Source organism: Saccopteryx bilineata, chromosome 6 (genome assembly GCF_036850765.1).
Source record: "Saccopteryx bilineata isolate mSacBil1 chromosome 6, mSacBil1_pri_phased_curated, whole genome shotgun sequence".
NCBI lineage: Eukaryota > Metazoa > Chordata > Mammalia > Chiroptera > Emballonuridae > Saccopteryx > Saccopteryx bilineata.
In genome coordinates, this window is record NC_089495.1 from 90,816,465 (window position 1) to 90,960,643 (window position 144,179).

The following is a 144,179-nucleotide window of genomic DNA, read 5'->3' on the forward strand; positions in this document are numbered from 1 at the left end:
AAAGCATGAGTGACACTTATAAATTAGTTTGGTTAACTTCCAAGCATACCAAATTAAATAAGCTTTTGCCTTGTTTGATTTATAAAAGATTGCTTGGCCTTTATAGGAGCCAAAAGGAGAAACTTTAATTGCAAAATGTATTCTATAAGAATTGCTATGGAAGACAAAATTTTTCTTATTTCCCAAGCTTTCCAGTTTTCTTGAAATTATTAGCTTAATTAGCTTTTAAGGTTCATTATACGTCCATTGGACTCAGATTTATCACAAATCAACCAATGTGCCAAAGGGGTTTAGGGCTTCAGTTGAGAAAAAATTAGTAGGTCTTTGATTCTTTGCCATTATCCTATCCTAATAAAAAAGCATTACTTATTTAATGGCTTGACTCACTCAGGAAATAGTTATTATGCACCATTAGTCAGAGATTGTTCCATGTTTCTTGTTATTTGGGAGCTTATTCTCTAGATACCAAACAGCAAAAACAATACAGATAACTGAGAATTCCATAAGGCATGAGTAGATTGTGGGGAAAGCTCAGAGGATGCTATGATTCTCACGGGCCAGGAGAAGAAGGAGAAGATGACCATGGCTATCAGTTCTGACTCAAATTCATGGTGGAAAAAGAGTTCTGAAGTTCTCACCCTTGAAGGCAGAGTGATTTTTTTTTGTCATTTGGATGATATGTTATGAATAATCAAACAGGACAATTTAAGAGCATCCAGTGATAAGGAGATGTTAGGTAAAAGACCAAGTGACATGTATGTGTATGTATATGTGTATGTGTACGTGTGTGTATGTGTCTATTTAGCTGTGGCATCTTTTGTGTTTCCAAATGCCCAGTATATGAATGTACAAGCATGCCAATAACTATTGGCATATTGGTCATTGCTGCCTAGTTGCAATGTGACAATATGACCAGGCATCACCCACTAATCATATAACATATGCACAATAGTGCTAATTGACACAGGTGGGTAGCATGAATCTGTACCAAGAGGAAAGATGATATTAGATCCAGGACATGTGGCCAGCTAAATGCTGTTTTCAACCATAAAAAATAATAGTTTCAGACTGATATGGCTATAGGCCTCATTCACAACTTATCCCAACCAAACATCAGTGCCACCAACCTAAATACTTTTTCTATGATTTTATCAATAAGACTGGAGAAGCCATCCTCAGTGAACATCTCTCAGCTTGATGCTTTGTCAAAAATATTTCTTGATCTTATTTCACTAACTTTAACTTATATGTCTATTTTAGGAATAAACACATGAGTTTTCATCTCCAGGAAACCTCAAACCTAGATCTCTGCATGATCATAGCAAGATAAACAAAGACAAAGATATATATCTTTATCTTTAAAAATGTCTTCTAAAACTGTACATAGTACCTCTTAAAGAATTTTTTAATCAAAAGGGAAAAATGTATTTTGCTAGAAGAATGTGGGAGGCATTGAATTATATAATATTTATAATATTGAAATAAAAAACATTGTTAATTATCACCAAAGACCTCTACAATTTATATATACAAATTTAACACCTATTTATTTATTTTACTTAATGAATTTATTGGAGTGACATTGGTTAATAAAATAATATAGGTTTAGCCCTGGCCGGTTGGCTCAGCGGTAGAGCGTCAGCCTAGCGTGCGGAGGACCCAGGTTCGATTCCTGGCCAGGGCACACAGGAGAAGCGCCCATTTGCTTCTCCACCCCTCTGCCGCACCTTCCTCTCTGCCTCTCTCTTCCCCTCCCACAGCCAAGGTTCCATTGGAGCAAAGATGGCCCGGGCGCTGGGGATGGCTCTGTGGCCTCTGCCTCAGGTGCTAGAGTGGCTCTGGTCGCAACATGGCAATGCCTAGGATGGGCAGAGCATTGCCCCCTGGTGGGCAGAGCGTTGCCCCTGGTGAGCGTGCCAGGTGGATCCCGGTCGAGCGCATGCGGGAGTCTGTCTGACTGTCTCTCCTTGTTTCCAGCTTCAGAAAAATGCAAAAAAAAAAATTATAATAATATAGGTTTAAGGTATACAATTATATAATACACCATCTGTGTTTTATATTGTGTGTTCAACACCCTGAGTCAAGTTTCCCTTCATCATCATTTATTTCTCTTTTACCCTCTTCTACCTCTTCCCACCCCCTTTTGCTCTGGTAATCACTATACTGTTGTCTTTATTTATGAGTTTGTTTGTTTTTTCTTAATTATTTTACTTTTTTTTTTTAAGTGAGAGGCGGGGAGGCAGAGACAGACTCCGCATGCTCCCTGACAGGAATCTACCTGGCAAGCCTACTGGGGGCAATGCTCTGCCCATCTGGGGCCACTATTCCATTGCTCAACCAAGCTATTTCAAGCCACAGAGCCCTCCTCAGCACCCGAGTCCAACTTTGCTCCATTCGAACCATAGATGCAGAAGGAAAAGAGGGGAGGAGGAGATGAGGAGTATAGAAGCAGATGGTTGTTTCTCCTGTGTGCCCTGACCAGGAATCAAACCCGGCCCTTCCATACCCTGGGGCGATACTTTACCACTGAGCCAATCAGCCAAGGCTATTTCACCTTTTTGACCTATCATCCTAACCCCAATCTTCTCTGACAGCTGCCAGTCTGTTCACTGTATCTATAAGTCTATCTCTATTTTGCTTTTTTAGTTCATTTTGTTCATTAGATTCCACATATGAGTGAAATCATATGGTACTTATTTTTCTCTGACTGGCTTATTTCATTTAGCATAATCCTCTCCAGTTCCTATCATACTGTCGCACAGGGTAAGATTCCCTTCCTTTTTTTGGATGAGTAGTATTCCATTATGTAAATGTATCACAGCTTTTTTATCTACTCATCTACAAATCTCCATCATAAATACAATATATTGACACTGTTGGCACACTATTGGGCAATATATGGGGATGAAGTGTTTACGGTTTATATTTCTAGTATGTGATTCAAGAGACATGGAAACAACAGGGACGGCAAATGGTTTTATCCTGAGTCATTATACCTCTCCTTTGATAGTGCTGCCCAAATGCCGAACTAAAAAGAATTCAAATGTAATGTTTGGAATCCCTTAAAATGCATGAAACAATTTCAGAGCAATCATAGTGTTACAGATGTAAAATATTTGCCATCCCTGGCACTGAACTATTTAAAATAATAACTTCAGTTCACTATAAAAACAATAATCACTCTTAACATGGTAAGGATAGCTCACAGAAATAAGAAGAGAATAGTTAAGTCCCTGCTCTGTTTTTTGAGAGAAAAGCCTAGCATTGTCCCAAGTCTTATGGTTTGATTTGCTAATATCTGGTCACTTTGCTCTGATCTGGCAGGAATTCACATTAGTGGAGATAAAACAGGAATTAACATCTTAGATTATTGTTAAGAATAAGATATTAATTGTATGCGTACAGATGGTCAATAGACATATGAAAAGATGCTCAACATCACTAATCATCAGAGAAATGCTAATTAAAACCACAAGGAGATATCACCTCACATCTGTCAGAATGGCTTTCATCAGTAAATCAACAAACAACAAGTGCTGGCGAGGATGTGGAGAAAAAAGAATCCTCATGTACTGTTGGCAGGAGTGAAAATTGTTGCAGTTAATGTGGCAAGCAGTATGGGGTTACCTCAAAAAATTAAAAATGGCCTGACCAGGTAGTGGTACAGTGGATAGCATGTCACACTGGGGCACAGAAGACCTAGGGTCAAAACCCCAAGGTCGCCAGCTTGAATGCTGGGCTCATCGGCTTAAGCATGGGCTCACCAGCTTGAGCACAGGATCATAGACATGACTCATGATCACAAGATTGAGCCTAAAGTTCCCTGGACCAAGGGAACTTGAAGCCCAAGTTTGCTGGCTTGAGCCCTAGGTATCTGGCTTGAGCAAGTGGTCTTTTGCTCTGTTGTAGCACCCCAGTCAAGGTGCATAAGAAAACAATCAATGAACAACTAAGGTGCCGCAAAGAAGACTTGATGTTTCTCATCTCTCTCCCTTTCTATCTGTTTCTCTCTCTGTCTCTGGCAAAATAAATAAATAAATAAATAAAAATAAATAAATAAAAAATGGAACAGCCTTATGACCTAGCTATTCCACTTATGGGAATATACCCAAAGATGCCAGAAACACTAATTTCAAAGAATATATGTACCCCTATCTTCTTTGCAGCATTATTCACAACAGCCAAGATTTGGAAGAAGCCCAAGTGTCTAACAGTAGATGAATGGATAAAAAAACATTTATTTATACAATAACATACTACTCGGCTATAAAAAAGAATATCTTATCATTTGCAACAGCATAGACGGACTTGGAGAGTATTATGCTAGGTGAAATGAGCCAGTCAGAGAAAAACAAGTACCATATGATTTCATGTATATATGAAATCTAATGACTAAAATGAACTAACCAGCAAAATAGACAGACTCATAGATAGAGCAAGCTGACAGGGGCTAAGGGTGGTAGTTGGGGGGCATGGGGTATGTGTGTGGATAGAATGAGCAAAAAAGAAAAAAGAGAAAATACTCATGGACACAAACAGTGTGGTGACTGTGGGGGAGAAGGGGTGTAGGGGGAAGTGGAGAAGTGTATAGGGGGATATATTGTGATGGAAGGAGACTTGACTTGGGGTGGTGAACACACAATACAGTGTACAGATGATGTATTGTGGAATCGTGCACCTGGCAACTTTATAATTTTGTTAACCAGTGTCACCCCAATAAATTCAATAAAAAGGAGAAAAAAAAAGAAACAAGAAAGGAAATGGTGCTCCCATATTCATTATTTCTAGGAAAAACTATTCTAAATAACAGAATGCTAAGTAAAAGTTGGTTTGTACAAAATGTCATACAAGATCACCCTGGTATCGTCAGAACAGTTATTCTTATTGAAGACCTGCCACCTATCAGCAACACTCATGTGTTTGATTAAATTTACATTGATATAATGAATGCTGCCCTACATGCTTGGCCTTTCTATCATAAGTTACAAGGTGGGAATGAAGATGTGGCAAAATCGAAGTAGCACTGTAGCTACACTCATGACAACAGAATCAACAGTCTGCCAGAAACACGTTCAAGTACCTTTCAAAAGCCAGGTGAGGTACCATTATCAGCCTGACCTCATAACAGGAACAAAATGGCTAAAATATTGCAAGAGTCAAAAATGTGACATAAAGGCACCAAAACAACAACAGATGACCAGTTAGTAATTAGGCATGGGTCTGTGCTGAAAAAGAACTACATTTGTTTTTCTTTTAAAAATGCTAATAATATAAGCATTTCATTTCTGTCCTTGACTACAATGAGAATAAGTTGTTTGATTTGTGTAGAGACAGGCAGAAGCAGCACAGAAAGAGAAAGGTGGTCATTAGTAGAGAGAGACTGTTATTATTTTACTGACTAAATTCTATCTTACACTTTAATTATATTTTTAAAAGAGTTGCCCTTCATCTCCCCTGCCCGCCCATACCTCCTTGTTCTTTGTCTTTGTCTATAAAGGTAGAAAGAGATGAGAAGAAAAAAATATCAGGAGGAAGGGAAAAGAACAAGAAGATCATTTATAATTAATGTTATTACAAATGTCATTTGCAGAATCTTAGTCTCAATTTTGTCATATGTAAGATGAAAAAAAAAAGATGTTACCAGTTATAATTTTTATATATACTAGCTGGATTGTATAAGTATTTAATAAATAATTAACAAGAAAGAGTTTTGTAACTTGTTAAATGCTATGAAAGCATCAGCTTTTAAGCGATGGAATTGTTAAAATGGAAAAAAAAAACAAAGTAATAAAATTAAACAGGTAGGTTGCAGCAATTACTGGTACAGAAAAATAGAAGTGGGCTAGTCGTCGGCCTGACATGCAGAAGTCCCGGGTTCAATTCCCGGCCAGGGCACACAGGAGAAGTGCCCATCTGTCTCTCCCTCCTCCCCCTCTCCTTCCTCTCTGTCTCTCTCTTCCCCTCCCACAGCCGAGGTTCCATTGGAGCAAAGATGGCCCGGGTGCTGGGGATGGCTCCTTGGCCTCTGCCCCAGGCGTTAGAGTGGCTCTGCCCCTCTGGTGCCTCCCATAGCCCCCTGGTGGGCAGAGCCTCGCCCCTGGTGGGTGTGCCGGGTAGATCCTGGTCTGGCGCATGCGGGAGTCTGTCTGACTGTCTCTCCCTGTTTCTAGCTTCAGAAAAATACAAAAAAAAAAAAAAAAAAAAAGAAGTGGGCTAGTAAATAATATACAATCTTCATCATCAGTCTCCTTTATAATAGATGAACAAAACCTGTTTTTATACAAATAGCTGATATTAATATCCAAGTCTCTACTAAATATTTAAAATGAGGCCTGACCTGTGGTGGCGCAGTGGATAAAGCGTCGACCTGGAAATGCTGAGGTCGCCGGTTCGAAACCCTGGGCTTGCCTGGTCAAGGCACATATGGGAGTTGATGCTTCCAGCTCCTCCCCCTTCTCTCTCTCTGTCTCTCCTCTCTCTCTCTGTCTCTCCCTCTCCTCTCTAAAATGAATAAATAAAAAAAATTAAAAAAATTAAAAAAATATTTAAAATGCACTGTGAATAATTTTTTTTTAATTTTAAGACTTTATTGATTATATTTTAGAGAGAAAAAGGAATAGACACAGAAACAGAGAGAGCGACAGACAGCAACACTGATTTGCTGTTCCATTTATTTATACATTTGTGAGTTGATTCTTGTATGTGTCCTGACTGGGGATTGAACCCACCAGAACCTGCAACCTTGACATATCAGGAGGATTCTCTAACTAACTGAGCACCTGAGCAGGATTCATGAATAGATTTTAAATAAGAGCTTTGTGCATGTCCTCTGGCATTAGGCATGAGGTAAGGTTCTGGAGAACTTTAGGATACCACTAGATTTGGGGAAATAAAACTCATAAATGAATCCAAGTTGCTCTCAAGTGTTTTCACGGAAAAAATATCTATGATGTAATGGTTACATGTTATTTCTGATTTCTGGACAGAAACAGAAAAGTATCAACTCAGAAAGAGTACAAAATCAAGGACACATTTTATTAACAGCAGAGAAATAAAATCTTCAGATACAATGGCTAACCATGGTAATTGAAAGGTTTTTTTTAAGTTTTACAACTTCTTTGCTTTTTAATATAATATTTGTTTTCATTTATTTCTGAGTATAACCCATTTCTTCCAAAATAGTGCACTTTCCTTGTCCTGAATTTTCTTTACTTTCATTCGGAGGTGAAGGGGGATAAGGCTGACTGTAATTCGGGGTGATGTTGCCAATGTGTCCTAGTATGAACAAACTTTTCAAGGGATTCTAGATACTGCAAGGAGGAGTTTGTTTCAAATCCATGGTGCTAAAGAAATGGGATAAAACATCCCCAAACCCCATCTATGCCTAATGTGAGCTTCCTCTCCAAACACACTACTGACCAAAGCAAATCAATCACAGCTCGCACGAGACCACAGGACCGGAGGGCAGTGGCCCTCCTCCAGGAGGAACAGACAGAGGGAGCACGCACACATCTACCAGAAGACAACAGGGAGCCCTTCTGCACATGGTTAAGGGTGTAAGTGCACAAACCCACAAAACATAGGATGTAGGGCTGAGGATGTTATTTACACACCTGTCCTGAGCCAGTGTCAACCTTGGCTTAATGTTTGTTTGTTGTCTTTTTAATGTTTATTTTACTGATTTATTTTAAAGAGAGAGAGACTGGAACACCAATCTCTTCCTGTATGTGCTCTGACTAGGAAATTGAAGCGGCAACCTCTGCACTTTGGGATGATGCTAACCAACCAGCTACCTAGCCAGGGCCTGGGTTTAATATCATGAAACTTGCTGGAATTTTCTCACAACACAGGTTGAGTTAGAATCTCTCCTTTCTCCCAAGGAAGAGCCTGCTTAGCTCCTTAACCCAAAGATTCCCTTGGTGTAGCCAGTGAGGTCACCCTTGGTCTCCTGCTCCAACTTGTCCTCAAGGGGTGGGAAAGCCATATGGTGGAGGCCAGCTCAAAGAACAGAGGCTTGTATAGGATGGGCTGGAATCCTGGCGGCAAGTGCAAGGTCGTCAAAGTGACTCTACCTTCCAATTAAAATACCATTAGAAGTAGAAAGGAATGTTTTCATTTTCACCAGCTTGCAGCCATACTAATGATGTTCAGAAATAAAAAAAAACAAAACATCAAAACCAATTACATAATTATTGATAATATTTTTGAGCAAATTAGCTGTATCTAGAATATTGTTAGAGTTGACATTTTTAATATTTAGTATTCTTTCTAAAATGTTTTAAAGTAGCCTGACCAGTTGATGATGCAGTGGATAGAGCATTCATTGACTTGGGAAGCTGAGGTCCCAGGTTCAAAACCCCAAGGTCACTGGCTTGAGCACAGTCTCATCTGGCTTGAGCTCCAAGTTCACCAACGTGATCCCATAGTCGCTAGATTGAGCCTAAAGGTCACTGGCTCGAGCAAGGGATCACTGGTGTGTCTGGGGCCCCCCGGTCAAGGCACATATGAGAAAGCAAACAATGAACAACTAAAATTCCACAACTATGAGTTGATGCCTCTTATCTCTCTCCCTTCCTGTCTCTCTGTCTCTCACTAAAAAAAAAAATGTTTTAAACTATATCTAATTCCATGTTTTCTGTTAAGTAAAATTAAGATGCCATTTTAATTGTTACTGTTTTACACTTAGTGATATCTAGCATCAGAAATTTTAGAAAGACTTTCCTTTAACAAATATACAGTCTGCATCCAACCAACATTTACCGCATGTGCTGTATGCCAGGCCCTACTCTGCTGCAGGAGTGAACAGGAGAGACCTAGTCCCTATGGTCATGGACTTTGTAGTCTTGTGGAGGAAGAAGGCAAGTAAACAAATTAATGAATAATCAGTAACAAATACAAGGCAGTGAGAGCAATAAGGAAGAAAGAAAGGGCCTGGAATTTAATTAGACCAGGTGGTTGGGGAGGGCTCCCAGAATGATGCTACAACAAGCTGTGAATGACAAGAAAAGCCCTGAGATTCCAGAGAAAATGAGTAACTACTGTACTCTGTAAAATGAAGTACTTCTTCGGAGTGAGCTGGGGTGTTTTGTGTCTGTGTTGAAGTCCAAAGCATGATGTGAAAATCAGGGAAGACAAAAAAACAGGATCCAGAAGGAGCCACAATATCTGCTTATTACCATGGCAGCAGCTGCCCTAATTTTACATACATCCTAGAAATATAGAGCTTTTATGAGCTTGGTAATTCTTTTAGCAGAAACAAGTCCTGTGATTTGCAAATGGAAAGTACAGAGTTCCAATCAAATGGAGAAGTTCAAGTTTATGTGAAAAAGAAATAAAAAATTTTAAAGAGAAAAAACAGTAATCAAATACCCAATAAAGGTTCATAGGGGCTCTAAGATCAAAGGGGATGATGTGGCTGAGATCAAACAGATAATTGAAATATGTGTAGGTCCTGGAGTCATGAGGAAAGGTCTTAAGGACAGTTCCAAATCCAGGAATTTATGATTGTCTTGCAATTCTGAAGAACATACACATTCCAAATATGCTGTCCTATTTTCTTCAGAGGCGAACTTGTATCTGTCAGAACATTTGTTCTCAGTTTGAGCTTATAAAACTTTTTTCTATAAAAAGGATCCTAATATTCATGAGTGAGAACCCACTTTTTATTTTGGGTACAGAAGTTATAATCAGCTTCTACTCCTGAAAACCACATGACTCTCTAAATATGCCAAGCTTTCTATACTGATTTGGGAATATGAATAAGTCCTATAGTGAAGTGTTAAAGAAGATAAGACTAAAATTAAGTAGGAATAAAAGTCTTGGAAAAAGGTAAAGAAAATGACTTTCTGTTGATATCAAAGGCAAGCAAAACATCTCTAAATTTAAAATCTCTGGTTCTCACCTCCATTATTATTCATTGGTAGAATATACCCCTTACCTTCTCCCAATCTTAGGCATCAGTAACCCTGGTAACTCCTTTATCAAATTAACTATAAATGGTAACTTTTACCATTATTAATCATTAAATTTGAACATTTAAAATCATTAATATGCTCAGAAAATTGTTCACATTTCTTATCCAAATGAGTAACTTCCCATTTGAATTCTTAAGAATTTCTGTGTACTCTGAAGGATCTGAATATATAAGATGAAAGGCAAAGTTAGATAAAAAACACAATCATTTGGTTTTAAAATAAAAAATCAAAAGTGGAATGAACACAATATTGGCTCATAGCTCACAAAAATATACTGAAAATCATTTGTAAATTCTTGTGAATGCCTGTGTGTAATAGACATTGCTCTTTGAAGTTATTTGCTCAGTAGTTCTTTCTATCTATTTTCAATAATAGAAAATTGGCACATGGTTAATTCATTTGTGTAAGAAGTGATGAAGACCTAAAATGGGGCACAGGCATTGTGATTATTTTAAGTCTATATATGTATTTTAAAGTGGCAATTCTGGTTTCTATGGTGATTTATGAATTACTTCCACTTGGTAGATATGTTAAATTTCCCAGGATAGTGAAAGATCATTTTAACCTAGGAAACAGTAATTTATTACACAGATACTTGTTCACTGCTGTAGTAATTCTTAAAATGGATCATTTTTCCATCTGCTACTGAGAACCTTGGCATCACTAAGTATTTGCAGTCAAATGCCATACCTGTATTTTGAAAATAGTATTAAACATCAACATCCTTAAGTATAAAATGACAGGGTGATTTGTTTTGTTACCAGGAATATGATAAATTGCAGTTTAGCATGAGTAATTCTTATATGCATCTATAAATGAAGTGTGGACAAAAATATTATTTAGGGAATTTTGCATTTGTGTATATTAATTGCCTGTGTTTTTAAGGATGACTGATGCATTATAACTCAAACTTCAAATGCCCTTCAAATTAACAGCCTGTATATGAATTTAAATCCTTACAAAGTAATAGCATTAGAAAGCTCTACTTATTACGTATTTTGAGGGTACCTACAAATATTTATCTCTTTTTTTCATATTAAATTTAGTCAATTGGCCATTTAATTTTTAAATGCATCTAGAACATTTATTTTTTGAAAAACACAAACCACAGCTTGTGTTAATGGGTAAAATTTCAGGAATAAGGAAGAAAAATATACATTTTAAAATGCTATTCAAAAGCATATAAGAAAATTTACATCCTCAAAATCAAGCATTGGTAGCAAAACAAATAAAAATAAGTGTCCCCTACTTTCAGCAACCAACACGCCTCAGGATGTATGTTGTGGCAAGGAGACCTTCTCTGCACACTGGCTCACTCTTGATTATTTACATGAAAATGAATAATCAAGGCCAACAAAGTCCACTTCATTTTAAATATTAAAATAATCCTTTTTCAAGTCTCCTGATATTTCTTGGCTAACTAAATCAAGAAAGAAATTTTTTTTAATATTTTTGATAGTTTTTCTTTACTTGTTTTTGTAATTTCATTCCCATTTCCAGATGAAATCAGGAGTGCTAAAAATAACCACTGTGACTAATTCTCAATTACCTGGAATAAAGAGAAGGCAAATGGGGAACCGGCATGATGGAATAAATTACATCCACTGATAGTCCAAAAATCCAATCTGAACCATTACTTTCAACCTCTTTCTTATTAACAAATAAAATTGGACCTTTCTAAGTTCCATTTCCTCTTCCTTCAGCTGAAAAATCCTTTGATGGAGGTGCGGGCCTGAAAATCAACACCCCAAAGATTGGTAAGAGGGGACAAAGACGGAGCCAGAAACACAGACCATTCACATCTTTGATGCTTCACTCCAAATAAATAAAACTAGAAAGAATAACTAAATTGCCTGAACATTATTACATAATTTCAAAGTATTGTTTCACTCAAGGTAGAGTCAGCTTTCAAATGAGCACTAAAATTGAGGACTAATATTCCTTCCAATTTTAAAAGTACATGACTTTGTCTATGATTATAATACAGCATTGTATCTCCATCAATGGACAGCAAAATAATTTTTTACAATCCAGTACAGCTAGTGCTCGATTTACGACCACGATTGGTTCTAACAGACCGACCATAACACGATTTGGTTGTAAGTTGAGTAGGCTATATGTGCAGTACTGTGAAATGATGTTATAAAAATCTTTAAGTCATATTTTATTATAATTTTCTTTCATTGTTGCTATATATCATAATTTTCTTTGCTCATTTTATGCCATTTGTATCATCTCTACACCATTTTGTTTCTTATTTTTACATTTGTCAGGTTTAAGTAAAACACTGCATTACCAGTACAACTGGTTTACTATTTGCAAAGACAGTTGCCTCTGGTAGACATCTTGGGAGGGGTTTGATGAAAAATATCCAAGATACAAAACACAAATTGCTGTACCGACTCTGGGATAACAGTTGAAATGGTGTACGTGGAGATGGTAGTGCTGCTGGAAGCTGGTCCGCACTGTCATACGCCCAGCTGGGCAATGCTTGCACTGCCAGACACAGAGTAGTCATGGCTAGTGATTGTGGTCATAAAGTCAAATGGTTGTAAGTTGCATAGGTCGTAAGTCTATCAATATTTGTAGTAAAAATGCACATTATTTGCTTAAAATATAAATTATTAATATTTTGAGGAAATGTGGATTTGTGCACAGAAGTTTGATCTAGAAATTATGAAATCTGGTTCATGATTAACCTTTGGATTACCTTGTGCAAATCATTTAATTTGGCCAGTTTCCTCAACTGTGTAACAAAGAAAATGAGGATGTTGAGAACTACATGATCTCCAAATACCATTCTAGATTTAAATTTTTTTAAAGAGAAGACACTTATTTATTTATTTAATTTTATTTATTCATTTTTAGAGAGGAGAGAGAGAGGGAGAGGGAGAGACAGAGAGAGAGAGGAGAGACAGAGAGAGAGAAGGGGGAGGAGCTGAAAGCATCAACTCCCATATATGCCTTTACCAGGCAAGCCCAGGGTTTTGAACCGGCAACCTCAGCATTTCCAGGTCGACGCTTTATCCACTGCGCCACATTTTTTAGAGAAAAGCATAATTTATTGGGTTAACAATCTGCTAGAGATCTTTATTATATATGTGTATTCTTCTGTCTTAAAATTAGATGGTAACTAGATAGAAGAATATGTTGTAAAGCAAATATAGCAAAATAATAATTATGAAATCTACTGTCATATATATCTATATTCACTGTTTAAAATTTTCAACTTTTCTATTCAATTTTTTTATAATAAAATTTAAAAACTAAAGATCAGAATTCTATGAGAAATTCTCTCCAAATAAATTTAATACATACTTGAAAATAATTAAATATTGCATGATTTCATTATCTCTGACCATATCAATTTTGAGTTTATGGGACTACTAGAAGTTTTATTCATTGCTGGTGGGAATGTGAAATGATACAACTATTTAGGAAACAATTTGGCACTCTAAAAAATTAAGACATATAATTATAATGAATCTCAATTGTTTCTCTGCTAGATATTTATCCAAGAAATTAAAAAATGTGGTTTAGACAAGAAAGGGTATTGATAGCAGCTTAACACTTAAGAGCCAAACATAAGAACTCAAAATGTCTATCAACATGTGATAGTTTATCCAAAAAAATACTGATCAGCAGTAAAAAGGAATGGAATATTGATATGTGCGGCAATATAAATGAACTTCAAAATCCTTATGCTGAGTGAAAAACGCCAGGCAAATGTACATTCTATGCTTGCAGTATTCAAACTAATCTACGGTGAGGAAAAGACTGTCAGTGGTTGCTAGGGGACAGAATAGGGAGAAGGAAGAATGGATTACAAAAGAGCATGGGAACATTCTTGAAGATGATAGAAATACTTGTTACTTCTATTGTGAGACAGTTTCTTGAATGGATGATATGTTGAAAATTGATGAGTTTAAATATAACCAGGTTAGTTTACTTCAACTATACTTCAATAAAGTTACAAATAATGGCACGAGTTGGGCATGCCAAGCATTCTTCAACACACAAAGAGAAATACTGTTAGAAGCACTATAAAGTAACATGAAGAATATTATAATTTAAAAATTATATGTTCAGTGCTTTCCTTGTGCAGAATGTTTTTAAAGGTACCGTTTCTAAGCAACCTTTACCAACATGCGTCTTCTCAGACATGCCCGCTTTGTGGGTGTGATTTTGGTTGTGCAGTCTGTGCAGCCACAGAGTGTTCCGTGCTTAGTTTAATGCTCTGCTGTTGCCATCTTGAAGTTCTTAATAATTTTGAAACAAAGGGCCTCTCATTAGCAATTTCTACTGTATCCAAAAAATTATGTAGCCAGTCCAATCCCAAATCATGAAATTTTTATAGAGGCATTTAATAGAATCAACGTTCTTGGCAATAACAAGTGAATCTCTCTATGTGTTTTGGAAATACTACAAAGAATAAGATATGGAAAAATTAGATTGTGCAGTGTAGAGTTTAAGTAACATTAAAGGGATAGAATATTTACGGTCTCAAAGCACATGCTAAACAAATGTTTTCCTGACCAAACCAAGAAATAACAAGCACTAGAGCTCCAAATAGTTAATGAGAAACTCTCAGCAGGTCAAATTTTCTTCTTTTTAAAACTTTTTATATCAGGATGTAAATTCTACCTATCATTCCCCTGACCTGTGGTTGGTAGTTACCACCTCTAAGAGTTGTTAGGGGGTCGATGATACACATGCTTGCTATGGGGCTTTGCAGAGACAAACATGTTAAACCATCCCCCAGAGATGTTTTTTGTACCAAAATTACTAAAACAGCCATGCTCTGTACTAAAATTTCCAAGCAGAGGTGGAAACAGAGACTGATTGTAAGAATACTGACATGATTCAATCCCCTCTACCGCCTTTTATTTTTTACCAACAGACATGATGAATATCAACAAACTGATCCTGTACTATCAACAGAGAAGCTGATTAATAATGTATCTCCCCTTGGTAACTTGCTAAGATTTCTTTGTAAAACAAAAGATCACCTTCTCTGGTTCCTCTCCTACTTTAAAAGCTTTAGGTTTTTGCATTATTGCTGAGTAGAGGCCAAGAGTGAGTCCTTGCCTTATCTACACAGACACTGACAAGAAAAACAAATCTTGTGTCACTTGCTTGATGTCTTATAGCTAGATCCAGCTGCCATTAAGAGTCTGTTTATAAAAGAAATGTTCTAAGACTTTGCTGAGCTATGAAACGCCTTCTTCATCACAGGAAATATACAGACAATAAAAATTCAGGAGTTGAAAGCAAAAAGACGGAGGTGTTCACATTAATAACTATGAATTGGGCTTGCAGTAAGAGTGGATTTATAATAATAGGCATCATACTTCATATTTCAGCCTGTAGGCAGATTGTTCATATTATTCATTAAACTACCGTAAACACACTAGTTTAGAGTCAGAACTTGAAGAATATATGGCTGCAACAAGTCAACAAGCATGGTAGATTATTACCTAAGGGTAATGTCAAATGGCCTGGGGCATTCCAACAAAATGAATTTTATGTCTTAAATATTGACAACCTGTTCTATACAGGATACAAATATGACCTTGAGCTGACTATTCATTGGTCGACTAGCTGAGGAAGATCTAGTGAAGGTATTCATACGATTTGCACTGGTTTGGCAGAATCGATACCTAATTTTTTGTTGAATTTGGTGAACTGGTTGTTAAAATGGCACTTATAATCAGGGTTCTCTCTAAGGTGGGTAACTGGGCAGCCGCCTAATGTGGAAATCACAAATTTACATTTCTCACTCTTTTTTAGTGTTCATCTGTGCAACAGCATATTCTAAGCATCTGTAGTAATGTTCATTTCATCCATAGGTAAAAAAAATTTGATGAAATTATGCTTATAATAATTATTTATTCACTTAATAAAACTCAGTATACCTTTGATAAAATTCTACATTTTAATTCCCTCGCATTTGTTACTTCAGTAAACAAACATATAATGCAAAGAGAAAAAGTGCCAAACAACCAGGGGTGGCAACTTGTACTGATTTTTGTCAGATATTATTTAATATTTTTTATTAATATTTTAAAACTCTTTTTATAACACAATCTAGTTTTGTGCACATCTTTTATTGTACTTATTTAAATGTTAAATGCATGAAATAGTAAACTACCTTTCAGCATAATGTTTTTTTTAATACTTAAAACGGTCATTAGGGCAAAGAACCCGTTGTTAAATTATTTGAAGTCCACCACTGGGAAGATCTCAAGACCTGTACTTGCAAACAGTTCAAGAAATTGGACTCTGCCCAGAATCACTGTAAATCCAGGAAGTATGAGGGAAATCAGGACAGTTACAAGACTACCTCCGGGCTTCCAGGTCCCAGACAGACTTCTTCAGCCAAACTGTGCCATGAACTACAGGGTCACAGGACTGCCAAATTTCTGATATCATAAGTAATTGCAATGGCTCTAACTGTTTTTAAACACATTTAAGTGGATGCTCTATAAATTCAACTAATGTATTCCACAGAAAACTGAAATCCCTAACTCAAGCGACATTCAGCCACATAAAAGCAAAGAAGGAAAAGTTGTTGTCAAACAACAAAAGGCAGAAACTCTTCGTCCTTTTTGGTTTGGAGCAATACAAGGAGTCTGTCTAGCAGGCTCTCTGGTAAGATCATAGAGAAGAGGGGAAAAATAGGGTTCCCAGACTAAGAGAGCTCCTGAAAGAAGACTATTCCAGGTCTTCCTTCAATTCTAACTTTAAATTAGAACACTACAATACTATTGTATAAAATAGGAAAGAGAGGGAAAAAATAAATACTTTAAAAAAAGCAGGTAGATAATAAAAATTATTTTACAGTTTTTCAAAGAAGGGAGAGGTCATAATGAATTCCCTTTCTATGATATCATACTGACCCCATGTTTTCTATACTAGGGTTTCTCAACTTTGTCACCATTGATATTTTGGGCCAGATAAATTATTTTTCTTGTGCATTCCTGAGCATTTAGCAGCCTCTGGTGTCTACACATTATATTGGCAACAAGTCATGACAACTAAAAATGTCCCCAGACATTGTCAAATGTCGCATGAAGTGCAAAGTCACCCCCAGTTGAGAACCACTGCCCAGCAGAGTGCTGCCTGGAATAACATCTGGCACAGTCCCTTCACACAGACTTTGTATATACTCTCGTTCCCTCTTCCTAGCTTGGCCTTCTTCAGACACACACACACACATACACACACACACACACACACACACACTTTTCTTTCAGAATTTTTAATGGTAAGTTTTAAAACTTAAAGGTTTTATTTCCTTAATTGAACCAATATTTATTAAGCATTTATATGTAAGGCAGTGTGCTGTATATTATAAAGTTCTAAAACTGAATAAGGAACACTCCCTTCTAAAAAGAGGTTGCAATTTATAGAGGAATTCAAATTACTAGAACTTATTGCTTGAGAGTAACTTAGCAACATAAGAGAAGGAAACAATGAAGATATTAAAAGACGATATTGACCTAAGCATGTGGGTCAGATAACCTCCCCTGGGCTCTTTTTACGGGGACTGTGCCCCAGCCTTGCCCTGCTGCTGGAGGAGTATTTAAAAGCCCCTGAATTTCAATCCATTATCAAAATCTCCTCCCATTTTTAGGAATGTTAGAAGACATAGACGAACCAAAGATTTCTTTCACGTGACATTAAATTTCAAGGCACTTAACCAGAGGTGCCTGGTTAGTCTTCACTCAGATGCTGAGGTTTTCTTAGGGCATACCCCGACTGTGACTACTCACTCTTCAAAGAATGTTGGTAATTAAATGAGAGAATCACTAGTCTTTTTTTTTTTTAATAAAGGGAGCTCTATTTCTTTTTTTTTAATTTTTTTATTTATTCATTTTAGAGAGGAGAGAGAGACAGAGAGACAGAGAGAAAGAGAGGAAAAAGAGACGGGGGGAGGAGCTGGAAGCATCAACTCCCATATGTGCCTTGACCAGGCAAGCCCAGGGTTTCGAACCAGCGACCTCAGCATTTCCAGGTCAACACTTTATCCACTGCACCACCACAGGTCAGGCCTTTTTTTTTTTTTTTTTTGTAGGAAGGAAAGAAAGGCCCAGAAAACTTCATTGATCTTTCAAGATTATTGTGAGAAAGAATTTTACATCCTTACTTAAAACTTACCATGTTGGCTTAAATGTGTTTTAAAAGTTATGTTCTAATTAACTCAAATTACCACTGACAGTAGCTGGAATCAGAGCCCTGTTTGACTATGAGCTAAAAAGCCAGCTAACCTTATTATTAAGAGAACCAGGAAAGTAACGTTTCATACAGAAATTTTGCCTATTAAAATAGTTTGTAACCCAAGCTTTAGTTTCAAATGCAAAGCTATGCATCAGGAAACTGATCATTAGAAAAAGAGCTTAATTATTTCTTCCGCTTTACTAAAAGGAAGAGCAAAGAAGAATATATGAGAAATCTGCTAGCTAATCTTTGAAACTAGGAATGTCAAAGAGGTAAAACATACCATTTCTTTAGCTTAAAGACTAAGTAAGATAAATAAACAGAAAAAACAGTAAGTCTTGATTTGAGAATTTGCCCAAGACTTCCAAAACAGGAAGTGATCCACACTGCCTTGTTATATCGTATCTCAGAGGTACAGACATGACAGAGTCTGGAAGAATAACCTCTAGTAAAACCACTCGATCCCATATACCACCGACATACTGAATTAACAAAGTTTAAATTAATGCTGGCTTTAATATTTATTATTAGTGATTTTAACATACTGATATAATTAACTAAAAATAATATATAATGCTTAAATTTTTATTGGCAAGAATACTGTTGTATAAAATGATGTCATACTTTTATCAGACCATTGTATTAAAAGTAAGTAAATAGGCCCTGGCCAGTTGGCTCAGTGGTAGAGTGTCAGCTTGGCGTGCAGAAGTCCCGGGTTCGATTCCCGGCCAGGGCACACAGGAGAAGCGCCTGTCTGCTTCTCCACCCCTCCCCCTCTTCTTCTCTCTGTCTCTTTCTTCCCCTCCCGCAGCGAGGCTCCATTGGAGCAAAGATGGCCCAGGCGCTGGGGATGGCTCCTTGGCCTCTGCCCCAGGCGCTGGAGTGGCTCTGGTCGCAACAGAATGACGCTCTGGAGGGGCAGAGCATTGCCCCCTGGTGAGCAGAGCGTAGCCCCCTGGTGGGCGTGCCAGGTAGATCCTGGTCGGGCACATGCAGGAGTCTGTCTGACTGTCTCTCCCCGTTTCCAGCTTCAGAAAAATACAAATAAATAAATAAATAAATAAAAATAAAAGTAAGTAAATAAATGACAATAAGTTTCATTACTAATGATGTTAAACTTGACCGCTTGGTCAATATTGTGATTGCCTGATTTGTCCACTATGAGGTTACCGAACCTTCAGAAGGAATACTGCTTTATTGATATTTTAGTTTTATCCCAAGGAACCCATTGAACCATAAGAAAATAAACTTGTGTTTTTTAAGCCACCAAGTTTGTAGTAATTTGCTACAGTAGCAATAGAAAACTAATATAGTATCCATATTATAAGTTAAAAATAATATAACCTGACCTGTGGTGGTGCAGTGGATAAAGCATTGACCTGGAATGCTGAGGTCGCCGGTTCAAAACCCTGGGCTTGCCTGGTCAAGGCACATATGGGAGTTGATGCTTCTAGCTCCTCCCCCCTTCTTTCTCTCTGTCTCTCTCTCCTCTCTCTCTGTCTCTCTCTCTCCTTCTCTCTCTCCTTTCTAAAAGAAATGAATAAATAAAATAAAATTAAAAATTAAAAAATAATATATATATATATAATCTGTCAGGTATTTCTAAAACAGAAGTATTTGTATTAATTAGCACTTATGTTTTTCAAAAAATAATTTGACTCATTGCTCTGGAAAATAAGGCAGCTCTAATTTCATAACCCACAGTAGATTGCAAATAGATTTTTGAGCTGAAAATGCCAACATTTTACTTGTTTTTTATTCCAGGGTTAGTCTGTTTCAATATCAGCAGAACCACGATGCTTCTGCAAAGAGATAAAAATCAGAATAAAATCTTTCAGCTAGTTTGGGTACAAGAGTGAGGTGGAGAGTACAGTAAGTAACACACAGGTTTCATGGCAACCAATACATTTTAGAAAATCATGTAAGGTTATCTAACTAAATACTTTTTCTAAAATAAAACCTTCTGTGTAAATTTATTTTTCTGCAACAAAATAGATGTGTTTGCATGCATATATATGCATATATTTCTTTTCACAGTAAATTAAATATGAAATTAATGTTTTCATTTCATTGAAACTACAGGTATTCCACAAGTGTTTTCTGTTGTTGATGGAAAATACAATACTGATAATGATGCCCCAAATTATTTTTTTTCTTAAACCACCGCAGGCATTCTTTAATATCAATTTCATCTTCCCTGGGTTAATTTTCCAGAAAGACCAACTTCTTTTCCCCCTAGATTTATTGAGATATAATTAACATAAAACATTGTTTAAGATTTACAATGAGATGATTTAATATAGCTATATATTGCAAAATTACTATCACAGTAAAATTAGTTAACATATCTATCCTCTCAACATATATGGAGAGAACATTTGAGTTCTACTCTCTTAGCAACTTTCAAGTATACAAAACAATATTATTAACTACAGTCATCAGTGATTTTCAAATGATTTGTCACAGTAATTTTTAAAACATGCAATACCTGACTATTTAGTAAAGGTCACTGACCTCTTTTCCCTTAGAGTGCTAAATAAAAAATAACAACCAAATCAACAAAAGCCATCTTGTGTGAATAAATCAAATTATACCTATATTTTTTGTCAGATCAGCAAAAAAGACATTTTTGGGTGTGCCACAGAATTTTATTAATTAGTTTATGCGTGCCACAAGATGAAAAAACTTGAAACTCACTGCTGTACTTTATATCCCAGAACTTATTCATCTTTTAAGTAATAATATGTACCCTTTGATCAATGTTTCCCTATCTTCCCCATCCTCCAGTCCCTGGAAATCACCAATCTATTTGTTTATAGAAGTTAAGCTCTTCTAGATTGCACATGTAAGTGAGATCTTATGGTATTTTTCACTTTATGGCTCACTCCACTTCACATAATGCCTTCACTATGGCAAGATTTCCTTCTTTTTATGGCTGAAAAATATATCATATTTTCTTCATTCACTCATCCATTGTTGACACTTAGGTTCTTTCTATGTCTTGGATATTATAAATATAATGTTGCAATGAACATAGGGGTGTAGATATCTCTTTAAGATGATGATTACATTTTCTTCAGATATATATATATATATATATATATATATATATATATGATATATACCTAGAAGTGGAAATGCTAAATCATATGGTAGTTCTACTTTAAACTTTGTTGAGGAACCTCCATACTGTTTTCCATAGTGGCTGAATAAATTTACATCTCATCAACACTGCATAACGGTTTCCTTTTCCCCACATTATTCTTAAACATTAATATACTTTTGCACCTTCTTTGGGACATTACTTGAAAAGTCACATACTGCTTTTGTGGTCACAGGAGCACTACTTTTATTTTGGACACATTCCCTCCTAATTTCACTTTTGCTGCTCTCCTTTGATTAGGGCATGAAATTAAAGCTTAAAATTTTTCTTTTTATTGCTTCTGATGAAAATCACTACTCTTCTTGGTTTAAATCAGTGGTTCTCAAACTTTTTGAAGTCGGGGTGCATTTAAAATCCTACTAATAATTGTAGGCACACTATATACAAATTTCTGAGAAATATGTTATAATAATTAAGTCAAATATTAAAGAAGAAAATATAAAGGCCAAGCGTGCTTTTATGGTAATTAAACAAAATAAATATGAAAAAATTAAATTTATTTTGATATTAAAAACATTTTTATGTTACATTTTTTGAGTTATGCTCTTTAGAATTTGTAAAAAAAAGGAGTTAAAAAAATAAAAATAACAAAAAAGTTATCTTTATATATATATATATATATATAGAGAGAGAGAGAGAGAGAGAGAGAGAGAGATACAATCTTAGTAAGATTTAGTAAATTTGGCAGGTCCTGGCACTAATGTGTTAAGTTTTTTTCATTCTTGTGTTTATGAGAAACATGAACCTGATGTGTCCTAGTGATATTTTCAATGTCTGGGCATATATTTGAAAGGCAAATTATTTTCTCATTTCCTCATCAATAGATTGAAGAACTCCTCTCTTTTTAGTCGTAATTGTGTTGAGGGTAGAAAACCCTAATTCACATAAATACAATGTTGAAAATTGTAGTAAAATGTTCAATGCTTTTTTAGATATTGCCACATATTCTTCTTTTATAGAATCCAAAAGGCTTCAAGAGACAATTCCTTATGTTTAATCATCAATCCACTATCAGTGGATATAGCTGCCAGTTCTTCTTCAGTTAATGTTAAACCAAAATCACTTGAAGCTTCCATGAATGGGTTAATAATCTAATCATATTGTTCAGTGTTAAGTGATGGAAAATGCTATAAATTAAATTCTGCCCATCAGCCTTCAACTCCTATTTTATTTACACTTAACTTTTGCTCACTTCCAGAATCAGATTCTTCAATATCATGCTTCTTTTTGAGAAATCTATTCATTTTATTTGGGTATATTTATCTTAAAATAATATAATAATACATTATTAATAAATAATCCTGTGTTAACAAAAAAGTGGTATTTTCATAATAAAATGGTATAATAGAGTAACTATATTTATTTTTATATCTGGGCACATGCTGCAAACCAGCACAGCTAGTAATTCCAAGTCCCAAGTTGGGAATGATGCAGAATTAAGAAAATAAAGGGTTGGGAGAGCCCTGTAATTGCTGCTGGCAAGAACAAGGCATGCCCCAAAACCGCATCTTGCTTTATTAATAGGGCAAAGAGAGGCCATTAGCAAATCTTTTTTTTTTATTTTATTTATTCATTTTTAGAGAGGAGAGAGAGAGGGAGGGAAACAGAGAGAGAGAAGGGGGAGGAGCTAGAAGCATCAACTCCCATATGTGCCTTGACCAGGCAAGCCCAGGGTTTCAAACCGCCGACCTCAGCATTTCCAGGTCGACGCTTTATCCATTGTGCCACCACAGGTCAGGCCCATTAGCAAATCTTAACTTTACGTCAAACAAAGATTAGAAGAAACTTGCCTCTAGTCTTTCTGGGGAACATGGGGGTAGTATAAACAATCTGGCACTACAGCTTAAAGCCTTTTGCAACCTAATCAGGCAAGTGAGGTGGGGGGTTGGGCAGACTATCAGCTTACAGCCACATCTCTGACCCCAAAAAATCTAAACTCCAAAAACCCTGTTGGTTTTTTGGTCCTCAACAGGCACATATTTCTCTGGAATACCATAAGGTGCACCTGGAGATCTTCTAGGGTGCACACTTTAAGAACCACTGGTTTAAAGTAATACAAAATAATATTCAGTTATTATTATACTGAATTATATATATAATATTTTGTTATTAAAAAAATAAAATTAAAAAATAAATACAAACAAAATAAATTATAGCCCAATAAAGTTAAAATGAAAATAAAATTTCTTTTTAATTGTTTTTGTTTGTAGTCTAAATTTTGAAATTACTCCCAAGTAGTTATCTCATTTTGGTAAAATAAATTTGATTTCAGTAATACTCTTTAAATTTAGAACATTCTAAATGAATCTATGGCTATTGAACTAAATTTAGTTTCTGCAGAGTAACTTGATTTGTTTCAATTCTTTTCCTTTAAAAATATCTGCTGTGCATCACAGGAGCTAAAATTAGACCAGATGATAAAGATAATGATTCAGATGAATCTTCTATGTCCTTCTTCATTTAGAAATATTATTAAAACAAGAAATGTTCTAGGTCCTGGCCGGTTTGCTCAGTGGTAGAGCGTCGGCCTGGCGTGCAAAAGTCCCAGGTTTGATTCCCGGCCAGGGCACACAGGAGAAGCGCCCATCTGCTTCTCCACCCCTCCCCCTCTCCTTCCTCTCTGTCTCTCTCTTCCCCTCCCGCAACGAGGCTCGGTGAGGGGCAGAGCATCGCCCCCTGTTGGGCAGAGCGCCGCCCCCTAGTGGGCGTGCCGGGTGGATCCCTGTCCAGTGCATGCGAGAGTCTGTCTGACTGTGTCTCCCCGTTTCCAGCTTCAGAAAAATTAAAAAAAAAAAAAAAAGAAATGTTCTTATATTTTCTCAGTTCCTGAGATGCATTTAGGAAAGCAAGGATGATTTTTTTATTAATTTTCTAGACTTCAAACAGTTATCCTTTTTTGCTCAAAAAGGTACTTTGTCTCTTAGTCACAATACAAGATAAATTCTGTTTGTACATTTTATATTATCATATAAAAATGAGTATAAAATATATTGTAATTTCTCTTATCATTCACTGAAATAAAAGATTCCTGAATGTCCGCTATGTACAGACACTGTGCTGTAGTGATAAACAGGAATCACTATTTAAAAATAAATAATAAAGCTAACAGGCGGTGATTGCCAGAGATAGAGGGGAGATGGAAAAAGATATGGGAGGTGGTGATGGACAAAGACTTGACTTGGAGCAGGTAAATACACAATACAGTGTACAAATGTGTGTTGTAGAATTTGGCACCTGAAACCTGTATAATTATGTTAACCAGAGTCACCCTGATAAATTCTATTACAAATAAATAAATAAATAAATAAATACTGAGAAGTTAGCAGAAAGTGTTAGTTAAGCTTTTGGCTAAATCTTGTTTGGAGCAAATGGAACCAGGAATGGGAATAGCAAACTATATTGAGGCAGCCCAGGATGTCTGCCTAAAGCCTGATCAATAAGATGAAAACAGAAAACATTAGTGAGTGGGGTTTGCTCTCACTGTCTTAAGTGTAAGAGAGGAAACTTGGAAAAGTAAAATTATCCCTTAGGCAGGGAAAGAGATGCACGAGTGCTTCTCCAGGGGACGAGCAGCTGCCAGTCTAGAAAACAAGCCAACCACTGTAGCAGGCACTGCCAAGAAAGTCAGGGAGCACTGCCAAGCAGGCAGTGATAATTAATACGCAATCATTTATCCACCCGCCAGGACACAGTCACACTTCAAACAGCGAAAGTTGAACACAAAAGGTACTCTTTTTCCTTGCAGGTGTTTGTGATGGCTTCATTGCTAACTAGCTTGCTTAGCGGTCATTATGATGTATTGTCATCATTTTCTTTATCCTCACATTCTGGAATTACACAAATTGTTGGTTATTGGTTTCCTGCTAAATGTTCTATATTATATGCTGGAACTTTTAGAACCCATGTTTCTTGCTCGACGCTCAGAAACAACACTTTTGTGTTTTCCGACATTAACGATAAAACCGGGACTCAAAAAATAGCAACAAATTCAGGAGGTCAAACAGGGCAAATGGGGACCTTTACTTATTTGTTACACTACTTTTTCTTTGTCTTATTTGCTTAATGTCGCTCTATTGTCAGAGCTCCAGCTATTAGGTAAAAATAAATCATAATTAGCATTGATAAGTTACCTTTTGGCTAATATGATACAAGGTGAGTCTAGGACAGATTAAGCCATCCACGAGAATATACAGTGTTATTTATTCTCTATTACTTGCCAATATTTAACACAATATTTGATCACCACCTTATTTCAACATCTTAAAATTAAGGTGCAGTTATTGGTTTTCTTGAGATTAGCATTTATACTTGCTTGAAACAAGCATGTTTCTAGGGAAGGAAAGGAAAAAAACAGCCTTGATTAATTCACTCAGATGATTTTGAACATGAAACACCTATCTTTGTTTCTGCATGCAGCATAATTCACTCACTGGAATTCATGATGTGATGCAGCTCAGAGGGCTTGGAAAATTCTACCTAAACTACTTTTATGAATATCTATGCACTTTCAATTTCTGTATTCTTTGTAATATATGGGAAAATTTGGAAAAGTAAAGTAAGCTGAATCCACTAGTCAATAAAAATTCAGAATCTGCTGAATCCACTAGTCAATAAAAAGCATAAAATATAATAAAAATTTAGTAAAAATTTACCAGTAGTGATTTAAAAAGGAAGGAATTACAAACTTATGTGTTAAATAGTGAAATATAACAGCCAAAACAAGAGATGGGAGGTCTGTGTTTATGTGGTACTCAGCTCCTCCTACTGCTGAACCAGAATAAGAAAAAGAAGTGAACCGTATTCTCATTAAAATCTTCCAGGTTTTTGAATTTGGTAGGAATGATAAATAGTTACTAATAAGAAAGGTCAAGGGGCAAGATTGCAAATATTTCATGAGAAGCAGTTCTGATCTCTCACTTTGTGAAGTACAGCAGAGACAAGATGGATATCCAGGGCTTCCTACTCTTTAAGACACTGTGCTACCAGATTAGGAGGTGATGGAGGTTATAAAGGGGTCAATTAAAATAGCTTTCCTTTCTTTAATTCATCTCCAAACCTGTTTTTATTTTTTAAAAATGACTAAAGAATCAGCATATGGAGACAAATAATTATCCTTACTACTGATAAAACTACATAGGATTGTATACATATACATGTGAAACAATGGGCCTCCTAATATTAAGTTATACAATTAGACTGACTAAGTCATGCATTAACAACCAGGGCAGGAAATCTGCAGACCTCCCATGAGAAGGGTCACCTTTGTAAAACCTCAGAATCTAAGACTACAGCCCATATTTCTTACAGGTACCTTGGTTCCTGAAAGCAAAGAACAGTTTAACACATGCTACTTCATGGCTGTGATTACTTTCCAATTAAATGCAATAAAACAGACTTTAGATCACAAAATTTAAAAGAAGGGGTTAAACCAAAGTTCCAAAAATTTCAATGACTGGTCCTCTGTGACCTCCACAAAGTTTAACATAAGAAACTGCTCCCCTTAAAGTCATTTCCCATTCAGTCATCTATATGTATATTCTTATCTAACCATAGTAATTTATAATTTGCAGGAAAAAAATTTCCAAAATTTGCCAATTTCCCTCTTAGGCCCTGGATTTTAGTATAGTGCAATACAGAAAAATGTGGTATCTATAATTCAATTTGATTTCTTTCAATTTGAAATACAATTTCAAAGAAATATAAGATGGTAATTATTATTTTAATAGTTTTTTTTAAAGCTTAAATAGTTTAAGGCCAGCTCAGAATAATTTACTTCCTAAATACAGTAACTATTTTAATGCTCCATGAATTTTTGAAATCTGTATGCCTTTCACAATAATAAATGTTTATGTGTTAGTCCATTTATGTATATAACTGCTGTTTGTATAGTGACAAATAATATAGACTTCATTTTTCTAGACATTTCCAAAATCCACATATCCTTTCCAATTCTTAGAAACTATTTTCAGAGCAGGATAAGTGGAAACTACTAAAGCTCTGGCATTACGCACTCCAATTTTCAGGAGCTTTGTAAGTGCTGGAAGTTGGCATGGGGTTACCCTGTTTACTGCTTTGAGATTTCCCAGGTAGTAGAACAGAGAGGTGGAGCCCTGGAGGAGCCGAGTATACTTCCTCAGTTGAATAGTTAGAGCTGAGAGTGCGAGGATACCAAGGGGGCAAGAGTTCATAGGGCAGAGCACCAAAGACAAAGCGACACAGAGAGAACACTCAGGAGAACTTCACAGAGCCCACCGCAAGTATTGAGCAGAGTACTGAACAACACAGGTCTGTGAGAAAGCTATACAAAACCTGGGAAAGAACCATCATAAATGTTTATAGAGGGCAGTCTCCAATGTCCAAAGAAAGCCAGGAGAGTGACGTCAGAGAAATGACAGCATGAGAGATACTCCTCATCTCTCCCCTTGAAATTCAACAAATTTTACAACTATATGCAGAGAAAAAAAAACACAGATGAACCTGAAATATACACAAACTGGCTAGACAAAGGTATGATCATGCAAGAAGGTGGGCCAAAGCACATAAGAAATAAAAAAAAATACCAGAGGACTGACTCTTTCTACTTCCTCACGGACCTGAGGGAGGGAGGCACTGTTGGTGCAGGCTTTGTCTCAGACCCGGAGGAGCCAGAAGGAGTCTTGGGGGAAGGAGCAGACACAGGAGTGACGACCAAGAATGGGGAGCAGGGCCATTTCCCAGCATCTGCCGCACCGTGATTGCAGGGCTGGGTGGGTGCACACAAAGCCAGTGGCAAGCTCCCAAGTACTGTGGGCAAATAGCTCGTGAAAATAGGCTGTCAGGACACTGGGGCGCACTTGATCTGCCTGCCTGACTGCCACAATTTAGCCCTGTGGTACCAGAAGCACTTGACCTGGGATGTGTGTGCCACCCGCTCTGAAGCTCAGGCACCGGCTTGCTGGAGGGAGTTTAGCATGTGTGGGCCAGGAGCCTCTGATCTGCAATCTCTGCCACAGTTTCTCCCAAAGCTCGGGGACACCAGTTTGTGGTGTGCAGCCCCTGCCCAAGGCTGTACTTGGTGTGATTGGAGGAGGGACTGGACTGTGTCGCCCCAGCCTCTGGGTTCCTCGCTGTTCTCCTTGCTGTGAGAATAGCAGTGGTGGTGGCCCCCCTCCACTAGGTCTCCAGTCTACTTTTTCCTATGAGAGGTGGGGGCACCCGGATACTAGATTACTGGCTCTGCTGGGCCATGGGGGAGGGCCCTGGAGAACTCCTGATTGGCAAACCCTAGCAACAATGTCATCCTACCAACGAAAGGACTCTGCCTGCATCATTACAAAGGAGACAGCTAAGCCTTAGCAGAATACCCAAGAATCTTGCAGACAGAAATCTGGTAGTGCAGCGGCTTCTGCCAGAAAAGGGAATAATTATTCCTTATTGAGGTTATTGACAATATCACCCACAAATACCATCAAGGAAAAAGAAATCAAATATGGATATACAAGACAGAGATGTAGCGCAGATAGGTGATGAAAATTTTTCAAGAAAAAAATCTCAATTACATGGAAAACTTGAAGCTTAATGACAGAAAATTCAAAATTGAAACTCTAAAAATACACAATAAGATACAAGAAAACACTGAAAGGCAATTTAGTGAACTCAAAAAACAACTTAATGGTAATGAGGGGAGGGGACGAGGAGGGAAAGAGAGGGGGTGGGGGAGGGGAGGGGAGGGCACAAAGGAAACAAGATAGAAGGTGACAGAAGACAATTTGACTTTGGGTAAGGGGTATGCAACATAATCAAATGTCAAAATAATCTGGAGATGTTTTCTCTGAACATATGTATCCAGATTTATCAATGTCACTGCATTAAAATTAAATAAATAAATAAATAAATAAAAACAACTTGAACAAAAAGAGTACCTCACTAAGGAAATTGAAACTATAATAAAGAACCAAACAGAGATAAAAAGCTCAATAGATGAACTGAAAAATGAGATAGCAGGCTTAGCCAATAGAACAACCCATATAGAAAAGAGAATCAGTGACATTGAAGACAGGCAACTAGAGATACTTCAGAGAGAAGAAAAGACTCATGATTTAAAAAAATGAGGAAGCTCTACAAGAATTGTCTGGTTCCATCAGGAAGAGCAATATAAGAATAATGGGTATATTAAAAGAGAAAGAGAGGGAAAAGGAAGTGGAGAACATATTGAAACAAATCAATGATGAGAACTTCCCAAGACTCTGGAAAGAGTTAGAGCCTCAAATCCAAGAAGAAAATAGAATGCCGAGTTACCTCAACCCAAACAGACCTACTGCAAGGCATAGCTTAATGAAATTATCACAAATCAATGACAAAGAAAGAATCCTCAAGGCAGCTAGGGAGGAGAAGGATATAATATAAACAAAGGCCCATTAGGCTACCATCAGATTTCTCAGCAGAAACTCTAGAAGGCAGAAGAGAGTGGACTCCAACATTTAAAGTACTGAAAGAGAGGTGTTATACCAACCAAGAATACTATATCCATCAAAGCTATCCTTCAAACAGGAAGGAGGAATGAAAACATTTACAGATATACAGAAGCTGAGGAAATTTACCACCAGAAAACCCTCACTACAGAAAATACTAAAGGGGGTTATCCAACCAGATAAAAAGAACAAAACAAGACAAAATTACAAGTAAAAAATTTTAACAAAACCACAATAAAAACAAGGATAATCTCTGACAACAATAACATAAAAGGGAAGAGGATAAAGATCAGCAGTAACAAAGGATGATGGAGTGCAGAAGCACTCATGAGATAATGGACTCTAATAAATATGATAATTCTTTTTCTAATAACCTAATGGTAACCACCCCTGAAAATGCCACTACTGAAACACATAGCTTAAAAAAAGAAAGAACAGAAGATAGACGTATGGAATACCACCAAACAAAAACAAATGATAGAAAAACAAAAAAGAATTAAACAAGACTCAAAGCTATCAGAAAGCAGTATATAAAATAGCAATAGAAAATCCTCAAGTGTTAATAATTATACTAAATGTAAATGGATTGAACTCACCAATAAAGAGGCACAGAGTAGCATATTGGATTAAGAAGCAAAACCCAACAGTATGCTGCCTTCAAGAGACATATCTAAGCTACAAGGATAAAAATAGATTTAAAGTGAGAGGTTGGAAAATTATTCTCCAAGCAAATAATATCCAAAGAAAAGCAGGAGTATCAATACTCATATCTGATAATGCTGACTACAAGATAATAAAAGTAATCAGAGACAAGAATGGACATTTCATAATGATAAAGGGGACATTGTATCAAGAAGACATAACACTCCTTAATACATATGCACCAAACAAAGGAGCACCAAAATATATAAGACAATAACTGATCTAAAAGTGCAAACTGAAAAATATATAATCATACATGGAGACCTCAATACACCATTGATGGCTTTAGATTGTTCATTCAAACAGAAAATCAATAAAGAAATATCGGCCTTAAATGAAACACTAGAAGAAATGGACATAATAGACACCGATAGGACATTTCATCCCGAAACTCCAGAGTATACATTTTTCTCCAGTGTACATGGAACATTCTCAGAATAGACTATATGCTGGGCCATAAAACTAACACCAACAAATTCAGAAAGATTGAAATTATACCAAGCATATTCTCTGACCATAAGGCTTTGAAACTAGAATTCAACTGCAAAAAGGAAATAAGCAAACCCACAAAAATGTGGAAATTAAACGACATACTTCTAAAAACTGAATGGGTCAAAGAAGAAATAAAAGAAGAGATCAAAAGATATATACAGACAAATGAAAATGATAACATGACATATCAGAATCTCTGGGATGAAGAAAAGCAGTAATAAGAGGGAAGTTCATATCATTACATGCTTATAAGGAAAAGCAAGAGAGAGAGCCCCAGTAAACAATCTAACATCACATCCTAAGGAACTGGAAAAAGAAGAACAAAGGCAAATCAAAACCAGCAGAAGAAAGAAAATAATAAAATTTAGAGCAGAAATAAATGAGAGAACAGAAAAACTACAGAAAAAATTAATACAACAAAGAGCTGGTTCTTTGAAAATATCAATAAAATAGACAAACCCCTGGAAAGACTCACTAAGGGAAAAAAGAGAAAAGACTCATATAAACAAAATCCAAAATGAAGGAGGAGAAATTACCACAGATATCATAGACATACAAAGAATTATCGCAGAATACTATAAAAAATTATATGCCATCAAATTAAAAAACCTAGAAGAAATGTATAAACTCCTAGAATAATACAATCTTCCTAGACTAAACCACAAAGAAATAGAAAGCCTAAATAGACTGTTAAGCAGGGAGGAAATAAAAACAACTATCAAAAACCTCCCCAAAAATAAAAGTCCAGGGCCAGATGGATATACTAGATAATTCTACCAAACATTCAAAGAAGAACTGGTTCCAATCCTTCTCAAAGTCTTTGAAAAAAATGAAGAAGAAATAATACTTCCAAACACACTTTATGAGGCCAACATAACCCTCATAATAAAACACAACACAAAAAAAGAAAGCTACAGACCAATATGAAACTAGACCACCAACTTACACCATTCACAAAAATAAACTCAAGATGGATAAAAGACTTAAATGTAAGCCATAAAACCATAAGCATCTTAGAAGAAAACATAGGCAGTAATCTATCTGACATCTCTCCCAGCAATATATTTGCCGATTTATCTCCATGGGCAAGTGAAATAAAAGACAGGATAAACAAATGGAACTATATCAAACTAAAAAGCTTTTGTGCAGCTAAAGACAATAAGAACTGAATAAAAAGACCAACTACACAATGGGAGAACATATTTGACAATACGACTGATAAGGGGTTAATAACCAAATTTTATAAAGAACTTGTAAAACTCAATACCAGAGAGACAAACAATCCAATCAAAAAATGGGCAAAAGAAATAAATAGACACCTCTTCAAAGAGGACATACAGATGGCCAATAGGCATATGAAAAAATGCCCAACATCACTAATCATTAGAGAAATGCAAATTAAAACCACAATGAGATATCACCACACCAGTCAGAAAGGCACTCATCAATAAAACAACACAGAATAAGTGCTGGTGAGGACGTGGAGAAAAGGGAACCCTCCTGCCCTGCTGGTGGGTATGCAGACTGGTGCAGCCACTGTGGAAAACAGTATGGAGATTCCTCAAGAAATTAAAAATGGAATTGCCCTTTGACCCAGCTATCCCACTTTTAGGAATATACCCCAAGAACACCATAGCACTGTTTGAAAAGAAGAAATGCACCTCCATGTTTATGGCAGCATTGTTCACAATAGAGATCTGGAAACAGCCCCAGTGTCCATCAGAGGACAAGTGGATTAAAAAGCTTTGGTACATATATACTATGGAATACTACTCAGCCATAAGAAATGATGACATTGGATCATTTACAACCACATGGATGGACCTTGATAACATTATACTGAGCGAAATAAATAAATCAGAAAAAACTAAGAACTATATGATTCCATACATAGGTGGGACCTAAAAATGAGACTCAGAAACAAGAACAAGAGTGTGGGGGTTACGAAGTGGGGGAGAGGAGGAGAGGGTTAGGGGAGGGGAGGTGCACAAAGAAAACCAGTTAGAAGGTGACGGAAGACAATTGGACTTTGGGTGATGGGAATGCAGCATAATCAAATGTCAAAATAACCTAGAGATGTTTTCTCTGAACATATGTACCCTGATTTATCAATGTCATCCCATTAAAATTAATTTAAAAAAATTATTATTAAAAAAAGTGGGGAAAGGACATGAAGAGACACTTCTCCAAAGAAGAAATAACAATGGCCAATAGATATAAGAAAAAGATGCTCATCTTCACTAGTTATTTGAGAAATGCAAATCAAAACTACAAGATACCACCTCACACCTGTTAAATTAGCTATTATCAAGAAGACGATAATAACAAGTGTTGGAGAGGCTGTGTAGAAAAAGCAACCTTCACTCTCTGTTGGTGGAATGTAAATTAGGACAACCACTGTGGAAGAAATTATGTTGATCCTAAAAAAATTAAGAATAGAACTACCATATAACCCAGCAATTCCTCTACTGGGTATATACCCCCAAAACTAAAATAAAATGGTACATAAAGACGCATCCCCATGGTCATCACAACATTATTCCCAGTGTCCAAGACATAGAAACAATCAAAGTGTCCTTCAATAGATAATTGGATAAAGAAGAAGTGGTACATATATAAATATATTATGGAATACTACTTAGCCATAAGAAATAATGACATAGGATCATTTATGAGAACATGGATGGACTTTGATAACATTATATTGAATGAAATAAATAAATCAGAAAAATAACTAAGAACTATATAATTCAATACATAAGTGAATCACAGAATGGAGACTTATTTGCATAAATAGGAGTGCAGTGGTTACCAGGAGGAGGGGGAAGGGGGAGGGGGTAGAGATAGGGAGATGGGGGAGGAAAAGGGATATAAAGAGGGAGACATGCAAGGTGATGGAAGATGATCTGACTTTGAGTGATGGGTATACAACATAATCAACTGTCCAAATGATGTGGAGATATTTGTCCAAAATCTATGTACTCTAGTTGACCAATGTCACCCTGTTAAATTTAATTGTCTAAATATGAAATTTTTAAAAAATGAAAAGATATGGGTCAATGAGTTGTGGAACAAATTCAAGTGGCCCCGTGTGCCTGGAGTCCCTAAAAGAGAGGAGGTGCAAGGCAAAAAATACTTGATTAAATTATAAGCCCACTGATGCCAAGAAGCTCAAAAATACAAACCACTAAAATCATGAACTAACAAATCATAATAAAATGTTCAGAACCAGTAACATGAAGAATTCTTAGATACAGCCAGAGAAAAAGTACTGTTTATTATGTAGAGAAAGAAAATGAGGATGACAGAAGATGGTTAATTGGAGAAAACCCAAGTAAAAAGAGAAGCAACATCTAAAACCATAATTTTAAAAAATACTGCTAATCTAGAATGTCTTACGTAATGAATTTATTAAACTATCATTGACAATTTTGCCTTAGGTTTATAAACAAGTTATGTCATTAAAGTTTCATAAATTGTAGATAGTATTGCTTTTAACTTTGCTCAGGTGAGGGCAAAAAAATAAAAGGAAGGTATTTCATCCGTATTTAACTGAATTTCAGAGATGTAGGACATTTTGCATACTGACCATTTACATTTTTCTTGTGGGAACTACAAAAAAGAAATTTAAAACAGGCAATTTATAGATACAGTCAGGCATGATGAAAGTATGTCTTATATCAGGGGTCCCCAAACTACGGGCCGCAGGCCGCATGTGGCCCCCTGAGGCCATTTATCCGGCCCCCGCTGCACTTCCGGAAGGGGCATCTCTATCATTGGTAGTAAGTGAGAGGAGCATAGTTCCCATTGAAATACTGGTCAGTTTGTTGATTTAAATTTACTTGTTCTTGATTTTAAATATTGTATTTGTTCCCATTTTGGTTTTTTACTTTAAAATAAGGTATGTGCAGTGTGCATAGGGATTTGTTCATAGTTTTTTTTTTATAGTCTGGCCCTCCAACAGTCTGAAGGACAGTGAACTGGCCCCCTGTGTAAAAAGTTTGGGGACCCCTGTCTTATATAGTCACATCCCTAGGCACAAGGTTTAATTTCAGAAGCAGAATTCTTTGAAAACATAAAGGCCTTGGCAGATTATTTATTAAAAAATAAATAAATTGAATAAAGAGGACAAAATAGACTTTTTTTCATTATCAAAATTCATGTAAAGATTTTGACTCAAAATAAGGTATACTTGAAATGTAGTGAGGCCAAAAGCTATGGACAAAGTAGTAAAACAAAGACTTGGACTCAAGTACCTAGCACTGTGCTTTACAGATACTAACCGCTTAATACGTGTTTGCCGAGTGAATAAGAAAGTACACTCGTCCCTCGCCATATGGCAGTAAACTTTTTGTGGTCTCATTCTATTGTAGATTTTTAAATTGTATGTAGGTATCTAATTTTGTATCACAGACTTTTTGTTATATCACAGGATTTGTCAGTATATAAATATTTTTATATATTTATTATTTTAATTATTTTTGTGGTAAGATAAGCAACATAAGTGTGGGAAAGGTTAATAACAGTGTAGAAAAGGTTTATAAAAATGTGAGGAGGGTTTATAAAGTCTTAAAATATATATAAATATAAATTAAAAAATAAATATAAGGTCGCTACCTCATGGATTTTTACCTATCACAGGGGGTTCTGGAACCTAACCCCCACTATAGATGAGGGTCCACTGTAACTGAACAGAATTATAGAAAACACATTTATAAAAATGTTCTTGCCTCATAAGACGCATAATATAAAAGTGAAAATATATATATTTATTTTGTGTGTGAACATCCTCATGTTATTTTTTACAGATCTTAAAACGCCAATCTCTCAGGCCTGACCTGTGGTGGCGCAGTGGATAAAGCGTCGACCTGGAAATGCTGAGGTTGCCGGTTCGAAACTCTGGGCTTGCCTGTTCAAGGCACATATGGGAGTTGATGCTTCCTGCTCCTCCCCCTTCTCTCTCTTTGTCTCTCTCCCTCTCTCTCTCCTTTCTAAAATAAATAAATAAAATAAAATTTAAAAAAATGCCAATCTCTCAATGACATGTTTGCCAAATAACACAGCATCTACCCAGATAGGAACCATATAAAACATAAAATATCTATTAAAGGAATAAGTAAATGAATGAGCGGAGAAGTGAATGTCTAAAAGATGATAAAATATATCACATGTCAGGGTTCACAATGACATAGAATCACTTTTATCACTTCAACAATATTTTCTTTTTTAATTGAAGATGGGTTCTGGGATTTAGATGGTGCTTGACCTTTTGCATTTTGGACCAAATAGAACAGAGCTCTGGAATAATGATCTTCATCGTCTAGAAGAAAATGCAATTTTTTTCCTTACTGTCTTCAAGCTTTTCTTGCTTACGATTTTTTAAAAATACGTATCAAATTATAAACACATTTTGCAAGTAAAACTATTTAAGTATTTGCTGATAAAAAGCAGTTTTTAAAACCCATTAGGATTTATATAATGCATCAAAAAACTGGCAATACTTTAATTTTGCTTTTAAAACAATTTTTCAGTTGTTACTTTTGCTCTAGGATTAAAACACAGATCTGATCACAAAGGTTGCGCTCCTTCCTGCCACAATCTTATAGAATCTTCCATCACTGAGTTCCACTGAGCATCTGAAATAGCAATGTAATATGTGCCTCAAGATCTCAATTTTCACTGCAATTTTAGATTGAACTTTACAACAAAATAAAAGTTTTTCCAAGAAAAGTCTAGTCATTCAAAATAGTTTTATCTGTTCCCATATGATATGCCTTATATATCTTGACAAGGAGTCTACTCAGTGACAGATAACAGTAATAGAAAAGAATTCAGTGAAGATAAACACAATAATATATTTTTATTTTTTTAATTTATTCATTTTATAGAGAGGGGGGAGAGAGAGAGAAAGAGAGAGGCAGAGACAGACAAAGAAAGAAAGAGACAGAGAGAGACAAGGAAAAAGGAGCAGGAAGCATCAATTCCCAAAAATGGCTTGACCGGGCAAGCCAGGGGTTTTAAACCAGTGACCTCAGCATTCCAGGTCAACGCTTAGCCACTGTGCCACCATAGATGAGGCCAGATTTTATTTATTTATTTATTTATTTATTTATTTATTTATTTATTTATTTATTTATTTTCTTCAGTGTTAATCTATTTGCTTTGTGTTGCTTATCTTTTTTTTATTGTGTTTACATAGATTCAAGTGTCTCACTGAATATAACTCCCTCACCCCCCACCCCTGTATCCCTTTTTCTACCCCCTTGGCCCTCCTCCCGCAATTCTCTCCCCTCTTCCCTCGAGGATTTGCTGTCCTGTTATCTATACCTCTGTGTGTGTGTGTGTGTGTGTATAATTTCACTAATCACTTTACCTTCTCTGATCCCAACCCTTCCCCTTCATCTTCCTTCCCTCTGACAGCCATCCCTCTGATCCCTGTGACCCTGCCTCTGCCTCTATTCTGTTCTTCAGTTCACTTTGTTCATTAGATTCCACATATAAGTGAGATCATATGATATTTTTGTTCTTTCTCTGCCTGGCTTATTTCACTTAGTTTAAAAATTTCCAGGTCCATATGCAGTTGCAAAAGGTAAGATTTCCTTCTTTCTCGTGGCCACGTAGTATTCCATCATGCATATGTACTACTGCCTTTTAATCTGCACGTCTAATGACAGACAATTGGGCTGCTTCCAGATCTTAGCTATTGTAAACAATGCTGCAATAAACATGAGGGTGCATATTTTCTTTTGAAGCAGTGATTTAGTATTCTTAGGATATATTCTTAAAAGTGGAATAGTTGGGTCAAAAGGCAGTTCCACTTTTAGTTTTTGAGGAAACCCCACACAGTTCACAGTGGCTGCACCAGTCTGCATTCCCACCAGCAGTGCAGAAGGGTTCCCTTTTCTCCACACCCTCACCAGCACTTATTGTGTCTTGTTTTGTTAATGAGCACCATTCTGACAGGTGTGAGGTGATATCTCATTGTGTCTTTAATTTGTATTTCTCTGATGACTAATGACATTGAACATTTTTTTATATGCTTATTGGCTATCTGTATGTCCTCTTTGAAGAAGTCTATTCAGTTCTTTTGGCCATTTTTTAGTTAGATTGTTTACCTTCCTGGTGTTGAGTTTCAAAAGTTATTTATAAATTTTGGTTATTAACCCATTATCAAATATATTGGCAATATGTTCTCCCATTGTGTGGGTTGTCTTTTGATTTTATTCATGATGTATTTTACTGCGCAAAAGCTTTTTACTTTGATATAGTCCCATTTGTTCATTTTACCCTTTCTTTCACTTGTCTGTGGAAATAAATCAGTAAAAATATTGCTATGAGAAATGAGAGAGTTTACTGCCTATGTTTGCTTCCAAGATGTTTATATTTAAGTCTTTTATCCATTTTGAATTTATTTTCATAAATGGTGTAAGTTCGTGGTCTAGTTTCATTTTTTTGCATATACCTGTCCAATTTTGCCAACACCACTTATTAAAGAGACTGTCTTTATTCCATTATCAGCTCTTACCTCCTTGGTCAAATATCAATTGATCATAAAGGCGTGGGTTTATTTCTGGATTCTCTGTTCTGTTCCATTGATCTGTATGCCTGTTCTTATGCAAGTACCAAGCTGTTTTCAGTACAGTGGCCTTGTAGTATAACTTGATATCATGAAATGTGATCTCTCCCGCCTTACTCTTCATTTTCAAGATTGCTGAGGCTATTAGTGTTCTTTTTTGGTTCCATATAAATTTTTGGAATATTTGTTCTATATCTTTGAAGTATGCCATTGGTATCTTAATAGGAATTGTATAGAATTTATAAATTGCTTTGGGTAATATAGACATTTTAATAATGTTTATTCTTCTTATCTATAAACACGGTATATGCTTCCACTTGTTTTTATCTTCCTTTACTTCTTTTTATCAATGTTTTATAATTTTCTGAGTACAAGTTTTTTACCTCCTTGGTTAAATTTACTCCTAGGTAATTTTTTGTTGTTGTTGTTGTTGCAATAGTGAAGTAGATTGTTTTCTTAATTCCTCTTTCTGACAGTTTATTGCACGCTAGCTTTTTTTTTTTCCGATTTGCATGAAATACATTCTTTCATCCCTTCATTTTTAGCTTATGTGTATTTTTTGTTCTGAGTTGGGTCTCTTGTAGACAACATATGTACAGGTCGTGTTTTCTTTTTTTTTATATAATAATTTTATTTTTTTTAATGGGGTGACATCAATAAATCAGGATACATATATTCAAAGATAACAAGTCCAGGTTATCTTGTCGTTCAATTATGTTGCATACCCATCACCCAAAGTCAGATTGTCCTCTGTCATCTTTTATCTAGTTTTCTTTGTGCCCCTCCCCCTCCCCTTTCCCTCTCCCTTTCCCCCCTCCCCCCGTAACCACCATACTCTTATCAATGTCTCTTAGTTTCACTTTTATGTCCCACCTACGTATGGAATAATGCAGTTCCTGGTTTTTTCTGATTTACTTATTTCACTTCGTATCATGTTATCAAGATCCCACCATTTTGCTGTAAATGTTCCGATGTCATCATTTCTTATGGCTGAGTAGTATTCCATAGTGTATATGTGCCACATCTTCTTTATCCAGTCTTCTATTGACAGGAATTTTGGTTGTTTCCATGTCCTGGCCACTATGAACAATGCTGCAATAAACATGGGGCTGCATGTGTCTTTACTTATCAATGTTTCTGAGTTTTTGGGGTATATACCCAGTAGAGGGATTGCTGGGTCATAAGGTAGTTCTATTTTCAGTTTTTTGAGGAACCACCATACTTTCTTCTATAATGATTGTACTACTTTACATTCCCACCAACAGTGTATGAGGGTTCCTTTTTCTCCACAGCCTCTCCAACATTTGCTATTACCTGTCTTGCTAATAATAGCTAATCGAACAGGTGTGAGGTGGTATCTCATTGCTGTTTTGATTTGCATTTCTCTAATAGCTAAAGAAGATGAGCATCTTGTCATATATCTGTTGGCCATTTGTATTTATTCCTGGGAGAAGTGTCTGTTCATACCCTCTTCCCATTTTTTTATTGGATTGTTTGTTTGTTGTTGAGTTTTATGAGTTCTTTGTATATTTTGGATATTAGGCCCTTATCTGAGCTGTTGTTTGAAAATATCATTTCCCATTTAGTTGGCTTTCTGTTTATTTTGTTATCAGTTTCTCTTGCTGAGCAAAAACTTCTTAGTCTGATGTAGTCCCATTCATTAATTTTTGCCTTCACTTCTCTTGCCATTGGAGTCAAATTCATAAAATGCTCTTTAAAACCCAGGTCCATGAGTTGAGTACCTATGTCTTCTTCTATGTACTTAATTGTTTCAGGTCTTATGTTTAGATCTTTGATCCATTTTGAGTTAATTTTTGTACAGGGGGAGAGACTGTAGTCCAGTTTCATTCTTTTGCATGTGGCTTTCCAGTTTTCCCAGCACCATTTTTTGAAGAGGCTTTCTTTTCTCCATTGTGTGTTGTTGGCCCCTTTATCAAAAATTATTTGACTATATATATGTGGTTTTATTTCTGGACTTTCTATTCTGTTCCATTGGTCTGAGTGTCTATTTTTCTGCCAATATCATGCTGTTTTGATTGTTGTGGCCCTATAATAGAGTTTGAAGTCAGGTATTGTAATGCCCCCAGCTTCATTCTTTTTCTTTAGGATTGCTTTGGCTATTTGGGTTTTTTATAGTTCCATATAAATCTGATGATTTTTTGCTCTATTTCTTTAAAAAATGTCATTGGAATTTTGATGGGAATTGCATTAAATTTGTATATTGCTTTGGGTAATATAGCCATCTTGATTATATTTATTCTTCCTAGCCAAGAACAAGGTATATTCTTCCATCTCATTATATCTTTTTTGATTTCCCTTAACAATGGTTTATAGTTTTCATTATATAAGTCCTTTACATTCTTTGTTATGTTTATTCCTAAGTATTTTATTTTTTTTGTTGCAATCGTGAAGGGGATTATTCTTTTGAGTTTGTTCTCAATTGTTTCATTGTTGGCATATAGAAAGGCTATTGACTTCTGTACATTAACTTTGTATCCTGCAACCTTACTGTATTGGCTTATTGTTTCTAGTTGTCTTTTTGTGGATTCTTTGGGGTTTTCGATGTATAGGATCATATCATCTGCAAAAAGTGATACCATTACTTCTTCTTTTCTGATATGGATGCCTTTTATTTCTTTGTCTTGTCTGATTGCTCTGGCTAGAACCTCTAGTACCACATTAAATAAGAGTGGAGAGAGTGGACAACCCTGTCTTGTTCCTGATTTAAGGGGGAAAGCCTTCAGTTTAGTGCCATTTAATATGATGTTAGCTGATGGTTTATCATATATGGCCTTTATCATGCTGAGATATTTTCCTTCTATACCCATTTTGTTGAGAGTCTTAAACATAAAATTGTGTTGTATTTTATCGAAAGCCTTTTCTGCGTCTATTGATAAGATTATGTGGTTTTTGTTCTTTGTTTTGTTGATACGGTGTATTACATTAGCCGTTTTACGTATGTTGAACCATCCTTGAGATTCTGGGATGAATCTCACTTGATCATGATGTATTATCTTTTTAATATGTTGTTGTATTCGATTTGCTAGTATTTTGTTTAGTATTTTAGCATCTGTATTCATTAGAGATATTGGTCTGTAGTTTTCTTTTTTTGTGCCATCCTTGCCTGGTTTTGGTATGAGGGTTATGTTGGCCTCATAAAATGTGTTTGGAAGTATTGCTTCTTCTTCAATTTTTTGGAAGACTTTGAGTAGAATAGGAAGCAAGTCTTCTTCGAATGTTTGATAAAATTCGCTGGTATAGCCGTCAGGGCCTAGACTTTTATTTTTGGGGAGGTTTTTAATAGTTTTTTCTATTTCTTCTCTACTGATAGGTCTGTTTAGGCTTTCTGCTTCTTCTTGACTCAGTCTAGGAAGGTTGTATTGTTCTAGGAATTTATCCATTTCTTCTAGGTTGTTGAATTTAGTGGCATAAAGTTTTCCATAGTATTCTACAATAATTCTTTGTATATCTATGGTGTCTGTGGTGATTTCTCCTCTTTCATTTTGGATTTTGTTTATATGAGTTCTTTCTCTTTTTTCCTTGGTAAGTCTTGCCAAGGGTTTGTCAATTTTGTTGATCTTTTCAAAGATCCAGCTCCTTGTTCTATTAATTTTTTCTATAGTTTTTCTGTTCTCTCATTTATTTCTGCTCTGACTTTTATTATCTCCTTTCTTCAGCTGGTTTTGGGTTGTCTTTGTTCTTTTTTTTCTAGTTCTTTAAGGTGGGAAGTTAAGTGGTTCACTTGGGCTCTCTCTTGTTTGTTCATATATGCCTGAAGTGATATGAACTTCCATCTTATCACTGCTTTTGCTGCATCCCATAGATTCTGATATGTTGTATTGTCATTTTCATTAGTCTGTATATATCTTTTGATCTCTGCACTTATTTCTTCTTCGACCCATTCACTTTTTAAAAGTATGTTGTTTAGTTTCCACATTCTTGTGGGATTTTTTTCCTCTTTTTTGCAGTTGAATTCTAGTTTCAAGGCTTTATGATCAGAAAATATGCTTGGTACAACTTCAATTTTTCTGAATTTGCTGATGTTGTTTTTGTGGCCCAACATATGGTCAATTCTTGAGAATGATCCATGTACACTGGAGAAATATGTATACTCAGGCACTTTGGGATGAAATGTCCTGTAGATGTCTATCATATCCAGGTGCTCTAGTGTTTTGTTTAAGGCCACTATGTCTTTGTTATTCTCTGTTTGGATGATCGATCTAGAGCCATCAGTGGTGTATTGAGGTCTCCTAGTATGATTGTATTTTTGTCAGTTTTTGTTTTAAGATCAATAAGTAGCTGTCTTATATATTTTGGTGCTCCTTGGTTTGGTGCATATATATTAAGAATTGTTATGTCTTCTTGATTCAGTGTCCCCTTAGCCATTATGAAATGGCCATTTTTGTCTCTGAGTACTTTTCCTGTCTTGTAGTCAGCATTATCCGATATGAGTATTGCTACACCTGCTTTTTTTTTGGATGTTATTTTCTTGGAGTATTGTTTTCCAGCCTTTCACTTTGAATTTGTTTCTATCCTTGTTACTTAGATGAGTTTCCTGTAGGCAGCATACAGTTGGATTTTCTTTTTTAATCCATTCTGCTACTCTGTGCCTTTTTATTGGTGAGTTTAATCTGTTTACATTTAGTGTAATTATTGACACTTGTGAGTTCCCTCTTGCCATTTTATATCTTGCTTTCTGTTGGTTTTGTGTCTTGTTTGATCCTTCTCTTTCGTTTTTCTATCTTTTTTTTTTATTTGGTTGTATTCCATACATCTTTCCTCTGTTGCTATCTTTTTTATCTCATGTGCTTCTGTGGTGGTTTTTTCAGTGGTGGTTACCTTTAAGTAATGAAAAGGGTCCCTACTCTGTTCATTGTAGTGAACTATTTTGTGAGTACTTTTGCACTCCATCATCCTTTGCTACTGTTAATATCCATCTTCTCCCCCTCTTTCTTATTGTTGTTGTCACAGTTTAAATTTGGTTTTATTGTCTTCTTCTTGGAGCTTTTACTTGTGGCTCTGTTTTTTTTTTTTGTTCTTTGTATCTGATTAGAGAACCTCCTTTAGTAATTCCTGGAGTGGGGGTTTTCTGATGATAAATTCCCTCATCTTTTCTGTATCTGTGAATGTTTTTATTTCTCCTTCATATTTGAAGGATAGCTTTGATGGGTATAGTATTCGTGGCTGAAAGTTCCTCTCTTTCAGGACTTTAAATATTGGGGTCCACTCTCTTCTAGCTTGTAGACTTTCTGCTGAGAAATAGGATGATAATATAATGGGCCTTTCTTTATATGTTGTATTCTTCTTTTCCCTGGCTGCCTTGAGAATTTTTTTGTTTGCCGTTGGTTTGTGCCAATTTCCTTATGATGTGCCTTGGAGTAGGTTTGTTGGGGTTAAGAAAACTCGGAGTTCTGTTTGCTTCTTGAATTTGAGGCTTTAGTTCTTTCCACAGGCTTGGGAAGTTCTCATCTATTATTTGTTTAAGTATGTTCTCCATTCCATTTTCTCTCTCTTCTCCCTCTGATATACCTATTATTCTTATGTTATTCTTTTTGATGGAGTCAGATAATTCTTGTAGGGCTATCTCATGTTTTTTAATTTTTGAGTCTCTTTCTTCTTCTCTCTGTTGTGCCTCAAGTTGCTTGTCTTCTATTTCACTAATCCTCTCTTCTATCTGACCTGTTCTATTAGCTAAGCTTGTTACTTCATTTTTCAGCTCGTGAATTGAGTTTTTCATCTCTGTTTGATTTGTTTTTATAGTTTCAATTTCCTTGGACATATATTCATTGTGTTTATTGAGTTGTTTTCTGAGCTCCCTAAATTGCCTTTCTGTGTTTTCTTGTATGTCTCGCAGGATTTTTAGGATTTCTATCTTGAATTCTCTTTCATTTAGCTCTAATGTTTCCAATATATTAAGTTTTTTCTCCATAGATTTTTCCTCATCTAGCTGTGTTACCTCTCTTTCTTTTGTATCCATGATATTCAATTTTCTCTTCCTTAATGGCATCTGAGGGTGGTTTTGTTGATAGTATTAATGAGATTTAATAAAGAATAAAAAGTTAAAAAAATAAAAAACCAAAAAATCAAAAAGAGTTGTTTTTTTAAATTAATAATGAAATAAAGAAAAATAAAATAAAATAAAAATTTTTTAGAAAACGAAATTATTCCCCCCTCCTTTTTTCCTCTCCTTTCCTCTCCCCTCTTTCTTGTGAAAATCTTGTGGTGAACTGTGAATTATAACAAACAATGCCTGTGATGGAGGGCCTGAATTGGGGAAAAATAATAAAGGGGCAAAAAATGGAAAAAAAGAAAAAAAAAGGGGGATGTGGACCCACAAAAAGCAAAGAAGGAAGAAATTTGGGTCAAGAATAAAATGATTTGCTTTTAGGTGTTGGTTGTCTAAGAGTTATGATGAGAGGAATAAGAGGAAAACACAAAAATGGGGGGACAAATTAAAAAAATACTATTGTATTTAGTGGAACAAGAACTAGATAAAATGGAGAGCCAGGGATGGGAGCACTGCTAGTGAGTTAAAAAGGTGAAGTAAAACCCTCCCAAAATGCCACAAACATAAGTTTGAGTCCCAGATAAGATAATTTGTTTGTTATTGAGGTTTGAATGAGAGGGGATGTAAAGGAGAAAGGAAGAAACTACTATAGAGGGAGAAAAGAAAGAGAGAGAGAGAAAAAAAGAAGGAACCACTAAAAGAAGAAAAAAGAAAGGAGAGAGAGAGAGTTAAGGGTTTTGGAGTGCAACCCTCATAGAGAGAAAGGAAGAGGAGAAAAAAGATAATGGGAGATGTAACACTTATGGGTAGTGTAGTTCAAGGAGAGGAGAGAGTAAGACCAGCAGAGAGTTAATCAGCCAAATTAGAGGAGGAAAAAAAGTATCAAGAATGAAGATAAGAGAAACAAACGAACAAATATAATAAAATGGGATAGGTTATAAAGTCTGCAGATTATTCTTGATTTTGAGAGGTTATCTTCTTGCTTTTTCTTTTCTCTCCCTCTTCCTGGTCGGTGACTCTGTACCCCAGGTTCTGCCCCTTTGGCACGCTCAGGTAGAGGATTGCAGTTGATAAGTCTCTATGGCAATGTCATGTATTGTGCTTTAGTCTCGTTGGCAGTCGAGGCTCATTAGCATTTATAGGCTCTGACAGTGAGAGAGTCCGTGTTCCTGGAGCCTTTCTCCTAGTCTTTTCTTCCTCAATTAGTAGCCTGATAATCCAGCTATGGGGTTGCTGCTGCCCCTGCCTGGATAGTAAGAGGTTCAAAGAGCTGGCAACTCCCCACTCTATTTCCACTCAGCACAGGGCTCTGGGTAAGGCTCAGTCAGTCAGAGCTGCTAGCATAATCAGGCAGGCTTTCCGCCCACTCAAAGACCTCTGGCTCTGCCACTCTGTCCGGTAACACAGGCGGTCGCCCACTTCCGGGGCGCTTGGAGGAAACTCTCACTCACTATCTACGTGCGCAGACCAGGATATCCGGCCAGCAGTCTCACGCTCTGAGTGAAACCCCCAACCGCATGGAAAAGTTGCAGCATTGGAATTGGCTCTTGTTCCGTCCCCGTGCGCGGCTTTTGCAAGGTGCTGGGGTGACCCAAGATTCCGCTTTGGCCCACACAAAGGCCCCTTACTCTGCCCCTCTGTGCGATAACACGGGCGCACACTGCCGAGGCACTTGGAGGAATCTCTCGCTATATGCGCGAGCAGACCAGGATATGAGTCCGGCCGCGTTTCCCTCTGAGTGAAACCCTCACCAGCACGGAAAATTTCCACTGTTGGAATTAGTTCTCGCTCCCTCCCGTGCGCAGCTTTCTCAGGGCACTTGGGCTGCCCAGAGATTCTGCTTTCGGCCCACAGAAAGTCCTCTGACTCTGCCTCTCTGTGGGGTAACACGGGCACTCATCCCCGGGGCTTAGGAAGAAATCTCTCGCCCACTAACTGCGCACCGACCAGGAGATCGGGTAAAATGGCTGCCCCGCTTGTCTTTCTTTGTTTGGGTTTGGCGCGAGTGTTAGCTTGTATTGCCCGGGTTGCCACAGGATCAGTTTTTCCTCGGCTTGGATCTCCGTGCCACAGCCTGGTTTGGCCGTTTGTGCCGCGGCCTGGATCTATTCACCCCCTTTGCCCGCCTCAGTTTCTATATTCACAGTTACCAGAGAAAGCCGCCCTGTTTAGGTTAGTGAGGAAGGGGGAGCATTTCTTACTCCCGATTTCCTTCAGGGTTTGGTTATATATTTAGCCAATTTTTCACTCGACCATACCTTCGGGTGTATTGCGAAGCATCTGGAGGCTCCAAGTATAGGTTTTTCTGTTTCTGGTTGAAGATCTTGGTGAGTTTTGGGGGAGATTTATCGGTATCGCTTCCTACCCTGCCATTACTCTGACGTCATCCAAACAGGTCGTGTTTTCTTAGCCACACAGCTACCCTATGTCTTTTGATTGGAGCATTTAATCCATTTATATTTAAGGCTATTATTGATATATCACTGTTTATTGCCATTTTATTCTTTCAATCTACAATCCTTTTTTTAAAGATTTTATTCAATTTTCAGAGAGGAGAGAGGGAGAGAGAAAGGAAAGAGAGAGAGAGAGAAGGAGGGAAGAGCAGGAAGCATCAACTCCCATATGTGCCTTGACCAGGTAAGCCCAGGTTTTTGAACCGGCAACCTTAGTGTTCCAGGTTGACGCTTTATCCACTGCGCTACCACAGGTCAGGCTACAATCCTTTTTTTTAAATATTTTTTTTCTTTGCTTTTTTTACAGCAGGCCCCTTATCATTTCCAGCAGTACTGGTTTTGTTGAAATGAATTCCTTCAAGCTTTTTATTTCTCCTTCAATTTTAAACAATAGCCTTGCTGGATAAAGAAGTCTTCATTGTAGATTCTTGCTTTGCATCACTTTATATATTTCTTGTCAATCCCTTCTGCTCTCAAGTGTTTCTATTGAGAAGTCTGATGTCATCTTTATGGGGGCTCCTCTGTAGGTAATTAACGGCTTTTCTCTTGCAGTTTTTAATATTCTTTCTTTGTCTCTTAACTTAGACACTTTAATTATGATGTGTCTTAGTGTAGGCCTCCTTGGGTACCTCTTTAATGGGACCCCCTGTGCTTCTTGAACTTGTGTGACTTTTTCCTTCATCAATTTAGGGAATTTTTCAGCTATAATTTCTTGAAACAGATTCTCTATCCCTTATTTATTCTCTTCTCCTTCAGGAACTGCTACAATGTGGATGTTCTTTCTCTTCATGTAGTCACAGAGCTCTCTTACAGTTTTCTCAGACCTTCTGAGCCTCTTTTCTTTTTGCTGCTCTGCTTCCATGCTTTTGTTTATCTTGTCCTCTAAATTGCTGATTCAATATTCCACTTCATTCAGTCTGTTGTTATTTCCTTCTAGTGCAGCCTTCATTTCTGATATTGTATTTGGCATTTGTGATAGGTTCTTTTTTATGATTTCATATCCTTTTAGATGCTTATTATCTCTTTATTTAGGTGCTCGTTATGTCCATCCATTGTTGCTCTAAGATCCTTGAGCATCCTAAAAATTATTGTTTTATACTCTGCATCTGGTATTTTGGTTACTTCCATCTCATTCAGTTCTTTTTCTGGGGATTTCTCTTGTTGAGTCATTTGGGTCGCATTTCTCTGTCTGCCCCATTTTTTCTGTGTATTAGGTAGTGTTGTCTGACTTTGACATTTTTGTGTGGTCTTTATAAAGAAGATGGGCTCAGTGGTATTGTTCTCCAGGCCACTTGTTTTCCTTATTTTATGAATGCTTTCTGAGGGTACTATTTTCCCTCTTTTTTTATGTATTATATGCAGTTAGTTCTTTCATGGGTATGGTTATCCCTTCAGGCTGGCTGGCTTTATGGTCAACCTTAATCATGTGTATTCCATACTCTGCAATGTCTGTCCTGTTGGGTGTTATTTATTCTCCACAGTGTCTGCTGTCTGCTAGACTCCACCTTTGGGTGTACTGCTTGTGTAAGTAGTTGAGTCTAGGGTTGGTGCTGTCTGCCACCCACTACCAGTAATGTTGCCTCTAGTTCTTCTTGGGTTGGCATCAGCTGTTGTTTGTAACCCACTGTGGGCTATCAATCTGCAGCTACTGCACTTTTTGCTCTTTGTGTCTGTGTTTTCTGTGCCTGCGTACTGTGGGAGGGGCCAACCTATGTATAAAGATCAGCTTCCTCCTGCTTAAAAATGACTGCAGCTCCATAAAAGCCCCAAGCTCTGTAAGATTTGTCTCCACTTTTTAGCTTCTCCTCCTCCTCTTTTAGCTGCCTGGTCTTCCCACAGAGACTTCTCTAGTAAGACTGTAGTGTGGGCTCAGATTGGCCTCATCCATCCAACCCCTCTATAGGTTGCATGCTTGGTGGGTGTGGGGAGCTGAGGTTGTGAATACAATATTTGTGGGACCCCCTACTTTAGGAGTCTCTTGGTCAAGAGCTCAGTACGGGGAATGTGGCCCTTACTCCAGAGCTTGATCCCTCAGCCACTGCTAGACACTCAAATTTTATTTCTCCCCAACAAGGTGAACAGCAGGTTCAGATCGAGTGTGGCCGACAGTTCCCTCTGCAGAAGTTCTTTCAGCTGGTGAGACCCTGGTCTCAGGGAGGAAGACTGAGAGAGTCCTCTTCCTAAGGTGGTTAAGTCCCTTGACCAGATCCAACAACAGACTCACAGGGACCCACACATTAAATGTCCATGCTCCAAGCCTCTCTCCCTTACCCTGTGGAATCTAGCCTAGAAGGACAGACTATCCAGCACTAATCCAGCTGACTGTGAATCTTCACCCTATCCAATGCACATGAGCTCTCTGGTGGCTCTGATCACAGAGAGTGTATATTGCCTCAGCTGGCCTGGTGTGAGGAGCTTTTCCTTAGGATATCACTCCAGGAATGGTTGTTAGGACATCAACAGATGTTTTCTTCAGCTAGCCCCTGGATGTGCCAGCCCTGGGCCTCCCTAGCAGGAACCCAGCTCAGACCAGTGGGAGACACAGCCTGTGACTGGCCCTCAGCAACCCTCTTGAAGCTACAAGCAATCCAGAGTTTGTGGCTGCCTCTGCTAGGCCCAGGTGTACATGGAAATACCAAGCTGCCCTCCTAAGTTGGCTTTTTTATCTACATGGGGCCTAGAGGAAGGTATTCTCAAATGCTCAAGGTTCTCTGAGCCCTGCCTTCTGCAGCCTCTGTCTGCTGGCCACATGTTGGTCTCAGCTGCTGAAAAAACCTCTGCTAGAGTCTAGAGCAGGGGTAGTCAACCTTTTTATACCTACCACCCTCTTTTGTATCTCTGTTAGTAGTAAAATTTTCTAACCACCCACCGGTTTCACAGTAATGGTGATTTATAAAGTAGGGAAGTAACTTTACTTTATAAAATTTATAAAGCAGAGTTACAGCAAGATAAAGCATATAATAATAACTTACCAAGTACTTTATGTCAGATTTTCACTGTTTGACAGAATAAATCTTTATAAAACAACTTACTTATAGTTAAATCTATCTTTTTATTTATACTTTGGTTGCTCCACTACCACCCCCCATGAAAGCTGGAATGCCCACTAGTGGGTGGTAGGGACCAGGTTGACTATCACTGGTCTAGAGCCTGAGGCAATTCAAGGATTAAGAATGGTGGTGGGTGTGGCTCTGCCCCTAGGCCACAGGTGTGAGCCTGTCCATAGTTTTTTCACAGACCTAAGTAGGGTATGGTCTCTGAGACCCAGGGGTGTGGTCTGCTCACTATTCAGACAGTTTCAACTGAGTCTTCTATGAGGTGGAAGCACCAGTCATAGACTCGGGAGAGTGTAGAGGGGATCTCAGGTCTCAACACCAGAAAACTGAGTCACTGATGTGCCCCCTGCTTCCTGGTCTCTCAGAACAACCCATAGCCATGACTCAGGTAGGAGAGACTCCTGAGGGCAGGGAAGCTGCTTTTCCTTAGGCTGATGCCACACAGAGGGGATGCTCCACCAAAGAGAGATGGCTACTGTGGTACTGGAGAATGACTGAGCTCAGGGTATCCTGTGGCCATCCCCCACAGTGTCTCTCCCTGGGCCTCCAACTTTACACTCTCTTCACACTCTCCAGTCCTCTCAGCTCTCCCCCTCCAGAGCCCTGGGTAAGTGGCTGTGAATGAGGTTTTCTGTGCAGGCCCTTTTAGATGGAGTCTGCATCCAAGAGCTCTGTCTCTTTCTCGCAGACAGGATCCCAGCTCTTTTCACAGCTAAATGCTGTCTGGGTGCCTATTCTAGGCTCTAGGGTACTAGGCTGGGGCTCCGGGCCTGGGACTGAGGACCCACACCTCTCAGGGCAAACTTCCCACAGTGAGAGTCCCTCCAGACCCTCAGCAAACACTCATTCCCGGGAGCGGGGCAGCCCTTTCCCCATCTTCACCGTTTCTACCAGTCTCGGTGTGGCTTCTTCTGTGATCCTGATCCTTGGTTATAGACTCCTCTTAGTTTAGTCCAAATTTGGTTTTTCAAGATGATTGTTCTTAAATTAAGTTGTAATCTAATTTGGTTCTGGGAGGTGGCAGTTGAAACATCCACCTACTCTGTCACCATCATTGTTATCTTGAGGCCAGATATGTTTTTTAATAAAAGAGAATATTCTTGCTTGCATATAAGAATTAAAGGTGTCTATTTTTAATTGAACTGTTCATTATCTTTCAAAATTAAATTTTCTTTTCTTAAATCCCAATATGATGTTCACTTAGCTTCCTGGTTTTTCATTAAAGCTATGGAAAATTCTTTGATGTAAAATATATGACTTAAACATTTTGACTTGTACTGTATTCAGGCATAATTTACTCCATATTTAGAGAGCTATTTTCAAAGTCCAAATTTTTTCTATTTAAGCACTCCAAGTGCACACAGAATTTTGCAAATGTTGTTTTGATAAAGCCAAATTCACTTTCCCTACTTAAAAAAAAATCACAGGTATATACTGGTCCCATTAGAGGAGAAAAAATGAACAATGTTATTTTTAAAAATTATTCATAAGTACTACTTTTAAGAAAATAATGCATTTTAAAATATCACATAAGCTTTCATTTTGATTATTTTTTAGTTTCTTTACTACTTAAAGCCTGTTTCAAAGTAGTAATTTTTAATGCAATTTTGAAAAGTTGGCATTCTTAATTATCACTTAATTTTACTACTTAATTCCTAAATACATTGCTTTTTTAAAAAAAATAATAATTCTACATAAGATTTCCAAGTTCCCAATTTGATAGCCATTGAAATGTCTGAAGTCATATGGGTAGTAGACCTTACAGAGCAAAAGAATATATCTTGTTCTTTGATCTTGATGACATTTAGGTTCTAGAATGGAGGCAATACAGGGAAATAGGAACTGCCAAGGGTTATGAAGAATTGCTAGAAGTCATTCTGCTAAAGGCCAATATAAATTTCTAGGACTTGGTCAATAGAGTGAGTAAGGCAGTGAGTAAGGCAGTTGTATGAAATTACATACTGCTTCAAGCTTTGCAGATACAGACAAAAAGGTTTAGTTTTTCTGTACATTAAAGATGGTCTTGTATCCAATTTTGGACTATATTTATATTTAAAATTTAAGTATTATTTTTTCTCATTTATGTTTCAAATAAAAGCTTAGTGAATCCTTTTAGAGAATATTTCAGAGAAATTCACTAGCATCTATTTCCTAGGTAGAGACTGGAAGAGGGTTAAGACTAATCTTTGTCATCTCCAAAATTGTTACTGTTTACCACATCCAAATCACTTGTGATCCACACTGGCCCAAACAAATGGACAGATTTTCAGTGATTTAGTGAACTAGTGTAAATGGTATCCTGAGGCTTTTGAGCACTCAGCTACTTGTAGGTCATTCTCACTTGGGAAGGAGGTGTACTTCCTGGCCAAAGGTGACTAACTGCATGTGGTCATCTTTAAATGAACTTGTCTTAGCCATTCGCCACTCTTTTCTCACTTGTCATTTATGTTATCAAAACAAGTGTGCTTTGTAAGCCTCCTCCAACTTGTTTTATTTTTGGAAGTGCTTTGAGAAGGAACATTCTTGGCTAAGGAATGACTGGAGTAATGACACCTCATTTGAATCTTTATGTGTGGGAAACTCGTGTTGAACTCTGTAAGCTTTTAAGATGAGATCACTGCAATTTCCATATTAATAAATTTTCCAAATAATCCCGCATTCTGAATCCATATACAGCTTAAAATAGATTATTTCAAGGAAAATATAATTGAGATCTATTAATGCTGGCTTCAATACAGACAGGGAAAAGCTTTCATAAGGGCACAGCCTAACAAAAACATTTTGAATGTTGATTATTCATTTTTATCCTTACTTGCTGCAAATGGTGTGAACATTTTCTAACTCCAGAATATTTTGCCAACACCAGTTTTCACAAAATAAGATTATTTTTGAAGATCTTAATATTGCTCATTGGGCTACAGCCAGCTCTAATGACTATAAATCCCAGATTCTGGCAACAGTGTGCTGGTATTCAAAGTACCAGGGCTCCCCTCACAGGCGAACTGTGTGACCCAGAGTAACGTGCTCACTTCCTCTGTACCCACAGCTTCACCTCTCCTCTGTGATGGTTCTGCAGTGTAGGGGTTTTAAAGTTAAAGGAGATAATGCAGTGCTTTCTAATAGTAAACACTGATGTATTATTATTATTACAAACAGCTTTAGTAGTCTCTGCTTCTGCTCCTACCTACCTCCAATCTATGCTTCCCAAAACAGCAGAAGGTATCTTTTTTAAAACGAGAACAGGCCCTGGCCAGCTGGCTCAGTGGTAGAGCATTGGCCTGGCATGTGGAAGTCTGGGTTTGATTCCCGGCCAGGGCACACAGGAGAAGCGCCCATCTGCTTCTCCATCCTTTCCCCTCTCCTTCCTCTCTATATCTCTCTTCCTCTCTTGCAGCCAAGGCTCTATTGGAGCAAAGTTGGCTTGAGCACTGAGTGTGGCTCCATGGCCTCTGCTTCAGGCTCTAGAGTGGCTCTGGCTGCAACAGAGTGACACCACAGATGGGCACAGCACCGCCCCATGGTGGGCATGCTGGGTGGGTCCCAGTCAGGCCATGAGGGAGTCTGTCTGACTGCTTCCCCACGTATAACTTGGGAAAAATACAAAAAAAAAAAAAAAGAACAAAAAAATGTCACCACTTAGCTTGAGCCCTCTAGGAGCCCATGTACATTGAGAATAAGTGCCCCTCACCAAGACCTGAAAGGTTGTGGTGACCTGTCCCCAGACTGTGTAATGGCCCCCTCTCCTAACTGTGCAGCAGCCACACAGCCTTCCTGCTGCCCTTGCACACCGTTCCCTGGCCACAGCACTTTGCATGAACTCTTCTCTCTGCTTGGAGCACAAGATCCATGCACAGCTCACCGTTTATTTCCCTTCAGGCTCCATCTCTAACATAAGAGACGTCATCTCTAACTACCATAAGGCCCTGGGTTGTTTCATCATAGAACTCAATGCTAGCTAAAATTACCTTACTTATCCATTTACTATTTGTTCACTGCTTGCCTCAGTAAACTACAAAGGTTTACAGTCATAGGAATAGTTTTTGTCTTATTTTCTATTATTTCCAATTTTAAAAATGCACTTGAAAAATATTTGGTTAATGACTAAATGCCTATATAATTTTAACAGTATTCAAAGGTTTGAGAATTTATGATAATTTTCCAAAGTTCACATCAGAGTAAAAACCTCTATGGCATGAGAAGATGGTTTCTAAGAAACGGTTTCTAGAAGTGTTTTATATTATTTAAATATTATAATTCTTTTTTACCAGGGCTATGTAAACCATGGGAGGTTTACTGTTGTTATTTTTTTTCAACCACATATGATCACATAAGACTCAAAACCAAGTTCTAAGTCAAGAAGTATCTGAATATGTGTAAAGGCTGTAAGATGGTAGAATTTTTTTTATAAAGAAAAGCCTAGCTATAGCTAAAACAACCTGGTCTCTAACAAATTTCCTTAAACCACACCTTCCACTCTTTCATAATTTTTCTTTTCATCCAGAATCTATACTCTGGATCACTCTACTAGAGTTTTGTTTGTTTTTCTCTTTCTATTTTTCTGAAGTGAGAAGCCGGGAGGCAGAGAGACAGACTCCCACATGCAGCCGACCAGGATCTATCTGCCATGCCCACCAGGGGGCAATACTCTGCCCATCTGGCATCTGGGGCTTTGCTTAACTGCCGCCAGAGCCATTCTAGTGCCTGAGGCTGAGGCCATGGAGCCATCCTCAGCGCCCAGGCCAACTTTGCTCCAGTGGAGCCTTGGCTGCAGGAGGGGAAGAGAAAGATAGAGAGAAAGTAGAGGGGGAGAGATGAAGAAGCAGATGGACGCTTCTCCTGTGTGCCTTGGCCAGGAATTGAAATCTGGAATTCCAGACGCAGGGCCAATGTTCTACCGCTGAGCTAGCCAGCCAGTGACTTAGAGTTTTTACAGATATATTGTTCCCTTCCTTCACTTCTTCTAGTCTTGAAAACATTCTTCTGGCCCTGGCTGGTTAGCTCAGTTGGTTAAAAGCATCGTCCTAAAATTACAAGTTTGTAGGTTGGATCCCCGATCAGGGTACACATGGGAAGCAACCAAAGATTGGACAACTATATGGAACAACAAATGAATGCTTCCTTTTCCCTTCTCCTCTCTCTCCCTTCTCTCTGTTTCTCTAAAAAATTCAATAAAGAGTTAAGTCCTGGCTGGATAGCTTGGTTGGTTGGAGTGTCATCCCGGAGCATAGAGATTGCTGGTTTGATTCCTGTTCGGGGAACAAACAGGAGCAGCTCAATGTTCTTGTTTCTCTTTCTCTGTCTTTCTGTCTCTCTCTGTCTCTGTCTCTGTCTCTCTCTCTCTCTCTCTTTCAGTACAAGAGGGAGAGGAGTAAAGAGGAACAAGTATGTGGTGACAGAAAGTGATTTGACTTTGGGTGATAGGTACAGAACATAATCAACATTTCAGATGCTATAGAAATGTTTACCTGAAACTTATGTACTCTAAACGATCAATGTCACCCCATTACATTTAATTTTCTAAATAAAATTTAAAAAATAGAAAACATTGTTTATAAATTATGATATTGGTATGAAATAGATGGCATTGAAAGTCAGAAAAATATTATAGGGAGACTGTTTATTGAAGAGATAGAGGCAGGAGGGCTGGTGCACAGACTGATCCTGGCAATCAGGGGGCCAGGCAAACAGCCCATCTCAATTCGTCCAACTCCAGGCATTCCTTGCAGAAGCAATCCATGAAAGTCATTTCTCCCTTCCTGTCCTCCCCAACAGGTGATACAAATGAGGGAGAGTAAATTTGAAGGTAAAAACAGACAAAAACGTAAAAACAAACAAACAAAAAAACATGTAGCACCTCTTCTCATTCTGTCCCTTCTATAGTTTGTGACCCATTTTTGACTGATTTGAAAGGATACCTAAATCTGGAGGAAGTTTTGCTATTGAAGCCCTTCTTAAGGTCCCCTGTGATCTGAATACTATACATTCTCTGTACTTCTTACTCTCCCTCTACAGGTCGTCAGCACTTCCACCTCACAGGTCCTGTCTTTTCTAGGGGACATATGCTCATTTCAACCCAGAAGAAAAAATGCAGAAACAAAAAGTGCACTAAATTTTAAGAAACTTTTACTTTATATCTTTTCTTCTAAACTCATCAGGGAAGCAATCTATTACTTCTGCTCCAATTTTCTTATCATCTCCTCTCTTCTTCACTTTGCCATTCCAATGTTTCCCATGAAATCTTCAAACATCCACTAAAATTATTTGAAGTTAAGCTTTCCAGTAAACAGGTCACACTTTTTTTCCTTAATTTTCCACCATCTTATCTCTGTCTCCGAAAACACTGGAATCCCCAGGGTTCCCCCTCTGCAATACTTTCATGTGCCGTGTTTTAATTTTATACTAACTGGGTAGTTTTAGGTCTTCTTACTTTTCCTCTCTATTCTACCCCTAATTTGTTTAATACCATCACTTCAAATACTTGTATTTACTATTTTACACATTGGCATTGCCACCAATTCCATTTTTGTCCAATTAAATAATTAGTTTTTCCTGCTTTATCTGCTCTCAAGCCTGTTTTACTTATTTCAATCTCTAATTTGGCTATACTCCTGGTATCATGAAGGAGAATCTTTTTCACTATTTAGTATACCAAATCAATTAGCATTTTCTTTTGCACAATCTCTATTATCAATTTTTATTATCCACTCTACTAGATTTCAGCCTCAATATTAGGCCACCAATATTCTTCTTCCCCATCAAATTCTTCCCCTACCAAAACACCCGGCTCACCACTGGCCAGAAACATCTTATAAAATTTCTTGCAATAACTTATAAAGTAATTAATTCTACTGAGGAGAAAATCAAAAGAGCCTTCACTGCCTGCTGAATAATTCCAAAACAAATACATGTAAGCAATCTCCCAGAGAACCTATAATCATCCAGTTGATGTTTTAATGTTTGTTTGACATGAAAATCCAAAGAACAAAAGCTTCATATTGGTTAAGATGCACATATTAGTTATAATTTTACTAAAGCACCGAGGAAGAAATCATTTCTTTTGTAATGATTTAGAGTGATATTTTAGTTGTCCTTGTGATTCACTTTCTGAATTTTTCGTAGACGTGGGGGAGAGAAGGAAGTACTAAAATTCACATGAAGTTATGAAAATTTAAGATTAAAATATTTTCATCTTGTCAGTAATTGATTTTACGTTAATTTTTAATTCCAAATCCATGACAATATATAGCCCCCTAACTAAACTGAAAAATTTTACTGCAAAATTAGGTCTTAATTTTCTTGTATTATGGATACAGTTGATTAAAAAAGTAATTTATATTATTATTAAATAATAATAATATATTATTATGCTATTAAAAGAGTATTAAAAGGGTAATATATTACTATGTTACTAAAAGGTTAATTTGAAATTAATTATATATAAGAGAAGCATTCTTGTAAGAGCTCTAGGGCTCTCATTCAGAATTAATTGTACTACTATAAAAATTTTAAATTATTTCAAAAACACATCAGAGTACAACTTACCAGTAAAATACAGTAAGAGATTACATGAAAAGACAGTTAAAACTATGTTAAGAAGGCCTGACAGGGCGGTAGCACAGTGGATAGAGCGTTGGACTGGGATGTGAAGGACCTGGGTTCAAGACCCTGAGGTCACCAGCTTGAGCACAGGCTCATCAGGTTTGGGCAGGGCTCACCAGCTTGAGCCCAAGGTCACTGGCTTGAGCAAAGAGTCACTTGGTCTGCTGTGGCCCCTCCATCAAGGCACATATGAGAAATCAATCAATGGACAACTAAGGAACTGCAGCGAAGAATTGATGTTTCTCATCTGTCTGACTGTCCCTGTCCCTCTCTCTGACTCTGTCTCTGCCAAAAAAACTAATTTTTTAAAGTAAAACTATGTTAAGAAGAAGGGATTCCACATGGATAAATGAAGTGAATAATTTTTATTATTGAAATACAATTTACAATGTATAAAACTACTACTTATATTCTTATCATTGCAAACATTATTTATAGTTTCTAACTATGCTTTAATACTCTTATACAGGTCTTAAAGCAACAATTTGGTTACTAGCTATGTTCATAAACATTTATAAATAATAAAATTCTTTAAGAATTAACCTTTTTACTTTCATATAAGTGTTCTTAGAATTATTTTATGAATCAAAAACATATACTAATTCTATACCCGATTATGATATTAAATTATATTTTATAGAAATTATAAGATCAGGATAACATTAGTATATTTTGCTTATATACTATACTGCTTGTATAGTCATCCTGACATAATGCAAATCATTGTCAAATATAGTCAATTTAATGTGAAGATATAAAAATAAAGTGATTATTGCTGACCTGTGGTGGCGCAGTGGATAAAGCATTGACCTGGAAATGCTGAGGTCGCCGGTTCGAAACCCTGGGCTTGCCTGGTCAAGGCACATATGGGAGTTGATGCTTCCAGCTCCTCCCCCCTTCTCTCTCTCTCTCTCTCTCTGTCTCTCCCTCTCCTCTATAAAAATGAATAAATAAAAAAATAAAGTGATTATTAATCTAAAATAGTCATTCAGCTGTGAATGTCTAAAAGGATCTTGTGAGGACTAAAATAACTGATAGAATAACTTCTAAGAAATATATTTTTACCTCTTGTCATGTTGTTATCTGATCATTCAGCTTACTATTACAGCATGCTCTGTTAGCTAATCTGATTAGTTGAAGTAAAAGACTAACTATGATCTTGATGAAAAACATTCAAAAAAGTTTAATCTTCAAAAAAAAACCCCACTAATTTAGCCATGTTCAGCCAGCTGAAAATAATTGAATGTCAACTGGCCAAAACCTTTTGGCAAGTATACATTTTTGCAGTTTTTAGAGCACTAATAGTAGGTTTTAGTATGCTATTAGCTGCCAGGCTCAAAAAGAAGCACTCATCAGCATTCTGCTAACCTTTTCAGACTGAATTACACAGAAATTACTGTTAACTCCAATGTTAACTTGACCATTTAGTATCAGTGGTCAAATTCTAACAAGATGGTCTCCCTAATATAACAATATAATAAATAAATGACATTAGTGCTTTAATTTTTAGATAATTTTAGAATCTTTATTTCCTTCTCTCCAGTTAATAAATTTGTGAAGTAGGAGATCAGATATTTTTCTCCCAAATTGACTAAAAGAAAAAAATAATTTATAAGAAAGCTAGTTAATTTACTAAAATGCATAGAGATATATAGAATAAAGAAACAACCTAGGCTTCTTGACATCCCATGCTTTTTGTTTTTTTTAATTTATTTTAAAATTTATTGTGTTGACATAATTTCAAGTGTCCCACTCAATATAACCCCATATGCACATCGCATTGTGCCCCTCATATCCCCCACGTCTCTTCCCACCCCTATTTGTCCCTGTCACCTCCACCCCCCCCCTTTCCCTCTGCTACCTTGTTGTCTGTATATATGTGTTATGTATATGTGTTTTTGGCTTATCCCTTCACCTGTTTTGATCTAATCTCCTCTTTCCCCTTCCCTCTGATGGCTGTCTATTTGATCCCTGTGACCCTGTATCCCCCCCCTTTTTTTTACAATAAAAAACAAAGCCTGAGGAGAGTGAACATATTTTCTCAAAAAACATTTTATCATAATCATCTCCAGAAAGCATCCCACTGATAGGTTCAACATAACCATATTTCTATTTCTTAGATGTGACTTTCCTAATTAACACTAGCTAGCACATCCTTCCACTCTTTCTTCCTAAGATAGCTGAACAGCATGACCTTGACCTGTCTCTCCAGCACTCCATCTATAGCATTGCCTTGCCTGCAAAGGACTCTACCCACATCCTTCTAATCTTCTGGAATGGTGGTCACAGCAACTCCAATAAATCCACCTAGAATTTAGGGAATCTGAGGTTGCCAGCAAATAGCTGTATTGGCTCACATAAGTGAGATGATTACTGATCATACTGATTCAGAGATTCAGGGACAAATAAACTCTGATTGCCTCCCTACTTTATCTATTAATTAATATGTCTTAAGGAATCCCATTATGGTAAAGTTTAAAAACAGGCAGTTTATATGTCTAATAGAAAAAGGATACAAAATAATTACATGGAACACAATATTAGAAAACATATTCAGGATTCAGAGAAGTAATAAAGCATCAGTAGACCAGCCTCTTTGTTTTCTTCTCCTCCTGGAGCCCCACTCTGTCTTTTGCTCTCTAAGTGAATCTGCTGCATTATTTTCCTGAAAATCCACTTCTCCACTCACTGACAGACTTGCACAGGCTCAACCATAACTTTCCTTAAATGATAACATGAATTCTTGGCTTACGATGGTATTTGCTTTAGAGTTTCCAATTAAGTTATCCAGTTTTCATGTATCAATGTTACTCACTGAAAAAAAATCTAGTTAACTTGTTTTAAATTAGGTGCATCACTCCCCCGCCTCCCCAACCCCTTTGGCCATATCCAGAGTTGTATGGTCATATGATATGAAGGGCTTTCTCTTGTGCTTAGGAAGAGCTACTTGCCTCTTATGGGGAAGTAGCATTGGAATTGCTCAAATCTCTCTCTCTATATATATATAAATATATATATAGTAGCTTTTGAAATTGGCAAGGACATTTTAAAGGGCAAGAATACTGTTAAAGAAATACAGTTAAGGTTTAGAAAAAAAAGTCTAGTAAAGTATTTTTATTTGCCAACTGGTACTAGTTTTCTGAAAGAAAAAAAATGCATCATTAGCATTAAAAAAAATCATATATGTTTATCTAGCAACTCAATGTGTTAAAAAAGGCAGAGTTGAGCAGAAAATATTATATATGATGCTAATATTATATTGACAAATAGTGAATAATATTTATAATAATTAAAATCTGGAAATAATCTAAAAATTTGAGGACAGAATAATTGTTTTAAATATTTTGATATATAGAATACTATACAGATTAAAACAATGATTTAAAAGAATAATGGTAAATAAAATGCTAAGTCTATTTAAGATAAAATAAAGGACAAATTTGTACATTTGCCTGATTAAAATGAATAAATAACTGTAGTTTTCAGAAGAATGACAGATACAAAATAAGCACTTAATACGTGTGAGATTTTTATCCCAACTGTGTTTGTATACATACAAATGCACAGATGTACATGCATATATATATATTCTATATATATATATAGAATTAAGGAACATTTTTAATACCTCAAAAATCACCAATCCTTCCAATTAGCAAGTAGAATGAGATATTTAATTCTAATGCAGCTGTCTTGCTTAGTACAGTAATCCTCTCAACCATTTTTGCCAAAGTCTATCTTAGCATAAAATACCTTAGCAATACAAGAAAGACTAATTATAATATCATGAATTCTGAGACATGTAATTCCAAAGCTTATAATGAAGACATGGAAAGAAATAAATGTTACTGGAATATAAAGTTTATCTAAGTTATTCTCAAACATTTTTAACAGAGTATCATTAATGACTATGAAAAGGGGAAAATATCCTTAGTGAAGTTAAAGAACAAAGCCTAAATTTCCTATGACATAGAGGAATTTTCAAATTACTTTTATTGTTCATCCTAAAAATTCATAAAGATTTTCTATTCTGATCCATACTATATGTTTAAATGTTTTAGTATTTAAAAACATAAGCATACCACTTTTGTTCAAAATTGACTCTTAAGAAAGAGGATGAGTGCTATATTTGCCCTTCACATAACACCTGGGACACCATCATGTATCATCAATGGCAACAGTGCATTCCATTGAGAAGCACAAAGTTCTGTTATTTCAGATTCTATAATAGGTGATACAACCTGACCAGGCAGTAGTACAGTGAATAGAGCACCAACCTGGTATGCTGAAGACCAAGGTTCAAAACCTAGAGGTCGCCAGCTTGAGCGCGGGCTCATCAGCTTGATTATGGGCTTGTTGGCTTGAGCACGGGATCATAGACATGACCCCATGGTCGCTGGCTTAAGCCCAAAGGTCACCAGCTTGAACCCAAGGTCGCTAGTTTGAGCAAGGGGTCACTGTCTCCGCTGTAGCCCCCAAGTCAAGGCACATATGAGAAAGCAATTAATGGACAACTAAGGTGCCTCAACCAAAAATTGACGCTTTTTATCTTTCTCCCTTCCTGTTTGTCTGTTCCTTTCTCTGTCTTCCTATCTCTCTGTTTTTCTTGCTAAAAACAAAACAAAACAAAACAAAAGTGATAAACTCATGTTTACTCCAGACTTTCTGAGTGCGACAAGGACAGTATCTAATGAGCCAAGTTAAATGCATAAAAGAAATGAATAGGAATCAATTCTAAAGCATTTAAAGAGGGAAAATAAGGATATGATAAATGTCATTAATGAAATTTTGATGACTTGAACTCTGGAAACAAACAATATTGTGTACTAATTATACTTCAATAAAAAAATTTCTAAAAATTATACTACATGTAAATATGAGATGAAGCAAGTGTAAGCTCAAGAATGGAGAGTGCAATATAAAACTTGTCATTAAACAATGAAAAATTCATAATAATATATGTATAGATAAGTTGATTTTAAAAGTGAATTCAAATTGTAAGATCTATCTGAAAGAGAGAAAGAGAGTTTATGCAGTCATTACTTTACATGGTATTTCAGGACCATGATTATGCATGATGAAACTATAAAAAGTAATCTTTATAATCAATGAAAAAAGTTGAAATTATTCTGTGATATCTAATTTGCTTTAGACAATCTTTTCAAAGTTCTTTGTATAGCAGCTTTGAATGACAGAGACACCATCTACAACTGAAGAAGTATTAAAATAACTGTCCAATACGATAAAAATAATTTCTCCCTCTGGAGCAGTTGTGCTTACATCTGTGATGGCGAACCTTTTTATAAAAACTGCCCACTTTTGCAGTGCTGGTCAACCTGGTCCCTCTCACCCACTAACACCCACTATGAAAGCTAGAACGCCCACTAGTGGGCAGGAGGGACCAGGTTGACCAGCACTGCAAAAGTGGGCGGTTTTTATAAAAAGGTTCGCCATCACGGGCTTGCATGGTTTGCTAGCAGGTCTCCATGTAAGATTGGGATTCCTGTACTCCAGGTTCTCCTATCACATACCCCACTGTGTGTACAGGCATCACCTGGCACTCATCTGGCTGTCCTGTGGTAACTAGGGCTTAGGGGAGCTACATAGAATGTATGCTGCTTTAGCTATTGCTATTATTGTAAGTCATATGTTGTCTTTTGTCACCTATCCAGGAGTCTCTTGTCTTCTGTAAGAGGTCCTGAAACTGTGGTAAGCTAACTTAACTTGAAAGGTAAAATTCTCAAAATTTTTTCAGTTCTTAACAAAGTGATATAAAAAGAATCCCAACTCTTTGAATAAACCCAGTATAAATCTATGATTTCAGACAATAAAACTATAGGAAGAAAACTTCTACAAATTCAAATACAAAGAAGCAAAAAATCCTAAACAAAAATCAGCATAGAATTCAGATTAATTCCATCCTATTTTAAAATAATGTATTATATTTGAGTCATATATATTCTGAGAATGTAAGGATAGGAAAAGATTAGGATTATATTTGGTGAAATAATAAATAATCTCCCATAATGTTCATTAAATTTGATATCAATTAGTTATTTAAACTATTAAGATAAAAACATAATACCATTTTAGCATGTTCTAAAATACCCATACCCTGCTGTTAGAATATATGTTAAAAGAATTAGCCTGACCTGTGGTGGCGCAGTGGATAAAGCACTGATCTGGAATGCTGAGGTCACTGGTTTGAAACCCTGGGCTTGCCTGGTCAGGGCATATATGAGAGTTGATGCTTCCTGCTCCTCTCCCCTTCTCTCTCTCTCCTAAAATAAATAAAGACTTTTATAAAAAAAAAATTAAAATTAAAAAAATAAAAAGAATTAGTGGCTAAACAACTAAAGAGAAGATTTTTATAAAATTTCCACTGAGGTCATGAATAGAATAAGAGTCTAACTAGTACTACCATTATTCAAAATGATTCAGATTTAGCCTGCAGTAACCTGTGGTAGTGCAGTGGATAAAGCATCAGCCTGGAATGCTGAGGTTGCCACCTCGAAACCTTGAGCTTGCTCAGTCAAGGCACATTCAAAAAACAACTACTATGAGTTGATGCTTCCTGCTTCTCTCCAGCTCCTTCTTTTTCTCTCTTCTCCCTAAAATCCTCTTAAAACTTACTAAGATTTAGGAAGTAATTACCACAAAAAGCCTTATGTATTGAAAGAGAGGAATAAAATTTTATATGTTTTCAGATATGATCACATAATTGTAGAAGCAACAAATATGAATATTGAATTTAACAAAAATTCAAAATATTATATATTTTTAACTAAAAATTAAAGAGATGAGCTTTCCTTCCTCCACTGAACAGTTAAAAATGAAGAGTAATCAGAATCCAGACTCACCTAGTACTAAATCTTGGTATAAAGTTAAAATAATCAGTCACTTCAGTATAAGTAGTACTTTGCATTTGAACTGAGTTATTCCTGACCTTATTAGTTTCACAATTTTATATTTTTATGTACACTGAGACTTTTTCAATGTTAACTTATTTCTGTGTTCTTTTTTTTAGTTGATAATATTGATAATTTATTATAGGATATTTTAAAAATCACAAAATGTATAAAAAAGGAAATAGAAATCAACCATGACTCACTCTACTGTGCAAAGAAACATTTGCTTATCTTTTTTTACCCATTTAAAAAGCAATATTTTTGACTACAATAAATGAGAACCTAGAGATAAGTCAAAAGGCAAAGTAAATTTAAAATCTCCCACATGCACACCTCTTAGATATAACTATTAACACTTTCATAAACTTATTTCCACACATTTTCTATGCATTTATATTAAATGGCAATATTCTGTTTGGTAACCTGAATTTTTCACTTACATGTATATCATAAGTATCGCTCAATGCTAATAATAGTTTTCTACAATACCATTTTTAACTGGATGAAAAGTGTTTTATTTTACTAATTCATTATAATTTAATACCTATTTATAGCTATTAATGAGTTTCCTCTCAATATTTTAATATAGCAAGTAAGTCTACACTAACTCTTTTTTAAACATAGCAGATATACTGCCTGGTATTCATAATATAGTCTCCTGACTTCAAACTTATTTCTAGGACTAGTAATCATTTTGGTTTTGATCACTGTTGATAGTACATTCAGCCAATGCATTCTGTTCAGGATCTTAAATATGGCCCTGCAGCTATTGTCCTATCAAAGAATTCAACTTATTCTATAACAAAAGGAGATTCTCTAGTCCAACCACAAATTATATTCTCCAAAGAAATTCCTGATCAACAAAATCTAAACAACGGTGAAACTCTGGATGTCAAGGATTAATGCCGTGGCCCAATGTCATCTGCTCTTGGCCTGCAAGGGGGGACTAAGAAAGAGATAAGTGGCCCCTGACATCTGGAACTGGTCCTATATTATCGAATTGGCCTTGGTTTTCTACTTTTGAACATAAACCATTTTACAGAACATCAACTTCTGTAATGGCCATCTGGGGCTATGTGACTATGATGAATCAAGACCAAAACAAAACCACTCTATAATCATGCCTAACTACAGTAAAAAACCTGAACATTGTCCAAACAACAAAAATGACTCAAACAATGTTTTGCCCTAGTATCTAATGAGTGACTGCTGTTTCTTTTTCAGTTACAGTTTAGGCTTCATCCTAGCTTATCTTCCTTCTAGATAAGATTAGCATAACCAGTCAGAGATTTACCACCATGGAAATTACCCACATCAGTATATTAAGCCCAAATGTTATAAATTTCTAAAATCCTTTCTTTCTCAGACACCCCATGGTTTCCTGTGATGTGAGCTCTTTCTCATTATATCTAATTAGTCATAATTCCAAATTAGTCAAGTGGAGGAGTGGTTGGAGAGCACTGATACTTTTAAAATATTTAAATGAATTTCTGGCACATGATACGTGCTTAATAAATGTGAGCTGTTATTGTTATAGGAGGCAGCTTATTATAAAATAAAGTCTATTGATTTAGAAATCAGACTTCATTCTGCTCAATCTCGGCCAAATTCCAGATTTCTCTAAACTTCAGTTTATTCATCTATAGTGTGAATTATAGCAACACATTTCTGTAGAAAGATGTATATTATCAGGTGAAATAGTGAAATACTCAGTTACTACCAATTCCCATTTATTTTACAATATTTATTACCTTTCCCAAACAGTAAGTGAATTCTTAATGGAAAAATCCATTTGTCAGTCCTTTCACAGGTACCCACAATAATCAGAAAGAAAGACACAGACAAACCCTTTTAATAAAGGGATCATTTATGCAGAACCATATTTTTCCCTTTTTTCCATACTTCAGACTTGCAAACTCAGAAACAGAGGGTAAAGGAATGAAAGAGTGAAGATGTAACTTTGATCCTTGACCAAGACAGAAGTGACTAAAATGAAGTGAAAATTTCTCTAGAGACTGAACGCAAACTCATACAGAGCCACTCCTATGCATATTTAACATGTTTAAAGTCTTAAAAATTCTCCTGACCAGGTGGTGGCGCAGTAGATAGAGTGTTGAACTGGGATACGGAGGACCCAGGTTTGAGACCCCGAGGTCACCAGCTTGAGCACGGGCTCATCTGGGTTGAGTAAAGCTCACCAGCTTGGACCCAAGGTCGCTGGCTCGAGCAAGGGCTTACTCGGTCTGCTGTAGCCCCATGGTCAAGGCACATATGAGAAAGCAATCAATGAACAATTAAGGTGTCACAAGAAAAAACTAATGATTGATGCTTCTCATCTCTCTCTGTTCCTGTTTGTCTGTCTCTATCCCTCTTTCTGATTCTTTGTCTCTGAAAAAAAAATTAAAGTCTTAAAAATTCTAGTTATATACATACAACTTCAATAACCATTTATTGCATAAATAAAGCTATACTTGAATATATACTTTATTAATCAATGCAATAACCAAGGACATAGGTATCTATCCTCATTTTTGAGCATAGATACAAACAGAATAAAAAAGAAAGATGATCTTTTTTTAACACCTTCTCCCCTTCCCATCAATAATTCAATAAGAGAGTAAGAGGGGGTGAAAAAAAACAAGGACAATAGGTCATATTCAAATCTAACATAAAAATAGAAAGACACCTGCTGAAACTAAAATTCAGTGAACATATTCAATGAACATCTTAATTCCCTTGCTTCAGATATTTTTAGGTTTATCTAAGAATTCTGTATTTTATTTTTACAGAGACAGAGAGAGAGTCAGAGAGAGGGACAGATAGGAACAGACAGGCTGGAAGGGAGATAGATGAGAAGCATCAATTCTTCGTTGCAGCTCCTTAGTTGTTCCTTGATTACTTTCTCATATGTGCCTTGACCGGGGGCCTACAGCAGAGCAAGTGATCCCTTGCTCAAGCCAGCGACCTTGGGCTCACGCCAGTGACTTTTAAGCTGAAGCCAGTGACCATGGGGTCTTGTCTATGATCCCACGCTCAAACCAGCGACCTCTCCCTCGCTGAAGCTGGTGAGCCTGTGCTCAAGCTGGATGAACCTGTGACCTTGGGGTTTCGAACCTGGGTCTTCTGTTTCCCAGTCTGATGCTCTATTCACTGCACCCCCGCCTGGTCAGGCAGAATGCTGTATTATTTACTATTTTTTTTAATTTTTATTAATTTTAATTTATTGTGTTTACATGGATTCAAGTGTCCCACTGAACACCCTCACCCCCTACCTGTGTCCCTATTTATACCCCATTTCTCCCCTCCCCTAACTCCCTCCTTCCCTTCCCTCCAGGATTTGCTTTTCTGCTCTCTAAAACGCTGGGTTATATATCATATATATATATAATTTCACTAATATTATATATATATATATAATTTCACTAATCTCTTTCCCTTCTCTGATCCCATCCTCTCATCCTCTCGTTGGCCTGATGTACTGAAGATAGCTTGTTTGGTCTGATCATGTTAGCCTCGGGCACTAAAAATAACTCAGTTCATCTGATTCAAGTGTCAGCCCTGGACGGGGGTTGCCAGGTAGATTCTGGTCAGGGCATGTGTGGGAATCTGTCTCACTATCTCTCCTCCTCTCACTTAAAAGAATTTTTTTAACCTAATAATTTAAATTAGTTCAACTTCTAATGAAAATACTAGACTAAAATTTCAATTTATAGATCTACTAACATTGAGATTAATCAGAAAATTATTTAGAAAATAGGAAATAAATGTAATTTAGGAGCAGTTTTGTAATTTATTCATGTTTTACTCATCTGTCATTTTGTAATTTCTTAAACCATTTTTGAAACCGATATCCTAACACACTTTAAATATATATTCATTTATATGCATATACAGTAACCATCCCTTATAATATAGTCACACTAATTAAAAATTCATCATTTATTTACATTATTTTTATTTTTTCACTGATTTGAGAGAAAGAGAGAAAAGGGAAAAAAGAGAGGATAAAGCATCAACTTGTTGTTTCACTTAGTTGTTCCATTTAATTGTGTACTCATTGGTTGCTTCTCCAACATGCCCTGACCAGGAGTAGAACCCGCAACCAGTGGTATGCTAGAAGGATGTTGTATCCAATGATGTAACTAGCCCTGGCTAGTGGATATTTATTCTCTCTTAACCACATTCATAAATATTAAATTATTGTCTTTCTTAAAAATGGTTACTGAATTTACAGTCCTTACTGTTCTATTTCCTGATTTTCCTACACAGAATGAAAAAAACGCTAGTGTCCTGTAGCTTTTACCACATTTACATAGATGTGAATAATATAATTTAAAAAAATGGGAATCTTTAGTATTAGTGATTACTGACTATTACTTTGTGACTGTGCTGGTAGTTTGGGAGAGCTATAAGTAGTTTTTTTAAAAATTTCTCTAAGAAGTAAGTAAATGAAAAAAAAATCTTCTGATGTATAGTAATGAATCTCAGTAGCCACACCAAGTGTGCAATAAGTCTAGGAGTTCTATATATATTATGTAACAATACTATTTCTGACTCTGTGTCTACATATTTCATTAATCTAATGGGGAATAAAAATAACTTCCATTTTTTTGTGTGTGTTTTTCTTTCCCCTTTCTGGGATTCACCAGGAAACTGATTAGGAATTTAGGGGTGACCCTCAGTTTGACTAAACCTGAGACAAGCTTTTCCTAACTCTGCCTTTCTCTCCCTTTTGTTAGAACATTTACTTTAGAAAAACTTCTAAGTTCTTTCTCTGCCCTTTGGAAATGTAAATCTCGTAAAAAGCTTCTTGCCAGGGTTACAATCCAACAAAGTCTATCTAAAGGACCTAAGAGTCATTCCTTTTAAATGAAGGGTGATAGAACCACAAAATCCCAGTCTCTGTGAGAGAATAGGAACCTAATTTCAATGGGTATTAAGTAGCTGGCACAGATGGCCTAATCTCAAAGAAAATCATATGCAAATTCAGAAATAACTTACTGTGCTCATTACAACCCACTAACCAACCTCCCACTAATGCCCTCCAGTATTTTCCCACTAGCTCATCCCAGTACTTAAAAACTTTCCCACCCTTAATTTTTATACACAATCAGATACTCCAACTTTCCATTTTTCCCTGAAAATTACTTTTCCCACCATACTTGCTCAGGAGCTCACTTATATATGGCTAAATTATTTCAATACTCACCAAAATGCCCCTGGATCAGATCTGCGAGCAACAGAAACCAATTCTGGTCAATTTCCACAAAAACGGCATTTGTTGAAAGGGTAGTCAAACCATGACTGTGAGAGAGCTGGAAACTGCTGTATAACATTGCAAGGATGGCCGATAATCTCGTCTGGATTGGGCATAGACACTACTCCTCGCTCTGCCAATTCCACTTGCCCTGATCCTGGTATCCTGCTTGCTGCCTCTGCTTTCTCTGGAAACAGGAAGTAGCAGCTCCTTCAATTGCTGATGGTGCCACTGATCCTACCAACTGCAGCTGTTCTCAGATTGAATCCAGTGTGGACCAGACTTCCTCGTGGGTAACCTTCTAGAAAATGTACCCATTCCATAGCTGCAAAGGGCCTGGGGACAGTATTTGCTCATTCTATAGTAACAAAAATGAGCTCTGCCACATGAACTGAAACATTCTAAAATTATTGGGGATGTTTTAGGGGCTAAGCTCTGAAATAATGACAAATCCCCACATAAATTCCCTTTCCTATAATAACAATCTAACTTTGTTTCAATTATCTTTTCATGCAGTTGCTTAAAAAATAAAAACACTGGTTATAACAACATGCATGAACCTGGAGAAGATTATACTATATGAAATAAACCAGACACAGAAGGACAGAGACTACATGGTATCACTGAAATGAGAAATCTAAAACAGTCAAACTTACAGAACCAAGAGTAGAACAGTGGTTGCCAAGGTGAGAGCAGAAAATGAGAAGTATTAGTCAAAGTGTTCAAAGTTTCATTTATACAAGGTGAATAAATCCTAGAGAGCTACTGTGGAGCATAAAGCTTACAGTTAACAATAATGCATTGTATACTTAAAAGTTTGCTAAAAGAATAGACTGCTTGTTAAGTATTTTTATCACATACACAAAATAAATAATGATAATAATTATTATTATAAATAAAGAAGGCAGAAGAAACCTTTTGGAGGTGATGAATGTTTATAGCATAGATTGTGGATCCATGGGCATATACTTATCTCCAAACTGCTCAAGTTGTATGCACTAAGTATGTACAGCTTCCTGCATGTTGACCATATCTCAATTAAGTGGTTTAAAATAAAGAACCCACTAATTCGCGGCACCTGTGTGAGACTAATATCCTCAGCTGGGCACTTATGACCCATTACTATTAGGCCACATTGTAATTACCCAAATTCCCTTCCTTTATCATTCAATGTAAATCCTGACTTTTTTACTTTTTCTAGAACTCAAATCCCAAGGCCAATATTTGGCACATGTTCTACCTTATGCCTGAAATGCTGTTTTCTTTTCTCTGTGCGAATCAGAAAGGGTAAACATTTTTTTCAACTCTAGTGACATTAGTGATGAAACTTGGGGTCTCCTGGAAACACTGTATTGAGACATGACTGATGTGATACCTGCTATGGCGGAGTGGAAGGAAGTGACTCACACGAGATCTCTGCCCTCCCGGGTTGAGATATACTTGGCTTTCAAAACTCTAGTCTAGTGCAACCTCTTCTTTTAAGCTTTGACCATCTATTTTTCTCACTATAACCAACGTATTTTAAAAATTTAGCACTTATTTTTCATATTCATTATGACACCCTTGTATCTCTTTTCACAGTATTAAAATATATATATCTGCATATATCATGGTCCTAGACAGTAAACCCCTAAAGGCTGAGACTCTTTTCTTCACTTCTTTAACATATCAGCACATTAATCTGTACTCCGCCCTCAGCAGATAGTCAAAAGTTTTGTTCATTGGAGCAAATACAATGAACTTACCTCTGGTTTTGTCTTTCCCTTTAAGATGTTGGGGTCACATATTCTCCACAGTGACTCCTGGGATATTTTATGTTCTTGCCATACATGGCTGGCTTCTCAATTTCCTAACACACCCCTGGCAATGATGCTGGTCGATAATGTGGCTCAGCATCTCCTGTGGATTCCTCATGTCTCCTTAGAGCACAGCAATACTATATTATCTGATTCCCTTGGCAAGCTCATTATGCTCTCCTCAGTCACCTGTTCTCACACTGCTTTAGCAAGCTCACCTGTTTTGACAAATGTCCTCTCTTTTCAGCTACACGGTGAGTCAACAAATGTTTTGTTCAGGCATTCCACCTTTTAAGGCTTTCTGTGCCTTAGATTGTTCTTCTTGTGCTGCACAATTGCATGCATTTATTATTCCTAGGTGCTAAGAAAAATAATGTCTCAGATTCTAAAGGAAAAAATCCTCTCTAAAAAGTCAGTGTGAAAACCTCAAGTTTTTTCAATGTTTTGGTTTTGGATTTTGAGTACATGAATGTGTGTACACATTAATTTTTGATGATTCAACAGGAAGCTGGAAAAAACATGAGTTTAGGGAAGTAGTATATATATAAATTATATATGTGTGTGTGTGTGTACGCATATAACCATTTTCCATAAAACATTCATTTGCGAGAAAATCTAAATTACCTATATTACTAGCTTTAACTTATAATTAAGTTAAAAGAACAAATCTCTATTCAAATAAGAAAGCCGTTCAATTGTCTTCCAATTATTTTAAGAGAAAATGTATCATAAATATCTTCTAATATATTTTCATTTCCTCATTAAATTTCCAGATTGTTGAATTTTTTTTTAAGTGAGATGAGGGAAAATAATGAGACAGACTACCGCATGTGCCCCAACAAGATCCACCTGGCAACCCTCCCCTGCCCCCATTTGGGGCTGATACTCCAACCAACCAAGCCACTGTCTGTGACAGGGGAAGAGAGAGAGAAGGGAAAGAGGGAGGGGGAAGAAGCAGATGGGTGCTTTTCATCTGTGCTCTGACAGGGGATCGAACCTGGGACATCCCCACGCCAGGCTGATGATGCTCTATTCACTTAGCCAACCAGCCAGGGCCTTCTGAATATTTTTCATACTATAAAACTTTCAAATGCCTAAATTTAGCAAACCTTCAAAATCCACCTTTCCAACATTATCAACACCCTGCCAAATGCATATCCCAAATCCCTACCACATCTTCAGCATCCTCAACATTCCTAACTCTTTCTAGAACCTTCAAATTTGCTTTTAGTTTTTCTTCAACTTGCAATGCCTCCTTAAGCCCATTCTTTTGCCAATTTTTTGCGGAGCTGTCAAAAATCAGCTCATCTATTTCCTTCTCAGTTAAGCTCGCCGCAGATGCTCACAGCCAGTTACAAATGGTCCACTAAGTCCCCACAAAACTACTCTCTATCAAAATAACTAGGTTTCAAGGTTTTTACATGATTGGTTTTCAAGAGTCTCCAGGTCTGGAGGTTGTGAGCTCCAGGAAGGCAGATCCTATTTCATCCTTTGTGTCCCTGATGCCCAGCATATATAGGACATACATAATTAACACAATAAATATTGAAAGAATGGCTGTAAGCTTGCAGTCACTTTTGATAGATTTTGATTGTTCTTTTAAAAAGAAAACAAAATAGAGATATGCATTTTTGTTATTATGGAGGATTTGATTTCCTCAGTAACTCTTTCACTGAAAATAATTCAAACTGCTGCATAGAATATGAAAAGCATCATTTCAAACCCACTACTGGGTTGAAAAGAGAAACAGAAATCCACAAAAGTAAAAGAAAAGGCAAAAGAAGTGAATTTGAGGTTTCTTTTTAATGTCTGGTGGGTACAAAGTGTTAGGAATGGGGTTGGGAGTGGTTAACTCTGCCCAAATTAGTGAGCTGAAAAAAGATCACTGAATGATGCTAAAATGTTCATTACACTAAAACAAACCTGCTATGCACAAGAGAAAGGCAGCAAGAGAAGTTCATTTCTTCCCCTTATTATAGGGCTGAGGTGGAAAAATATTTTCCCCCTATAATTTCTAATGATGAGCTGGACCTACTCAAATTTGTGCCCTCAAATCACAGTACTGGGATGGTTCAAAAATCCTCAAAGGGAAATCTTCATTATAAAGTGACTCTTGGTTAGTAGCATTCCTTGAGTAACCAGAATATACTGTTTCTGTACGAGGAAGTACCTGAGAAGGACTAGACACACCTGGAAGAGAACCAGGGAGGATCCACACCAGACATAGAGAGCTGTTTAAAATGTTACTATAATTAAAAGTGTCAGTAAGGACAAGAGTAGGGAAACAGACCAATAAAATAGAATAGAGACTTGAGATTGGAGTGAAAATGAATAAAATAATGTTCACATCAACACAGGCGAATGTTACAAATATAATACTGAGCATAAATCACATCACAAAAGAAATATTATTCCATTGCTATAAAACCCAGATTATATAAAAGTGAATGGTGTATATTTCAGAAATAGTATATTCACATGTGGTAAAACAGTAAAGAAGTACAAAAGAATAAGAGACAGAAAAGCTGGAAACTGGCTGCTCATGGGAAATCAAAAGGGGCTGAAATAGGAATGAACACACAGGAGAGTTCTAAGAAATTGATGGTGTTCTCTTACTCATATTGCGTGGCGGGATTAAAGATGTTTGTGTTGTATACTCTTGATTCCTCTGTTCACATATGTTAGAAATATTGTTTTTTATCCCTTTATAATAATAATTGGGATTTAAATTTGAGTAACTAGAATGCATTATTTAATTCAACAAATATTTATTGAGAAACTTCTGCATTTAAAGCACTCTTTCAGGTGTTGGGATACAGCAGTAAATACAACAGATTAAGTTTTTATGCTGGTGTGGCAGACATTCTAGTTTCAGAAATAAAATGAACATAATCCATTCCTTTTACTAGTGAAGAAACAGAAAAATCAAAAATCTAGATGCCTAACCAGGCAGTGGCGCAATGGATAGAGCATTGGACTGGGACACAGAGGACTGAGATTCGAAACCCCAAGGTTGCCAGCTTGAACTCGGGCTCATCTGGTTTGAGCAAGGCTCACCAGCTTGAGCTAAAGGTCGCTGGCTCAAGCAAGGGGTCACTCAGTCTGCTGTAGCCCCCCGGTCAAGGCACATATGAGAAAACAATCAATGAACAACTAAGGTGCTGCAACAAAGAATTGATGCTTCTCATCTCCCTCCCTTCCCGTCTGTCTGTCCCTCTCTCTGATTTTCTCTCTGTCTCTGACACATACACACACACACACACACACACACACACCCAGATGATTTTTCTAAAGTTCCAAATTGAAGATAAAGGCCACTTTAAAAATGAACTTCCTTGATAGACAGCACAGGCTCCTTTCCGCACAAGCTCAGCTATCTACACGCAGAAGAAATGCCATGCATAAGAAAGATGGGTGAAAGGTGGCAAAGTGGAGAAGAGAGGCACACTTATATTACAATATACCTAAACAAAAGTGAAACACTACACGAAGAGGATGTTTGCATAAGGATTTATCTATTGGATGACAGCTCATACTCTCTCATTTCTAAATAGTCCTCATAAAAGGTCAATTCCTGAAAAATGCAGTCATTAACATCTCATTTTTTTCTAAAATATGCCTTTGAATTCTCTAAACTAAATGGGAATAATTTAATATGAACAATTAGTCAATAATAAACCAATAATAGCAAATAGCATAAATGGCTAAAATTTTTTTCAGTAAGTGGTTTAATGCCAATAGTAACACCTTCTTGTGTTATCTATCTGTCTATCTATCTATCTATCTATCTATCTATCTATCTATCTATCTATCATCTATTTCTGCTGTCACAGTTAAGTTGAAAACTGAGCAAAGCAAGTAAGGCTTTGTTAATTTGGGCAAAACCAGATATGGATGACACTCAATATAAAAAAAGGTATGTGGTTTATGGATTTAAGTATCTTTGAAATTAAAGTGTAAAGCACAAATAATTACTTAAATTCTATACAGACATTATATACTGGTTAAGAAAACCTCCTAAAAATAAAAGAAAAAAAGAAAACTTCCCATATTACAACATGCAACTCCACTTATTATTTTTTCTAAAAATGACAATGCTATTTATAATGATACAATAATTTTTAAGTTAAAGGATTTCGTTCCAAGGCTAATTTGATTATTAATTTCAAAGAGCGATCAGTTAAAACCATTGACTATTTCTACTTGAAGAGAACAAATGATTATTCAATAATTGCAAGTAGTTTTTCTTTTCCCTTTTTTTTCTTTGAACTAGCAAGAACAGAAAATTATTTTATTCTGGAACAACAGCAGTTATAGGAGATACACTACTACATCATATAATATATTTTTACACAATAGGGATTGAAAATGAGGAAACAGAAAGGAACTGGATGGAGACAGTGCCAAGGGAGGACGCATCCCAAACCTAACCACCAAGAGAAAACTGATGTGAATTTTCTCTGAGGATGTCTTGAAATTTGACTGTTAGAGAAACATAGCCTTGCTAAAATGCAAGGTACAAATTAGGTATATTATTAAGTGAATTTAAAAGAATCAATTCAAAAAGCCCTGGAATCTATCAGAGTTTCAAATTAGTCAGCCATTTAGAAAATGCTTCTTATTCTAAAAAGTCTATTCCTTTTTGTGATAAATAAAGTGGTATGTTTGGATTGTTAAATCATCTCCTCTTTGGAGAAAAAAGAATTCTCATAGAGATTCTAAAGATAAATAATATGACATGACCCAGAATTCAAAATTACTGAATGAGAAAAGTTTAGAATATGGTTTCATCTTATTTAATATCTCTAATAAAGAAACCTAACAGTCCTAGAATAGATTGAGGGAAATGGCATTTAAAAAAGCATAGAGTGTTAATGGCATCATCATTTATTCTCTGAATCAAAGGACAGAATTATCAATAAAATATTCAAGTACTTTAGATCTGGAAATATAATTTATATGCTCAGACCTCAGCTAGTCAGGGTGGTTATAATATTTATTTCTACTCTGTTTAATTTGGTACCATCCATACTGCCAACTATGGACACAAGTATTTTATTCACTTAATATCATAACATCACATCCTTTGTGGGGGTTCAGATTTTCACATTCTAGTTGAATCTAATTACTCAATAATACTTAGTTCTATTTTATTAAACTTATATTTGAGATATAAAACTGAAAACAAGAAATGAACAAACAAGAGAAACAAACAAAAAATCATAGACACAGACAACAGTATGGCAGTTACCAGAAGAAAGGGGACTGGAAGAAGTAGGAAAGAATAAAGGGGGTTAAATATGCAGTGACAAAAAAAGGTGTGACTTTGGGTGGTGAATACATAATGCAATATATCTATGATACATTATAAAACTGTAAACTTGAAACCTATATAATTTTATTAACCAATGACACCTCAAATTGTCACTAAATAAATAAAGTCAATATATTCCTATGTGGGGTTCATTATTTCTACACGTTTGGGATGGAAAGATAAATGAGATAATGCCACTGTCCCTCTAATTCTGACATCCTATTCAGTGAGACAGACAAGAACATAATTATGATACATTGTGAAAATACTATATTCAAAGTACTTTGAGTAATACAGCGTGGCAGATACTGTATATTAACTTACCCCATCAACATGCTTACTCCTACTCACTTACTAATTTCTTCTATAGAGATTTACAAACCAAAAACCTATTGTTAAACTGTAAACCAATTAACTAAACCCAGAATTCAGAATTCCTGAATGAGAAAGGGACTGTAGCAAGGGATTGCTCTGCTCTTCAGACTGGTCAATGAAATAAATGTAAGCAGACATTTGCTGGGGCTCCCTCTTTTCTCCCTCCTACCCAGAATGTGATATGATCCCTGCTTTTGGGCCATCTGGATTGCAACCATGACAAAAGCCACATGCGAATAATGGCAGGACACATGTTGATTTCCCATGTCAATACTCCGTAACCTCTAAATTTCTCGTTGTATAAGATAATAAAAATAAAAAATTTTTAAAACCTTATCTCTTTCAACCCTTGCTATAAACTGTTCTGTTACAAACAGCTAAATCCAATCCTAAATTATGCAACAGAGAAGAGTAAGCGAATTCTACTTGGGATATAAGGGGAAGGTCAGGCAGGACCTTGAGAGAAGTAGAGAAGCTTAGGAAGAAAGAAGGAAGGAGGTTTGAACAAAGCAGAAGGAATAGTCATGTTTGCTCCGTGCACAGCTTTTGGGGAGTGAGTGGAGGGGGCCAATTTAGGCACAAAACTACAGAAAGGTGGTTTGGAGCTTGAAAGTCAGGACCTTGTGTTTTCAGGCATAAGAACATGTACTTTACTTATTTTAATTATGTTGTCATTATAAGCATTTGCTTTAAGGCTCTGGGTTAAAGTTTGCCAATGCACAAAATTAAAACAAGATTTAGAATCTGAAGTAAACTGGAAGCCATTACTTTCACGAGGTCATGCAGATCAGCCTCAATAGCCTAACAAATCTCACCATGAACTCCAACGTCATGATGGCAGCCGATGACGGCTTCTCAGACTTCCCCAAACTCTAATTCTCTACTTTCTTAGAGAAGTCACTTGTAACTATTTCTGTATCAGCTTTCCAGAACTTTACCTATTTATTTATTTATTTTACATTTTAGTTTTTAATTAAATTAATTGGGTGACATCTATTTACACAAACTGGTTTCCTGGCTTAAAGCACTTTTCTGCACCTTTGCATTTTTGCCCATCCTTTCCCATGAAATCTCCCATTAATGTTCATCTTTGTATTGAAATAAATTCCAACTCATGTATTCAAGATGCAGACTGAACTTGGTAACATACTCTTTCTTTAACACTATCTTGAACCTGCCTCTTGATTGGTATTTCTAATTCTTCTATGTGCTCTTTACTATCTTATACATACTCTTATTACAGATGTTGTATTGATTTCATTTTGTACTTGTCTTTCTTCCCCATAGGTTATGACTCTTTTCCTAATGATCTTTGTAGCTTTACCATTTAGTTTATTAATAACACATTCAAATAATTTTTAAAATGATGGCTATATATTTTTAATTTTATTTATTTATTTATTTTGTATTTTTCTAAAGTGAGAAGCGGAAAGGCAGAGAGACAGATTCCTGCATGCGCCCGACTGGGATCCACCCAGGATGCCTACGAGGGGTGATTCCCTGCTCATCTAGGGTGTTTCTCCATTGCAACTGGAGCCATTCTAGTGCTTGAGGCAGAGGCCATGGAGCCATCCTCAGCTCCTGGGCCAACTTTGCTCCAATGGAGCCTTGGCTTCAGGAGGGGAAGATAGAGATAGAAAGGAGAGAGGGAAGGGTGGAGAAGCAGATGGGCACTTCTCCTGTGTGCCCTGGCTGGAAATCAAACCCAGGATTTCCACATGCTGGGTCAATGCTCTGCCATGGAGCCAACCAGCCAGGGCCTTAATTTTTATCTTTAATTTATTGTGTTGATATAGTTTCAAATTTCCCACTCAATATAACATCTTCTATCCACTTCATTTTGTATATTTTTATTTTTAATTGAAGATTTTTAAGCAAGTAAGCAGCATAATCTGATTTGCATTTAGATAGATACTCTTGTAGGAAGATGAAAGAAATACTGTATTGAGACAAGACAGAAGGAAACAAAGTCACCAAATTTATGATTAAAAAATGCAAGATAAGGTTGGGAGATTTCTATGTAGAGTGGTTACAATTTACTACTTTGTTTCTACGAGTCTCCTGAAATTCATATTTTGCTAGGCACTTTCAGGCAGAGAACATGGTGATAGTTTCCCAACAAATTTTAAAGCTGAGTTAACTCTCCTAAGCATTCAGAGACACTGCTGTTACTTTTCCACTGTGCTGGGAACGGTTAGCAACCCCCAGGATCACAATGTGCCAGGGTTTCAGGGCCACTCAGAGACGTCAAGATAGCTCTTTCACTCAATCACTAATACTTAAGGAATAACATCTGTCACTGGATAAAGATGAGATATAAGACTGCCCCTGGGAGATTCAGCACTCTGGCTTTGAGATGTATTTTATAGTTATGACTAGCAAATGATTTTCGTATACAGGCTTTGTTGAATGCAAAAGGATAGGCTGCCTAAGGTGTTTCTGAAAGGGGAGAAAGAATAAATTCCACAAATATAGTTTCCAATTGAAAACTTTACATCTGTAGAGATCCAAGTTAACAGCAGGGTAAGTAAATAGATGTTATACTCACTTCCTCCCAGGACCAACCTGGATTGCAAATGCAATATAGAGCAATCAACCTGAATAACCAACTGAAGACTAGCTGAAAAGCAGTCTTAGAACCAGTGGTTTACAGAAGAAGCCACATTGAGACTGCTAGAAAGAACAGAGCTGCAAAATGTGCTTGCCCCGCTGGGTGGAGGCTGAGGTTCTGGAGGGATATTTCAGCTGCAGGGACAGGGGCAGCCAGGGGGTTAGGATTTCCCATGAGAAGCATGGGATCTAAACCCCAAGCTGAGGTCTCTAGCCCAGAGCACCAGAGCCACATAGAGGCGCCCACATAACAACTGGCTATGAAAAGCAGTGAGGATTCTGTCCACTAGGAAGACAGTGGAGTCTGTGAGAGACACAAACTCCCTTTTAAAGATCCAATGCACAAAATTTTATTTGCAGCCACTCACTTTGGGATCTGGCAAGAAAAGGGCAGAGTAGACTAAAGTCGTGTGAGGAAAGACTGAGGTTTGTGGCTGTGGAAGAGAACTGAAGGGACAGCTGCCAAGATACCTGTGTTGAGTCATTCTCTCTCACTGAGATGCCATCTTTCTTGGGTGGAGCACTCCACTCCATGAAGCATCAGTTTGGGGGAAAACAATTGCCCCACCCTCTGGACTTATAGTAGTCCCACCCTGAGAAGCTTATGCCTTGCTGAGGGATCAGTTGCCTGGACCATGCTGTAGAGATCTGGGCAGACTCAAGGGGGTTTATTGACTGAGTTGTGTGCTTTGAGGCAGGAGCCATTCCCCTCACTTTCATGTGAACCTGACTGGCACTTCTCCCTCATTGGCTATTGCTAGCCCCCTCCTCCAGACTTCTGGTGGCTCTGCCCTGCAGAGGTCTGGGCAGAATCTGAAAGAGACTGAGTTGTTTGGATCTATGAGTGGGACCATTTTCTCCTCATATATCCTAGCAGTGCCCTTTCTTTACATGGCCATATCTTGGTCTATTTCGGCTTGATAAAATCTGCTGGCCTCACCCTGATGACTCCCTGAGACCTTGCCACACCACAAAGGTGTTTGAGCACCCAGAGGGTAGCAGTTAGATTTGGTATACTATGGGACATTTGCTGAGCAGCCTAAGACCCAGCTCTGGCACCAAAGTTGAACTTATATCAATCTGGTGAACACCACTCACCCCTACCTAGTGACTCACTGAGCACCTACCTCATACAACTCACGTAACACCAGAAGATATTTTAGTGACTGAGCCTAACAGGCAGCCAAAGGGCAAAGGCAGGTGAGGCTGATCTCAGGGCGCTTTGGGACTTTTGCTGAGCTTCTGCAGGGCCCAGTGCTGGAAAAAGCTGGCTTTGGTGTGCAATTTGGTCCTTCCTGTGCATATCCAAGCCCAACAGAGGCAGCCACAAACTGTGGATCACTTGGTAGCTTTAAACAAGTTGCCCAGGGCCAGTCACAGGCATCATTTGATATTGGCCTGCACCAGAGTCTCTCCTAAGAGGCCCCAGAACCAACAAACTCATTGACCACTTTCAGACAACATCAGAGCAAGACCCAATCAACTTCACAAGTGGTATATCCAAAGGGAGAATGCACCAGATCCTGCTGAGGTAAATTTTGCTTAATGTGGTCAGCACCTGCACAGCAGCTCATATGCTATACTGGGGGTCAACCCCACAGTCAGCCAGCCTGAGGGTAAACTCCCCTACACAGAAATGAGCCAATAGCAATCAAAACTTAATTATACCGCCTGACCTGTGGTGGCGCAGTGGATAAAGTGTTGACCTGGAATGCTGAGGTCACCGGTTCAAAACCCTGGGCTTGCACGGTCAAGGCACATATGGGAGTTGAAGCTTCCTGCTCCTCCCCCCTTCTGTCTGTCTGTCTGTCTCTCTCTCTCTCTCTCTCTCTCTCTCTCAATCTCTCTCTCTCCTTTAAAATGAATAAATAAATAAAAATAATTAAAAAAAACTTAATTATACCAGGACGTCCCACATAACCCACACAAGGGACACTTCCTGGAGCACCCAGGTCGAGTGACCAAGAATATGGCACCACTGTGTGCCACAAGACACTTACTACATAAGGCCACCCCATGAAGACTGCGAGTCATAGAAGATCTACCTAATATATACAAATAAACATGAAAAGGAAGCCAAAATGAGGAACCAAAGAAACATGCTCCAAATGAAATAACAGGAGAAATCTCTGGAAAAAAGCTAAATGAAATAGAGGCAAGCACTTTACTACATGTACAGTTCAAAAAATGATTATAAGTATGCTCAAGGAATTTAGTGAGAAATTCAACAAAGAAATAGCAAGCATGAAAAAGGACATAGAAACCATGAATAGTAATCACTTGGAAATGAAGACTATAATGAAAAAAGTAAACAGGAGGATGGATGAAGCAGAGGATCAAATCAGGGATTTAGAAGACAAAGTAGCAGAAATCACCCAATCAGAGTAGCAAAATGAAAAAATAATTTTAAAAAAATGAGTATACCCTAAAGGACCTTTGGGACAACTAGGAACATAACAACATCTGGATATTAGGGTTACCAGAAAAAGAGAAAGAGAGAGAAATCATGGGATAAAGAACTTGTTAGAAAAGGATAATGACTGAAAAGTTTCCTATTTTGGTGAAAGAAAAAAAAAAAGATATATAAGTCCAGAAAGCACAGTGAGTCCCAAACAAGATGAACCCAAAGAGGCCCACACCAAGACGCATCATAATTAAAATGACAAAGGTTAAGGACTAAGAGAGAATCTTAAAAGTAGCAGAAGAAAAGAAGTTAGTTACCTACAAGGCCACTGAGTGGCTGCTGACTCTCCCTCAAGTAAATGGAGCATAGCACACAGGCCTTCCTTCCCTGACCCCAACACCCCTGAATACACACTCTCAGCATCCAAGGACTCACTACCAGTTCATATCTCTTGCTATTTTATTTGTAAAAATGTTGAGCACTTCACTCTTTGGACACAACTGGTGCTCTTCTCAGAGGATTTTTCTTGAAATTTCGGATTCCATTATTTCCCCTCAATTTTGCTCATTCCGCTTCCTCAGACCCTTCAACTCTGTGCCTAATAGTTTTCTCCAGCTTTCTTGTGCCAGTCCCATGGCCTACAAGGACCTTATTTTTTAATTCTGCATAGGATACCAAATTTTGTCACCAATAAGATTTATAAATACTAAGCTAGCAAATGCATTTCTAGAAAGAAATTATCCAACTTCACTGATTCCTCAGTATCTAGCAACAGAAAATGAGAGAATAAGCTATCCAGTCAAATCTTCATCATAGGCCTGACCAGGCAGTGGTGCAGTGGATAGAGCGTCAGACTAGGATGGAGAGGGCCAAGGTTCGAGACCCCAAGGTCACCGGCTTGAGCACTGGTTCATTTAATTTGAGCAAAGCTCGCCAGCTTGAACCCAAGGTCACTGGTTTGAGCAAGGGGTCACTCAGTCTACTGTATCCACCCCCCATCAAGGCACATATGAGTAAGCAATCAATGAACAACTAAGGTGCTGCAACAAAGAATTGATGCTTCTCATCTCTCTCCCTTCCTGTCTGTCTATCCCTGTCTGTTCCTCTCTCTCTCTTTCTTTCTCTCTCTCTCTCTCTCTCTCTCTCTCACACACACACACACACACACACACACACACACACACACACACACTATCCTCATCATAGGTCTTAAAACACTGACATTTAAAACCACATTAAGATTATCTTTTTGTTAGTTTTTAACCTTTAGAAAACTAAAAGCATACTACATTTGAGCCCATTAATTCAGTCATTGATCTATCTCCCACACTTTGCTCAGACTTGCACAAAACAGAAATTGAAAAATATGTGTTTTATGAATGGATACCTAGATGGCTCAACTAATTTAGGCATCCCCTAGTGTTTAAAGATCTCACTCTACCAGCCTTCCTGTTACACTTCACACATCAAAGACTAGCGACCTCTCTCTGTCCCGAGACTTTGCCACAGGGACAAGGAATGGCTTAATTTGTCTCCAAGAGCCAACATTTGATCCTAATTCCTGTCCAGAGAGTTTCCGGTAGCCATATTTTCTTCCCTCTGCTCACATACCCCATCTCTCCCCAGTGATTATCAACTTTCTCTGGTTCAAACAGCTGAAAAGATGACAACTCCCTCATAACTAGTTTTAAAGGATCGTCTGCAAATGATTTAATTAAAAAATGAAGAATCGTGCACTTTGGGAATACAATTTCAGGAAGAAATATCTCATCAAAAATATATATTGGGATCAACACATTTTCAAAGTGTTTTCTATTTTAACAACCCCTTAGGAAAAAGCCTTACATGTGTTGTATGCCAAAACACTCAAGCTCTGCAATGTCACAAAGTAAAAAACAGCCATTTACTTTTGTTAAAATGCTGTGTCTAAAGAAATGCACATTGTAAATCACACTGTGCTATTATTCTACCAAGTCCTGAGAGAATTGCTGGTGTCCACACATACTATATATGGAGAAGCAAAGACATAGGTAAAGAAAGGAAAATATTCCATATCATAATTTTTTTATTTTCCATATGTTGCTCTCAGTAATGATGTGTTGTTGCAAATCTAAAAAAGTTAAACTAAAAAGGGACCATCTCCAAGCATTTGCTTATCACCCAGGTTTAGCACTACTGAAACCATAAGACCAGAGAAGTTCTGCTGCAATCCCTTGAATTTTGGTCAATGTAACACGTAAGGGAGCGTGTGTGTGTCTGTGTTACAGGCATAGAGCACAATGTATAAATCCTGACTCTGGCCCTACAGCTATGTGAGTTTGGGAACTTATAACTTCTTAGCAAATTTCCTCCCCTGTGTAGTCAAGCTTAGTGATAGGACTCAATTCAAAGGGTTGTGATAAGACTTAAGTTAGATAATCTATGTACAATGGTTTTATAGAATTTTTATATTTCATATTATTATAATTAATGTATAATATTTGCCAACTTAATTATGAGAATAAATGACTCAGTTCTGTTTAAGAAATACACCCAAAAGAAGAGTGATTTTTCTCATATTTCTGTACTCCTTAATCAGCAAAGGCTGACACATCTAATGCTAATATGAATTAACATTTATATATGTTATATTAATATGAATTCAAAATCCTATTTCATTACCTCTCCCTTTTCAAAAAGTATTTGTTAGCATAAGCTCAAGAAGAAAAAATTTAAGCATGATAGATCAGTAACTGTTAAAAATATTCTGTATAAGGTTAAGATTTTTTTGTAGAATTTAGCAATCTATTTTCTGTTTAATTGAAGATTATTTCAAAGACTGTCTAATGAATACAAACTTAATTTATTTTTTCTATAATGAGAAATATATATTAAGTTTTGAAATATGGTCTGAGTCACTTTCTCTTTTCATTTCAAGGGCATTTTAGACAATATTGCAATTCAGTTTTTCATTGTAATTTTATGCTAGTAATATACAAAGAATTGTCTATGTCAATAACTGACTACTGAGGTGCTAAGAAAAATCTTTAGTAATCAATGATAATACTATACTTACTTATTTAAACAGAGAATACCAATATATCATTAATGTGGTAACTTTTGACTGTATTGTACTCTGTATATCACTTCCTTAGTGGGAACCAGGGGAAATATTATCCTTCATGTTAAACAATACTTATATTCAACTGATTATCCTTGAAAAAAGTAGAGTATTATCTGTGCTCATCAGAGCTGTATTAGAAAAAAAATAAATGCTTTTATATCAGTAAGCAGTAAGGTATATTTTATTGTTTTTCACGTAGAAAAAAAATTAAAGAGAAAGAATCACATTGACAACTTTACTCTGCTCTATTAATTTTTGTAATTAAACTGAAATTAATCATTCTAGTGGTATATAAAATTGCCTTACTAGGAAGCACAGAAATTCTGGAATATTTACTTATTATTTCTGTGGTCAGAACACCTAAGATCTACCCTCTTAGTAAGTTATTTAACTATACAGTACAGTAGTGTTAACTTAAATGATGATGATGATAACGATAATAGGGTGGGAGGAACTTTTGGAGGTCATCGGTAAGTTATGGCATTTACCAGTTGATGGTTTCACTGGTATGTACTTCTCTCCAAGCTCATCAAGTTCTATACATTAGATATGCACAGCTTTTTGCATGTGAATCGTATCTCAATAAAATGATCAAAAAAAGAAATGTTGAAGTATTTGTGCCTCAAATCCTCCTACCAGGGTCCTCATTCCAGAATTTCACTAAACTCTTAAGGAATATTGTTGCTCCTGTGAGTAAGAGAAAAGATTTCTTGTTTTCTGGGGTCTGCTAAGAAGTTATATAAAGTTAAAAATAAAAACATGATTTTTATAATGTAGATTGTCCATAAAAAAGTACTGAGCTCAAAACATTTAGCTACATAAAGCTGCCTGATTAAAAATAAATAGTAACTGGTTATTTAAAAATGAAAGCTATTCATTCTCTAGAAGAGGTGACTTTCAGTCTCTTAGGATTTCCAAACTTTTCCTGTCACTTTAAAAACACTAGTATATCCTTTTTGACAATTTTCAAATGAAGTGTTGAGAGAAAAAAATTACTCATAATATTAGGATATGCCAATTATCTTGCAACTTTTCCTCTTAATCACTTAAACGCAAATCAAATGGTTTTTAGAAACAGTAGTGACACTGCCAAAATGTAATTGGCTGTAAGCACTGATTGAATTTATCCTTTTGTGCCTCACATTTAATTATCATATTTTATTTTGACACCTTATCCTCACTGGGATTATTCAGCAAGGTCAGAGCTATAGTCTGCATTTAGATCTGTCACTAAATAACTCAGTTCCTGCTTTAATGTATATAGTCAATTAGAATACTTGAGCCCTAATATTCTTGAATATACATTATTTGGGAATCAAAACAAAAATTAATGTATTGAAGAAATTCCTAGTCACAGCATTAGGTTCATAATTATGGATGTATTGTTGCTTGTGATGTTTCCCTACTAAAGTTATTATCGCTTTAGCCTGCTCACATGTCCCTCATTATAGTTATTGTAGAATGTAAAAGATCCCGGGATGGGTGTGAGTATAGGGAGTAGGGTACAGGGAGATAGACATTAAGATGCACAGTGAAACCGGCAAAGCTTGGCGATAAAGAAAAAAACTCTCCTATTTCTATATCAAACATGTCAAGCTTTGTGATAAAGAAGTAAGAAATCATGGTAGTTCAAATGTCCATATGTCAACCAAGAATTTGGTTGATGAGACCTTGCCAATTTAAACTTCTGGAAAGAAATGTAATGTTACTCCAGCTCAAGGCAGAGTAAGTGTAAATTTATCCAAAGGCAAGTATGTTGATGTACTGTCATGAAAAGTTGTACTTTTTCTCTAAGCTTGCTAAAGGTCAGAAACAGAATACATGTGTTACTTTCTTTACTCAAGAACATAATAGCAAACCCAAGAAACTGGTACCAAAAGTACAGTACAGTTTAAAAATATAAATTGTTTCAAAAAGAATTAGGAAAAATTAAAAATACTTTAGTCTATAAAAAGAAGTTGCCACTTCTAGTAGATAAATTCAATGCAATCATGAAAATACGTAATTATGAACAGTACAGAAATATATATAAATATTCATAAAATAATGTTAATTAAATAAGCTTAATACAAAGCCTGTATTTATTTAATTAAGGTTGATAAGGTCTCAGTGGAAAGAAAAACAGTTCATGTGTTAGTGAAATTAGCAGAACTTTCCCTCTATATGTCTTTTATATATTTTTATTGTTTACACACAGTTTTGTGCAACAAAATAAAATAAGAAGAGTATAGGAATAACAGCCAGTAAAAGAAGGCTAGAAAATAATAAGTGTATAAACTGAACATATTCAAACTCTATAAGCCAGGAATTTCACTTCTAGGTATATACTCATTACAAATATGTGCATAGATTCATCAAAAAAACATGGTCTAAAGTATTTTTGATAGTACTATTCATATTAGTTCCAAATGGGAAACTATTCAAAAACCCATCAACTGTAGGATGAACAAATAAGCTGTGATATTCACCCAGCTGAATACTATACCACAATGTGAATGAACCTATACAACTATGTGCCACAATATGACTAAATCTCAGAGATGTAATGTTGAACAAGAGAAAAGTACAAACCCTTTTGTACCTGGCTTTGTTCACTTGATATTATGTTGTGAGATTTTATTTGTTTAAAGTAATTGAAAATCTGCAATAAATCCTTCCAGGACAAATGTACACTTCAGGCCATGAAAAAATATCTTCTAGAGAAAACTAAGAATCTCAGTGGGCTATGCGGAGTCAACACATATATCAAAGTTGAGCTAATCTATGAGATAAATTCATTTTTTACCTAAGATCTTTAATAAAATAATTATCCCTCACTATAAAACACATTGTGCGTACATATATATACACACACACACATAATATATGTGTGTGTATTACATATGCATATGCATATATATATATACAGGTACATATGCTAAAGCTGTCCTTTCCCTAAAACAGCTATGTGTCTACCAAAGAATTATATTCCCTTTCCATAAAACTATTACTGGGAAATCGCTACTCAGCCAGAGATTAAATTTACTAACCCCTCAACAGTTCTCTCCCCAGATGAAATGAAATGACTATTTCTAGCCAATGGAATGCACGCTTGAGGAAAGCTCTGGTTAAGAACAAGTGCACTTTCTCCACACTACTACCCGCACCTGCCAACGGAATCTGGAAAATCTAGAACAGGTCTCCAATGTACAAGATGAAGGACAAGTATCTTGGACAAAGTCAGACCTCGGAAACAGCACAGGTGTCTGACTCTCTACATAGCAAGTTTCCCGTCTACCAGAATCACGTGCATTGACTATCACATAAGCCAAAAATGAACTTCTGTTGAGGTTTATTTGATAGCAAAGTATGACAATATTTATTATGGTGTTTTCATCTCTTAATGCTGGCTGGGCCAGTTTCGAAGCACTGGCTAGCTGCCAGTCAGTTTTCCATTCGACCAGCTTGTTAAGACCACACTCCCACCACTTCCCTTGAGCTCTCACACGCCAGGCCACTAAGCTCCTGCCTAATCAACCTTACACAATATACAAGCCAGCTAGAAATTGTCCTTCTGACCCTAGAGCCCATGGAATTGCTCACATTAACTAATAATCAACAAGGAACTTAAGAACTCTATATAACCCCTCTCATCCATAAGGTGACCTCCACAGCATCAGCTCACTGTTGCCCTGCCTTGAGGTACAACTCCCAGTGCAACCTTGCCTAATAGCCTTATATTATTTGGAGCTATTAGTAACAAGAACTTCTACCTTTCCTATATCTAAGCACTGTGTGGCACCATCAAAAGAATCTTAAACCTTATAAAACATGAATTCAGTGCTATCTAATTAAAATATTGCCGAAGTTTCTTTCTATAAAATCTAGTCATTGAGCATCCACAGATTTAATACCTGTGTTTTTACCCTCCAAGAATAACAAAGATTCGTTATGTTAGTGGTTTGTACATTTGCTGAGACACAGATGAGATTATCTTCAAGGATCCTTGAGTACACATGCTGTTTAGCTGCCACAGGGTTTAGCAAGCTGCCCAGCATCTGCATTTCAATGTGGTTTTGTTATTTCTTCATACTTATCTTTGCAGAAAAATAATAAAGTGCCAAAATCTGTATTTCTTTGTGAAAAATAATCATTGAGTGAAAGATAAACTTCAATGAAATCTGAAAGAGGATTAACATGGCACAAGAAACAAATTGCTTCACAGAAACATGATTCAGAAATAAATTAAGAGCCTGTATAAATGCATTAATTTGCTTAAATTTTAAATTTTTCAATGATCAACCAAATTCCTCCAAAATGTTAAGAACTAATCATATAAATACATATATATTGTAAATAAATCTATGAAGTTCATTTTTTATAGTTTTGGGTTTATTTTTGTCAACCTACTTTATATAGTACTTATTAGAGAAATGTAAATTATTTCAGCATAGAGAATGATTATGAACAATTAGCAGCTCAAATTTGGAAATAAAAGGAGCAATCTTGATATCTATATTTATTCTACTTGCCTTTTTTATCCCCATTTTTTTTCTGTCAACCTAAAAACCAGGTAAAATAAGACAAGTTCTAAATTGTCAAAAAAAGATGAGTTTATTTGGAAACAGCAGAGAAATTGCAACTTGGGAAACCCTAGCTGTTGCAAGCTCTAGGCCAGTACACTAAGGGTGTGGGGTAGGCTGAATTTATGAGCAGAAAAGGCAAATGGGGAGAGTTCACTTAGAGTCTGTTAAAATCATAAACAAAGACTGGCTCTAAAAAGTCTCAAAGCAGACAAAACCAGTCCAGTTATACAAACAAAGCTCAATTCAGCTTGTTATGTGAGCTCACCCTGACCTGGGTTACTGCTTTTTCATGTCTCTGGAAACCATATGCAAAATTTCCCAAGATTGATCAGAGGCAATCCCTGATTAACTCCCCAGCATCTAAGAAAATTCCAAAATTTTTAGTTTTCTGTTATCAGGCATTATGAGAAATCAGTCTCTCAGTCTTTATGTTTTATTTTTCTGAGAATAAATAACTGACATTTTCCATTTTATACTCTCCAATTTAAGTTTAGATTGAAGTTCACAGTGCAAAGACCATATCTAGAACCATCTGACTACCAGTTTTGCAACTTGGTACTTTTTGAACGTGAGTGGGAAGTGTGTATTACTTTCCATTTATTTGGGGTTTTAAAAATTTTTTTAAAATGAGAAAAAGATAAAATACATACACTGTTATAAACACATATTTGCTATACAAACAATACCCATTAATATATATATACATCAATTTAGTTAAATCACCTATTAAAAAAAGATTTTTATAAAGAAGATGTGGTACATATATACAATGGAATACTACTCAGACATAAGAAATGATAACACAGTGACATTTATGACAACGTGGATGGACCCTGAGAACATTATACAGAGTGAAATAAGTAAATCAGAAAAAGCTAAGAACTATATAATTTCACACATAGGTGGGATATAAAACTGAGACTCATGGACATGGATAAAAGAGAAGTGGTTACCAGGGGGAGGGGAACATGAGGGTGGGGGATGGAGGAGGGATGTAAAGAAGGACAAATATAAGGTGACAGAAAATTATTTGATTTAGGGTGATGGATAGACAACATAACCAACAGTTCAAATGCTATTGAAATGTTTACCTGAAAACTATGTACTCAATGTCACGATATTCAAGTTAATTTTCTAAATAAAAGTTAAAAATTATTTTAAAAAATATTTATAAACAATGGCTATGCTGAACTTCTTAGTTAAATTTTAATAATCAGCCAAAAGTACAATGTAGTATAGTGGTTAAGGTCACAGGCTCTGGAGCCAATTCACCTGGGTTTATATCACAGTTACTTTTTCTATTTGCTGTGTGATCTTTGGTGAGTCACTTCATCTGCTTGGGTTTCACTTTGATCATCAGTAAGACAGAGATAACAATAATAACTACAGTAATAGTTTGGTTGTGAAGATTAAATGAGTGAATGTATATCAAGTGAGTAGAGCTGTGTCTCACATTAATGAAATGCGACCCATCATCATTACTTGGTGTGATAGAGTAGAAGTGTAGAGATTCTAGCTCTTTAGCTAATTCTCCACATAATCTCAAAAAAGTTATTTACAAGCCTGTATTTTCAAAATAAGAGATGTGGGTTATGTAGTTTTTAAGATCTTTCCTACTCCTAAATTTTTTGAAGTCAATTGGTATTTTATAGAACTCACTTGACTGTCACTTCAGTTACTGGCCTCCTAATGACATCTTCATAAATATGCCTTAATTGGCTTCCTGCCTATTAAAGGATAGTGCATTAAACTTTAGTGTTGTGGCTGGTCAGTTGAAGGTGAGTGCTAAATGACTTAATTGCTGAGACTTTCTGGTTTCATATTGTGTTTTCCTTGGTATAAACATAAAAGGATAGGAAAATGGTGAGTTTAAAAAGTTCCATTTTTCAAGAGATATTATATGATACTTATGGATAAATAATGGAACCAAGGGAGTAAAGGTGGGAAAAAGTAAATTTACAGATGTGAGTGTGAGAAACACTGTTTATTCTTGTATTATTTATTAATTATTGTAAGATTTATTTGTATCTCAACAGTAAACCTATTTTTGTCCACCCCTGTATAAGTTTACACTGTTACTTGACACATTGTGACTGACTTTAAGTTAATCAACTTTTCTTAACTTTAGAAGAAATAGATTTATGACATTTACAATATTCAAAATCAGATTTTCTTTTGTAAGGCTGGATCAAGGATAAGAAGCACTCTCTGCTGCATACAACAAACTCTGCATAACACCTGATTTTATACTTACATTAGTGTGCCATAAGTTAATATTGAGAAATAAAAGGAAAGAGATCATTTAACATCAGTTTCAGATAAAAAGTGAGCATTTTGGTTTTCAATAGTGAAGATCATCAAAAATGCCTTTCTATTTCAATATTGACTTCCCCCAATATTGTGTCCATGGCCAAAAGATATCTGTGGAAATTAAGTTGAGGGATAATATCACATGGAAAAACAATGGTTAGTTAATTATCAACTTTTAAATGTAATTTCTTTCTATCCTCACACACTGAAGTCTATAACTGTTGTCATTTTGCCACAGATTGTTTCACATTTCATCAGTTTTAAAACAATACACAGATGGTCCTTGTTCCCTAAAAATATCTGGTTTTTTCTCCTTCGCTGACCACACAGTAAATATGCATGAATCACAAAGCTGAGACTTAACATTTTCTTCAGTTAGCTTGTGGCAATCATAAATCAAAGAGTCATGTCTGGAGATGGCAAATCTCACATATACAACACTGCAGAGAGCAGACAGACATCTGTTTTGTGAAAGAATGTTGCTAATGACAATGGGCTACACATTAATACATAATCTTCACTGATCTTTTATGGGTCAAAGTCTTATTAGGTTAACTCCTATTTTTTGTCACTGAAGTACAGGCTGCTTTAATGAGATGGATACATAGTGCTCCAGATTTACTCAGGTCAGACATAAGCAATGCAGTAAGTGTTCTACTTTAGCTTCCTGATAGATCGTAAGCAAAGGGCAGTAAACTGAACACAGCCACAATACATCCTAACCTTACTGTAAACACAGACCACTGTTTTCCTTTTCAATAGCTGGTACATAAATATTTCTTGGAGAGACATATTGGCTTTATTTAGAGTATATTTCAATAAGATTTCTTAGGGATAGAAACTATAGTAGAGCTGAAAAAAATGTAAAATTAAGAGCGGTTGCTATTGAGATTTCTCTGAAGGAAATAAAGGACAAAAAGACGTTTGAAATTTGAGGCTGAGTGAGAAAAGAGTAAGGGAGAGGAAGGCTCCCTTTGGGAGAGAGGGCCAAGGAGACACTTCAAAGCATAAACACGTAAGAAGTTTTCAGTTGAATGCAGCGCTATATGATTTTGATTCCTCTTGATGACCTCTGGAGTTTTCAAATGGAATTATTAAAGTGTCTGAAATGTATAAAGAACTTATAAAACTCAACACCAAAATAAATAAATAAATAAATAAATAAATAAATAAATAAATAAACAATCCAATTAAGATATGGGCAAAGGAGCTGGTCACTTCTCCAAAGAAGACATACATATGGCCAATAGACACACAAAAAGATATTCAGCATCAGGCCCTGGCTGGTTGGCTCAGTGGCAGAATGTCCACCCAGCATGTGGCAGTCCGGGTTTGATTTCCACTCAGGGAACACAGGAGAGGCAACTGTCTGCTTCTCCCCTCTCCTTCTGCCCCTTCCCCTTCTCTTTTTCTCTCTCTCCCCTCCCTTCAGCCATGACTCGATTGATTCAAGCATGTCATCCCCAGGCACTGAGGATGGCTCCCTTAAACCTCTGACTCAGGCACTAAAAATAGCTCGGTTGCAAGTGGCCCCAAGTGGGCAGAGCATTGGCCCCAGACAGGGATTGTTGGGTGGATCCTGGTAGGGTTGCTTGCAGAAGTCTGTCTCTGTATCTTCCCTACTCTCACTTAAAAATAAAAAATAAAATTAATTAATTAAAAAATAGATGTTCAACATCAGTAATCATCAGAGAAATGCAAATTAATACCACAATCAGTTATCATCTCACATCTGTCAGAATGACTATCATCAATAAATCAACAAACAAGTGTTCGCGAGGTGTGGAGAGAAGGGAACCCTCATGCACTTTTGGTGGGAATGCAGACTGGTATAGTCACTGTCAGAAGGAGTATGAAGTTTCCTCAAAAAATTAGAAATGGAACTGCCTTGTGACACAGCAATTTCACTTCAGTTTGGAACATAGTGAATTTAAAATACCAGTGGGAATAAAGATGGAGATACCCAGTAGGACTCTGGATTTTGTTATCTAAAAAGCTATATGCTGGAGGAAAAAATGAGGGACTAGCAAAGGATAGTAATTGAAGCCCTTGGGTAGATGAAATCTTCTGAAGAGTGGTAGATGATAAGAGCAGAGATCCGAGGACAGAGCAGTGAGTAAAGCCAATATATAAAGAATAAGAATTTAAAGAAAATATCCATTGAATGTGTCCAGAGACACAGAGTATGTCACAAAGGACATTAATGAAATAAGGTAAATAAAATGAATAACAAAAACAAATGCATAAAATTAATCAATAAAATTAAATACAGGTTATGCCTTAGTATCCAAAACCATTTACTAATCCTACAGGTATAGCCTGCAAAGACTTTAACAATTTTTAAAATATATTTAACACATGCAATACATAAGACAGTATAAGTATCACACTTTCTACCAATGATATTCTTTAAATGGCTGCTTTTAAGGATCATGAAAATATGCCTTATTTAGTAATGATAACTGAAACTGGAAGTAAATGATTATCATTTAATTTTATTAAAATAATTTATGTACTCAGTGGAGTAAGTACTATATGCCAGATACCATGCTGAGAAATTTGTATTCATAATCTTACTTAATCCTCAGGAAAAATTTATACATTAGCCAATATTATATACTTTTTACAAACAAAGTGGAGTTTAGGGAACTGAAATAACTTGGCCTTAATCAAAGAGTTCAGGAGTGGCAGATTTGGATTTTGAACTTAGTCTTATTAGTATAAATTATCTGAGCATTAGAAATGTATTTGAGCATCAGAAGTGGTCTTTCTTGACTTAATATAATTGTTTTTGACAGAGACAGAGAGAGAGTCAGAGAGAGGGACAGACAGATGGGAAGAGAGAGAGAGATGAGAAGCATCAATTCTTCATTATGGCTCCTTAATTGTTCATTGATTGCTTTCTCATATGTGCCTTGACCGGGGAATGTGGCGGGGGGGGGCTACAGCAAAGCGAGTGACCCCTTGCTCAATCCAGCAACCTTGGGCTCAAGCCAGAAACCTTGGGCTCAAGCCAGCAACCATGGTGTCATGTCTATGATCCAACGCTCAAGCCAGCAACCCCATGCTCAAGCTGTATGAACCCACACTCAAGCTGGTGACCTCAGGGTTTTGAATGTAGGTCCTCTGCATCCCAGTTGAATGCTCTATCCACTGCGCCACTGGCTGGTCAGGCTTGACTTAACATAATGTATAATAATAAATAATTTGAGGACAGTCACATATTGACTTTCTTATGTGCTCACTATTGAAGAAAAAATTGAATGAACTATGAATTAGCTAGTTCTTTCTGTTACATAAGTGACTAGAATGTAATCTGTTTTAATTGAGGTATTTAAGTATTAATTTATGTTGGTATAATATCCAACCAATTCTTGGCACCTTTACGGTACAATTATGTAGAAAAATTTCATTAACTTACATGAGAGAAGAACACAAATTGAACATAAAAAAATTTCTAACTATATAATATTTATATTATATGTAGGTTATTAATTATATCTAACACAATGATGAATTATAAATAAAATCATAAAAAGATAACTTCTGGGTAAAGTAACAAATTCAAATAAAATGCGTAAAGTAAAGGAATTTTAACTGACCCATTGAGTACTTCCACATAAAGAGGCAGTGCTAAGGACTTGAAACATTTTTACAGTTAAATAGTCCTCTTAAGGTTTTAGTACATTAATTATTTATCACATACACACACAAATTTTTTTACACACACAGTTTTTCTTTAAACATAAAAATAAATTTAGCATTCCTATTCAAATTATCATAAATTCCTAGTTAGGCAAAACTGAGATATGACAGTATTTTTAACTACTGCAATAACTTATAAGTACTTTCAGATGCTATATTAAATATAAAGATGAAATATCCAAGTGAGCTTTAGTTAACCACACTATAAAGTAGGTCATGTCATAAAATTGGATGATGGCACTTAGGAATGTTAGGTGGATGGACAATCTCAATAAACAAACACCTTCCAGGAGTAGCCCAATAGAAACCTAGGCAAGAAATAAAACATGCAGTGGGGGAGAGGAAAATATTTACCTTCAGAAAATCAATTTAATAAAGAGGCTCTGTCTATTCCTAAATACACATAAAACATTAAACACTATTCTCTCTTTTTTAGATTGATATATACATACATATATTATTAGAAAGAGGAAGAGAGAAAAAGATGTATTCTAGTGAGGTAGGCAAACAGATAAATTTATCATTTCTTAAATATTGATTTTAATAAACATTTAAAGCTTTTTCTATGGTCTCTTTTTCCATAACCATCATCATCAATAGTGAAAGTTTATTGAGTCAGAACTGTCCAAAACATGAATACTCTCTTCAAATACATTAGGTCCTCTTAGATATTGCATAAATTTTTCCACACTCTAAGGGTTTCCAAATTGTGAATTACTCTTCTAATATACTGAAATTATTTCAGTACTATCTGATTTATCATGTTTTAGTGACTTAAGTTCTTTTATATACACTAAGATTTTCACATTCACTAAGATGTGATAAGGAGGGAAGAAGTATTACCACAGTCAACAAACTAAAAGAAAGCTATATGCTGCCCTTGTTTTAGGTTGCAAGCTTTTATGGTAACTCTATTCTCTGACCCACCTTTACATTCAGTTTTTAGTGGTTTGATCACTAACCTACACCTCAAAACTTCCCTTGCAATTAATCATTCAGAAAGTACTTGAGATCACCTTATATGTACCAGACATTGTATTTTGTGTTTAAAGTGCAGAAATGAACAGCATACTTCCTGATCTCATTGAACTCAGTCTACGGGGAAAGAAGAAAAACTGACTAAAATATGGTTTGTTTCTGGTTTCATAAAAATATGCCCAGGCAATTCTATACAAAACTAGATTATTGCTACCTGTTCCAGTGTAGGAATGACTTCCAGAAATACTCTTCTACTCACTGAGCTAAGGAGCTACAGAACTTGAACCACACTGGAATCTGAGAAGCACCCCAACCTGAGTTGGGATGAGACTGGTTGTAAAATGTATGGAGCCAGAGCTAGTCTGTGGAAAGTTCTTCTAAATCCTACTCATACATTTTAAAAACCTCTTAGAGGCTTTCACAAACTTAAAAACAATTTTAGAGATTATATGACATTCAATAATATATCAAGCTAAAAAGAACTCATAAGCTATTAAAAATAAATACATTTTGATCAAACATGTTAGGAAAAATAATTATTTTTCTCTTCTCTGTGCAGAAAGAGATATAACCAAACCATTGTAATATAAAGAGTTGATCAAAGAGTATGCAGTCAAAAATGTAGGGGGGGAGTATTTTAGAGGATGGCATGCAATTATATGGGCAAATATGAAGCTAATTTTCTGGATTTTGTAATATCTGTAAGTTTGATATTTTTTTCAAATGTAATATGAATTATAAATTCTTTCTCATAAAGTAGATACTCATTTTTATACTTAACTATACATTTATAATAATACTATAAACAATATTATTATTATTATTTAAATGTTTAAATAAAGCATTTAAAATGTCCTTATCACTGCAATGGGGAAAGGAAAACAGCTTAAAGTTATTTCTTTAATATCACTACACAATGTGCTGTTAAAAAATAGAGAAAAAGTTATATAGGATACTCTTCAAAGATATTCATGAAAATTACTTCTTGATGCTTTACTGATATTCTAATTTTTAAATGGTTTTTAATCCTCCAAATACTATCATGATAGGTAACAGTATTTCAAAGGCATCATTGCCATATAACAAATTTACATTGATTTTGAAATGCTACAATCTGTATGTTACTAATTTAAAGGCACACTGGTCTATTTTATACGTTTAAACAATTACTATCTACTGCTCTGGCAAAATATAGAGCTTAAAAGTATAGTGTATAATCTTTTTACTTTATTGCTTAAGTAAATAAGACATACTGAACTTCAAATTCTTGAGAAAACAAATCAGCTATTTTCCAGATATACTGGTAGCTGTAAAAAAAAATCTTGGTGTTTGTTTTATATGGCATGGACATCACACTGACACATTACAGCTAAATCTACTGTTAGGTGTCTTTGAAGGCTAGAAGGGCCAAAAAGTCCATAAAATCACTGTTCAGATATGTTAAGTATCATCCTTGCTGGTACTGATATTTAGAGATAAGAGAAAAAGCTCATTTTGTAAAATGTCAATTGTGCAGTTAGTACTGCTGGCCTGAAACATCTCAAAACTGCAAAATACTCCCTACCAGACAACATGAGAAGCTTCATCTTCCTAGCAAAATAAGAGAAATGAATTTCTAAATATAAACCACTTTTATATTATTTCTCCATAGTGTTGACTGAATCTAATGTGCACACATTTTCCTTTTGAAGTCATTTATTAAGATTGATATTTTAAACTCTATATTTATAGTTTAAAACTTTATTATCTCTAATATAATAATTTATTATTGTAAGCAAAGAATTGAATGGGTAAATTTCTCATAATATTTACATCTAGAAATGCATGTCAGATTATTTTCACAGGAACATTTTCAGCTTGTAAATGAGGTACATATGTCTAGTTCTTCAGAAAAAATCATGAAAAGAATTCCCCTGAAATCTCTTAGATGTGTAGAGGGTGCAACTACTTCCATTTCATACTACTCCTACCTTTCTTAGTTTTTCTATTCTCCTCTAAATTTTCACTAAAATAGCAATTTGAATATGTATAAAAGTAAACACGTCTAACTAACAGCACAGAAAAACATGGGTAGCAGTTGATTATATACTGGAATCTGAAAAGAGTTCACACAAACTATGGAATACAAGTGGGCTGGATTAAAATCTCTAATTAGTGTCATGGTACTATTCACACTCTACCTCTTTCTCTAAATATATAGATTATTGTTCCCTTAAATAGCTGCCTATTATTTATTTACATACAAGGTCTCACCATTCTTCATACCTAGTCAATCTTAAAAGAAAAAAGTCAAAATACAAGTAGTTTTCCAATAAATGTTTATTTTTTGTAACTGAAATTTAATGTAATTTTTTTTAATTTTTGTAAGACTTTATTTATTCATTAGAGGGGGAGACAGAGGGAGAGAGAGAGAGAAAGAGAGAGAGAGAGAGAGAAGGGGGGAGGAGCAGGAAGCATCAACTCCCATATGTGCCTTGACCGGACAAGCTCAGGGTTTCAAACCAGTGACCTCAGATTTCCAGGTTGATGCTTTATCCACTGTGCCACCACAGGTCAGGCCTAATGTAAGTTTTAGTCCCTGAACTGCAAAACAAAAGTAATAGTTCTCTTTTAATCTAATGCATTCCTTAATTTTGTACTGTAAAAATACTATTTAAATTCATATATCTGGTGGTGCAGTGGATAGAGTGTTGACCTGGAATGCTGAGGTCTCCAGTTTATAACTCTGGGCTTGCCTGTCAAGGTACATATGAGAAGCAATCAAAGAACAATTAAAGTGAAGCAACTATAAATTGATGCTTCTCGCTCCCTCCCTCCCTCTTTCTCTCTCAAATCAGTAAAAAACTTTTTAAAAAATTCAAATATCTGCTAAATTAAATCTTAAAAATTAAGCTTTTGCTTTATTATAGATCAATTAGAAGTATTTTTTTTTACCAGGTGATTAATTGTGGTTCTGTGCTTATAATACCCAAGAAACTGCTTGAGACTTTAGCTAAATGTTCTACCCTAAAATCAATTATTAATTTAATCATCTAGACTACCAGTTAAATTTCAATTATTCTACAGTAGGTTTAAAGATAATTTCCCTAAAAAAAAAAGTATATATGTACTGCTTTGGCTTGGTAGATCTTTTTCTAAGTTTCCAGAATATTTGTCCTAAAAGTATGAAAAAAATAAGAAAAAAAATTGTTTTCGAAGGCTCAATCTTGATCTTTGTAGCAAGGAAAGAACTCAATATTTCACAAAGAATGAACTAAATTGACATCCTGTCATTTTAATAAACTTCTGTATTAGCTTGACCATGTCTGTGCACACTGAGTGGAACCCTGTGCTATGTGTTCTTTACAAATGGCTCCGAATAAATGACCCCGCTGTGCAACAGTCATTACAAGACGACTTAGTACTTACAGGTCTTCAGTTGTTGAAAGAAAAGAAGAAGATTATCCAGAACTAATAAGATGGTGATGACATTCAGTAGATCAAGATAAAAAGCAACAACAACAATAAGTAAAGAAAGAAAGTAATACAAGAAAATTGGCTAATCTTTCTGTCCATGAGTTAAGATTGATTTAGAACCACAAAATAATTTCTCAGGTCATGCTTTGGAACATGTTACCAACAAAAACAAATGTATTTATTTGTATATGTATATGAAATTTACAGAATTAAATCAAGCAACTAAGAAAATAAGTTATATTAGTAGTAATAAAAAATTAAAAAGAAAACAGAACAGCTTGACCAGGCAGTGGTGCAGTGAATAGAGCACCGAACTGGGATGAGGAGGACCCCAGGTTCGAGACCCTGAGGTCGCCAGCTTGAGCGTAGGCTTATCTGGCTTGAGCAAAAAGCTCACCAACTTGGACCCAAGGTTGCTGGCTCGAGCAAGGGGCTACTCGGTCTGCTGAAGGCCCGCGGTCAAGACACATATGAGAAAGCGATCAATGAACAACTAAGGTGTCGCAATGAAAAACTGATGATTAATGCTTCTCATCTCTCTCCATTCTTGTCTGTCTGTCCCTATCTATCCCTCTCTCTGACTGTTTCTCCGTCTCTGTAAAAACAAACAAACAAAAAAACAAACAAACAAAAAAAACCAGAACAAAGCATGTGTATTTTTATTCATGATAAAAACAAAAGCTAGAATAAGTGTCTCTAGATTAAATGAATATCTGGGTAACTGCAAGCTTTGAAAATTGTGATGTGTGTTTTTTTATACACAGAACTATAGTGGGTACTCCCAGAGACGACCTGCCTTAACTATAATTTCTTTAAAAAGTGAGAAAGAGAGAATATAATAATGACTGAGGATAGTCGAGGAATTATAAATGTTACTGGGGCCAACTATCAAAAATTTAATTTAAACTTCAAATTTAGTTTGGGTTTTTATGGAGGAGAACTTTTTGGGCCAAAAATAAATATTTGTTTTGTTTGTCTTATTTTTCATTATAATAATGAGACTATGTACTCTGAATTACAGACTTATAAAATCAATATACATTTCAAAATGTCTAAAAGTCTTTTACAAGTCTCATTTAAGTACAAGGCAGAGAAATTGACTCAATATATATTAAAGGTAAATAGAAATGTAAATTGCATGGGGAAAACATTCTAAAATGTCCCCATCTTTTCTGTCTTGCAAGTTGGTGTTGAATGGGTTTATTAATGGATTGGATGGGTTCAATATTAGGAAATGTTTTCTAATGATACAGTTGATTTTTAGGAAAGTCAGTTACAAGATTCTTTGGTTGCCCTTTTGTTCTGTTGACTGTTTCTTTTGCTGCACAAAAGCTTTTTAGTTAGTTATAGTTCGATTCATTTATTTTTGCCTTTAATTCCCTTGCCTATGGGGTCAAATTCATAAAATCCTCTCCAAGACTAAGGTCCATAAATTTAGTATGTACCTTTTCTTCTATTTAATTTATTGTTTCAGGTTTTTGATCCATTTAAAGTTAATTTTTGTATACAGTGATAAATACAAGTTTAGTTTTACTCTTTTCACATGGCTTTCCAATTTCCCCAGAACCATTTATTGATTGAAGCCTTTCCTTTTTTGCATTGTATGCTTTCAGCTCCTTTGTCAAAAATGATTTGCCCATATATATGTTGGTTTCTTTCTGGGCTCTCAATTCTGTTACATTGGTCTGTGTTTCTGTTTTTCTGCCAATATCATGTTGTTTCAATTATATAATTATACTACAAAGTAACAATAATCAAAACAACCACTGATTTAGGAATTCTCTTGCCTATGAATGTTTGTATGCTATATGCATGTGTATGAGTATTAAAGGTATGTGAATACTGCATGTGTATTATCTGAATATTCATGAGTATACACTGTGTGTATGCATATTTTAAGAAAGGGTTTGTGGTCAGTTCAGATTTATGTAAATTTAAATTGGAAAGAGTCTAATTATAATTATATTAGTTAACTTTCAGGAATAATGTTTAGGGATATAGCAATGGACTTGGACTTTTAAGAACAGTTTCAATCTAATGCTGCAATAGATTATATATAATATTATCAAATAAATCTATAATATTTTCCAAAAATCAGCTAAAAACTAGATAACCTGTCTGTTATTTGCTCCTGTGTAATTATGAAAGAACTAAATGTCCCACACAAATATTCAAAATTATACTGTACCACATGAACTACTTCATTATTTTCTCTGTACAATAAATACAGAGCATGCCCCTATCCGTAGATTCTTAATGACTGGTAACCATTTCCAGCTTCTAAACTGAAACAACAGCAACCACACCTTTCTTCATAAATGCAGAATAGCACACCAACCACACAGCTGGCATCAATGAACTCTGATTTAAAATATTATAGCTCACTTGGTATCAGAGCTTTCATTCCCAACACTTCCGTTCAGTACTGTATCTCTCAGCCAATTTCAATTACTTCAATTGAAAACTAGCAGAAAAAGGATTAGTTGAATTGCAGTCTAGTAAAATACAAACAAAAATATTAAAACTTCAAACCCCTTTTTTAATTTCAACTCTAACTTGGGTTTCAGCTAAGGAGGAAGCACTTAGAATGTTAAAGATGTTTTCTGATACACAGGTTATTTAAATTGATTAGATCCAAAGCAACTACACCAGGGGTCTCCAAACTTTTTACACAGGGGGCCAGTTCACTGTCCCTCAGACCATTGGAGGGCCAGACTATAAAAAAAACTATGAACAAATCCCTATGCACACTGCACATATCTTATTTTAAAGTAAAAAAACAAAACGGGAACAAATACAATATTTAAAATAAAAAACAAGTAAATTTAAATCAAGAAACTGACCAGTATTTCAATGGGAACTATGGGTCTGCTTTTGGCTAATGAGATGGTCAATGTGCTCCTTTCATTGACCACCAATGAAAGAGGTGCCCCTTCCGGAAGTGCAGCCGGGGGCTGGATAAATGGCCTCAGGGGGCTGCATGTGGCCCACGGGCCATAGTTTGGGGACCCCTGAACTACACCATATTTATGGGGGGGGGAGCACTATAAAATAACAGTACTTACTCAATAACAAGATAGTTAGAAGCAACTGGGAAATGATATCAAAATGTAAAATAGTACTGTTTCACTTTATGGCCTATTTTAACCTGAACAGAATATTTAGTTTGCCAAAGACCCTTGTTCTGAAAGAGTACTGTGAAAATGTACACACCTGCTTCGAGCTAATTGTAGTATTAACTACTTGAGTTGCAAACAGTAATGTAGCAGGAATGATTTCAGCCAATGACTAGATCAGTGGTTCTCAAACTTTTTGAAGTCAGGGTGCATTTATAGGATTAAAATCCTATAAATAATTGTAGGTGTACTATAAACAAATTTCTGAAAAATATGTTATAATAACTAAGTCAAATATTAAAGAAAAAATATAAAGTCTAAGCGTGCTTTTATGGTAATTAAACAAAATAAATACAACAAAATTAAATTTAATCTGACATTAAAAAGCATTTTTTTGTTACATCTTTTGAATTATGCTTTTTAAAATTTGTAAAAAAGAGGAGTTAAAAAATAAAAAATGACAAAAGTTATCTTTTTATATATGTAGATACATTCTTAGTAAGATTTAGTAAATTTGGCAGGTCCTGGCATGAATTTGTGAAGTTTTTTCATTCTTGTGTTTATGAAAAACATGAGCCTGATGTGTCCTAGTGATTTCTTCAATATTTGGGCATATATTGAAAGGCAAACTCTCATTTCTTCATCAATACATTGAAGAATTCCTCTCTTTTTACTCGTAATTGTGTTGAGGGTAGAAAATCCTAATTCACATAAATACAATGTTGAAAATTGTAGTAAAATGTTCAAAGATTTTTTTAGATATTGCCACATATTCTTCTTTTATAGAAATCCAAAAGGCTTCAAGAGACAATTCCTTATGTTTATCTTTTTTTCCCCAGAGACAGAGAGAGAGAGTTAAAGAGAGGGATAGATAGAGACAGATGGACAGGAACGGAGAGAGATGAGAAGCATCAATCATCAGTTTTTCCTTGCGACACCTTAGTTGTTCATTGATTGTTTTCTCATAGGTGCCTTGACTGTGGCCTTCAGCAGAATGAGTAACCCCTTGCTCGAGCCAGAGACATTGGGTCCAAGCTGATGAGCTTTTTGCTCAAACCCGATGAGCTCGCGCTCAAGCTGGTGACCTCAGGGTCTCAAACCTGGGTCCTCCACATCCCAGTCTGATGCTCTATCCACTGCACCAGCACCTGGTCAGGCACATCAATCCACAATCAGTGGATATAGCTGCCAGTTCTTCTTCTTCAGTTAATGTTAAGCCAAAATCACTTGAAGCTTCTATGAATTGGTTTCTAATTCAGTTGTATTGTTCAGGTTAAGTGATGGAAAATGCTATAAATTAAATTTTGCCCTTCAGCCTTCAAGTCCTATCTTATTCTTTTTTAATAAATTTTTATTAATGGTAATGGGATGACATTAATAAATCAGGGTACATATATTCAAAGAAACATGTCTAGGTTATTTTGTCATTAAATTATGTTGCATACCCCTCACCCAAAGTCAGATTGTCTTCCGCCACCCTCTATCTAGTTCTCTGTGCCCCTCCCCCTCCCCCTAACTCTCTCCCTCCCTCCCTCCCATGTCCTCCCTTCCTCCACCCCTGGTAACCACCACACTCTTGTCCATGTCTCTTAGTCTCATTTTTATGTTCCACCAATGTATGGAATCATGTAGTTCTTGTTTTTTTCTGATTTACTTATTTCACTCCTTATAATGTTATCAAGATCCCACCATTTTGCTGTAAATGATCTGATGTCATCATTTCTTATGGCTGAGTAGTATTCCATAGTGTATATGTGCCACATCTTCTTTATCCCGTCTTCTATTGAAGGGCTTTTTGGTTGTTTCAAGTCCTATCTTATTTACACTAAACTTTTGCTCACTTCCACAATCGAATTCTTCAATATTACGCTTCTTTTTGAGAAACCTATCCATTTTATTTGGGTGTATTTGTCTATAAATAATGATGTGTTAATAAATATAATAATAATGTCTTAACAAAAAGAACAGTATTTCCATAATAAAATGGTATAATAGAGGAACTATATTTATTTTTATATCTGGGCACATGCCGTATACCAGCTCAGCTAGTAATTCCAGGTCCAGAGTGGGAACAATGCAGAATTAAGAAAATACATAAATTAAGAAAATACGGGGTTGGGAGAGCCTTGTAATTGCTGCTGACAAGAACAAGAAATGCCCAAAAAAACACATCTTGCTATATTTATAGGGCAAAGTGAGGCCATTAGCAAATCTTAACTTTACACCAAACAAAGGATAGCAGAAACTTGCCTCCAGTCTTTCTGGGGAACATGGAGGGTAGTGTAAACAACTGAGCACCACTGCTTAACAGCCTTTTGCAACTTAATCAGGCAAGTGAGGTGAGGCGTTGGGCAGACTGTCAGCTTACAGCCAATTCCCGAAACCTCTGTCTCCCCAAAACCTAAACTCCAAAAACCCTGTTGGTTTTTTGGTCCCCTACAAGCACATATTTCTCTGGAATATAATAGGTTGCACCTGGAAATCTTCTAGGGTACACACTTTGAGAACCACTGTACCAGATGCACATTTATCCATGTATTATTTAACAAGATGCCTTTTTAATCCTAAACCTAATTTTCTTTGCAAAGGAGCAACTAATATGTAAAAGAGATACATTTAAAACAGATCCTTTTATATTTAAAAGTTCTTTTCTTAAAAAAAATAGAATTTAGCTATAATGCAATCTCTATCTAAATTTTATTGTATATATACTATACATATTTTTTCATTTATCTATACATAGCATTTTCAAAGATTTACAAATATGGTCTTAAACCTTGCATAAAATTATTCAAATAGCTCCCTGTTACTCTGATGATCAAGCCCCAAATCTCTATTATCTCCTTACATTTGTCATAAAAGTAACTTCACTTACCACCAAACCTTTACTCTCCCCTCCACCACTATTTCCCGCTTTTCACACATACAGATAGATTTGTTTCAGTCATATTTTGTGGTTTTAATGTCCTTTATGAGGATTAGATAAAGAAGATGTGCGCATAGGTATACAATGGAGTACTACTCAGCCATGGGAAATAATGACATAGTAACATTTATGACAACATGAATGGACCTTTAGAACATTATATTGAGTGAAATAAGTAAATCTGAAAAGCTTAAGAACTGCATAATTTCACACATAGGTGGGATATAAAACTGAGACTCATGGACATAGATAAAAGTCATGAAGTAGTTCCCAGGGGGAAGGGGATGTGAGGAAGGAGGAGGAGAGTAGAGGTGGGAAGAAGAGTATAAAGAGAGACAAATATAAGGTGACAGAAAATGATCTGACTTTGGGTGATGGGTACACAACATGATCAACAGTTCAAATGCTATAGAAATGTTTACCTGAAACGTATGTATTCTTATTGATCAATGCCCCTGTTAAAGTTAATTTTCTAAATAATTTTTTTTTTAAATTCCCTTTATGTTTTCGGCTTGCTCTTGCCACTGGGCATCAAATGTGCCATTTTCTTCTAATATGATATTTTCTTTAGCCTAGAACACTCATCCCCTATCATACTTCTTTGATTTAGTTTGCAGCCCCTATTTAGGTCACTATCCCTGGAATGTTCTCCCTGTCTCAGCAAATATGTGTTGGTGCCTACTCCACATGCTGGGAAGCAGCATTTTACCACCTCCATCAGAAAGTATTCAAATTGCCTGCTTTCTTGTCCATGTGCTCATTGACTATAATTCCTATGACATAGCAGTAATGTCTGTCTTACCTGATATTTTACCTCTAGCCCTAGCACAGAGTAGAAGTCAACACATGTATATTGACCAACAGAATGAATGATAAACTATAAAAATTAACACAGTATTAGTTAAAAGAAAAAAGAATGACTGAGTTTTTAAGATTGAGTATCTCTGAGTGCAAAGAGTGAGGGACTGAATGAGACTGTTTCTTTTCTACTGACTCTTGAGAAACTTCACTTCTATGTGATGAGGTAAAATGGGTGGGGATAAAGATGATAGTGTGTATCTCATAGGGTTTTCATGAACTTAAAGAACATATGAAGGAACTCAGAAATAGGCCTGACACTTCCTAAGTTCTTTATTAGTTATATGTATTGTAAAAAAAAAAATGTGCCTGACCAGGCAGTGGCACAGTGGATAGAGCGTTGGACTGGGATGCAGAAGGATCCAGGTTTGAGACCCCGAGGTCGCCAGCTTGAGCGCGGGCTCATCTGGTTTGAGCAAAAAGCTCACCGGCTTGGACCCAAGGTCGCTGGGCTCCAGCAAGGGGTTACTCAGTCTGCTGAAGGCCCACGGTCAAGGCACATATGAGAAAGCAATCAATGAACAACTAAGAAGTCGCAACGTGCAACGAGAAACTAATGATTGATGCTTCTCATCTCTCTCCGTTCCTGTCTGTCTGTCCCTGTCTATCTCTGCTTCTGTAAAAAACAAAACAAAACAAAAAACAAAAAAAAATGCACCAGAGCAGCTTAAAAGGCAAGAAAGACTTTATTCAAGATTACTGTAATAGAGGAAAGAGGTTACAACAACAGAAGAGAGAGATTAAACTCAACTTTGACACAAAAGGTAGAAGTATATTATTAAGTGTTTGGGTGAGCTAGTATAGTAAACTACTATAAAACATTAGGGGTCCCATGTGATTAGGCTGACTGTGTTTGCTAGTTGGTCCTTAGTGAGTTAGGCTCCTACCTTAGCACAGAGAGTGGAAGACAGGGGCATTATTTCCAAAGGATTGTTCCAGGTCTTTGAGAAAGACATTCCATGGTTGTAGATGATTACATCTCAAAGGGGAAGAAAAAGAATTTAAAATTGCAAGTTTTCTAAACTAAATGCTCTAAGAGAGGTAAAAAAGAAACTTGTCTAAAGTTTAGTCAAGCTGAGAACTCTAAGGCTATCCTAGACAGTATCAATGATTTTACTATTAATTAAATAGTAGGAGCAAAAATCAACTGATTTGGATATTTTTAAAATGTTACTAAATATACTTTTTTTATGTTTCCATAATATCTTTTGCATATGCCATTTAAGGTCAACACATTTTTAAAATTAAAATGCCATTTTATGCTGCTAGAGTCTTTTTTAGTTTCAAAAAATATGTCATGAAGTCAGAACTGGAGCTCATGAGAACATAATGAGATACCCCTTCAAACAGTGACAAAAGACAACAGAAGGGTACCAATATATTAATTAATAGATGATAAGTCATACCAAATGCAGATCACTTAACTCCAGAATAGAAATGATAGACAGTAAATCTTCAAGCCAAGGAATCAGACAATTATAAAATGTATTATACCTTCTAGGGAGGAGTGTTTGTCATTCAAAAGTTATGTCAGTATTTGAATAGACTTGTTTGGAAGTTACTAATTATCTTCATTTTCACTTAATTTTAATTATCAACTTATTAAACCATTCAATATGTTTGCAATTTTGTTAAAATTGTTATTTATCTCATACAGACAATTAATATTTAATCTGAGGGTAAAATAACAACTACTGATTAAACTTCCTAATAAAATTTCAACTTTCAAAAACAGCCTTTGTTTAGTATTTATATTTTTTAAATTTATCTTAATTGAGGTAACACTGATTTATAACATCCATATTTAAGAGAAGAAAACATGACTGAACTAAAACACTATGTTTAACTACAATTGTAGTGAATACCTGCTAATTACCTTAATGGCTCCTTAATAGATCACTAATTCCAGGAGTGGAAGAACAGAGGAAATCCTAGGCATGACTGAACAGTAACAGACTCCATTCTGGATTAGCTCACTGAGAAGAAGAATGGTGTCGTGATAGCATCAATTGATGATGACAGAAAGTTAGAACACTATATACCTTGTATATTTCCTCTTTACTATTCAATTTTCCATGTGTAGAGTAAAAGTGCCACTCCTTTACTGCTACTGTATGCATGACTTCCAAATCCACAATAACAATCTTAATCTCTTGCTTCCTCTAATCCCTCCCTCTCTTTTCAACCTCATAAATTTAATATACCCAGAAATCTCTAAGATTAAATCTCCTTTTCCTCATTGGATTGAAACCTGGAATTCACATTTGACACTTTTTTTCTACTATTTTTTTCATTCCAACTCACACTAGAAGCCTAGGGCATGCATTCTATATAATGTATTTTAATCCTCTAACTCCTAGTGCTATATAAAATGAGAAGAAAAAATCCCCAAACTTATCTGTTTTTTTTTTCTTATCAGGTCAGTCAATATAACCAAAGTCAAACAGAAAAACTGTATTCAAGGTACTTCCCTTTTTAAACTTTTTAATCATTGTAGAACAATTTCTAATATGTTTATAAAGAAGTAAAAATAAATAAAGGAAAACATGCACCTAATTCAACTCTATTTTACTATCACTTCATGATTGTTTCCTTTGCAATAATGTTAGTTGATGATTAGCAATTGGTTCAGTGAAATGTATCATGTCAAATTTCTTCTGAAGTAGGCCAAGTAGTCATTTTACACTATGGATCCAGTCCCCAGAAGAGACCGGTGCATCTCTTAGAATCATAAATAAGAGGGCCATCAGTATTGAAATGCTAATCGAAACTATAAAAATGAGATCACAAAAGGAAAAAGTATAATTGGAAAGGGAACTCTGAACAAAAATAATTTTAAAGCAAATATGCATAATAAAAACTTGAGGTGTTATTAGAAGGCCTGCTACATGCAAAGAGTCATTCAAAATTAGTGCCTGAACTCTTTGGCCCTTTCTACCCTTATGGTGTAGACACAATACAGTCTCCTGAATCCCTAATCACGTTATCTCTATCTCTAACATTACTCTCTTTTGTCTCTGGAGTTTTTATTCAATAACCCATCTTAGCTTTGTCTACCTCAAGTACTCAGAGTAATACCAATAGCCCATAAACAGGCCTAAAAGGCCCTACGTGATCTTGTACTCCATTACTGTTGATCCCACCTCCTTCTCATTTTTTTTCTTTTTTACCTGCACTGGCCTGCCTCCAGGTAGCTTCTTGACAATACCAGATACACTCTTATGTTAGATTTTGCACTGACTGTTCCCAACTGCCTAAAATGCTCATCCTCCAGATCGTATACACAGTTATCTTTCTCTCCTCCTTCAATCAATTATCTTTAATCAATTGCCACCTTATCTAAAGTTGCAACAATCCCACTTTCCCTAACCAGTTTTATTTATTTATTTTCACATAGTACTTTGTAGCTTAATATATTCCAATTACCAATAACACAAAATAAATGTTCTTAATAAGTAATATTTGGATAAATTAATGAAGAGATAGATTTTATATCTGAATGAATAGATGAATGTACAAAAAACCTATCTGTTCCAAAATCAAGAAACTTATACATAAGTAGATAAGTCTAAATGTATCTCATGGGCTATAACAATGCAGTAAATATTGTTTCTTGATAATGCCCAACCTACCTAAGTGCAATTATACCAAGAAAGTAAATTAGAGCAGACCATCTAAGAAGAAGGTTAAATTGTTGCATATCCTACCTGAATGATTTACATTAGATATGTATAATCAGTGGCCACAGAAAGTAATAACTCCTAAATTTGAAATCTGTGCTCACTGCCTCTTGCCGCACTACTATTTCTGATTCAAGTGCTATTTCAGAAATCTTAGAAGACTGCATTATCAAAGAGTATGCTGATATATTAAAGAATTACTGCCCTAGAACTTGTCACACAGTCTAAATGGGACCCTGTTCCTTTACCTGTGGTTTAAAATGAACAATTAATAGATACTAAGTTATTGAAGTTATTCATTAGTCCAAGTAATTATAGGAAGTGAAAAGAAAGATATTGTACACGTGGGTAGGAAAGCTCCTAAATAAGCCCCAGTCTAGTGCTAAGTGCACTCAATAGGCTAGCAACCACCAGTTTTAATAAACATCATGCTTTTAATTATCCTCTCTAGTATTTCTAATGAAAAATTACTTTCAGTTCAGCAAAATAAAATTTTGAGTACAAATTCTAAGTAGAAATTATTTTTATATACTATACTTTTCATTTGGGAAATTACAATCCAAGATTGAGCTAAAGAAAATATAGTGAATATAATGTGTAATGCTTGTCCTCTTTCTATTTGTACTAAATGGGACAGTTATCAGCTTTGTTGCTAAATCAATCTTTTACCTTCTACAGATTCAGTTCTGGATTTAATGCCATATTTTGCTGAAAAAACACTTTCTTTGTTGAGGTAGAAAGACACAGCACTATAAAGACACTATAAAGATCAATAAGTCATTTTGACTTGTAGAGTTTGTAACCATCATTCTTATTCTAATGGCATTGCCATTATAAGTGATTTGATAAATTATTATAGCCTTAAACAGAGATACTACTGTGTTCTATTAAAATGTAATTGCGTAAGTATATAGGAAGCAGTTTTCAAAACCTGTAACACTTGGTTTAAATTAACCAAGTAAAGGGTAAGATAGAAACATGCAATTTAGTCATAAAAACAAATACAACAATAAATTACATGTACCTAGGGTGAGAACACAAACACTAAATTACTCACGCAACAGAACCCAATGGGACACTTAGTTTCAGTGTGCTTACTGAAAAGCTTACCAGCTGAGAAGTAAGTTGCTGTTAAGAAATGATGCCTCTCACAATAACTAACTGTAATTTCAGTTACCTTAGAATGGGAAGGAATATAGAGATCTATTATATTAAACAGGATTAAATAAAATTTAGTGTCTGAGCATGAGTGTTTCTGATATCGGGTGGGTGCCACATGTAGTGAAGTCAATGAGCTGAGGATGATCCTTCTGTATCTGCTTCATACACAGAGTCTTCACTGTAGCCTACACACGTAGACCAGCAGCTATCTCACACAAACTGATTTTCTTTTTGTGTGTGTGTGATAAGTAGCAACAGAGAAAACTGTGAATATGGGTGGAAAAACAAATCAGTGTGACTTTTTCCAAAAAATCCTCAAAGTTCATGTCTCTTATCATTTGGCCAATAAGAACATAAATGACAGTATGTTTCACTGAGCTTACGAAGAGAGAAGAAACTCTACAACCTTCTTTAGCAACTAATGTTTAAAAGGCTACTGCCTAAAAGGAAAGGAAAGAAAAGCAAACAAATGGGACTACAGTAAACTAAAAAAATTTTACACAGCAAAGGAATCCATCAATAAAATGAAAAGACAACCCACTGGATGGAAGAACACATTTGCTTATACATCTAACAAGAGCTTAATATTCAAAATTTATAAGGAACTTATAAAAACCCAAGTCCCTCCAAAATAAACAATCCAATTAAGAAAGGAGCAAAGATCTGAGTGGACATTTCTCCAAAGAGGACATACAGATGGCCAATAGACATGAAAAGATGCTCAACATCACTAATCATCAGAGAAATGAAAATTAAAACCACAGTGAAATATCACCTCACACCAGTCAGAATGGCTATCATCAGTAAATCAACAAACAAGTGCTGACAGGATGTGGAGAGAAGGGAGCGAGCCCTCGTGCACTGTTGGTAGGAATGCAGATTGGTGCAGCCACTGTGAGAAGCAGTGTGGAGTTGCCTCAAAAAATTAAAATTGGAACTGCCTTAAGATCCAGCAATTCCACTTCTGGGAATTTATTTGAAGAAACCTAAAACACTAATTTGAAAGAATATATACTCCATTATATTCAATGCAGCATTGTTTACAATAGCCAAGATTTGGAAGCAGCCCAACTGCCCATCATTACATGAGTAGATAAAAAAGCTGTGGTACATTTACACAAAATAATTCTACTCAGCCCTAAAGAAGAAGGAAATCTTACTTTTTGCAACAGCGTGGATGGATTTGGAAAGTATTATGCTAAGTGAAATAAGCCAGTCAGAGAAAGACAAGAACCATATGATCTCACTTATATGTGCACTCCAATGAACAAAAGAAACTAACAAACAAAATAGAAACAGACTCAGATAAAAAACAGACTGACAGTTAATCAGAAGAGAAGAGGATTGGCGGGTCTGGTGAAAAAGTTGAGGGATTAAGCAAAGGAAAAAAACTCACAGACACAGAGACAATAGTTTGGGGATTACAAGAGGAAATGGGGGTCAGGGGAGATAAAAGAGGGTAAAGGGGGACAAATGTAATGGAAAGAGACTTGACTTGGGTGGAGAACACAATATAATACACAAATGGTGTCTATAAAATTGTACACCTAAAACCTATATAATTTTATTAATCCATATCCTCCCAATGAAATCAATAAAAAATCAATTTAAAAAAGGCTACTGCCTAAGAAATTTATGGTCCTCTTAAGTAAAACCATACAAGAGCTTACCCACCCCTAATGCATAATTCCTGAGCAGCAATGCTATATAAGGAAAAAGTGCATTTTGAAGTAAAAGAGGGCTGAATATTTTTCTGGGGGTCTTAACTTGAAAGTTACACATGTCTCTGAGCCTCATCTTATTGTGAAAGGTGCATTTATGCCTATATTATAATGCTGCTGTCAACACAGAGAAACAATATATTTTAGTATGTCTAACACAATACCCAGCACACAGCACTAATAAAATTAGTTTTCTTCATAATGACATTAAAACTTTATTGCTGCATTTCCCAATAAAATGTCAGGGCAACTCAAGATTGTGGAGGCATGTGTTAATTAAAGTGGGAAAATACTTCAATACTGCTTTGGGGAAATCTGTGGGCTGAATTTAACATTATCCTTACTGCCACGTGTAGTCCAGTGTACCAGAAACATCCCTGTCAGAAAGTCTGTCCAGCACTAACCTCAAAAGACAGAAACGTATTTCCTGGTTCTAGCTCTATCCCTGTTGTATTTTTGAGATCTGACTTTAGAGTTCTTAGTTACATGATAGCTAGCCTAGGATGGCAACACAACAACAAAACAAAAACAAAAACCCCTATGAATATAAAATATTTAACTTCCCTGAAGTCAAGCTTGTGTAGCAATGTGTAAGGCTCTCTGAGTCTTTACAAGATATTCTGCACATCCTGCCATGATGTTATGAGGGAATCTCAAACATAGCGACATAGTAAGTATTTTGACTGGTAACAGTAACAGACATGTCAGATGTGGAGATAGTGTGTGTCTCTCAAGGCAATGGGGCTCATTCTAGGTACTGTGCAACACCCCACTGCCCTTCTGAGCAGCAGCATGCAAGGATTAGAGAGAGAGCCCATGCACCAATAACATCAGGGAGAGCCAAGTTTTTAATCTGTAAAAGGGATATCAATTACTCAAAAACTAAGCTGTATCAAAGAGCCAACACTGTGAAACTTTTAAGTTCCTCAACCACAGAATATTTTGTATTCCCAAACTTTTTCTAACCTGAAAAAAGTCCAGCATAAACTCACGTTCAAAGTAGGAAAATGCTGCAGAAACCTTGAAATGATTAAGATCTTGTTTCAGCTAATCTCTCCATGATTGTCAAAGAAATTACTTTTTTCTAATATGATTAAAGAGTCCCAACTCTTTGCTTAAAGTTTTCCTTAAAAAAATTATAAGTGGACTTACTAAAAGCTTAATTAATATATTATAATTGCCTAAAGAGTTTGCTTTATACATGATAGTTTTATTCTATCATGGGAGTTGCTGTGAATATGAGAAAGACATCTGTAAAACGTTGGAAAGCTAGCTTTGAAGACAGTAATTTACCAGATAGAAAGTGATGGAAGACAATTTTACTTTGGGTGAGGGGTATGTATAACATAATCAAATGTCAAAATAATCTGGAAATGTTTTCTCTGAACATTTGTATCCTGATTTATCAATGTCACCTCATTAAAATTAATTTAAAAGTATAAAAAAATTAAAAAATTATAAATTGCATGCAATTATTACAACTACTCAATTGTGATCATTATAGGGTAAATTTTTGAAAAAATATTTTTGTGTTACACCCATGATTTATGAATCATAAGTAAATCACTGCTACTTACACTTCCATCTCTGGGCCTTTAAAATACATGTACATATGGAAAATTATAAAGACCAACAAAGGCCAAAGCCAGATTAAAAACTGAAAGACAGATCTCTAAGATGGAATTCACCTAAGAAATCTACTAATATGGTTGCTTAATCCTAATCATTCTTTCATTCATGCATTCATTCATTCAACATTTAATGACTACGTTCTACATTCCAGATACTAGAAGAGGCTCCCGGATAGATAATAAAACAAGCATGATCTCTGCTTCTATGGATTTAGAATCTAGACAACCAAAGAAGATAGACATTGAACAGATAATTAGAGGCCCAGTGAATGTAAAGGAGCAGAACAGAGATCTATGTAACTGTATGACAGAGAAAAAAAACTAATTTGGAAATTAAAGAAGACTTTATTTCAGGAAATGACATTAAACTGAAGAAACATGAATAAACTTTGCAGTCACCAAGCAAAGCAGTATTATTTACCCAAAAAACTTGATTACTGGGAGGAAAATATCTCAAATTCAACCTTCTCTCCCTCCTTCGATTCACTAACCTCATCTGACTGCCCCATGCTTTCCAACAGATAAAGCTATATGAACTTGCACTTGAACAACCAAATGACTTATTGTTATTCACTGGAGTCGCTGCAACCAGAAGATAAATGAACCCACTCCTCTTCAAATAGCTGCCTCTTCTCAGATCATGGGTAAGAAGCTATTAACTCCCCGCCAACCACCCTTCACTTATGTCAATTTCCCCATAAAGATGAGAATTAGTTACAGAAACTTTAATGGTGAACTTTCACGATTGTGTAGTTAATTTTTGTGTATATTTTAAATCATTTTTGGCACATATATAGCTGATGAAGCGTTTTTAGAAACTGATTCTAATATATGAAGTTTTAAGCTCGAAAGATTACTGGTGTTGATAACACAGTAACAGCTATCTGGCTATTTAATTCTTAAAAAAGTAAAAGTTCCATAGTGACTATTTCCAAAATTGATGCCTTCAGAGATGGTATTAGTAAACATACATAATGATGCAATACCATTCAACTTAACAGACATTACTGAGCTGCCACGATGTATAGAGCACCATTGCAGGTGTTGTGAGAGAGTGAAAGATAAAAATTACCTGGATCTTACCTGATTAAGATCTTTGGCCTCTAGAAGTTACTCGTATACCAGCTAGGTTTTCACCCTCAGGTTTCTTCAATGAGTAGGTATTTCTGTACTAATTTTGTAAAGTACCTCATGATCTATCGATTACCTTGTCTTCATTATGTATTTTTTTTGGACTTAATTTGATCTTTTTCTACATATTCTGCAGTTGTTGGATAAAGAATGTTGTGTAAATGTGAATTAAATCAAGTAAGGCAAATGGGCTGTTGATTTGTACCCCTTTGCTTTTTGAACTCTTGTCCTGTGATATTAAGAGAAGAGTGTTGAAATATCCAGGTAGAATTGTGCATTTGTCCATTTCTCTTTTTCAGTTAGGTAAACTATATTTTTGCATACTGTATTTCTAAGTATTACTATGAAAATCACATGTTTTTAGACTGGTATATCTTCCTGAAAATTGACCCATTTTATCATGATAAAGTGTCCATCTTTATACCTGGTAATATTCATTGTTCTGCCAGCTACTTTTTCTGATATTAATGAAGCCATGCCAGCTTTCTTAAGATTAACAATTATTGGGAGTATATTTTCTCATGTTTTTCAGCTGTCTTCATTTGCATTTTGTTTTTGTTTGTTTTTTTTGTAGAAAGTATACAGTTCAACTTTTTAATTCAATTTATAATCTGTTTTTTATTGAAATGTTCAGACCATTTATATTTAATGTAATGATTGATATAATTGATTTTAAATCTATCAACTTGGTCTTTGCTTCCTAATGGTCTCCTTTGGTTTTTATTCATTTTTCCTCTTCCCTAACATATTTAGATTAATTGTGAAGTATTAGGACTCTATATTACATAAACTCTTGGCTTATTAGCTATGCCTCTTTTATTTATTTTTTTTAGGGTTTGTAATATTCATTTTTAATTATCACATTCTACCCTCAATTGTGTTATGCCCTTTTATTTATAGTATAAGAACCTTATAACTTTTTTTTTTACAGAGACAGAGCGAGAGTCAGAGAGAGGGATAAATAGGGACAGAGGACAGACAGACAGGAACAGATAGAGATGAGAAGCTTCAATCATCAGTTTCTCACTGTGGCACTTTAGTTGTTCATTGATTGCTTTCTCATTGTGCCTTGACAGTGGGGCTACAACAGACCAAGTAACCCCTTGCTCAAGCCAGTGACCTTAGGTCCAAGCTGGTGAGCCTTGCCCAAACCAGGTGAGCCCGAGCTCAAGCTGGCAACCCCAGGGTCTTGAACCTGGGTCCTCCACATCCCAGTCCGATGCTCTATCCACTGCACCACCACCTGGTCAGGCATATAGTATAAGAACCTTATATTATGCTTTCATATAACTTTCCCATCGTTTGTGCCTTTATTTTGTTTGGGTATATTCTATAAACCTGAAATACATTGTTGCTATTTTTGCTTTTTTAAAATTATTGATTTTAAATAATTTTTAAATGATATTGATTAATAAAACTATATAGCTTACAAGAGTACAATTCTATAACACATCATCTGTATATTGCATTGTGTGTTTACCACTCCAGGTCAAGTCTCCTTCTGTCACTATTTTTGCTTTAAGTGGTCAAGTATCTTTGACTAAAATTAAGGTTTGAAACAAAATATTTAAAAAATAATCATCCATATATTTATCACTTTTAACACTTTTCATTTCTTGGCTTAGATCTAAAATCATCTACCTTCTCTCACACATTTTCCTTGAAAAAAGATTTAATTTTTACCTTAATTTTTGAAAGATAATTTTGCTAGTATAAAATACTGTATGAACAGACTTTTCTTTCCTAGCATTTGGCATTTTATTTTTTTATTTTAAATTGGATTTATTGAGGTGACATTAATAAAATTACATAGCTTTCAGGTGTACCATTCCATTACATATTATCTGTACACTGCAGCCCACATTCACTACCCCAAGTCAAGTCTCCTTCCCTCACCATTTATCTCCCGGTACCCTTTTTTACCTCCCTCACCCCATTCCCTCTGGTACTCACCGTACTGATGTCTATGTCTATGAGCTTTATACATGTAGCATTAGAAAGCCATCACATTTTGTCTTCTGGCTTTATGTTTTTGTCATGAAGTCTGTGGAAATTATGTTTGTATCTATATAGGTGTTATGGCTTTTTATCTGGCTCATTTTAAGATTTTCTGTTTTTCACAGGTTTTCAAAAATTGTAGTCTTCCTTGTCTTTATCTTGCTACAGGTTTTTTTGTGGTTGTTGTTGTTTTGTGACAGAGACAGAGAGAGACAGATAGGAAGAGACAGGAAGGGAGAAAGATGAGAAGCATCAATTCTTCGCTGCCGCACCTTAGTTGTTCATTGATTGCTTTCTCCTATGTGCCTTTACCAGGGGGCTACAGCAGAGCAAGTGACCCCTTGATCAAGCCAGCAACCCTGTGCTCAAGCAAGTGAGCCTATGCTCAAGCCAGAAGAGCCCATGCTCAAGCCAACAACCTCGGGGTTTCGAACCTGGGTCCTCTGTGTCCCAGTCCAATGCTCTATACACTGTGCTACCACCTGGTCACGCTTGCTACAGGTTTTTTAAACTCCCTGGATCTGTGGGTTTCTAAATTTCTCAAATTTAAAAAAATCTCAACTATTTTTCAGTTTCTTTTTCTATACTTCCTTCTCCTGGGACTCCAATTATTCCTAAGTTAAAGTGGTTCACTAATAGTTTATTTTTATGTTAGTCTTACATTTTATCCCTCAATGTTTAATTAGATAGTAAACCAATCAAGAAAAAATTTTGTTTCAAAAATTTATTTTTATTTTCAGATTTTTCTTTTAAATTATATGTTTTATAAATCATGAGCATATTACAATTTATTTATTTTTTATTTTTATTTTTTACATTTTATTTATTCGTTTCTTTAGAGAGAGGAGACACAGAGAGAGAAAGAGATAGAAATAACAGAGGGAGGAGCAGGAAGCATCAACTCCCATATGTGCCTTCACCAGGCAAGCCTGGGGTTTCAAACCGGCAAACTCAGCGTTCCAGGTCAATGCATTTACCCACGGCGCCACCACAGGTCAGGCAAATCATGAGCATATTAAACATATTATTAACTCATCTAATATCTTTGTCTGCCTGTTAATTCTATCATCTCTATCATTTTTGTTTCTATTAATTGATTTTTCTCCTGGTTATGGATCATAATTTTCTGCTCTTCACATATTAATAATTCTTTAATGAATCACAAACATTTTTGATTTCACATATTACTGTATTTTTACTGAGTATTGGAATTTACTCCAATTACGTTATTTATGAATCAGTTCAATCTTTTAATATCTTGATTTTTAGCTTTTAAAAAGTGAGTCTTGATTATCCTTTCCTACCATGCTACAGTAGCTCCATTGCTAAAAGATGATATTTCTGGAATCTTTATTGCATGTCCCATGTCTTCAATACAATATCTTCCTTCTGACTGACAGACACTCAAGCAAATAGCCATGAATGAGCTCTGGAAATTTTTTACCTTACAATTCTCTGGTAATTTTTTCCTCCACATTAATTTTTCTCCAGCTGCATGGAGCTTCACCCTTTTCATGCATACATTGGTATGCAGCCAAAAATACAAAAAGAACCCTATGCAGATGTCCAAAACTCTTCCTGTATGTACCTCCATCCTTTCAAGTATTCTGCCCCACAACTTTTAGCCACCCTGGTTACCCCAGACTTTTCCATCAAGTCCCCCAACCCAGCTGAGACTGATAGATTCTATTGGGCCGTGCTTTCCTAAGAAGACTGTGGGTATTATCTCATTTGTTTCTCTTTTCTCAGGACACAGCCTTATGTTGTCTTTGGTTCAAATTCTAAATTAAATATAATGATTACAAGTGCTAAAACAATTGAATTTAAGTTTTCCAAATGATTAACAAATATAAAAATAAAATCGTAATATTTTAAAAATGAAAATACTCTATATAAAATAGGGTGTAAAAGCAAAGGAAAAGCTGTAAGACAAAGTATAAAGATTCAAAAATAAGAAAAAACATAAATATTATGGAAATAAAAAGCAAGATACAAAAATTCAATGGTGAATGTTCCAAAAACTGTGTTATTTGCTGGTGCTGGTGATGACAGTGATCTATGTGTGCCTGAGTACACACAGAGAAATAGAGTAGAAAAAAAGGTGAAACAGTAAGTGAAATTATCTTGCTTTAAAACAACATTAATGAACACTTGTTTCAAGGTCCTTTGATGTTCCCAGACTGCTGAGCCTGAAGAGTTTCCAGAGGTCACTTTCAGGTTTCTATCTGCATTCCCAAGCACAGCCGAATACACCAGAGTGCACTTACCTGGGCTGTTAGTTCCGTTTCACTTCTCTGTTGGTAAAAACAGACTTAGGAACTATGTTACAAAACTGAACTAACCAAGAACATTCTCATGGTCCTGCTTATTAGTATAATGAACTCTGAACAAAAATATTTATTTAGTAAATACTAATATATTCATATATATTTCTAACTTCAATGATTCTAATTTCCTATTATATCTGTGTATCTTCTACCATATACAGTCTCATATTTTTTACTGTACCTTTCACTTGTGCTCATTTAATGTCTCTAAGTAATGACAAGTTACTGGTGTTAGTATGATTCAGTCCATTGACTTTAATTCTATTTTGAAATATTTGGTACTTAGTAAAGCTATGATTTTTAAGCAAGACAGCTTTTCTGGGCCTCAATTTCCTCATTGCTATAGCATGCATATATTTATTCTTAACATTATTTAATTTTTATTTTTCAGTGGCTTGTAAAGGATTTTTTTACCAAGCCATTAGAGTAGCTCCAAGGAAATGGAAAAAATAAAATGAAACAAAAGGAACATTCCCCATTTCTTTTTAGAAGACTAGCACACACCATATCTCTCTCTCTCTCTCTCTTTTTCTCTCACAAAATAACATCAAATGCATTTATTCAGGTGTCCTCAGGTTACAACAGTCTCTCGACATACAACATTTTGAGTTTACAATGCTCATTCCCATAAAAACATTAAAAAATTGAGACGTGAGTGTTTTGGCTTATGCTGTTAGCATCGTACTTACAGACTATGTGGGTGAACTAGTTTGGTTGAGTGCGGCAGAAGAATATGTAGTAATGCGTATGGGTGAGGGAGTTGGCGTCCCCTAGTACGCTTACCTACGTCATTTCGGACTGTTAAAAGTGCAAGTGTTCTGTTTGTGTTGCTTTGGTTGGAGATTTTTTGACTCTTATCTAAATGAAAGTCAGAGTCTTGAAATGGTAGTGCTCTGAAAAAGAGGAAAGTCATCATGACGGAAATGAAATTAGACATTGTAAAAAGATCAGGAAAAGGAGGATCAGCAATGAACATAAGCTACATGCTAGGTCTTAGCTGCTCTACTACAGCAACAATTATCAAGGATAAAGACCAGAGCATGTAAAGCTGTAAAGGCATCAGCCCCTATGAAATCAACTGTGATTACTAAACAGCAAAGTGGCATAATGATTGAGATGAAAAGATTGCTAGTTTTATGGCTGGAAGACCAGCATCTGAGGCATATACCATTTAGTCTAATGCTGATCCAGGACAAAGCTAAACGATTGTTTGAGGCAATAAAAAATGAAAAGGGAGAAGGAAGTGAAGAGTTTGTGGCTAGTAGGGGTTGATTCATGTGTTTCAAAGCTCGTGCCAACTTGCATAACCTTAAGGTGCAGGATGAAGATGCTAGTGGGGATGAGAAAGCAGCAAGCAAACTTCCTAATAGGTTGGCTGAACTAATTAAAGTGAAGAACTACTACACTAAACAAGTGGTTAAGGTTGAGGAAACAGGCCTTTTTGGGAAGTGTGTGCCTAACAGAACCTATATCACCAAGGAACACCAGGCCATAAAGCAGGCAAGAAGAGACTGACTTTCTTCTTGGGGAGAATGCTACAGGTGACTTCAAATTCAAGCCTCTGTTGCTGTACCAGACAGAATCCAAAGGCACTAAAGGCCATTTGGAAGGGTCAACTGCCTGTCATCTGAAGATCTAACAAGAAGACATGGGTGACACTTTAGATTTTTGAGGAATAGTTTTCCAGCCATTTTGTGCCAGCAATGAAGGACTACTGTGTTAGCAAGGCACTACCTTTTAAGGTGTTGCTAGTGCTGAACAATGCCCCTGATCACCCTGCCCACTTGAGTGACTTTAACCTTACTGTCAAAATGGTTTACCTTCTACCTATTACCACTGCCCTTTTATAGCCCATGGAGCAAGGTGTCACTGCCTCTTTCAAGACCTACTACCAATGAAGAACATTTTCTATGACCATTAATGCAACTGAAAAGGACAATAACCTGACACTCAAAGACTTCTGGAAGTTTATAACATTTACAATGCTATACAAAACAATGCTTTTTCCTGGGATGAAGTGAGGCAAACATAAATGGGGTGTGGAGAAAACTGTGCCCCAGTTTCTGTATGACTTCCATGGCTTTGAGGAGTCAGTGGATGCTGAAACAAAGAAGGTTGTTGCCATGGGTAAACAGTCTAATTTGGAGGTGGAGGCTGAGGATGTCACGGAGCTACTGGCAACACATGGAGAGGAACTGTCTGCTAAAGACTTCATTCAGCTGCAGAAGCAGCTGCCTGAACCAGAAGAGATAGAAACCCCATAACCCAAGAGATTTACTACCAAGGATTTAGCCGAAGGCTTTTTCATGGTAGATGACAGGTTGGCAAAATTTCAGGCTGAGAACCCCAGCAATGACAGATTCAGTAAGAATCTGTCTACAGAGCCATTATGGATGCCTTGCAATACTCTAGACAGATTTTGAAGAGAAGTCACCAACATTCCACACTAGCCAGGAGCAATTCTTTAAGAAGGTAAAGAGGCCTGCAACAGATCCTGTACCCTCTATATCAGCTACTTCTTGAGATGAAACACATGTAGTAGAGGTAGAATCATCTCCAGCATCTACTGCATGTTCCTTAGGCAATCCTGATTCACCTGACCCAGTATCTCCAGCACCTTCTGCAGGTTCTCCTGCCTCTCCAGCTTCCTCCTCCCAATAGGCCACTCTCTCCCACCTTGCAATGACCCTTCCAGTGTGCAAGAAAACCACAGGAATAAAAGTAAGAAATTTTTTTTACATTCATTTTTTTGTCTTTTTTTTCTGTTACTACAGTACAGTGTACAGTACAGTATATTTATGTCCTTTTCCTTTTTCTGTGGCTTAGTTGTGTTTTTATGTTCTGTATTATGATTTTGCAAATCTGTTATGATAAGTAAGTAACATAGGATAGGGTCTGTTTTGACTTACACCAAAATTTGGGTTACATCACTGTTGAAGGAATGAAACTGTATTGTAACCAGAGGATCCCCTGTATATACAATCTTACATACATTATTAAGAATAAATAAGCATAAATGTAAAAAGATAGAATTGATCCTACTGAATATCAGTAAATAATTCTTAAATGGATATGCATAAAATATTCTTGGATGAAAAGACTTCTAGTAAAAAGTTGCCAATGCCCACATATATTAATTCATAAATACAGTGATCATAAATAAAAATCACAAAACAATATTATTTAAAGGAAAAATCATTCCTCATTATTTTGAAAAATGAACAAACATAATCTGCAAAAGAGGATTCTGTTATTAAATACTAAAAGGTACTCAAAAGCTATAATAATTGAAACTGGGAGCAGCAAGATAGCAATGGAGTAGGCAGACGTCCCAACTTCCACCTCCCAGAACCAAAGTGGATTACAACTTAATTTTAAGAACCATCATCTGAAAAAACCAACTTTGGACTAAACTAAGAGGACTCTTTAAACAAAGAACACCGAAGAAGCCACACTGAGACTGGTAGGAAAAGTGGAAATGCAGAGAGGGCTGCCCAGCTCCCGGGAGTGAACGGCAGCCCAGAGAGACTCACACAGCGGGAAGTGAGTTTAGCAGAGAGGGGAGGGTCCTGAGCCTCAGAAACAAAGCCCCAGCCTGCAGCCCCAGAGCCTAGAAGAGGCGTACAAACAGTATTTAGCTGTGAAACAAGACAGGATACTATTTGTGAGAAAGAGACAGATTTCTCAGACCCAGAATTATTCTTAAAGGGACCACGCAGAACACCTCTCTCACAACCACCCACCCGGGGTTCTGGGGGATGGGAGAGAGGAAAGGACTGGAGCAGTGAAAAGAGTGTAATATAGGAGGCACATGGAGAAACATTTTGAGAGTCAGCCATCCTAACCCCTGGGCTGAGTCATTCCCCAAATATGAAGCAACTATTTCCCTTAGAAACAGCAATACCAGCAAAGGGAAGCAGGACACCAGCCAAACAAGCTCTCCTGTAGCATTCTGATCAGAGTCGCTTAGAAGGAGGGAGCTTTCAGGACTAGAGTATGGAGTGCTAGGGTCTGAGCTGCAGCACCCCCAACCACACAGCTGAGGGCTTACCCGAGGGTGGGCAGCGACAGGACGCAGAAGCATGGTTCTGTCAGCAAGGGCAGAAGCAGCCAGCCACGACTGAGGCCCAGGTGTGAGCTCAGTCTTGCCAGGCAGAGGCGGAGGGATGCGCAAAAGTGGTCAGGCCCAGCTGCGGGCCGCATGCAATCCCACATGTGGGAGAAGGGCGGGAGCCCCAGAAGAGGTGGAGACCCACTGCTGAGCAAGGGTGCATGGGCATGCAGATTCACCTGGCCTGCGGAATCGAGGCTTGTGGCCAGATGCGAAAGCTGGCTCCACCCAAGTGCAAGGGGCAAAAGCCCAGAACAGGCAGAGTCCCGTAACTGAGCACAGGCACACAGCCCCACCCGGTCCATGGAACCTAGGCTTGCAGCCAACCCAAGCAGGCTCATCCCACGGGGGTGGGGCGAAAGCCCAGAACAGGTGGAGACCACGACTGAGCACAGGTGCACAACCCACCCAGCCTGCAGAGCCAAGGTTTGCAGCTGACCTGCAAGTGAGCTCCCCCCATGAGGGTGGGGTGAAAGACCAGAAACAGGCAAAGACCTGCAACTGAGCAAAGGTGCTCACCCATGCCTGCAGTGCCGTGGCTTGCAGCCTAGAGGAGAGCCGGAAACCACAGCGACATCCCCAGCGGCCTGGCACCAGCAAGACCCATACCTGAACACCCTAGGCCAGGGGTCCCCAAACTTTTTACACAGGGCGCCAGTTCACTGTCCCTCAGACCGTTGGAGGGCCGGACTATAAAAAAACTATGAACAAATCCCTAAGCACACTGCACATATCTTATTTTAAAGTAAAAAAAACAAAACAGGAACAAATACAATATTTAAAATAAAGAACAGGTAAATTTAAATCAACAAACTGACTAGTATTTCAATGGGAATTATGGGCCTGCTTTTGGCTAATGAGATGGTCAGTGTCTGGTTCCATATTTGTCAATGCTAGCCGTAACAAGTGATATGACGCACTTCCGGAGCCCTGACGTGTGCATCCCGCATCGCTGTGCTTTGTGGAGCCACCACATACAGCACACAGGATGCATCCTGTGCTCTCTCACTGACCACCAATGAAAGAGGTGCCCCTTCTGGAAGTGCGGCGGGGGCTGGATAAATGGCCTCAGGGGGCTGCATGTGGCCCATGGGCCATAGTTTGGGGACCCCTGCCCTAGGCAGCAGCAACAGAGGGTGTGGCAGGCCTGCAGACAGACCATACCTAGGGAACACAGAGACCACACCCACTGGACTCCAGTGGCCAAAACCTTCTTATACATAGACAAATGAGAAGGCAGAGAAATGCAACCCAAATGAATCAGGAGAAATCCCCAGAAAAGGATCCAAATGAGTCAGATATAACCAAATTCTAGAAGCAGAGTTTAAAATAATGATTGTTAGGATGATCAAAGATTTTAGAGCAACAATAGATGGTCATTATGAACACCAAATAAAGACATAGCAAATATAACAAAGGACATTGAAGTAAAAAAGAATCAGTCAGAAATGACAAATACAATATCAGAAATGAAGACCACAATGAAAGAAATTAAAATCAGGATGGATGAAGATGAGGATCAAATCAGAGAGTTGGAGGACAAGAAAAATAAAGGCAAAAAGGCAGAGCAGGAAAAACAAGAGACTCAAAAACTCTGAGGACATTCTAAGAGAGCTCTGTGACAACATGAAGAGAAATAGCATCTCCATCATAGGGGTTCCTGAAGAAGAAGAGAAAGAACAAGGGATAGAGACTTTATTCAATCATATCATAGCTGAAAACTTCCATAAATTAATGCTGAAAATGTCTCACAAGTTCAAGAAGCACAGAGAACTCCATTAAAGAGAAAACCAGGCCCTGGCTGGTTGGCTCAGCGGTAGAGCGTCGGCCTGGCGTGCAGGAGACCTGGTTCAAGTCCCAGCCAGGGCACATAGGAGAAGCGCCCATTTGCTTCTCCACACTCCACCCCCTCCTTCCTCTCTGTCTCTCTCTTCCCCTCCCGCAACCAAGGCTCCATTGGAGCAAAGATGGCCCGGGCGCTGGGGATGGCTCCTTGGCTCCTGCCCCAGGTGCTAGAGTGGCTCTGGTCACGGCAGAGCGATGCCCTGGAGGGGCAGAGCATCGCCCCCTGGTGGGCAGAACGTCGCCCCTGGTGGGCGTGCCGGGTGGATCCCGGTTGGGCGCATGCGGGAGTCTGTCTGACTGTCTCTCCCCATTTCCAGCTTCAGAAAGAAAAAAAAAATTAAAGAGAAAACCAAAGAAATCTATACCAAGACACATCATAATTAAAATACCAAAGCTAAGTGATAAAGAGTAAATATTAAAAGCTCCTAGAGAAAAGAAGGCTATCACCTACAAAGGACTACCCACAAGAATAGCATCTGACTTCTCAACAGAAACACTTGAGGCCAGAAGGAAGTGGCCAGAAATATTTAAAGTAATGCAGAACAAGCACCTACAACCAAGACTACTTTATCCAGCAAGTCTATTGTTTAAAATTGAAGGAGAAATAAAAAGCTTCCCAGACAAGAAAACCCCCCACTACAACCAAACCAGTGCTTCAAGGAATGTTAAGGGGCCTATTGTAAACCGATAAAAGGGGATAAAGAATATAGAAAAGAGGAATACAGCTTTAAAAAGAAAATGGCAATAAACAACTACATATCAATAATAACCTTAAATTAAATGGATTAAATGATCTGATCAAAAGACATAGAGTAGCTGTGTGGATAAGAAAACAGGACCCATACGTATGCTGTCTACAAGAGACACACCTTAAAACAAAAGATACACATAGACTGAAGGTAAAGGATGGAAAAAAATATTTCATAAAAATGGAAATTTAAAAAAAAGCTGGGGTAGCAATACTTAAATCAGACAAAATGGACTTTAAAACAGAGGCTATAGTAAGAGATAAAGGTCACTACATCATGATAAAGGGCATAATCCAAAAGAAAGATATAACCATCATAAATATCTATGCACCTAAATATATAAAGCAGAGTTTGATGGATATAAAGGGTGAGATCAACAGCAATACTATAATAGTAAGGGATTTCAGTATGCCACTAACATCACTAAACAGATCCTCAAGAAAGAAAATTAACAAAGAAACAGCAGACTTAAAGGACATACTAGATCAACTCGATTTAATAGACATCTTCAGAACCTTTCACCCTAAAGCAGCAGAATATATATTCTTTTCAAGTGTTCATGGTACATTCTCTAGGATAGACCACATGTTAGGGCACAAAAGCGGTCTCAACAAATTTAAGAAGATTGAAATCATATCAAGCATTTTCTCTAATCACAATGGCATAAAACTGGAAATCAACCATAACAGAAAAACTAAAATATACTCAAATACTTGGAAACTAAATAGCATGTTATTAAATAATGAATGGATTAACAATGAGATCAAAGAAGAAATAAAAAAATTCCTAGACCCTGACCAGGTGATGGCACAGTGAATAGAGCGTCAGACTGGGATGTGGAAGGACCCAGGTTCAAGACCCTGAGGTTTCCAGCTTGAGCGCGGGCTCATCTGGCTTGAGCCAAAAAAAGCTCACCAGCTTGGACCCAAGGTCACTGGCTCAAGCAAGGGGTTACTCAGTCTGCTGAAGGCCTGAGGTCAAGGCACATATGAGAAAGCAATCAATGAACAACTAAGCAGTCCCAATGAAAAACTAATGATGGATGATTCTCATCTCTCTCCATTCCTGTCTGTCTGTCCCTATCTATCCCTCTCTCTGACACTCTCTCTGTTCCTGTAAAAATAAGTAAATAAATAAAAATTAAAAAAAAAATTCCTAGAAACAAATGATAATGAGCACACATTAACTCAAAATTTATGAGACACAGCAAAAGTAGTACTGAGAGGGAAATTCATAGCATTACAGGCATAGCTTAAGAAGCTAGAAAAAGCTCAAATAACCAACTTAACCCTGCATCTAAAAGAACCAGAAAAAAAACAACAAGTAAAACCCAGAGGTAGTAGAAGAAAGAAAATAATAAAGACCAGAGTGGAAATCAATGACATAGAGGCTAAAGAAATAATACAGAACATCAATGAAACCTGGAGCTGGTTCTTTGAAAAGGTAAACAAGATCGATTAACCTTTAACCAGACTCAGGAAGAAAAAAGAGAGAGGACTCAAATAAATAAAATTAGAAATGAGAGTGAAGAAATAACAACTGACACAACAGATATACAAAATATTATAAGAAAATACTATGAAGAACAGTATGCCAAAAAATTAGACAACCTAGATGACATGGACAAATTCCTTGAAACATATATAATCTTCCAGAAATTAATCTGGAAGAATCAAAAAACCTAACAGACCGATTACAAAAAATGAGATAGAAAGTTATCAAAAAACTCCCAACAAAGAAAAGTCCTGGGCCTGATGGCTTCACAAATGAATTCTACCAAATATTCAAAGAATTATCTCCTCTCCTTCTCAAACTATTTCAAAAAATTCAAGAGGAAGGAATACTTCAAAGCTCCTTTTATGAGGCTAGCATAATTCTGATTCCAAAACCAGGCAAAGACAACACAATGAAAGAAAATTATAGGTCAATATCCCTGATGAATTTAGATGCTAAAATCCTCAACAAAATATTAGCAAACCAGATCCAGCAATATATATATAAAAAAAATCATACACCATGATCAAGTGGGATTTATGATGGGGAGGCAAGTTTGGTACAATATTCAAAATCAATCAATGTGATTCATCACATAAACAAAAGGAAGGAGAAAAACCACATGATAATTTCAATAGATGCAGAAAAAGTATTTGATAAAATCTAGCACCCATTCATGATCAAAACTCTCAGCAAACTGGGATTACAGGGAACATACCTCAACGTGATAAAGGCCATCTATGACAAACCCACAGCCAACATCATACTCAATGGGCAAAAATTAAGAGCAATCTCATTAAGATCAGGAACAAGGGAGGGGTGCCCCCTTTCACCACTCTTATTCAACATAGTTCTGGAAGTTCTAGCCACAGCAATCAGACAAGAAGAAGAAATAAAAGGCATCATATTGGAAAAGAAAAAATAAAACTATCATTATTTTCAGATGATATGGTATTGTATATAGAAAACCCTAAAATCTCAGTCAAAAAACTATTGGACCTGATAAATGAATTCAGCATGGTGGTAGGATATAAAATTAATACTCAGATATCAGAGGCATTTTTATACAACAACAGTGAACTGTCAGAAAGAGAAATAAAGGAAACAATCGCTTTCACTATTGCAACCAAAAAAATAAAGTACCTAGGAGTAAATTTAACCAAGGAGATTAAAGACTTGTATTTGAAAAATTATAAAACATTGATAAAAGAAATCAAGGAAGATAAAAACATGTGATCATGTTTAGGAAAAATAAACATCATTAAAATGTCTCTATATTACCCAAAGCAATTTATAAATTCAATGCAATATAAATTAAAATACCAATGACACACTTCAAAGATATAGAACACATATTCTAAAAAATTATATGGAACCAAAAAAGAACACGAATAGCCTTAACAATCTTGAAAAGGAAGAATAAAGTGGGAGGTATCACACTTCCTGATATCAAGTTATACTACTAGGCCATTGTACTCAAAACAGCCTGGTACTGGCATAAGAACAGGCATATAGATCAATGAAACAGAACTGAGAACCCAGAAATAAACCCACACCTTTATGGACAACTGATATTTGACAAAGAAGGTAAGAACATACAATGGAGTAAAGACAGCCTCTTTAACAAATGGTGTTGGAAAAATTGGACATCTACCTGCAAAAAAATGAAACTAGACCACCAACTTACACCATTCACAAAAATAAACTCAAAATGGATAAAAGACTTAAATGTAAGCCGTGAAACCATAAGCATCTTAGAAGAAAACATAGGCAGTAAGCTCTCCGGCATCTCTCGCAGCAATATATTTGCCAATTTATCTCCACGGGCAAGTGAAATAAAAGACAAACAAATGAGACTATGTCAGACTAAAAGGCTTTTGCACAGCTAAAGACAATAAGAAGAGAATAAAAAGACAAGCTACACAATGGGAGAACATATTTGGCCATACGTCTGATAAGGGGTTAATAACCAAAATTCATAAAAAACTTGTAAAACTCAACACCAGGAAGACAAACAATCCAATCAAAAAATGGGAAAAAGAAATGAATAGACATTTCTCCAAAGAGGACATACAGATGGCCAATAGGCATATGAAAAAATGCTCAACACACTAATCATTAGAGAAATGCAAATTAAAACCACAATGAGATATCACCTCACACTAGTCAGAATCATGCTCATCAACAAAACAACACAGAATAAGTGCTGGCAAGGATGTGGAGAAAAGGGAACCCTCCTGCACTGGTGGTGGGAATGCAGACTGGTGCAGCCACTTTGGAAAACAGTGTGGAGATTCCTCAAAAAATTAAAAATAAAACTGTCTTTTGACCCAGCTATCCCACTGTTAGGAATATACCCCAAGAACACCATAGCACTGTTTCAAAAGGAGAAATGCACCCCCATGTTTATGGCAGCATTGTTCACAATAGCAAAGATCTGAAAACAGCCCAAGTGTCCATCAGTGGATGAGCAGATTAAAAAGTTTTGGTACATATGTACTATAGAATACTACTTAGACATAAGAAATGATGACATCGGATCATTTACAACATGGATGGACCTTGATAACAGTATTCTGAGTGAATTAAGTAAATCAGGAAAAATTTAAAACTATATGATTCCATACATAGGTGGGACATGGACAAGAGGGTGTTGGTTACAGAGGCAGGGAAAGGAGGGGCACAAAGAAAACCAAATAGAAGGTGACGAAAGACAATTTGACTTTGGATGATGGGAATGCAACATAATCATATGTCAAAATAACCTGGAGATGTTTTCTTTGAACATATGTACCCTGATTTATCAATTAAAATTAATAATAATAAAAAAATAATTGAAACTTCTGAAACATAATATTGTCACAAGCAATCGATGTAAACAGAGAACAAAATAGAGAATTCAGGAATAATACAAGCATGTTTCAATATATTAAATAATAATAAGGTAAGATATCAAATTGGTTAATGAATGAACAAAGCATTAATGGTTATTTTGTCAACTAAACGTTTGAATTATTTCTGTATATAATGCCAATCTACAAAATTATTTCAGATGAGTTAAAGAGCTAAAGGCAAACATAAACGTTGAGAGTTCTGGATAAAACTTAGGTAGTTAATTTTACAGGCATGGAGAAGAGGATTGCACACCTCCAAAAGAAACCACAAGAAAAAGGTCAATGGATCAAACTATATTAAAAAAAATTTAAACTTCTGTACTTAAAATATAATTACCTCCTAAATAATTGAAATGACAAAAACAAACTGGGAAAAATTACTTATATTTGTCAGAAAACAAAAGACAGCTTTTTATAAATCATTTTTGAATATCAATAAGAAAACACAAATACCATTATAAAAATAGAGTAAACCCTGACCTGTGGTGGCACAGTGGACAAAGAGTCGACCTGGACCTGGAACGCTGAGATAGCTGGTTTGAAACCCCAGGCTTGCCCAGTTAAGGCAATCTGGGAAGCAACTACAGGTTGGTGCTTCTAGTTCCTCCCCCCTCCTCTCTCTCTCTCTCTCTCTCTCTCTCTCTCTCTCTCTCTCTCTCTCTCTCAAAACTGAATAAATAAAATCTTTAAAAAAAATAAAAGAGCCTGACCAGGCGGTGGTGCAGTGGATAGAGCGTCGGACTGGGATGCCAAGGACCCAGGTTCAAGACCCCGAGGTCACCAGTTTGAGCACGGGCTCATCTGGTTTGAGCAAAAGGTCACCAGCTTGAACCCAAGGTCGCTGGCTCGAGCTAGGGGTTACTCAGTCTGCTGAAGGCCCGCGGTCAAGGGACATATGAGAAAGCAATCAATGAACAACTAAGGTGTCGCAATGCGCAACAAAAAACTAATGATTGATGCTTCTCATCTCTCTGTTTTTGTCTGTCTGTCACTGTCTATTCCTCTCTCTGATTCTCTCTGTCTCTGTAAGAAAGGAAAAAAAGAAAAACAGACTAAAGACATAACTACTCAATCACAAAGTAAAAACTACAAATAATTAAAGACATAATAAATATTCAGTCTCTCTGTAGAAAAAGATACAAAAATTCTGTCAAATTGTTAAATATTGCCTGACCTGTGGTGGCACAATGGATAAAGCGTCGACACAGTGGATAAAGCGTCGACCTGGAAATGCTGAGGTCGCTGGTTCAAAACCCTGGGCTTGCCTGGTCAAGACACATATGGGAGTTGATGCTTCCTGCTCCTCCCCCCTGTCTCTCTCTCTCTCTCTTTCTCTCTGTCTCTCTCTCCCTCTCTCTCTCCTCTCTAAAATGAATAAATAAAATAAAAATTAAAAAAATAAATAAAAATTTTAAAAAAAGAAAAAAAATTTTTTTAAATATTAAAAGTACTAACACTCAATGCTTGAAATAAACATTTCATATGTATTTCTCTATTTTGTATTGGAGATCTTAGCTGTATAACATTCTGCATATAATATGGTGATATATATAAATATATAAAACCCTAGGTAAGCCCGTATCTTTCCACACAGAGATTTTGAAAATTCATTATAAAGCAGTGGCTTAGAATTCATTCCAAAGACAGGGTGGTGGAAACAGAATTTCCATGTGCAGGCAATAAGGCATTGTGTGTGGAGAATTTACAACAATAATAAAGCTGACTAGAGGACAATTTGCTTTTATTATCACCATGCATAGGCAGTTTGAAACAATATCAGTGATTTAAATACTCCTCCCCACCAGGTCAGACTTCTTCTACTATCTTACCTTGCTACTCTACTGTTCTAGGCAATAAGTGCAAAAATATTTGATAAATCATATTCTCCACCCTACTTATTTTAGTATTAAAAGAAAAAAATTATTCCAAATGCCTAATATGATAGGATTAGTAAAATAAATCATGAGATATTTGTATTTCACAACCATTAAAAATGGTGGTATTTTTCTGTGCTTGTTCACCCATGGTGTATTGTTAAATAAAATGAAATACAGGACAATTCTGACCTGTGGTGGTATGGTGGAGAAAATGTTAACCTGGAGAACTGTGGTCACCGGTTCGAAACCCTGGGCTTGCCTGGTCAAAGCACATACAGGAAGCAACTACGAGTTGATGTTTCCTACTTCTCCTCTCCTCAACTCTCCACTCTCTCTAAATGAATAAATTAAATCTTTTTTTTTTTTTTGTATTTTTCCAAAGCCAGAAATGGGGAAACAGTCAGCCAGACTCTCGCATGTGCCCGACTGGGATCCACCCAGCATGCCCACCAGGGGGGGATGCTCTGCCCATCTGGGGTGTCACTCTGTTGCAACCAGAGCCATTCTAGCGCCTGAGGCAGAGGCCACAGAGCCATCCTCAGCACCCGGGCCAACTTTGCTCTAATGGAGCCCTGGCTGTGGGAGGGAAAGAGAGAGACAGAGAGGAAGGAGAGGGGGAGGGGTGGAGAAGCAGATGGGCGCTTCTCCTGTGTGCCCTGGCTGGGAATAGAACCCGGGACTCCTGCATGCCAGGCCAATGCTCTACCACTGAGACAACTGGCCAGGGCCTAAATGAATAAATTAAATCTTTTTTAAAAATTAAAAAAAAAAGAAATACAGGACAAAAATTTCCACCCACAATCTGTTTTTAGATATATTTCTACTACTATATTACATTCAAAAAAAGGGTACCAGACAGTAGTTCTAGTCACAATATGATTTTAAACTTTTATCATCTAGTAAGAGAGAGATACTGGAAAAATAAACTTAAATCTCTAACCTGATCCACCCAATGGACATGCGCCCGCGCATGCACGCGCACACACACACACACACACGCACTTTTTTACTAGAGCAGTTGTACTCAAACTTGGCTTCACATTAGAATATGCTGAGGAGCATTTAAAAATCCTAATACCCAGGAATCATCCACATCAATTAAATCAGAATCCCAGGTGGGAGCAGGCACCAGTATTTTAAAAAATTCCCTGATGGGTCCAATGTTCAGCTAAATTTGGAACCAATTGACTACAGCATCGTTTTTTACACATGGTTCATGAATCTGCAGGCCTCAGCAGCCACCACTGGGAGAGAGTTACAAGGCAGAATCTTGGGCCCCACTCCAGCCCACAATCAGCACTTTAACCAGATCCTCAGTGTTTTATTAAAGTTCAAGCAGCACTTTTTGTTTCCATCTTTCCAATACTTGATTTCCTTAGAGGAAAGGGTTTTGAGATTCAAAATAAGTCTGAAAAACATCAACTTGCTAAAGTTCTATCTAAAATTTTTAATTCCTATTCATTTTGCATTTCTTCATCTAGAAGTGAGTGAATGTTTTTACTAATCCGTAATCAAAAAGGAAATAAACAATTAATGATTCACTGGAAACAGGTTTAGAAAGAATGTATCTCCTTACTCTTGGGAAGAACAAATTGCATCATAAGTTTCTTTCTCTTTTGTCTAAGAGAAAAATAAATTTCCAGACTTTGAATCCAATATTAATTTAGTTGTGTTTCTGAAGACAGATTAGCCATGTAACTTCATAAGCTGAACTTTCATAAATTGGGTAAGCCTAAAGAGAAATTAGGTGATGTATCTCCTGTCCATATTTAAAAAAAAAAATCTAAGTCACTCATATTTGGCATTCTAATCTCAGCTGTTGTTTAAGTTACAGACTGCAAATGAGTTAAGTTAATAAAAGAAAAAAATGGAAGTTTGGGGAGGGCTTTTAAAATGAGACAAACTTTTAAATTGAAAAAGCAAATGCCATACAAAGTATTTTGTGTAGGGACTAAATTTACATAATGGAAATTCTAGGCAACCTGCATCAATGCAAATACCCAATGCAATAAGAGCTTTATTAAGATAACAGCTACATACATACAGAAAATAAAGGTATTTCCCTCAGCCTTGAAATGGTATTCTCCTAATAGAAACCAACATTATAAACTCTTAGTAACAGAAGAAAATTGGCTGATATGCTGATGTTTCATCTGTTAATATGTTAATACAAACTCAGTTTCTTAGCAATTATATATAAATATCACCACTGTTCTATATATGGTGGGTAGAAGTTTAAATTGAATTCTGTACCATAAATTTTGATTAGGGCTTCTGAGTTTCTAAAATTTGTTCTCTTTTCTTATATATTGAATCCTATTAAAACTCTGTAATAGATTGTTAACCCCATTTTAGAGATAGAGAAACCAAAACTTGAAGGTCTGCAGTATAATCAAGAATACATGTCAGCAAGTGGTAGAGCTATAAACTCGATCTAGATCTTTCATTCTAAGTTTCTCCTGTACACAGCTTTATCTCATGTAATTTAATTCTGTTTCTTTCAATATATATATTTTTTCATTGTGTTTTCTGAGATTATACATGCACATATATACATACATATATGAGCATGCACATACACACTTTGGGATAATCCTAGTCAAAATCCAAGTCATAAGTAACATGTTGTTAAAAAAAATACATTCACGTTATTTGCATTTTCAGATTCTGATGCCAGCTGCTCATCTCCAAGCAACTAAATATGAAAAGATAAGGTCTTCTTTGGTTTCATCCATTATTCTGAGAGTTAGCATTAAATTCTGCTTCTAAAACAGATTATTCTCAATATGCTTACCCAAATGAGCAAGGGAATAGTTAAGAAGACAAATTTATTGATCATTCTGCAAAGTACAGTTAATTCTGAACTAAATTCTACTTAAGAAAAAAAAGGTCATGCCACATCTCTTTATATGTGCCTGCACATTCCCTATTGTGTACCCTGTTTTATTTTGATTATTTCTTTTTGTCATTCGAAGACCTGCTTTATTATTATTATTAATTTTAATTTATTGTGTTTACATAGATTCTAGTGTCCCCCCAAATGCACTCCCCCTCCCCCATGTTCCCCACAACATCTCCCTTTCCCTCCTCCCCGCAACACCCTCCCCCTTTCCCTTCAGGATTAGCTCTTCTGCTCTCTGTGTTATGTGTGTATAATTTCACCAATCTCTTTCCCTTTTCTGATACTATCCTATCAACCCCTTTCCCTCTGTCCACTTCCCTCTGGACCCATTGATCCCGCCTCTGTCTCTATTCCGTTTCTCAGTTCATATTGTTCTTTGGATTCTTCAAATGAGTGAGGTCATATGATATTTTTCTTTCTCTGCCTGGCTTATTTCACTTAACATAATACTTTCCAGGTCCAACCATGTTGTCGCAAAAGGTAAGATTTATTTCTTTTTCATGGCGCTGTAGTATTCCATTGTGTATATGTACCAAAGCTTTTTAATCCACTTGTCCACTGACGGTGGACTTGGGCTGTTTCCAGATCTTGGCTACTGTAAACAACACTGCCATAAACATGAGGGTGCATTTCTTCTTTTGAATCACTGATGTGGTGTTCTTGGGATATATTTCTAAAAGTGGGATGGCTGGGTCAAAAGGTAGTTCCATTTTTAATTTTTTGAGGAATCTCCATACTGTTTTCCACAGTGACTACACCAGTCTGCATTCCCACCAGCAATGCAGGAGGGTTCCCTTTTCTCCACATCCTTGCCAGCACTTATTATGTGTTGTTTTGTTAGTGAGTGCCATTCTGACCAGTGTGAGTTAGTATCTCATCGTGGTTTTAGTTTGCATTTCTCTAATTATTAGTGATGTTAAACACTTTCTCATCTGCCTATTGGCCATCTGTATGTCCTCTTTGAGAAATGTCTATTCATTTCTTTTGCCCATTTTTGATTGGATTGTTTATCTTCCTGATGATGAGTTTTACAAGTTCTATATAAATTTTGGTTATTAACCCCTTATCAGATATACTGTTGAATATGTTCTCCCATTTTTGGTTTGCTTTTTATTTTGTTTATATTGTCTTTAGATGTGCAAAAGCTTTTCAGTTTGATATAGTCCCATTTGTTTATCCTGTCCTTTATTTCCCTTGCCTGTAGAGATAAATCAGCAAATATGATATATTGCTGTGAGAGATGTCAGAGAGCATATGGCCTATGTTTTCTTTTAGGATGCTTATGGTTTCATGACTTACATTTAAGTCTTTTATCCATTTTGAGTTTATTTTTGTAAATGGTGTAAGTTGGTGGTCTAGTTTCTTTCTTTTTTTTTTTTTTTTTGTAGGTAGCTGTTCAATTTTTCCAACACCATTTGTTAAAGAGATTGTCTTTAACTCCATTGTATGCTATTACCTCCTTTGTCAAATATCAATTGTCCATAAAATGACTTCATGTATTTTCATGGTACAAACACAATACATGGTAGATTGAGGTCTAGAAGGCAAATTAGAGTTTGCTTATTTAAACATAATAATAGTCACAAATATTCTCATTTTCTTTTTCTATAACTCATTTAGATTTCCTTCTAATTCATGCTAGATCATTTCATTACTTTATGTGCCTATGGTAAGCATGCCCATGCATATCAAGGTGAAAGAAAATTTTCAGTAATTCTAATAAATCTGAATATTAATATCTTTCTACTTAATAATCTGCATTTAATGAAATCATCACAGAAATAAAGCCCATGGAGAAAATAATTGGAAATAGATATAAAATAAACTAATAACAGCAAATACAATATAAACAATTAACACTTAATTCCAAATAACTTCTATTCTAAAGATTTCATAATGATTTCTGCAATCCCATTTTACTTTTATTCAGCAAGCAGTACAATTTCCATTATAAACAGATACATTTGGGATACTCTGGTTATTAGTACAGTGTATTATGTCTTCATTACAAAATATAGAACTAAAATTTAAGAAAACAAACCTTAATTAACGTACCTAGCTACTTAAATATTTAGATATTTTCTTAACATTTATGCTGTGGGTATGGATATACCTGATTCAAATCCAGATCAAATTAAATTTTTAAGCCAGCTCATACTAAATAGTGCCTTAGTAAAAATTAAATATTTTCTCCTGTACATTATTAGAGTTAGAAAATCATATATTAACCAGCTATTTTTTAAAAGGAAAAGAAACAAGTTATTAAGTTACTGTCATTTAATTTAAGGAAATATGTTAATTATAACATGAAATGTATCTTTGTGGCAGTAGTCTCCAAATGTGGCCCCCAATGATCCATGACTTCCAGTATTCAGTCCGTTATTTATCCTAGTTAACCTGAATATGGGCTGACACTATAACTTGCTTTTGTCCTGTCAGAGGCAGTATAAGTGTCGTGGTGTTATTTCAAAGGTTAGACCACAAGAATCCCTATAGTTTATACCAAGATCTCTTGAAATGCCTTCCCTGGGGGAAACCAGCCACCTTGTTAGAAGCCCTAATGCCTTGAAGCCACCATGCTCTGAGGAGCCCAGAATAATCACTGCAAAGAAGACATAGAGAATGACAAAGACAGAAAGACAGACAGAGACAGACCGTAAATGTGAGTGAAGAAGGCTTATTAATCATTTCATCCCAGGACATGTCATGTAGGAAAGAATCCAGGAATGGAATAAGGCAATCAGAACTGAGGCTCTAGCTGACTCATCTAACCATCTCCACCCATGCAAGCCCCTGTTATATCAGACAACTGAGACCTCAGGCAACAAGGAGCAGACATGATCCATTCTCTCTATGTTTTGATGTAATTCCTGACCCACAAAATTGTAAGTATTATTGTTATATAAATGAGCCAAAAAGATGGCCTCTGTGCTTTGGTCCTGAAGCCAAAACGGGTTATTCTTCACTGCAGATTGAGATCTGTTAGCTCAAAATACTTCCACTGTAAAAATCAAATTTTTAGACATGAAATGGTTTAAAAATAGTTCAAACAAAAGATTTTTAGCCATCTAGAGTCTGCCTGCTTTGCATACCCTGAGAAACCTTACCCAACATCTGCCAGCAGAAATAAGATAAATCTATGGTTAAAAGACTGCAAGCTATGATTGTTCTTCAGAGTTTTCTGACTCAAAACTTTCTGCTGTGCTGCTAAACAACATCTCCTGATCCTTAAGCTTGTAAATGCCCTGAATGGCCTCCAGACAGACCCCTGCTGTGAGAGACTTCCATACATGCAAACCCAGCAAGGCTGAACCTGACAAAGCATGGATAGGTTACTGTCAGTCAGCTCGTGGGCATATACCTTACCCCTGGATCAGCCCTCAAATGCCTTAAACCCCTTACAATAATGAAATGACTTTTGTTTTCTGCAACTAAATTTGGGGGCTGTTCGTTATATAGCAACAATAAATAAAAGAAGCAATTTAAATAATTTCTCCAAGGCATCCAAATCTAGTTATACTACAACCAATAACTGCCCTGAGATATTTACCAATGTTGTAAGGTTATTTCACTTTAATGCATTAAAACTATGGTCCAAGGCTGAGTCAATAAAGTTCCTGAAATATTTTTACTTTTCATGTTCCATCACACCCTTTGAAGACCACCATGAAATGATAAAATATTTTAGTAGGAAAAAGGAACAACTTTCTCAACAGGAAATTTAACCACTATTAATGTACAATATAACATCACAGTCACAAGCAATCTTGTCAAGGTAAAAAAAGCAGTTTTAGAACTAATCAATTGTTCCTAAATTGTTAATATTAATATTCCTTTCATATTTGTTTTCTTTTTGATTTTCCTATTAACATTCATCAGCAGACAAGTTGTGGACAAAAGTTTATAGAAAATATTGAAGAAAAGCAAAACTTGGAAAAAACAATATCTGCAAAGTAATATAAATAAGAAACAACTTATTTGCAACTAAGAAAATTAACATTGAAAATTAGAAAGAGATGTCATTTTTGAAAAATTTGGCAGTGTAACCCTTTGGTCTGTGTCCATATCATCTGAGAACACAGATGTAAAAGTCCTGAATAACACATCTTTGCTTTGCACAATTGAGGAAAACAGAATTAAGTAGTTAAGACTTCTACTATTCAGTCTATTTGGTTAAATCAAGTCTGTAGTTAAAGAAAATTTGCAAGTTGGTTTCTGAATGCTTGTATCAGAATTGAGTGTATCTTTCCACTCACCAGAGTAGGAGTAACCCACTACTTCAGAGCTGACTGATGTATGCTTATGACTCCACTTAACTCAGCCATACTTAACACAAACAAACAAACATTCCATAAGCAAAGAAATTGAACCAAGGAAACCTTGGTTTTAGTTCTTACTTTGCTACTTGTAGTGTCACTTCAGTCAAATTATATAACCAAACTGAGTCTTCATTTACACATTTATAAAATCATAGTAATCTCAAATGGTCTTTTTGAGGATGAGATGTTACAATGCATGTGAAACTTTTATATTAAGTAACTTGCTTTAGAAACAAATTAACTATTTTTCATGGATTATTATTATAAAAGTCAGGACAATATTACATGAGTTTAAGGAAGAACAAAACTTTTTATTTTACTTACTAGGAAAGCTTGTCACATGAGCTAAGACTTTCAGGAAGAGTAAGTGGGTTACCACTTTAATTATATTCAGTTTATGCCACTTTTTTGGTATGATATGGCAAGATAAACTGGTTAGCAAAGAAACTGTACACAGAGTAGACTGCAACATCCATTTAGAGGCCTTGTAGGGAATGAAGATATAATATTGATATGGCACAAATCAACATACCCAACCAAAAATATGTAATTCTATTCAACTTTCAGATAATTGTTAAGTATGATTTCATTTTATCTCAGTCTTCTTTAAAGCATGCAAAATAATTATTATCTTCATTTTACCAGTAAGGATATTGAGTTACCAGAGAAGTGATAGAGTCAAGCCTCAAAACCTTCTCCAACTTCTACCTTAATAAAAATTTAATTACTGTATGTGGACTCCTAAAGGAAGATACAGTTGGCTAACTTTCATTTGGAAAGGGGAAATGAAGCTGTGTTAAGGTGATGGTTTTTGATAAGCTTAATATGTATAGATATACTTGACTTTTTGGAAGAGAACACTGCTTGTCTGAAGTTATTAAACACATACTATGCAATGTGAAACATCAGTGAAAGTCTAGTCATGCACTTACCTGTCTCAGCTGGCATGGCATCTGTGTCAATGCTCAGAAGACCCAGAAACACCAGGCGGTCACTCTGCATGATTGATGAGTTCAGTTAATTAAGGCATGAAAAACAGAAGCCAAAAGGAGGTAAAACTGAGTTTGCATATACAAAGGTACAAGATACAGACAATGCAATCAAGTAAAAATGACCAGTTGAGCCCTGGTCAGTTGGCTCAGTGGTCGAGCATTGGCCTGGCATGTAGGAGTCCTGAGTTCGATTCCCAGCCAGGGTACACAGGAGAAGCACCCATCTGCTTCTCCACCCCTCCCCCTCTCCTTCCTCTCTGTCTCTCTCTTCCCCTCCTGCAGCCAAGGCTCCATTGGAGCAAAGTTGGCCCGGGCGCTGAGGATGGCTCCATGGCCTTTGCCTCAGGTGCTAGAATGGCTCTGGTCGCAACAGAGCAATGCCCTGGATGGGCAGAGCATCGCCCCCTGGTGGGCATGCCGGGTGGATCCCAATCGGGCACATGTGGGAGTCTGTCTGACTGCTTTCCCGTTTCCAACTTCAGAAAAATACAAAAAAAAAAAAAAAGACCAGTTGAGCTGGAATGAAGAGACAGAATGAGAGACAAAAACAATGGCAAGGCTTCATTATGGTATGACAAGTAAAAGTATGAATTGAGAAGACTAGAGAGAATGTAACAAAATACAAGGAGCAAGTTGAAATTGGACCAATTTTAGAAATATAAACAACATGTATATCTATTTCATAAATTATAAAGCAGCATAAAATTTTAGCTATTATTAGGTATTGTTAGCCAATCAAATTTTATAATATGTCCCAAATTTATCTCAGCAATTTATGAAAGCTCTCTTTTACTTCCTCTTTACCTAATAGTTTCCCACCCAAATCCTTTTCGAGATTAGTTAACACTTTATCAGTATGCTCCATCTCCATTCACTACTCAAGCCACTTTCATCTAGCTTGCAACCTCAGACTCTACTGTGATAATTCTTCATTAGGTCATCAGTGGCTTCTATATAAGTGATTTAAATCAATGGACATCTTTAGTCTTCATTTTCCCTGAGATTCAACAATACTAAGGCCATGTGATCACCTCAATGCTCTGCTCCCTCTTTCTGTGCTATATACACCACATGCTCCTAGATGTCTCTTACATTTCTGTCAGCCCTTTCTCTTTCTTCTTTGTTGACTCAGTTTTCTTAAAACAATCTTTAAAGTTGAATTCCCTTCAAAGTACATACCTCAATCCTTTTCTTTTTCACTCTACAGTCTCCTTCTGTAGTGTATTTACACTGTGGCCAGATTTTTACAGATAAACACCCAGTTCAGGACTTCCAGTTCTAGGTTGATCTATACAACTCCCAGCGCCATCACCTGAGTGTTCCGGAGGTCTCCTCAGACTGCTCTCCTCTCATTGTTCCCTATTAAACATACTCTCATCTCCTCAATTTTTAAATCCAGAACTTGAGTCCTCTTTGGCTCTCTCTCCCCTTCTCCATAGCCAACACATCAATAAATCTTACTGATTTTTCCCTTGTAAATTAAATCTGTACACTCCTCATTTCTCTGTCTTGACCTAGTCCCAGTAACTATGGTCCCTTGGGTGGACATAACGTTAGAGCATCCTGATTAGGGCTTCTTGAAATTTATTCTCCAGCTGCAACAAACGCGTTTATAAAAGCAAGCAATCTGTCCAGGTACTTTCTATGCTTAAAGATCTCAAAAAGGGTTCAGCATAGAGACCCTCTAACCTGGTTATAGGGCCCTCAGTGACCTGCTCCCTGTGGCCATCTCTGGCCTCGAACTCTCCTTCTCACTGCAGTCTGTTCTCCAGTCATGCTGCAATTTCCACAGCACAGATACTCCATGCACCCTCCTGCACAGCCTGTGACTGGGCTGCAATTTCCACAGCACAGATACTCCATGCACCCTCCTGCACAGCCTGTGACTGGGCTGCAATTTCCACAGCACAGATACTCCATGCACCCTCCTGCACAGCCTGTGACAGGGCTGCTCCACAGCACAGATACTCCATG